The 144,179-nt window shown below is 43.3% G+C and overlaps 4 protein-coding genes across 8 annotated transcripts in view; 1 reads left to right on the forward strand and 3 right to left on the reverse strand.

Annotated features, from left to right (window-relative positions):
- LOC129698919 (flagellum-associated coiled-coil domain-containing protein 1-like) overlaps positions 1 to 1,294 on the reverse strand; it is a 55,160-nt gene extending 53,866 nt beyond the window's left edge. Inside the window, exon 1 of the mRNA XM_055638359.1 lies at positions 1,091 to 1,294. Coding sequence (XP_055494334.1) covers positions 1,091 to 1,116 — 26 coding nt within the window. The 5' untranslated portion in view covers positions 1,117 to 1,294. The remainder of the gene's footprint in view (positions 1 to 1,090) is intronic.
- A 4,818-nt stretch (positions 1,295 to 6,112) lies between these two features.
- trak2 (trafficking protein, kinesin binding 2) lies at positions 6,113 to 71,576 on the reverse strand. Its single transcript, XM_055638363.1, has 16 exons — positions 71,107 to 71,576; positions 63,713 to 64,021; positions 60,936 to 61,130; positions 45,384 to 45,460; positions 40,801 to 40,917; positions 39,345 to 39,554; positions 32,899 to 32,977; positions 26,535 to 26,665; positions 26,329 to 26,403; positions 24,030 to 24,164; positions 23,048 to 23,124; positions 22,314 to 22,493; positions 19,642 to 19,946; positions 13,962 to 14,261; positions 12,257 to 12,356; positions 6,113 to 11,146 (listed from the first exon to the last, which is right to left on the reverse strand). The coding sequence occupies exons 2-16, from the start codon at positions 63,765 to 63,767 to the stop codon at positions 10,450 to 10,452; spliced, it is 2,733 nt and encodes a 910-aa protein (XP_055494338.1). The 5' UTR covers positions 63,768 to 64,021; positions 71,107 to 71,576; the 3' UTR covers positions 6,113 to 10,449.
- Positions 71,577 to 85,491: 13,915 nt separating this feature from the next.
- Positions 85,492 to 119,529, forward strand: stradb (STE20 related adaptor beta). Of its 5 annotated transcripts, none has more exons than XM_055638367.1 (13): positions 85,492 to 85,636; positions 86,447 to 86,604; positions 88,013 to 88,068; positions 89,837 to 89,917; positions 91,169 to 91,262; positions 102,102 to 102,223; positions 105,209 to 105,317; positions 105,427 to 105,550; positions 109,001 to 109,172; positions 113,102 to 113,206; positions 113,732 to 113,970; positions 118,193 to 118,235; positions 118,661 to 119,529. In XM_055638367.1, the coding sequence occupies exons 3-13, from the start codon at positions 88,057 to 88,059 to the stop codon at positions 118,808 to 118,810; spliced, it is 1,251 nt and encodes a 416-aa protein (XP_055494342.1). In that variant the 5' UTR covers positions 85,492 to 85,636; positions 86,447 to 86,604; positions 88,013 to 88,056; the 3' UTR covers positions 118,811 to 119,529. The 5 variants fall into 5 exon arrangements, with proteins under 5 accessions (XP_055494342.1, XP_055494340.1, XP_055494343.1 ...); XM_055638365.1 differs by lacking the exon at positions 85,492 to 85,636 and adding an exon at positions 85,807 to 85,900; XM_055638364.1 differs by lacking the exon at positions 85,492 to 85,636 and adding an exon at positions 85,955 to 86,335.
- Positions 119,530 to 128,109: 8,580 nt separating this feature from the next.
- The window catches only part of LOC129699142 (uncharacterized), a 285,806-nt gene continuing 269,736 nt past the window's right edge, over positions 128,110 to 144,179 (reverse strand). Inside the window, exons 57-60 of the mRNA XM_055638811.1 lie at positions 137,415 to 137,489; positions 134,283 to 134,366; positions 131,546 to 131,707; positions 128,110 to 130,428 (exon numbers count right to left, since the gene is read on the reverse strand). Of these exons, the coding sequence (XP_055494786.1) occupies positions 130,030 to 130,428; positions 131,546 to 131,707; positions 134,283 to 134,366; positions 137,415 to 137,489 (720 nt within the window). The 3' untranslated portion in view covers positions 128,110 to 130,029. The remainder of the gene's footprint in view (positions 130,429 to 131,545; positions 131,708 to 134,282; positions 134,367 to 137,414; positions 137,490 to 144,179) is intronic.

Here is a 144,179-nt window from a genome sequence, read left to right on the forward strand (position 1 = left end):
CACTGAGGAAAGCAAAAGGTAACTTTCCAGGTTGAAGACTTTTCCTCTGAGGATCATCAATGAAGCATCTTCAACCTGAAATCTCTTCCTACTCATGCTGTCTGACCTGCTGAGTGTTTCCAGCATTTTGATTTCTATTTCAGTATTTCCTCCCCAAGCATGTTCTAAAATTATTAATTGCCTTAATAATAATTGCTATAGGAAGGACGTCATTAAGCTGGAAAGAGTGCAGAGAAGATTTATGAGGATGTTGCTGGGACTCGAATAGCCTAAGCTATTGGGAAAGTTTGGGCAGGCTAGGGCTTTATTCCTTGGAGTGCAGGAGGCTGGGGTGATCATATAGAGGGGAATAGATAGGGTGAATACAGAGTCTTTTACTCAGGGTAAGGGAATCAAGAACCAGAGCATATAGATTTCAGATGATAGGAACAAGATTTTAATATGAACCTGAGGGACAACTTTTATTTCAGAGGGTGGTGGGTATATATAATGAGCTGCCAAAGGAGGTGGTTGCGGCATTTACTATAACACAGTTCAAAAGACACTGGAGAGGTACATGGACAGGAAAGGTTGACAGGGATATGGGTTAAACGCAGGCAGATGGGGCATCTTTGATCATCAAGGACGAGCTGGGCTTCATGACTCTTTTAATCGCTTTCATTAGCCAAGGCCCAACACTCTGAAAGTCCCTCCCCAATCACTCTTTTGTCCTTTAGGTGCAAGCTACCCTCTTGTGCAAATGCCCTCCTACATGAAGGACACAAGACATCCCATATTTGCAAATCTGGAGTAACAAAATCTACTGAAGGGACTCGGCCGGTCAAGAGAAATGGAGGAATTGGATGATGTGGAGGAAGTGTCGCTATTTCGGATCGTAACCCTGCATCAGCACCATTGGGCCTCGTAAATTAAAAGTGTTACATAAACGCAAGCTAGCGGGCCAGAGGGTTCGGTTTTTCCCATAAGCAGCGAGGACTTACTAGGTCCCTTTAAGCGGGTGGGGGTCGGTTTCTTGCTGTGCCTTGATCAGATTAGGAGCCCTATCGGTGTATTTCTCACCTTCCCTTCCATTACCCTGATATTAAAATACCTGTTTTTGTGATACATTGGATACATTGGATCCAATGTTTCTTCCTCCACCTGGATCCAGATGTGGACTGGAGTCAGTGGCCGGGGAGGGGGGGGGGGGGCTTCAGGGGAAAGGTGCGGAGTTTGCGGAGGGGTCAGGCGGAGAGAGGGTGCAAGGGTGGTGGTCTCCTCCTCCAGCGCTGGACAGGGGGCGAAAGTTCACCAACACGGCGCGGCGATCCGGTTGCCGGGACAGCCGCTGTCCACGTAACAAAGAGTGGACCTTGCCCGGGCGTTGCATTGTTGCTTGGAACGCCTCTCCACGCCTCTTGCTTCCAGCCGGGCAGCCCTGCAGCAAGGAGGGCTCCCACCCCAACGCTATCTGTCCGTTTTCCTTCACAGATGCTGCCGAATTGGCAGAGTTTCTGAGTTCTCCAGTTCGTTTCTTTTGTTCAATATTCCGGTATTTGCAGTCTCTTAAGAACAGAACAGAGAAAGGTCTCGGCCAACAATGTGCCGAAATAAACTAATCACACCTTCAGTCTGAAGAAGGGTCCCGAAACTTTTCTCTCCAGAGACACTGCCTGACCCGCTGATTGTCTATTTGTGTCTATCTTCGGTATATACTAGCATCTGCAGTTCCTTCCTGCTAATAAACGAATCCCATCTGTCTGCACATGATCCATATGCCTCCAGTCCCTTCATATCCATGTGCCCATCTAAAAGCCTCTTAAATGCTACCATCACATCTGCCTCCAGCATCACCCCTGACAGTGCATTCTAGGCACTCACTCTGTGTAAAAAAACTTGCACCACACATCCCCTTTGACGTTTCACCCTATCATCTTAAAGCTGGGGATCATGGCAGAAGCCTCCTCATGGCGATCCCTGGAAGCGACAACGCATCGGGCAACAATTCTGTCGTGTTGGACTTGGTGTTGGACGAGACAGAAGCCAACAGCGAGCTACATCGTCTGACACACGAGCGAACGAACCTTAAAGCTTTGATGCCCTCTCACCTTTGACACTTCCACCCTGGGAGAAAAAAAGTTCTGAATGTCTACCTTATCTATGCCTCATACTTATATCAGGTCTCCCCTTAACCTTCAGAGTTCCAGAGTAATAATCCAAATATGTCCTTGTACCTAATACTCCCTAATCCAGGCATTATTCTGGTAAACAACTCCTGCACCGTTTCCAAACCCCCCACATCCTTCCTGTAATGGTACATCCAGAACTACATACTTCAAATGCAACCTAATCAAAGTCTTCTCGACCTGCAACATGACTTCCTGCAACTTATACTCTATGCCACAACCAATGAAGGCAAGCACACCATACACTTTCTTCACCAGTCTATCTACTTGTGTTGCTGCTTTCAGGGAGCTATAGACCTGGCTCTCAAGATTCCGTGTTTCTTCTTGCATCAAAAGATTTTCCACCTGTTTCACGGAACACATATACTGTTATTTACAGTCCATCCTTCCTGGCTCCTGGTGTCTTGGGTTGGAGTCTCCATCAGTTGGATTTTGCAGATCATTTACCCTCGAGCCATTCAGATCACCAGGCCTCTGCCGTAGAGCATTCTCCGTTCGACGCTGCCTGGTCCACAGTATGTGAGAGTATTCTCACTTGAATGTGACAATAATTTGTGTTAAAGTGGGGCTGAGAACAGGCTGCCCCATACTTATGAACGAGCTCCAATAATATTAAATGATGACGCTCCTACAATATTAAATAATGATTAGATAGAGCTCTTGGGGCTAGCGGAATCAAGGGATATGGGGAGAAGGCAGGCATGGGTTACTGATTGTGGATGATCAGCCATGATCACAATGAATGGCGGTGCAGGCTCGAAGGGCCACGTGGCCTCCTCCTGCACGTATTTTCTATGTTTCTATGTACACTGTACCTACATAGTTGTTACTCTGGAGTTTTCAGTTTCTCCCTCAACTTTTAGCAATTGTTCTTTATCAGCCGTGTTTTCTCCACCATTCATTACAATAATGTGGAGGTATGGCTGCAATATTAGGTAATTTATGCGTATTTTACAGCTTACGGACACAATTGAAAGATGGTTACCCAGGGATGTCTTGAAGGTAATGCTAGGGTAAAAAATCAAATCTTCCAATAAGTTTTACATTGAATAACGCACAACAATGCTTTTTGTTTTTCTGGAGTAGAGGGTTCCAACCAGGTGTCTCCCAAAAGCACCCACCAATAATTTCCCCCAGAATTATAACCCCCTGGTGCAGGAGGCCATCTGTGTATTAAGCTCGATGTACGATTAGATACAAACCTATCTTCCAGACTGCCCAGCATCCAGCATGTCTCTTTTAATGCCACTTCCAAACATTCATTTAAAGTTCAAGTGAGTTTATTGTCAAGTGTCTGTCAGATTTTAATAAAGGCCATTTTTATACAATTTGGTTTCACCATGTAGAAATTACAGCAGTATTTTAACATAGTTTCCCCCCCATTTTGGGGCACCATAATATTTGGGACACAGCAATATCATGTAAATGAAAGTAGTCATGTTTAGTATTTTGTTGCATATCCTTTGCATGCAATGCCTGCTTGAAGTCTGCGATTCATGGACATCACCAGTTGCTGGGTGTTATCTCTGGTGATGCTCTGCCAGGCCTGTATTGCAGCCATCTTTAGCTTATGCTTGTTTTGGGGGGAGATAGGGTGAGCTGCTTTAAAAACCTGGGAGTTCACATCTCAGAGGATCTGAGATGGGCATCACACGCTGTAGCATTGATGTGTAAAGGGCCTGTCCCACGGGCAAGCGACCTGCATATGGCAAGCTCGACCTAAAGGGCCGGTCCCAACAGCATGCGCCTGCATACGGCAAGCGCGACCTAACGTGGTCACGTGAGCCGTATGGCCTCGCGGGCCCGGTCCCACTTCAATCGCCGGAGCGGTATGGAGTTGTGCGTTGCTGGTCCCGACATCACGCGGGGCTCCGAAAAACTGACTGTGTTCAAAAATTATGCGCGGCAACGGCCTGCAGCCGCCTCGGCACCGTGTCACTCACTCAACCTCCGCGCGGCTCCCGCTTCTGGTTTGGTCGTGCTTGCCGCATGCCGTGTGGCTTTAGGCCACGCTTGCCGGCAGGCGCATGCTTTGGACCGGACCTCGTGCTTGCCGCATGCAGGTCGTGCCTGTGGGACTTTAGGCAAGGCAGCAACCAGGCGTTTCCAGGCTTCACGCTTGCCGCATGCTGGCGCATGCTGGTGTGACCGGACCTTTAGGTCGCACTTGCCGCATGCAGGTCGCATGCCCGTGGGACAGGCCCTTTAGGCAAGGCAGCGCCTTTACCACCTCAGGCAACTGGGGAAATTCCAGTGCTTCTACTCTGCGGCTGTGGAAAGCAACTTGTCTGGAAACATCACGATTTGGTTTTCCGTGAGCATTGCCACTTTTTATTTCACTGCACATCTCGTATGTGTATGTGATGAATAAACTTAATTTTGATTAGTCCCCTTCAGTTTTCTCTTCAGCACATAAAAGGCATGCTCAATTGGGATCAGACCGGGTGATTGACGGCCACTCAAAAATTGACCATTTTTTAGATTTGAAAAACTCCTTTGTTGCTTTAGCAGTATGTTTGGGATCATTGTCTTGCTGTAGAATGAGCTACCGGCCAATGAGTTTTGAGGCATTTGTTTGAACTTGAGCAGATACGATGTGTCTATACACTTCAGAATTCATTATGCTATTACCATCAGCAGTTGTATCATCAATGAAGAGAAGGGAGCCAATACCTTCAGCAGCCATACATGCCCAGGCCATAGCACCCCCACCACCGTGTTTCACAGATGAGGTGATATGCTTTGGATCATGGACAGTTCCTTCTCTCCTCCATACTTTGTTCTTGCCATCACTCTGATATGTTAATCTTCGTCACATCTGTCCACAAGACCGTTTTTCCAGAACTGTGGTTGCTCTTTTAAGTACTTCTTAGCAAACTGTAACCTGTCCATCCTATTTTTGTGGCTAACCAGGGTTTGCATCTTGCAGTGTAGCCTCTGTATTTCTGTTCATGAAGTCTTCTGCGGACAGTGGTCATTGACAAACCCACACTTGACTCCTGAAGAGTGTTTCTGATCTGTCGGACAGATGTTTGGGGATTTTTCTTTATTATAGAGAGAATTTTTCTGTCAACAGCTGTGGAGGTCTTCCTTGGCCTGCCAGTCCCTTTGCGATTAGTAAGCTCACCAGTGCTCTTTCTTCTTAATGATGTTTCAAACAGTCTCTAACAGTTTTATTCTTGTTTCTCAGTCTTATAGTGGCTTCTGTGACTTTCATTGGCACAACTTTGGTCCTCATGTTGATTAACAGCAATAAAAGTTTCCAAACGTGATGGAAAGACTGGAAGAAAGACTAGGTGTTGAGAGCTCTCTTATACCTGCATTAAGGAGGCATTTAAACACACCTGAACATTTACAAACACCTGTGAAGCTATGTGTCCCAAAATTTATGGTGCCCTGAAATGGCGGGACTATGTACAAACACAGCTGTAATTTCTACATGGTGAAACCAAAATGTATAAAAATACCCTTTAATAAAATCTGACAATGTGCACTTTAACTACATGTGATTTTTTTGTATTACAAATCTCAAATTGTGGAGTACAGAGGCAAATAAATAAATGATGGGTCTTTGTCCCAAACATTATGGAGGGCACTATAACTAATGCTGCCAGCGAAACATTTTTATTGTTATGCTGAATTATTGTCTGGGGATTGTTGCACAGGGTTATACAGATCTATAACCACAAATAAGCATGCCCTTTGAGGTAACTGATCAGTGTCATATTTGCGCTTTACTTGCAAGGTTTCAGTGCTATCTTGCTGCTCTGCGCATGATGTGTTGAGAAATGCTATATTCCCCTTGTGTAACCCAGCTTCACTCTAACAGGGAGACTCAAGGTCTCCTTACTGTGAGTAACCCCATGTATCACTCACATCCCAACCAGCACTCACCTCAGCGCAGACCAATGCCAAGCAGAATTGCAAGAAATTTCAAAAGGCAAAGGTTAAATTAAAAAAAAACTTTTATGAATTGAAGTGACTCAGAAATATCACATATTTTTGCAGTTACATGAATTATTACAATAAATATCAAATATTGCATAACAAATGAGGTTTAGCAAGAACAATTCCATTCATTCTTCGTAGGGTAGTTATGGGAGGGGAACCAAAAGGCATCAAGTACATCCAGCCAGGTGCCAAGTTATCTTCTGACATTGCCATGAGTAAACATGGGAGGACAACACCACATAGTATAATATAATAGCTAGTACAACTATTAATTCACTAGACTAAAGATATCTCCTCCTACAAAAAATAGTGCAAGAATTTCCCAGATACCCTCCATGAAAATGCAATCAAGCCATTGGCAGGAGATTGCAGACTCAACAAGGATGAACCAGCAATATTGCACTTCATGGGACCATCTACTCTTGGGCCTTGAAAGGCAGGGCTTGTGCTCGAATGGCCGATCAGCCACACAAATGGGAACATCTCACTCATCTTTTGGTCAACCTGAACCCTCACCCTCCTTTACAATATTTATTTAATATAAACAAAACATGCAAGCAATAGATACAAACTTAACTGAATGGGTTTCAATGAATTTCCCTGAAAATTCAGAGAGCCCGACCAGTGAGGATAGGACATTCTCGCCTGGTGGCATGCATCGCTTCAAGGTCAAGGTCACATCCGAACAAAATACAACCCATTTCTCACAGGATGGATTTAAATGGTAAATTTACATTCTTAAACAGTATTTCAATTAGACAACAGAAATTCTCAGATTCCCACAGAGCTGGGGAAATGTCTTTGTACAGAGCCCAGATATATACAAATATTGGGAACTGGAAGCAGTACAGACTTCAATAACTGGCCAATTAGAGTTTGTTATCCCTTTGAGTGAATTTATCTTTAATGTGCCCAAGTCTTCATCTGGTTAACCACCATCCAAGGAAAAACACCAAAGCCTTCCTCATTTCCTAAAAGACTCATGTAAACTCAATGATGGACAATGGGACACAGTAATTATTACAGCTTTGCTATCATGATTGCAACATCATTCCTTGAAAGTCTTATGGAAACAAGGTACAGTATACATATTGCGGTTGCAAGTCTTGTTTGGTTAATACTTCCACTCACCGACAATGCTAGCCAGCTGTTGCAGTCACAGCTGGTCCATTACACTTGTCGGAGAGTGTCGGAAACTGCTTTAGTCAGAGCACTTGGTGGAGGGCACTATTCAACAAAAAGCCCATCAGATAAGTGTATTCCTATCCTTCCAACAGCTCTCTCTCTCTCTCCCCTTTTCTAACCCAGCCTCAGATACCTGCATCAACTGGTCAACCAAGGAACTGCTCTGAATTCACAGGCTGGATGAAGTGTATATATTCATTAGATTGACCAAGCCTAACTGGGTTTCGCCTATGTTGGCTCTACTAGTTTATGGAAGAAAGCGAATGTGACTCCCTTTTCAAAAAGATATAAATCCACAAAAATGCACAAGGATAGCTGAAATGCAACTCACCTGAGAAAGTAGTAGTGGAACTGAACCCTGTTAACATGCAGGGTGAAAGGGTGTGTGCAGTGTCTCAGACGGTATTAAATTTGGGTTCTTGCATTCTCCCTATATCTATCCTGATGTTCTGCTGTTCCCTGCCCTTTACGTCTAATCAGCAGTCAACAATGTGGGATTCCAAAGGGAATTCCCACTGTCCGTTTCATTGCAATCGCCTGGAGTTCCAACAGCAAGTTCCACCTCTGCATTCTCTGCAGATGTTCAATGGCAGGTGGATGAGGATTTCTGGGCTTGTGCCAGACTACCCAACTGTAAGCACTGAACAGAATGCAACAGAACATACTCCTGATCAGAGACTAATGGATGAAACTCTCTCCTTTGCTAAGTAAATGTTTAAAATGCACCTGGAAACTAAATTTCAAATCATAACTGAAATAAAGATTTGGAAGCTTGTTCTGCAAATTGTTTTAAATTGCCAGTCTACATTACATGTAGATTGTTTTATAATTACAAATAAGTGCATTTTTTCTTGAAAGTGCAAAACTATGCCCAAGGTTAAGATTAATGTGATTTTGCCACTCGGAGTTGGCAGTGTGACATGTAACCTGCGTACCCTGAAGACACGACAGCTTGCAGAACTTTGATGTCAGCTTTGGAGTACAGCTGTCAGCCTAAGATTATCCCCATTCATGTTGATATTACCATCCCAAGGTTGTTTTGAAACAAAGTTTGGAACCTACTGTGTTCTACCCACAGCACTCTCAAAGCTGGGTTCTAACTGTTTGGAATTACACTGTTTGATCTTGGAATTTAAAAATATGGAGATGGGAAAATGTTTGACTGTTACTGTATTTAGTGGTTCTTGACTGCCAAAGTCTATTTGCTTTCTGATTGGGAAGGGGACATGCGAGGGTGGATGACCAAAGGTTGGAGAATGGGAGCAGGAAGATTGGAGCTGCATGATAACTTCCTGGAGGACTCTGTCCAATCAGAATTGGCAACTTCAAAACTGAGGGGAGAGTAAATTTGTCATCTCTTGTCTTCAATCTTTCCTATGACGTGCAGCATGGAAAGTGTCTGGATCCTGAGGTTCGAGATTGTAACATACCCACTAAAAATGACAATGATCCTTTCTTAAAGAAAAGCTGAATGTGTATAGAAATAAATACAATATCAATCTATACTATATAAATAATAACTTCAAAACACTATGGTCTTGAGCTTTGAGACCATTAACCAGGCACCATATTTAAATTGGAAATTTCACTTGCACTATCTAAATGTTCTTACTTCCACTTCATTCCATCTGGTCTGTGCAACAACAAATGAAAGACCATGTTGTTTGGCTGTGGTCAGATCTCCATCTGCATTTTCTACATTTCCATATCAATTCAATGCTACACCTCAAAAAGCCAACAGGGGAATTCCATGGCCCCACCATGCAACCCCTAGATTTTTCTCCCCAGTTGAACTTTCCACAGCCAAAAGAGAGAAGGAGAGAAGGTTTAAAAAAAGTTAAACAAAATAATGCTGTCTCAAATTCTACCCAGCGATTCCACCGGTGGTTTTTGCAGGCTACGAGAGATCAAAATTAAATTTGGCCAGACATATTCATAGCTTTAAAATAGATTACCACATAGAGCAAAACAAAATGCACGCATTATGAGCTTACATGAAGTAGCAATATAATGATATTGAAGCACCAGTTAAAAAAAAAAAAAAAAAAACAAAAAAACCAAAAAAAAATTGCCTACTCGCCAATCATCTGAAGCCTATTCAAAATCACTATTGAATTTACATGGATTTAAATTGAATGCATTTCAGTCTCTTGCATGGGGATAGGTTATGTATTATGCAATCTCTTGTGCTTGCGTATTAGTCACCGGAAGTCACCAATTTCACTGGTAACAATACTTTTGATCAGCACATCCCTTTGATGCTGACATTGTGGTGGCTTTATAATTGACTGCATTAAAGTGAAAAGTGATTATGACATACCTTGAGGTGCAAATAATTCTACTGCCATGCTAAAAAGTGAAATTTCGCAATTAAACAGCGGTCTAAAAAAATGAAATGTCTGATCAAACACTGCCTCAAAACCAGAATTTAATTGGGATAATGTGATGGTCAAAGTACTATAATATTATTTAGTAAATTGGTTTTAGAAAACAATTAATTTATATTTCTGTTCAAACTGATAAAGAAATAGGTTCTGATGTAACTGCTTTAAAATGTTCAAAAGTACAGGGATTTAAATCTGCATGCATCTTCAAAAGGTGGTGAGGCAGTGTGTGCAATGGATAACATATAATAGCATGGCTTGTTTTGGGGCTGCCAGGGATGAAGGGCAGCACTGCCTGGCCTTTGTAGTGTTTGTCCAGATAAAATGTTCAGTATGTGCTTTAATGCCTTATTTTGTGCTTTGTTGTCAAAATGCCAGAAGCAGAAACAGCAAATTAATTCCCACAGGCAAGAGGAACAGTGGTTAGCTTGGACTCTTGCTCATTAGTGTCAAACTGCTGATCCAGCCATTGTACAAACCATTTTCATTACAAACCCTTAAAACATTCAACATTCCATGTCACCTCCCTTCTGCCTTTGTTTCATTACTAATCAATCCTTTTACTTTTCTCACCTCAAATCATTTCATCTTTTTCATATTTCCTTTCTTCACTTACGCTTACCATCTTCAAACTTTCAGGAGCTTATTACAACATTAACACAAAGCCCGCCTTCCTGTTAAAACTACTCAAGGCTGGATCAAGCGTTGAGGAACAAGGATTGATTGGGAGGGGAGGATGGGGGAGAATAAAGAATTCAGATGGGTCATTCGTTTGCAGGTAAAACCAATTTGGTTTCTGTCTTCTCCTCGCTGAAGGTGCCCATTTTTGGTATTGGCTTGCTGAATCCACCAAGTACACTGGGAAGACTCTGGTTCCGTCTCAAGGCTCCTAGCAGGCTGCTGCCAGTCCCCATGAACATTGCCGATTCCTGGAGGTGCTGCTTGGCCTTTCGTTCTTGGCTGTCATCACCCTCCGGGGTATTCCATGGAGCCACAGCTTGGGTTATTCCCATTTTTTGCAATTTCTTGACCAGGTTCAGACTGGTGGGGGCATAGTCGGCACCGCTCCGCCCAGGCTTCAGGCAGTAGACTTCGTGGAGCAGCGTCTCCGCAGGTCGTGAGGCAAGGAAGTTATCAATAGCTCCCCGCATGTCAAAGGGCAATGGCGATAGGCATGGGGAGCGGGAGGGAGAGTTTGGTGGGGTACGGGGTATAGGTAGCATTTTGGGAGGAACCACTGGTGGGGTTTGCAGTAGGGGACAATGATAAACTCCAGCAGAGATTCCGCGATCTTGCAAGAGCTTTTGCAAGCTGCTGGTAGTGCTCAGAGTAGTAGTCGACTCCCTCCTCTTTGTGAAGGATTCACCAATGCTGGGCCGGCAAGTTGCGATAGGGGTACTGGGACTGGTGATCACGTTGACGGATGAACTCGCTGCGTTTGGCACTGGAGCATATCCGATACTAAAACAAAGAACAGAGAAATAAATCCGACTTGCGTTCATCATCAAAAGGCTTGTAAAAATAACTAGCAGAATTTCTGTGGATTGACCATGGCACTATCATCTGCATTGAATTAAAGGAATAAGAGTTATACTACCAGAGCATTCATGAAATGCATTCTTATATTTATTATTACATGGGCTTTGCTGTCAAAGGTAGCATATCTGAATGATAGGCCATCATCTGCAACTGCTGAAATCTCAGTGGAGTTTTGGCAAGGACGCAGCCCACGAGGCAAAAAAGGTGCTATATTTCAAGTAAAAATGGTATGCCACATTAAAGAGAATTTGCAGGCATAAGTGTAATATCTGTTGCCATTGTCCTTCCTGATGCCTTAGGTGGGAGATGCTGTAAAAAAAAAAAGCCTTGGCCGAGTTGCTATATTACATTTTATAGATTACACTATTTTATAGAGGACTATTGAACTATTAATATAAAACTTGCTGGCCCAAGATAATTTCTCACTAATTGTCTTAAAAAGATTATTTCCACAAATGTCAAAATACTTGCTGCATGTTTGCTGCATTACAATAAGATTGCACATAAAAGATAACAACATTTAAAAAATAATTTGATGGGAGTCAATGTAACAGTTCTGCTTAGAGAAGAAAATGTTAATGGAAAGTTTCAATATTTTTTACAATTAAGGAGAAACTGTTTCTACCAGCAGGGACGAGTAAACAATGATTCCACACTTAAGGCAACTGGCAAATAAAACGGAAATGGCAAGATTTTATTATGCCAAGCCATTATGATCTGGATTCTACCAACTGAAAGGATGGTAGAAACAAATTCGACAATAAGCTTAAAAAAAAAGGGACATGTACCTCAAGAGCAAATTATAAGGTATAGGATAATAGCAGTTTATGGGCATAATGGGAAATTTGTCCAAAGGGCCTGCTAGACAGCGGACAGAATATCTTCTGTCGATGACATATTTTATAAACATGGTTTAAGTAATGTTTCTCCTTTAGGGTAACACTGTGTCAAGAATATAATGTATTAAAGCAAAAGAGGGATAACTGGAGACAACTTTTTCAGAAGAAAACTCACTGTAGACCAACACCTCACCTTGCTGAGACTTGAACAATGTCAGTGGGATGAAGGATCCTACAGGTAGTGAAGGTGTAGGTTGAGTTGGTCTGTGACAGACATTTGCCTGGATTCCGCACTACAGAGAGAAAGATCATTTTGTAGGTTAACAACAGTGTCGAATTCAGACAAAAATAGCTTGAAGATTTCAATTACCCTTTTCCAAAATATATCCACACTTAATCTTCTTTCTGTACAGTCTGAAAATGCTGTAAGCAGCCACAAGGAAGGGTTAGTTAGGACAGCCCAGGATGTACAATCTTTTCTTTCTTCCTCCTGCAAGAAGTTAACAGGTCATGCTGGAAGCTTGAAACTGGCTGGGGTATGTCCGCAAAGTGAGGCATAATGTCTGTGACTCGGTCTGAATGATCCCCTCATCAGGAAAGGTTACTAGATAAATGCACAAGATAAAATACCGCCCACCAGATACTGCCCAACCTGCCGAGCAGCCTGCATTTATACCAGAGCTGTCCTGATCTGACACAAATTGAAAAGGCTGATTATCCAAAGCTGCTGAATTCAATGTTGCACTCAGAGACATAATCTGCCCACATTGTAGTCAGATAGCCAGTGTATTCCTTGAGTTTATAAAGTTGGGCTTCTTTGGAACAGTCTAAGAGGCTAAAGACAATTCAGAAACAAAAGTAGAAAATGGAAACATTTGTAGAAAGCATCTGTGGAAAGAGGGAAAACAGATTAATTTTACACTACAGTGATGAAGGAGGAAAGGATAGGGTAGAGGGAATTTCTCCAAAAGAGTGATTCCCAGGTTGCCGTGAGGATAAGCTATTGATGAGGCTATCTGGTAGAAAAAATAATTTGGGCATTAGGCAGAGAGAACACAAAACATGCACAAACTGATATACTCAGTAGGTGGAGCCATGCTGATGGAAAGAGAAAAATGGAGTCAATATTATAGATGGATAACCAGCAGAACTGACCAGATCTGATATGAACTCAGAGGATGGGTTACCTGTTATTGCTGAATTCAACAGTGAACCTGAAAGGCTGCAATATGCCCATGCGCAAGGTTAGGTGTTGTTCCTCAAGCTTATGTTGAGTGTCATTTCAACAGTGTAGGAAACCACAGACAAACAGGTACCAGTGGAAAGCAAAATTAAAATGACAGGCAATTAGAAGCTCAGAATCACCAGTTTACTGATCGTACATGCTCTGCAAAGCCATCATCCAGTCTCTACTTTCTGCAGTTGCTGAGGACACATTGTGATCTATGCACTAAGTAGGAAGAAGTGCACGAGAATTGCTACTTCACTTAGGACAAATTGGATGCTAGGATGGTGGGAAGGGAAGAGATGAAAAGACAGGTGATGTATCTCCTGCGATTGAATAGATAAGTACAGCAGGATAGTGAATGATTAGTGGACATTCAACAGCAGATGTAGAGGGTACAATTACATCTTTGTGCAAGACATTTGGACAGATATATGGATAGGAATCTGAGCCAAACGCAAACAAATTTGATTAGTTCAAATAAACGTCTTGGTCGTCATTGATGAGTTGGGCTGAAGGGCCCGTTTCCATGCTACCTAATTCTGTATTTATGTATGTACTCCCTCTTTAAATTATTGTGGATTGTTCCATAAATGATCGTCCCCATACAAGTCACAAGAATAATTTGCTCAGTGTTTCTCCTGCGTGTTCATTAATTCACATAAAAACTCACCAGCTGTTGAATCATTAGACAGGCTATTTATTGGCAGAAAAATGTCTGGTGGTGTTTCTATCCCTTTTGAAGGCACCTTCTCTTTCTCCAGCTTCTTCCCTTTCTTATCCTCAGGGGTGGAAGAATGCTGAGCTTTGAAGGTGATCCCTTCCTCGCTGTCCTCCTCCAGATCGGAGAGGTGGTAGATGCTATCTTCTGGAAGTAGTTCAAAGCCTTTAGTGAGGACCCCGGGCCGTTCGGCTAAAATAGTGCCCAGATTAGGCTGCGCTAGTTGTTGCCACTGGTGTAAAGTCATTGAGCCTACCAGGTGAGAGAAGAAAATATTAAAAGATTAAGAGTCTTTAATAGGATTCAATGACCAAATAAATGCACTAACATGAATGTTGTCTTATTTGGTTATATAGATATGTTTTCATAATGTTTGTAATAAATTCTGAAGTTAACGTAGCGAACATAGCTAAACTGTATTATTAGCCAGATTTAGATTAATTGGTGTTCGAGATCAAGTGGCACTCATAATAAAGATGAAACGTTTAGACAATGGAATAGTATTTCTTACCAGGATTTACCACAAGTTTTGTGTCTAACAAATTAATGACTTTATAAGATCATAAACATTCAAATTTAAACTCACTGTACAAGTACACTGTACACTGTAAAAGTACAAAGAACATCTTAGTTATAAACTCTTGTAAACTTTCATGGAGAAGTACAGTGAACAGACATGTTAGGCACTCCTGACCATTCCCAGGGACATTTTCATGGCTGTACATGTAATACCATGTGCCATGTAATTTATTATTCAAAAGAGTGTTTAATTGTCTTATGTACTGAAAACAGAACAATGAAACTCTTACTTGCAGCAGCATAACTGGTCTGTAAACACAGTATGCATAGATAACATAATAAACAAAAGATCAATAAATTAAAGAAAAACAATATCAGTGCAAAACAAAACCCAAAGTGCCTTCTGCAACAAAGACAGTTCAAATGTGTAGGAAAGAACTGCAGATGCTGGTTTAAATCGAAGGTAGATACAAACTGCTGGAGTAACTCAGCGGGACAGGCAGCATCTCTGCACAGAACGAATGGGTGACGTTGTGGGTCGAGACCATTCTTCAGACTGATGCCAGGGGAGAGGGAGATATATAGAAACATAGAAAATAGGTGCAGGAGTAGGCCATTCGGCCCTTCGAGCCAGCACCGCCATTCAATATGATCATGGCTGATCATCCAACTCAGTATCCTGTACCTGCCTTCTCTCCATACCCCCTGATCCTTTTAGCCACAAGGGCCACATCTAACTCCCTCTTAAATATAGCCAATGAACTGGCCTCAACTACCTTCTGTGGCAGAGAATTCCACAGATTCACTACTCTCTGTGTGAAAAATGTTTTTCTCATCTCGGTCCTAAAAGACTTCCCCCTTATCCTTAAACTGTGACCCCGTGTTCTGGACTTCCCCAACATCGGGAACAATCTTCCTGCATCTAGCCTGTCCAACCAATTAAGAATTTTGTAAGTTTCTAAAAGATCCCCCCTCAATCTTCTAAATTCTAGCGAGTACAAGCCAAGTCTATCCATTCTTTCTTCATATGAAAGTCCTGCCATCCCTGGAATCAGTCTGGTGAACCTTCTCTGTACTCCCTCTATGGCAAGAATGTCTTTTCTCAGATTAGAGACCAAAACTGTACACAATACTCCAGGTGTGGTCTTACCAAGGCCCTGTACAACTGCAGTAGAACCTCCCTGCTCCTATACTCAAATCCTTTTGCTATGAATGCTAACTTACCATTCGCTTTCTTCACTGCCTGCTGCACCTGCATGCCTATTTTCAATGATTGGTGTACTATGACACCCAGGTCTCGTTGCATCTCCCCTTTTCCTAATCGGCCACCATTCAGATAATAGTCTACTTTCCCGTTCTTGCCACCAAAGTGGATAACCTCCCATTTATCCACATTATACTGCAACTGCCATGCATTTGCTCACTCACCCAACCTATCCAAGTCGCCTTGCAGCCTCCTAGCATCCTCCTCACAGCTTTGTGTCATCCGCAAACTTGGAGATGTTGCATTCAATTCCCTCGTCCAAATCATTAATGTATATTGTAAATAGCTGGGGTCCCCGCACTGAGCCTTGCGGGACCCCACTAGTCACTGCCTGCCATTCTGAAAAGGACCCGTTTACTCCTACTCTTTGCTTCCTGTCTGCCAGAGAGTTCTCCATCCACATCAATACTGAACCCCCAATACTGTGTGCCTTAAGTTTGCATACTAATCTCTTATGTGGGACCTTGTCGAAAGCCTTCTGAAAGTCCAGATATAACACATCCACTGGTTCTTCCTTATCCACTTTACTAGTTACATCCTCGAAAAATTCTATAAGATTCGTCAGACATGATATACCTTTCATAAATCCATGCTGACTTTATCCAATGATTTCACCACTTTCCAAATGTGCTGCTATCCCATCTTTAATAACTGATTCTAGCATTTTCCCCACTACCGACATTAGACTAACTGGTCTGTAATTCCCCGTTTTCTCTTTCCCTCCCTTTTTAAAAAGTGGGATTACATTAGCTACCCTCCAATCCTCAGGAACTTCTCCAGAATCTAAAGAGTTTTGAAAAAATATCACTGATGCATCCACTATTTCTGGGGCTACTTCCTTAAGCATTCTGGGATGCAGCCTATCTGATCCTGGGGATTTATCGGCCTTTAATCCATTCAATTTATCTAACACCACTTCCTGACTAACCTGGATTTCACTCCGTTCCTCCATCTCATTTGACCCCTGGTCCCCTGCTATTTCCGGCAGATTATTTATGTCTTCCTTAGTGAAGACAGAACCAAAGTAGTTATTCAATCGGTCTGCCATGCCCTTTTTCCCCATGATCAATTCACCTGTTTCTGACTGCAAGGGACCTACATTTGTTTTAACTAATCTTTTTCTCTTCACATATCTATAAAAACATTTGCAGTCAGTTTTTATGTTCCCTGACAGTTTTCTTTCATAATCTATTTTCCCTTTCCAAATTAAGCCCTTTATCCTCCTCTGGACTCTGAATTTCTTCCAGTCCTCTGGTAGGCTGCTTTTTCTGGCTAATTTGAAAGCTTCATCTTTTGTTTTGATACTATCCCTTATTTCCCTTGTTATCCACGGATGCACTACCTTCCCTGATTTATTCTTTTGCCAAACTGGGATGAACAATTGTTGTCGTTCATCCATGCGGTCTTTAAAATGCCTTCCATTGCATATCCACCGTCAACCCTTTAAGAATCAATTGCCAGTCTATCTTGGCCAATTCACGTCTCATACCCTCAAAGTTACCTTTCTTTAAGTTCAGAACCCTTGTTTCTGAATTAACTATGTCACTCTCCATCCTAATTAAGAACTCAACCATATTATGGTCACTCTTGCCCAAGGGGCCACACACAACAAGACTGCTAGCTAACCTTTCCTCATTACTCAATACCCAGTCTAGAATAGCCTGCTCTCTCGTTGGTTCCTCCACGTGTTGGTTTAGAAAACTATCGCGCAGATTTCAACATGGAGCAACTCGGGTAGACACTGATGTCGGGAAGCTCCAAAGTCGCAAGAGGTTCAACTGGCACCGACCGGGGGTCTGATCGCCCCGACACGGAGGGCCTGACCGCCAGCTACAGGAGCCAAGATCGTCCCGTCAACAGAAGGCTCGAGGCCCCGCGACTGCAGGTGAACAAAGGGAAGAGAATTAACTTTTTTCTTCGCCTTCCATCACAGTGACGAATGTGGTGGATGTTTGTTACAATGTATTTTGTGTGTTTTGTTGCTTGTTATTGGTATGACTGTATGGCAAATCAAATTCTTCGTATGTTGCAAAACATACTTGGCTAATAAAGTATGATTATGATTATTGTCAGGAAGATATGTAGCAGTTTTTTAAAACTTTGGTTAGGTCACCTACGGCGAATAGTGTGGAGTTCAGGTCACCCCATTACAGGAAGGATGCAGAAGAAATTTGTCAGGATGTTGCCTGGATTAGAGGGTTTTAGTTATAAGGAGATAGGACAAACTTGGATTGTTTTCCCAGGAGAGCTGGATGCTGAAGGGAGATCTGATAGAAGTATATAACATTATGAAAGGCATAGATGGGGTAGTCAACATTATTTCCCAGGATGGAAATGTCAAATATAAGAGGTCATAGTTTTAAGGTGATAGGTGCAAAATTTGAAGATGATGCATGGAGCAATTTTTTTTTTTTAAACACTGCGTGGTGCGTGCCTGCAATGTGCTGCCAGGAATAGCAGTGGAAACAGATACAATGGTGGCATTTAAAAGGGTTTTAGAGAGACACATGAATATGCCTTGGAGATTTTCGATTATGTACAGACAGAAGGGATTAGTTTTATTTGATATCATGCTTGGAATAATCATTGTGGGCTAAAGGGCATGTTGTGTTTTACTGTTTCATAGTCAAAGTTGCAGCTCTACAAGATGCTGTTAAGGCCACATTTGCAGTGCTGTGCACTTTTCTTGTCACCTTGTTTTAGGAAGATTGTCATTAAATTTAAAAGATTGCAAAATGATTTACAAGGATGTTACTGGGTCTGGACGGTTTGAGTTATAAGAGAGGCTTGACCTTTTTCCTCTTGAATGTGTCAGGCAGTGAATCACTCACTATAACATACTCTATTGGTCGATAACCTACTCGCATAGACACAATATTAATGTGGTTTGTTCAGAAGTGCTTCTCAATATTAACACTCATATGAGGTTGATAATTTACAAAGAGAATACAGGAACAGATGAGCAGCTAATTTTTTGAGATGGCTGAGGAATGATCTAATGGTCTCATAAACTGTGGTGGGTTTTGTGCAGACGCAGGAAGATTGCTTCCACTTGTAAGGAACAGCAATGAAGGCTATTAACCTAAAATAAGTTAGCAAAAAATCAAAATAGAAAATTAAAAAAATATTTACCAAGAAAATAAAGCAAATATGAAACTTGCCAGTAATTAAGAATGGTGTCGATGCATTTGAGGAGAACCTGGACAAATAAATGGCTGAGGGAGGACATTTTGATAAGTAAAATACTCAGAGCGGAAATAGATGGTACATATGCAGCAGCATAAATGTTTTGAACTGAATGACCCGACTCAGCTAAATTCTATCTACAATTGTTAACAATTCTTGGGACTGTGCATACAGCTTTTTGATCAACACAGTTGGATGTGAGATGGCAATGGTGGACAGAGCAAAAAAAGGAAGCAACTCAAAATCATCCTGCAGCAGATTGTAAGATATTGCTTGCTGTGTCAAGACATTAATTACTACATTGGTTAAAAGAAATCAAACCATTTTATGACTTTAATCTTTCTTTCCCCTTTATGTTGGAGGCAGTATCCCGAGACCCGACTGAACCTCCAATCAGCTAAGGTAATTGATCGATCTAGGGATCAAAGTAGTCCTGGTTTACATCGAGCTTCTACAGAAAATATAACCTTTCAATGATCAGAGGCCGATAGCACTATTCTTGAAAAAGAAGTGTGCCTAAGGACGCACTGGTGGAATGAGGGTTAGCCAGCAGGGTGGTTTAGTGAACCAATCTGTTGCCAGCACCTCATTCCACCACTGCTGGGTGTTTAATTACAGTAATGATATTGCAAACATTATGGAATTCTACACCCCTGTCCTTACCCTCAATTGGTTTAACAATCTGTAGTTTCTCAGGTAGGAATGTTCGGTAAGAACTGGACACCCCAGAAAAGCAAGACATATCTGTTAGATCGCTGAGGTTGGTCCCAGTGGACATGATACTCTCTGTTGGTGTACTGCACCCGGCCTCCTCCTCTGTCGCCATGTCCATCAGCTTCCTGTCCCGCTCACTTTCAAAGAACATCTTCTCACTCAGGTAATTCTCCTGACGCAGAGAAAGACGGCGCAGAGCAGTGGACAGGTCTCTGCCACCCGGTGTGCCTGGCTCTCCAACTTTAGACTGTTCACTGTGAAGTAAAACAAGAGTAAGAACAACACTTAGGCTTATCCAGGTTAGGGTGGTCAGATTGGAATTAACCAGGTCTGAGAAACTAAGATTATCAAGCAATCACTAACTAGCACCAACACAGCTGCAAGTGAAGTTCTGGTCAATAGAAATGCGATTAATAGACAAACCAGGGTATCACTGTTTTCAATTAAATTTATGCCGACTTTGGAATCATGTTGCCTCTTCAGAATCAAAAACCTCATTTCTGAAATTGAATCTACAAAATGAAATTGGCTTGGAATTCCAGTCCAAAAGAAATATATCCAAAGCCCATAACAATAAAGACAGAAACATGCTACAGAGAAAATGTTAACCAACCATCTGAAACACTCTTTAAGTTAATGCACAACAAGTAGATCTTCCTATGCAATATCGAACTCCACTTATCAAAATCATAGCTACTATGTGGATGACATCACATTGACATATTGTTAACTGCAATGTCAAAAGTAACTCGAATGATCATCATTTAGAATCATACAGCATGGAAACAGGCCTTTCGGATCAACTTGTCCAGGTTGACTAAGGTGTCCCATGTACGTTAGTCCCATTTGATTTCAAAAGTTTATCACAGTTATTATAGGCTAGATATCAAAGAATTTCCACGTCATCAAGGGAGTGGTATTTAAAATTAGAGATTAGAAATGTAAAATAATTGTTTTATTTAGAATGTGGAAGAACAGGAGCTCATTTTGAGTGAAAGGATTGTGGCAAATTGCAATGATGGATTTAAGGAGAAGCTAAGTAAAGAGAGGGAAAGGAATAGGATTGCTAATCGGGCAAATTGAGGATTAAATAAATCACAAATACCAACAGAATCCAAGTGGCCAGGTTTGTGCACAGTATATTTTCTGTTAAAGTGTGCATAACATTGTAAATAGAATGGGGTAATACATTGGGACCTGTAAGTGTACTCTGCCATGCAGCAGGATCGTGGTTGATTCAGAGCCGTTTAATTTGTCACCTGATCCCCACATAATTTCAAGACCAGCAGAGAGCCCTAAAACTTTTGTATGAGCGTCAGCCATTTCAGCAATGCAACAGCGGTTTTCAGCAGTCTCTAGAGTAAGCTCAGCATCCCACAGTAACTCGTCACGTAATTTATCATTGCACCATAGACCAAACGGTCACGGACCAGGCTATCACGTATATCCCAATCAATCGCATTGATTGGCAATGTGCTTCAACGCACTGACATACATCTCCACAGGTTCACCCTGTCTCTGGCTTCGGGAAAAGAATATATGCCTCTCCATGACCAAGTTAGTATGTAACTCACATAACTGCCAGAATTTGAGTAGTAGGCAGTTAAGATCTCAGGTAGACTCAGCGGGAGCAATCTGAATACCAGCCGGGTCAAATCTAGCCTGTTCATAATGAAATCTCCTGGTACGTCGAGCAGCTTCTGTGCCTGCGAACACCGGGAGCAGCAGTAAGGTGAGCTGCTTCAATGCAAATTGAGGTCTTCTTCAAATACGAGCCACCGTTCTGCGAGGTTCTCGTCAACACCAGGATCTCTGGTTTTCTGACACCAGAAGCCGTAGTAATATATACCGGAGAAAACAACAAATTAAAATAAAAGCAATATAATTAAGCAAGGAGTGAGTCCGTTCACTCTGACACCATGTTGAGCTTCTGCTATTGGGAATAACTTAAGTCACGCACAGTGATTAAGATCCAAAGACTTCACTAATGTTACAGCATAGGTAACTTCATCTTAGCACATAACTCCAAAGTGAGAGAGAAAGGCAGATAAACTTTCTGTTGAACTAGTGGGCGTAGCTACAAAGTATGACTCATAACATGAGTGACACAGATCTACAGGCTGGTCGCATGGCTTTTGGAGCTTCCCAACGTCGGTTTCAACCCGAGACTGCGAGCTCCTTGATAGTCAAATCCACAGGTAAGTCCACGCTCCGCGGTAAGGCTCAAAGTCAGTCCCGAGCTAGGCTGCCAGCTCCACGATGTTAGACCACAGAGCGACCGGACATACGATCCAACACAACAATCGCATCTCCGGCAAGGTAAGAGATTGAAAATAAGTTTCCCCCGACCCCCTCGCCCAGCCCCCACATAAAACAAACCAGAGAACATTAACACATACTTTTTAAACACACTAAAAGTAACAAAAAAAAGAAGAAAAGAACAGATAGAATGTAGGTGAAGCTGCCATCAAAGCGCCATAATGGTTCAACTGGCCTTTTGCTGCAACGTTGAAACAGGATAGTAAAAATATTCCTCTTACATATCTCTCATTTATCTATCCTGTCTATTAACCTTGACCATTAGTATTGAGAAAGCAATTTATTAACATCTTATTACTCACCGATGGGAACCAGCTTCATCAGCTGAGCTATTTGTCGTTTTTGAATCAGTTGGTTTCATGGTCATGATAACAGATGAGCAACCAGATCCTGGAATAGATCCCAAAGGAGAAGCTGGCATGTGTGATTGTATGGTTTCATTGATACTTCTGACTGTCTGGAAAACTCGTCTGCGTTGGCTCCTAGAGTAATAAAAAAAGGAATACATCAATGTATTGGAAAGACAGCAATTACTGGGTGTGGAAATGAGGAAGAAACGGGCAACCAATTTTAATGTTAAAATTGGACAGGTCATGTCAGAAAGCATTTCTTCACTGGAAAGAAAATGGTAATTTAGAACGCTCATTCCCAAATTCAATTGGACTACAGATCAAAATTCCATAATATTTGTTATGCAAAGATAACAAGAGATATGGACCCAAGTAAGATACAATCAGCCAATCTTAGTGTAAAGCAGTCTGAAGAAGGGTTTTGGCCCGAAACATTGCCTATTTCCTTCGCTCCATAGATGCTGCTGCACCCGCTGAGTTTCTCCAGCTTTTTTGTGTACCTTAGTGAAAAGCAGAGCAGGGTCAAAGGCCAAACCTCATTTCTTATGGATGCTCTGGAGTTAAGATGCAAGGACAAATCTTTCCCTCTAATTTGAAGGATGAATTGCTTTGTCCAGAAAGGATTTCCCCCCCCAGAAATAGTAGCTTGAAAACGTGCTCAGAGCAGCAATAGAAATTCCATTTACCTTTGATCTTGAACGGGCGACTCTTCCAGGTTTAGCTCTCTGCGCATACTTCCCTCAATCTCAGCAGCCAATGAATTCTACAAGATATCATTTTATGATCACTTTTCAAACACACATAAATTGCAAATATTTGTAAGAAATTGTAAATATGCACACTGGTCAATTATCAATATTAATACAACTAGGCCAATAACAATATTAATATTCTACAAACTTGTCCAACACTTGGCTAGATTAATAATGGTAGGGATGATCCAAAAAGGTGGACCGTGGCAATTGCAAGTAATTTGGTAAAATGTTACTGGCTTGATGATTCATGGTTTTATTTGTGTTTGCCAAAATTATTGGGATTGCACTGTCTCTTTAAAATGAAGTGTGAAAATTTCTACCACTGGGTCCAACTAAGTTAAAGCTGCAATGGCAAATCTCCACTGTCCCCTCTCTGAGGCAAATCTTTCACAATAAGAAAGGTGACAGTGATGCATGCAGCTGGTAAAGCTGCTGACTCACAGCCCAGCGGCCTGGGTGCTGTCAGTGTGGAGTTTATTTTTTGTCTCCCTGTGGGTTTCCTCCAAGCACTTTAGTTTCCTCCCACAGTCTGAGACCTGCTTGTTCATAGGTTAATTGGCCATTCTAAATTACCCGTGGTGTGTAGGTGAGAGACAGAATAATTGGGGATAGTTGATGGATATGAGGGAGAATAGGCAACTGGGAAAGAATTTATGGCGTTGGATTGTTGGAATTGCCTGGCAGCTGGTACGACTCGATGGACTGAATAGTCTCCTTCTACATTAAAAGCAAATGGAAGGGATATTGAGAGAAGAGAAACATATATGCAGGGCTAATTGCTATAACAGTGCTGTGTGAAAGTTGTAAGCAGCTTATGCAGCTCTCTTGCTAAATGTTCTTCTGTGTTGGGGTGTGAAACAATGGGATTTAACACACACGGAAAACAGGAGGATTAGATATCAAGTCTCCATACCATAGGGAACATACTGCAGGATTGTGGTCTGTTAAGTGAGCATGATGTTGATTTGTTCCGCAATTCTTTTACTTCCTCCTGAGATTCATGTAACATTCCCAAACACTCAGCATTATGATCCTGTACTTCCAACAGCTGCAAAGAAAATAACTATGGTTAAAAACCAACAGAATAAAAAAAATTCCACTGATTAAGCTATGAAATTAGCACATTGGTTAACATACTGCACACCTCTTTTCCATTACATGCTCGTGCTTACATTTGAAAACTAACAGGGTTTGGTATCTTGTGCTTTACATCACTGATATATGATGTAGGTTATAGTCCAGCTTCTTTATTTGACAACTGAAGCAAGTTAGTGGGGTAGAGTAAAGCAGTAAGCAACCATGGTATATTAGCATAGAGTCATTCTACAACATAGTCATTGTTTATAAATTCTCCTTAAGATGCACAGCCAGAATTCAAGGCAGTTGAAATAGGACTTGAGAATCTAAAAGGTTATGATTCCTTAAAGGAAATGAGTCAGTCATACAGTATGAAAATAGGCCCTTCGGCCCAACTCGTAACACAAACAAGATGCCCCATCTAAGCGAGTCACATTTAATCATATTTGTCCCATATCTATCTAAATCTTTCCTATCCATTTGCGTATCTAAATATCTTTTAAATGTAGTTATTGCACATGCCTAAATTGCTTCCTCAGGCAGCTGGTTGCATATTCCAACACCCTGTGCGTGAAAAAGTTGCCCCTCAGATTCCTATTAAATCTTAAAACAGCGATGGGCCCCGCACTGATCCCCAAGACACATCACTAGTCACAAGTTTCCAGTCTGAAAACTTTCCACCACCACCATGCTCGCTGAATACAGCCAGGTCCTGGTTGTCAGTGCTGAGCAGCCACGCTGACCTCCCGGCTCACTCAACATTAGGCAGCCTCTCCACATAGGAGATTCAAAACTAGGGGATACCAGGGCCATTTATGGGAACTGCCAGCACCTATTTCATGTGTTGAGTCATCGAATTATACAACTCATGCCAACCAAGTCTGTCTGAGCTAGTCCAGTATCCCTCTAACATATTTCTACACATGTACACACAAGTGACTGGAATCTGTAATAAAAATAAAGGCCTGTCTCTTTTAAGGACACCATCTTTTTTTCTCAGTTTCCCTGTCTCCACTGCATCTGTTCTCAAGATGTGACTCTCTTACCTTGGGAAAGAACTGACCATCCCTCTTATCTTGATGGTTTTATAAGCTTCAAAGGTCACCCCTCAGCGTTCTATGCTGCAGGAAGAAAACATTCCAGCCTATTCTTATAATTCACACACCTCCCGGATCCTATAGTCTCCCTCTCCTGAATGGTGGATGTTATGGGAGCTGCTACCTCACCTTCTCAGTGGTTCTGTTACCATAAAACCGCTAGGATGGAGAGGGCAGTGCAAACACGGCCATGGGGCAATTCACTGCTGAATTCATGCCAAGTTCAGGGAGAGCAGAGGTTCATGCCAGGTACTGGCACAGCACCATCATCAGTAACATCTTTCTGAATATCATGCTCTTTTTTAGTGCTGATTCCGTTAGCCCATTCGCTCATGGGAATACATTGAGTGTGAAGTACCGGTATAGGCTACCATCGCTCGATACATGCAGAGCTGGTGGCTTGACTAGTTACCAGCTGGTGTCATGATAACCAATTGTTGGGATAAAAAACATCCTTTTATGAATTGCCCACAATGCTAAACCCTACCTCATCTTCCCTGTTAACATATTCTTCTATTCTTTTCTTCAACAAAGTAGCCTTCCTTTAAATGTATTTAAATATCAACTACTCCATATATAAACTCTGCAGTCACAAAAATCTCTAGATTAAGCCAATGATCCAGAATATTAATTTTCATGACCTTTAGTTCTAAATTCCCACAAATGTTTTGTCAACTCCTTCAAATTTAATTTTTCTACAGCAAGGCTGTTATCGGCACCATCACTAATATCTCTAACAAATGTTTTACCACCTTCTCTGCTTCTCCATTTGGCAATATGGAGTGATTTAAAACTGAACGGAATACAATTAGAAATGCATCTAAATTGAACTCAATTTTTTTTGCATCATGGCACGTCCATGGATACCTGCAATCCAGCCTGGATAGAAGACCTCAATGCACTTAGCTGTGCAATCCAGCTTATGCAGAATCATAAAAAATGTCCATAGACATTAAATAGACATCATTCAAAAATGGAGCAGCTGATATATGAAACCTATTACAACAACATTAATTCCTGCACAGGCAAAGTACTTACCTCTGCTGTAAGCTGTCTCTGGGCATCTTTAGATGCCTGTAAATGTTGCTTCAGTTCTTCTTTCTCAATGGCACACTAAGAAAAGAAATATAAATACCAATCATTTACTATTAAGATAAACATAACCTGAAGGTGGTCAAGCTTAAATGCCAGCCTTGCTCCAAGCTTGATAATAGGGATTCTATTCATGTGATTTTCACACTTGCCTCTTTGACTTTAAGTTGAAGTTCTACAATTTGACTGAGTAGATGGGTAATCTCCTCCTGGTGTCGAGCAATGTCATCATTCTTTCTGGAAAGATCATCTGCCAGGTTAGAAATGTGTACGTTTGCTTCCCCTTAAAAAACATAAATACAAGGGCAAGATGAATTAAAGAGTTAAAAGCTGCTAATACAGATGTGTCATTCGATTTTACGGGAATTGTGCTGTAACTGTGCATATTAAGTTAGGGTTTTCCAAAAAATCACCCCTACCATGCAGCACGACAAGGTCAAGGAACATTAAAGTATCCCGAATTCCCCAGTAACTCAAATATAAATACTTGGACATAATCCATTTTTCCTTAATGCTGTATCATATTACTGGACCACCTCACGGCACTATAGTACAGTACAGTACAGTACATGGATTACAGTAATTCAAGATGGCATGCAATCCATCACCACACTCCCAAGAGAAATATCAAATGGCTGAATATCTGAAGAACGGTCTCAACCCGATGCATCACCCATTCCTTCTCTCCAGCGATGCTGGCTGTCCTGCTGAGTTATTCCAGCATTTTGTGTCTTTCTTATGTTTAAACCAGCATCTGCAGTTCCTTCCTACACAATATCCAATGGCTGATATAAACTGGCCCTGTTAGCTACAGCCCTGACATAAAAATACAATTGTTTCATACAATTTCAAGGGAAACTAAATGGGTCAACCCTTACCTTCGGGTTCACCGGGAACTGCTCAGAATAAAACTGCTGATATTTCCTCCAAGAATTGATACAGAGCATAGACATTGTAGGAGCCATTTATGCTTAGGCTAGCTACTGTTGGCACATTATATTATTTTGTCTAGATATATCTTACAATATTACTTTGAACACTTGGGGACGTTCATTAGATGCACAGAGTGGCGTATATATATATATATATATATATGGGTAAAGGGGACAGGGAGTGGCAGACCAGGCACAGGGAGGGAGAACATACAGTTATCACAAGGCCGGGGAGAACAGCCAGCTACAACTTGTATACAGAATGAGGAAAACCTGGTACGTTCATCTCTTTGTTGTACGACTACTTCAACAAACAACCAACAACAACTGGAAATAACGACAGGAAGATTTGTTTTATTTGGTCTGCGTAAGATCACTCCTACTTACCTGTGTAGTAATAACAACGGAAAGGAGGACACTGGAAGGGTCGGAAATTTGCCATTACATTTAAGTGAGAACTAGCTCTATGAGTGAAACTGGAGCTTGTGAAAACTTGTGGGAACACGGATTGTTTTATTTCACAAGCCTGACGGCGCCATTCCAAATCAACCTGATACAATGGCTTCACTTGAAGGATATCAAGATTCCTGAAATAGACTCTGGCATTGACCTACTCATTGGGGCAAATGCTTCAAAGGTATTGGAACCTGGTCAACAGCCAAGGGGATGGACCATACGCCGTGAGGACCGTACTGGGGTGGGTCATCTATGGTCCCCTGAGAAGAGACAACGAAAGAATGGATGAAAATGGCTGCCCTGCTGCTGCTGTCGACCGAATATCCATTGTAAACCCAGAGGAGCTATTGGTCAACCAATACAATCACGACTTCAGTGAAAGAACCAGATAGGAAATAAGAAATGTCCAGAGAAGAGGTAAAATTCTTGGATATTATGAATCGCTCAGCAAAGATGACAGATGGACACTATTTAGATTTACCTTTCAAACAAAAAAGCGTCAGCATGCCAAATAACCGTTGCATTGCAGAGCAGCTCAACCAGAGCCTGAAACGCAGGTTTGGCAAGAATAAGAAATGTCATGATGAATATACATCCTTCATCACAGAAATGATTGACAATGGTTATGCTGAAATGGTACTAGTGGACCAGCTGAATCAAAGTGATGGAGAGTTCTGGTACATCCCACACCATGGGGTGTATCACTCAAGGAAAGGAACCTGAAGGGTGGTCTTTGACTGTGGAGCAGTCTTCAAAGGAACATCACATAACTGCCCACTGCTGCAAGGTCCAGACCTTACCAACTCACTTATTGGAGTTCTCATCAGATTCAGACAAGAACCGATTGCTTTGATGGCTGTCATCAAAGCAACGTTTCATCAGGTTAAGGGATCAGAAAAGCATATTGACTATCTGCTATTCCTGTGGTGACCCGAGGGTGATGTGCAACAAGATCTTATTGAAGACCGGATGAAGGTTCATCTTTTTGGAGCCATGGCATCACCAAGTTGTGCAAATTTTGCATTAATAAGACTGCTGAAGACAACAAAGCTCACTTTCCAGCATAGGTGACAAACACAGTAAAGAACAACTTCTATGTAGATGATTGTTTAAAATCCATGCCTTCAGAACAGGAAGCAGCTCAAATGGCATGAGACCTGACTTCCCTCTGCCAAATGGGAGGATTCATGCAGTCAACGTGGATCAGCAACAGCCGTGCTGTATTGGCATCCATTCCACCAGAAAACAGAACCAAGGACTTAGACAACGACAATCTGCCAATGGAAAGAGCACTGGGAATGCAATGGTGCGTTGAAACAGATGTGTTCAAGTTCAGAATTGCTGCACAGGAATGACCATACACAAGACAGGGCATCTTGTCCGTGATTGGCTCTATATATGATCCTTTAGGATTTATAGCACCATTTACTCTGCCAGCCAAGCAGATTATGCAGGAGCTCTGTAAGAAAAGACTCGGATGGGATGAGAACATACCACAAACCTTCTCTCAGCGATGGGCAGGATGGTTAGCAGATCTCAACAAGATGGTGGAATTTAAAGTGGACCAGTGCATGAAGCCCACAAACTTTGGTCAGATCAGATATGCACATCTGCACCACTTTTCAGACACCAGCGAAAGTGGCTACGGTGCAGTTTCATATCTTAGACTGGAAGATGATAACAAAGATGTGCATAGAAACATAGACATCCGGTAATGAGTTTATCGGCAGCTTTGTGGGAGGGATCTGCATGCTGAGACCATTAAACCCTTTTGAATGTCAGTGAAGTGCTGGCACAGATGCATTCTGCTGTGATATTACCTGCCTCGACTACCTCCTGCAGCAGCAGCTCATTCCATACACCTACCACCATTTGTGTGAGAAACATTACTCCTCAGATTCCTATTCCCCACTCTCCCCGAATCTCAGTCTGAAGACTGGTCTCTTAGATCCTTTATTTGTCATTCAGACCTTTCGGTCTGAACAAAATGTCGTTGCCTGCAGCCATACATGTAATGTAAACAACAAAACACACAATAAATACAAATTAACATCCACCACAGTGAATTCACCAGGCACCTCCTCACTGTGATGGACGCAAAAACCTTAGGGTTACTGTCTCTTCCCTCCTCTTCTCCCACTGCGCTGAGGCGATACCCCACCGGGCGATGGTAAGTCAGTCCCGCTGCTCACCGAGCTCCGCGAACGGGCCTGTTCAAGCTCCGCGGCCCGGGGTGGTCGAAGCTGCCGCCCTCCAGTCCAGCGGACGCAGCTGTTGCCGCGGGAGCTCCGGAGAACAGGCGCCAGCCTGTGACCTGTGAGCTCCCGACGATGTCGTGCACTGGCCCGCGGCCGAGCCCCGGATTCAGGTCGCCGCCGCCAGAATGCCGCCTCAGCTACCGGAGCACCGTCTCAGCCCCGCGCCACAGCCACCGGAGCACCACCTCAGCCTCCAAGGGCCGCCTCAGCCACCGGAGCGCCGTCCCAGCCCCAAGACAGGCCGCCCTCACGGGAGCGCCATCCCAGCCTCGAGTCGTGCCGCTGCCACCGGAGCGTCTCAGCCCCACGCCGGGCCGCCCTCAACGGAGTGCCGAGTCGTGCCGCTGCCACCAAAGTGTCTCAGCCAGCACCGTCCCAGCCCCGCACCGGGCCGCCCTCACCGGAGCGCCGAGTCGTGCCGCTGCCACTGGAGCGCCCGAACGCCGCCACAGCTCCGAATTTGGCCAGCCTCGCGTTGGTGAGTCCTGGCTGGTTCTACCTTCAGAGCCTCAAGTTCGGTCGCAGGTTGGAAGCCGCCAGCTCCGCCATTAGGCCTCAGCGCAGACGGAGGCAGAGAAGGGGGATACAACAAGAAAAAGTCGCATTCCTCCGAAGGGAGAGACAGAGAGCCCTGTTTCAGCCCCCTCCCACACATAACACAACCTAATAACCAAAAATTTAACTAAACAAGACAAAAAAAAAACACAAAAAAGTAAAAACAGACGGGCTGCAGGCGAGCGGCAGCCGTTCAACAGAGCCGCCACTTCCGGAACTCGACCCGAAATATTACCCACTCCTTCTCTCCAAAGTCTGAAGAAGGGTTTCGGCCCGAAACGTTGCCTATTTCCTTCGCTCCATAGATGCTGCTGCACCCGCTGAGTTTCTCCAGCTTTTTTGTGTAATCTCCAAAGATGCTGCCTGTCCCGCTGAGTTACTCCAGCTTCACTTACAATACAATACAATTATTTATTGTCATTTGAACTTCAAATGAAGCATGTTGCATTCATAATGGGAAAACCCAGAGTGACACCATTAAATCAAATGACGATTCCCAGAATGGAGCTTACAGCTACAGTCCTTGCTGTCAGAGTTGACAATGCTGTGAAAGGAATTATAGCTTCAGCTGGACAAATTCATCTATTGGACCAATAGACCACAGTGCTTAAGTACATCAACAACAAAACCAAATGCTTCCAAACATTTGTAGCAAACAGGATCTATTTTGTAAGGCATGCTACTGATGTATTATAATGGAGATATATTCGCACAATGGAAAATCCTGCAGATGAAGCCTCTAGAGGACTAACAGCAAACCACTTCTTAAGCTGTAAGAGATGTATCAATGGACCAGAGTTTCTCTGTAAGTCAGACAAAGAATGGCCAATGCTTAACTCGGAATCTGTCATCTCTGCTAATGATCCAGAAATCAAGCAAGATATCACAATGAACATCATTGTCAAGGATCCATTGAACCTCACAAATTCTCTGATCACCTATTTCTCATCATGGAGGAATCTGAAGACTGCTGTCGCTTGGTTTCTTAAAGTACGGACAACACTTTTACAGTTGACTTGAAATAGAAAGGAGAGATTCAGACTGCTATGAGTAGCTTAGAAAACGATCCTGCCATGCTAAAGGAAAAGGTGCAAGTCTTTAAAGCAACACTCCGCAGACAATGTTTGATGTCCTGAAGATCTTTTCGATGCAGAAAGCGCAGTCATCTCTCAAAGATTCAAAAAGGATAAGAAGGAAGAGAAGAAGATTGAAGACTTACTAACGAAGATTAAATGCCAATACCATTTAAATCCCGATATATATACCATTTGTTTTTAAATGTGTAAAGTTTTTATAGCTCCTTTTAATGCTTATTGGTAATTGTTTTGTTATACACATAGAACAATTAGGGGCCGGTGTGTAGGAGTCATTTATGTTTAGGCTAGCTACTGTTGGCATATTATATCATTTTGTCCAGATATACCTTGCAGTATTATTTGGGACACTTGGGGGAAGTCATGAGATGCACAGAGTGGCGTATATATATATAATATATATATATATATATATATATATATATATATATATATATATATATAAAAAATGGGCATAGTGGACAGGGAGTGGTAGACCAGGCACAGGGAGGGAGAACATACAGTTCTCACCAGAGCGGGGAGAACAGCCAGCCACAACTTGTAGGCAGAATTTGTTTGTACATCTACTTCAATAAACAACCAATTAAACTGGAAATAACGACTGGAAGATCTGTACTATTTGTACTGTAAGATTACTCCTACTTACCCGTGTAGTAATGGCAACAGAAAGGAGGACACTGGAAGTGTCGGAAATTTTCCATTACAGACATATTTGGGAAACCTTCGAATCGAAATTACTTAATTGTGTGACAATTTGCAACACTAATTTCTATGCCTGTGGTCAGATTGGATGAGCTCCAAAATAGTGTTTAATAATTTATAAAACCATTGGCCTACTTTTAAGGAACAGCTTCTTTAGAATTCAATGACCCTTTGTTTACCTACTCAAATATAATGCAGTAAAGAAAGAACAATCATTTTATTCACTGAAGAAATGCTTCTCATTTGGATGTAGTGCACACAGTTGACTGCAACTGAGCTATCTATATAGTCAATGGATTTCGGCACAAGGTCGAACAGAACGTGGTGTAAATAGAATACTGGGCACTCTGGAATGTCAAAGCCTTATCTGCACGCTTGGGTGGATGCACAAAATTAGTCGTGGTGGGGAAGTATCAATGATTACACTTCAAGGCACTTTCAAAGGGCTCTTAAATACTTTGGTACATACTAGGGTTATGGAAAATGCTGTATTGAAGACAACCTTTTAATTGTACTTACTCAACTCCTTCACGCAGTCATTGACCAGCTGCTGTTCCTTCTCTTCATAGTTGATAGTTTCAGTCTTCAGGTGACAAGCCTTTAGAATGAAGGAGGCAGAGGCTAAGCAAGAACATTTAGTATTTTCGCCCACATGCTGCACCTGATTTGGTGCAAGATGGTTTGTATTTAAGAGAACATACATGCAGGGAAACAATTCAGTGAGGGTTTACTAGCACCTAGAGATTGGCAAGCCACAGAAGAATGAACGAAGTACCCATAAAACAGCTAAAAATTATTTTGCAGACACAAGGAACTGCAGATGCCCGAATCTTGAACAAAAGCACACAAAGTGCCGGAGTCACTCAGCAAGTCAGGCAGCATCTCTGGAAAACATGGATAGGCCATGTTTCAGGCCGGGACCCATTTTCAGACAGATTGTGGGGGAGGAGAGACAGAGAGAGGGACAGAGAGGGAGAGGGATGGAGAGGGAGGGAGGTTCGGGGAGGTGGGGAGGGAGGGGGAGAGAGACAGAGAGAGACAGAGAGACAGAGAGACAGAGAGACAGAGAGACAGAGAGACAGAGAGACAGAGAGACAAACACACACAGGGAGAGGGAGAGGGAGAAAAAAAAGAAGCTGTTAGAGAAGTGGGGGCCGAACAAACCCAGGCAAGTGATAGGTGGATATAGGTGAGGGGGTTGATTAGCAGATGGGTGGACAAAGCAATGTTTGCAAATAAATCTCCTACTTCATTCTTGCAAAAAATAAAAATAAAAATAAATTAACACTGACACTGTAAAAGCAAACCTCTCCTCTCATGTTCTCTAGTGTGGTTCTTCCCAATTCCTCTCACCAATCATCCATGGGATCTGCATAAAACAGCAAACCTGTGGCAGATTAATTCTCGAGAACTGCATTTGCGACAGGAAGTATATTGTCCAGTATCTGCCTTCACAGGACCTCTCCTTACTGAGCCAAGGTTCTTTGCTGCAGGAATGCCAATGGAGGGCAGAGATCACCCCAGACTCTCAGCAGTGGAATAATTTAAGGCAAGGTGAGTATTTGTGTGCACGCAGACACGAATATATAATGCTATAACAGATCAGCACTCTACATGGTGTCACTAAGCAGAGCACCAATATGCAGAAAGTAATTGAGATAGCTAATGAATGATTAGATTCTTTAAATATAGCCTAGAGGATAGGCATATGTGTAGGTTAGATCAGAAGAGAGATTTCTTCATTGAGAAGGTTATGAATTGCTAGAAATAACTATTTGGATATGGAGGCTGTGATACTGAATATACAAGACAATAATTACAAAGCTCTCTCAGCTGGCACCAATCCGTATCATCAGTGGATTACCCCAATACAAACTTTTCCTTTGATCTTTCCACACCCCCATCCCCCCTCCTACCCCCACCCTTTCGCTACAAAATCAAGCTTGTTGACATTTTTTGCTAGTTCTGACTTTGCCTACCCGGCTGAGTATTCCTGGCATTTTGGGTTTCTATTTCTGATTTCTGGTAGCTGCATTTTGCTTAACAAAATTACGCTTCCAATTCATGGTACAGCATTCACTGCTCATGATGCTGTCTGTCAACTAGGAAGCCTGAATGCAGACTATGGATGGCTTCATGTAACTAGATTTGGTCTGTGAGCTGACCTCGTTCCTGGATGCTTGTCATTTTAATTCCTTGTCTCTCTCCACACACTGTGCAATCGATTTCCAATATATTCTATTAAAGTTTAGCATAAATTTAAAAAATATCTGAATCTTTTAAAAAGCTTTTAATAATTTCAGGTAATGATTCTGCTTTCCTATTTTCACCTACTCTTCGCCCATCCTTTGAGCTTCGATAAAAGGACATTAACCCGAAATGTTGAACTATTTCTTTATCCCTATAGATAGCATAGGGATCCATAGAAGACGCCATTACCGTAGCTCTCCACTCTGTGCTGAGCCATCCGAAGCAGGGGCAGAGCTACGTCCGGATGCTCTTTGTGGATTTTAGTTCAGCCTTTAATACAATCATTCCGGACATTCTCATTGGTAAACTGGTCACTCTCGGCCTCCCCACTCTCACATGTGCTTGGATAAAGGATTTCCTCACCAACCGGCCCCAGACTGTGAGACTCGGCCCCCACCTCTCCTCCACTCGCAGGTTGAGTACCGGTTCCCCACAGGGCTGTGTGCTAAGCCCCCTCTTATACTGTCTCTACACCTACGACTGTAGTCCGGCCCACAACAACAACCGCATCGTCAAATTTGCTGACGACACTACTGTGGTCGGACTTATTTCAAAGGGAGACGAGGCAGCCTACAGAGAGGAAGTCCTGAAGTTGACAACCTGGTGCTCAGAAAACAATCTAGCTCTGAACACCAGGAAAACAAAAGAGCTCATTGTCGACTTCAGGAGGCACAGCACCGACTTAGCCCCCCCCCCCCCTACACATCAACGGCGAATGTGTGGAGAGGGTCAACACCTTCCGGTTTCTCGGCGTCCATATCGCTGCTGATATCTCCTGGACGGACAACACGACAGCGGTCATCAAGAAGGCTCAGCAGCGGCTGCACTTCCTGAGGGTCCTCAGGAAGCACAACCTGGACTCTAACCTGCTGCTGACCTTCTACCGCTCGTCCATCGAGAACCTGCTGACATACTGCATTACAGCATGGTATGGCAGCTGCACCATGGCAGACAGGGAGAGGCTTCAGAGGGTAACTAGGACAGCGCAGAGGATCATTGGCTGCCCTCTCCCCTCCCTGATGGACATCTACACCTCCCGCTGCCTTAGCAGGGCAAAGAAGATCATCAAAGACAGCTCCCATCCTGCGTTTGGACTGTTCGACCTGCTGCCCTCTGGAAGGCGCTATAGGTGCATCAAATCCAGGACAAATAGACTCAGGAATAGTTGCTTTCCGAGAATTATAACTACTATTAATTCTAATTCACACATGCACTGACTTCACTGCCCAACACGGACTTCCATCTGTATATATGTATATATGTATGTAGCGCCGCAGAAATTGTGCACCTATTCCCGCCCCCATCCCCCCCCCCCCCTCCCTTCTGTTTTTTGTTTTTTCTGTTTCTTGTTTTTTGTACTAAATTGTATGTATGCACTGAGTACGAGCAGCTTTCATTTTCACTGTACATGTATAGTGACAATAAATGGCATATCTATATCTATATCTATATCTAGCATCATCTGATACGTTTTTATTTCACAATACTTTTGAAATAAACTGACATGTTGATCAATCACAGAAATCAGGTATTGTTTTATAACTTGATATAAAGCCCAGTTCCAAGAACATTAAAAAAGAAGAGGTGGTATATTGAACAATCACCAACCTTGAACCAGTTATCAAGATTAGTAGTATATACACAAAGTGTAAACAAGTGTACAGACACTGTCTGGTGTTTAAGTCAGCTTTAACCATCAATCATTATGGCACAGTACAATACATGTTAGTTCCACTCTACCACTAGTGCGACTACGTAATATAGGAAGTGAGTGTTAATATGAAGTGTTCAATAGGGTGGAGTTAGTGGTAGTACGTTACTCTGATTGGTTCACATGCAATAACCAATCTACACAAAGGAATCGCACACTAGTACCAAGCATGCACAAGAGTCTGCACCAGTTCAACAAAGAAAGCTTCACGAATCCTGTTATTTAGTTCTCCTCTTCACATTTTCTTTAAAATGGTTCTGTAAATACACTGCAGAGCAAGTTAAATCTATTGCAATTCATTTTAAAATAATTTAAATACTCGTAATTCACAGTGCACAAAACTGAACAAGTACGCCCACTGCTGCTATGGGCTGCCACAACCTACCAACAGCGCAGTTCCAAATTGTTGTGTAATTTTGTTACTGCTTTAAGACTTCGACCACTTATATTTCTGGTACCGGAACTGTTAATTTAGCGGGTTTTAACAAGCACCCACATCATTATTACAGGATATTGCTACCTTATATTCACCCTGTTAATCTATGTCAACTCTATCAAATGGCCACCCTTTCGTCCTGTGCATTGCCACCAACTTACATAAACCTATAACAGTACAGGACAGCAACAGCCTTCAGCCCACAATGTCTGTGCCGACTATGGTCTATTTAGGACTATTGATTAAAACTAATCCCATCTGCCTGCACATTGTCTACATCCCTTCATTCCCTGCCCGACATAAATAACTCTTAAACATTGCTATCATTTCGGATTCCACAACTTTCCCTGGCAGCACATTTCAGGCATCTAACAATCTGTGTTTAAAAACACTTGCCCCATAAATCTCTTAAAATGTTCCTCCTCTCATCCTAAAACTATGCTCTTTATTATTTGACATTAATACCCTGGGAAAAGATACCATCTGCCCTTCTATGCCTCTCAATATTTTTTTGTACATCCATCATGTCGGCCCCCCGCCTCCAATGCTCCAGAGAAAACAACCCAAGTTTGTCTAAACTCTCTTTATAGCTAATATTCTTCAATCCAGGTAACATCCTAATGAATCTCTCCTGCAGACTCTCCAAAGCCTCCACATTCTTCTGGCAATGCAGCAACCAGAAATGCACACAATACTTCAAATGTGGCATACCAAGGTTTTTTTTTTGGTTTTCTTTTTAAATTGCAAGTTTTTGCTAGTATAACAGCTAATGCAGACTAATAATCTGGACACTGTTATTTGACAATCATAATTTTAATCTGGGTTTAATACTTACATGATCTGCTAACCACATTCTAATCTGGCATCCACATGAAAATCAATGCCATTATAATCGGTCTTCTATAACATTGCAGAAACAGTGATTCTAGCACTATCTGGCACCCAAATTGTTGATCTAAAGCACTGTTTACCATGTTGCTTACCTAAGACACATCAACATATCAGACAGATCTGATATCAACTATGCTGATCTAAATGTGCTATTTGGAATAGGCCACAATTTGATTTTATCATGTAAATATAACCACATCACACATTTGATCAAATCCAAAACTTTGACACTAGAAAATTGAAATATTCCAGCTGCTGAAATCTGAAAATGCTGCAAACATTCACCAGGTCAGGTAACATATATATGAAGGCAAAAATTAACATTTCAACTCGATGACTGTTTATCCAAATTCCACAAGACAAAAGTTAGGAAATGTTAAGCAATCGTAGTCAAGTAAAAATGCTATTGTATTTTCAAGGCTGTATACCAGTTCTTGCAAATCAAATGATTGCATTACTTCAGTTTCCCTTACCATTCAACGTTAAACAATCCTCTGCTAGTCATAGCTTTATTACAGTCCACTACATTTGTTTACTCTTCAACTATAGATAGTGAAATAGAAGAATAGTTTTCTATTTGTGTTTTTTATTTTGCACAATGTCATTTTTACAGACTTTTTCTTTTCACCATCTTGTAGAATTATATATAATTTATGTTTTTTGTGTGTTGTCCTATTCTGTGTGTTTGTGATGTTGCTGCAAGATGGTCATTGTACCCGACAGGTGACAGTTCGGATCGAGACCCTTCTTCAGACTCAAGAATGGTCCTGCCCCGAAACGTCACATGTCCATTCCTTCAGCACTTTGTGGTGGTTTTGGTCAAGGTTCCTGCATCTGCAGTCTGTCACCATCTTACTGCTCCACTGTGAAACCTCCACAAAGTATGCCTACTTTGAAGTTCTTGTCCTCACTATGTAAACCTATTGGACTGAGAATGGTCAAGAAGAGACGTGCTTCAGAACAGAGTAATTTATCCAGCATTGGTTTAATGTAACATTACATAGGGAGTAACCAAACAAATGACCAACACAGAAGACATGCACGGAATTATGTCTCAGTTTTGATGAGTTGATTTTCCTCATGTCAGAGTTAAATTGGGAAACCATAATTGTGTTCCAATTATTGCAATGCTTTACAGCAGAATCACCATTGTTCCCATTTAGATTTCAGGACAAGATGTGGTTTAAATGACATCATTATTCAATTAAAAAATGGCATCTCGGAATTTAAAATGCTTAAGTAACACAAAGGAGAAGCCATTTAATCAACCGGTCTGTGCCAAAGTTTATGCTACACACAGATCTCTTCCCACCACTCAATCCCCATCAGTACATTCATCAAAGAGTGAATAACGTGAACTATAGCAGTGACCCTTTTTTTGACTTGTGGTTATGCATACTTACAGTGCCCTCCATAACGTTTGGGACAAAGACCCATCATTTATTTATTTATCTCTGTACTCCACAATTTGAGATTTGTAATTGATAAAAAATAAACACTGCTGTAATTTCTACATGGTGAAACCAAAATGTAGAAAAATGGCCTTTATTAAAATTTGACAATGTGCACTTTAACCACATGTGATTTTTAAAATAAATAAATAAATTACGGGTCTTTGTCCAAAACATTATGGAGGGCACTGTACATCAATTAATTTGAATGCTCACCATTACATACCTCAGAACGGAGGGAGAGATTTTCATCCTCTAGTTCTCGCAGTTTACTCTGCAATGCATCCAACTGCATCAAACTGTGCGACAAATAAAAGGACTCATTATGGCGGAGGGGCGTGGAGCAGCTGGAGTCAGATTCACTCTCCTCAGAAGCACTGGCCACAATTCGCAGGAGCTCATCCTTTTTTGACAGCTCATGCTGCAGTTGGTTAACCTGATGGAAAGAGTATGGACTGAGTGAAGGGCAACGGTAAAAACACAGAATAAGGATGAACCAACCAACGGAGAAACAATGCATCCATTCTTTCCGAATAGTTATTCCTCAACCCAGTTGCCGGAGAACTGCTACCTCTCGATTCAAGAACAGTTTCTTCCCATTAACCACCAGGCTATCACACGGCATAACCTTAACCATAATCCTGCATCAGCACTGAACTACTTGTATAAGGTTGCACAAGATACTTGAGTTTGCACAATAATCATCTGGTTACCTCGTATCATTGACAATTTATCAGTGCCAGAGGGCCATTGACAACGCCCAGAGGATTGTCGGCTGCCCTCTCCTTACCTTGGAGGACTTACACAGTTCCCGCTGCATCAAAAAATCCCAGAGTATCATAAAGGACATTTCCCACCCCGGACACTCCCTGTTTGAACTGTTGCCGTCAGGCAGACGGTACAGATCTACAAGGACAAGGACGAACAGACTAAAAAACAGTTTTTACCCCACTGCTATAAAAGCACTAAATGTAGCCGCCAAGGAACGCAGGGGCGATACATACTAAGGGACTGTGGTACACTGTGAAATCGACAGAAGGATGGAGGGTTGGGTGTTTATGCGTGCTATTTTCATGATATTTATTTTAGTTGTTTATCTTTTAATATTTTATCTTGTATGTATCGTTAGCTTTTAGAAATGTTTGAATGGTGCACTGACTGGCTAACATTTTTAAATTTCGTTGTACATGGTTCATGTTACAATGACAATAAAGAAACTATTCTATTCTATTCTATTCTTATTGTATTATTGTTTAATGAATAATTGTTGTGTTATTGCAATGTAAAACTCAAGTAAGGAATTTCATTGTTCTGGTGGAGGCATAACATGACAATAAAACACTCTCGACTCGACATTACGAATTGAATTTGCTTTACTACGCTGCAAACTCCCCCAATATTAGGATCGGAAAAAGATAACTAGGCAATCATGAGAAAAAGAGACTAGGCATTCTGCAGTTTAGGATAACCTGGTGGCAATTCCACACAGGATAGGAACTTAATACCATGATAGCAAATGGAACGAATTGGGTTGGATTTAAGATCAACTTTCCACTCTTTTCAGCCATCCAAACAGAGCACAGGCTTTGCAAAAATAGAATCACTGGAGTCACAGTGGTTGGATGAAAAAGGAAGGCAGCTTTCCTCGGCGAAAAGTAAACCAGTTGAAAATGTCGACTCACTTGATCATAAGCCTGTGCCAACTGTTCCTCCAAGAGATCATTTCTTTCAGACAGTACTCTGTTCCGTTGCAGTAAAGATTGTCCGATACGAGCAGCCAATTCCAAGTCACGATCTCTCTGCCAAAAAGAATCACCAGTATAATAACAACCAACCCAAATGGTTTTGGTAAAGCCTTTTGGCCATCTCTTGAACACAACAAATTTCTAGTGTGAAGCTGTAGGTCATTATAACATTTAATTTCCTCGATTTGACAAATCTACCAAGGGCGCAACTAGAAGCATCAATTCTGTGGCAAACAGCATGCAGACCATTTTACTTTTTGTTTAATCCAGCTTTGTGGGGAAAAAAAATTGAGTTGCTTTGTTTACAGTCGCAGTAATACTGTGAAATCTATAAGGCAAGATTAGAAAATGTGGATCTTTGGAATCTAAAGTGAAAAATTCTATGTTGATTGTGAATCTTTTGAATAGTCATACCCATATTTTAATTTATCACACTCACCTAAGAGCAACAAACTACCAAATGGGAGTCATTTAAAAGATTCGAGGGCACAGTAGTGCAGCGGTAGAGTTGCTGCCTTACAGCACCAGAGACCTGGGTTTGATCTTGACCATGGCTGATGTCTGCACGCAGATTGTACCTTCTCCCAGTGACCTCGTGAATTTTTTATTGATGCTCTGGTTTCTTCCCACATTACAAACATGTGCAGGTTTGTAAGTTAATTGGCTTCTGTAAATTGCTCCCAGTGTGTAGGATGCAGAACTAAGATAACATATATCTAATGTACAGGCCATCGCATGTCCAATCCCTCCCTACCCATGTCCAAGACACCTCACGCGCCCGTCGTCTTCAATGACTTCCGATTTCCAGGCCCCCACTATCTCATCTTTACTATAGATGTTCAGTCACTCTACACCTCCAACCCCTTCCTCGACCACAGAACCAGCCAATTTCCATCAACAAACACTCTCCTTCACCTAGCAGAGCTGGCCCTTACCCTTAACAACTTCTCCTTCAACCATTCCCACTTCCTCCAAATACCCAGGCACGGAAATCGATATCAAAACATGGGGGGGGCACACAATTTCTTGGCGGCCGTGCGCTGGCATGCGCGTGCCCACACGCGGGGCTTCGGCCGTGGGCCCTGTGGACTGTAACATCGGAAGCTGACCTGGTTGGTGACTGACTCCAAACTCCAGCAACAGCAGCTTTGTCCGCCCCGAATCGTGGGGCTTCAATCGACCCGTTCGCGGAGCCTTTCATCACTCGGTGGGAGCCTCGATCGCCTCGACGCAGCAATTTGACCGCGGGGTGGTGGAAGATCACGCAGCCGATTTTAAGCTGCGCCAGGCCGTGCGATGAAAAGCCCCGCGAACGGGCCGATTCATGCTCCGCTCTATGATCTTTGCTCCACCAGGATGTCTCCCTCCTCCAATCACCACCCCCTATCCTCAGTCCCAGCCCCTACTTCTGCCTCTGACCAACACCTCCCTTCTCCAATCATCGCGTTGAATCATCATGGTCCCCCCCCCCCCCCCCCCCCCCCCCCCCACACTGCCTGTTGACCGATGTCTCTCTCATCCAATCGGCGCCCTCGATCATCAGTCCCACCCCCACTGTCTAACGGAAAGCGGAGATTTTTTAATAGCTTGTTTATCAAGTGTTGGGGAAAAGGGGTGAGATTTAATAAGTTATTCTTCTACTCACTCCTTTTCGAGCTTGTACAGACACAGAGTTGGACATTGGAAATTTGCTTTTTGTTCTTTTCATTGCTTGTAAATATTGATTGTAATGTCCAATTGTTTGATCATTTCGATTTTGTTACTATTAATGTCTTTACTTGTCCGGAATAAATAAAATAAATAAATAAATACATACATAAATAAATCATCGAGTTTTAAAATCCGGATTACAAAACAGGGTTACAAAACACGGGTGTCCCCTATCCACCCCCGGGATTTCCGCCCATGCTCCTACCAGTCTTACTGTCTCCGACTACATTTCATCTCTACATTTCAGCGCACGGCAGTGCCAGAGGCTTTGCGTAGGATACGGTACAGCCGGAACTCGGGCACGCAATCGGTGCGGGGGCTCGGTCAGGCTCGTGGCGGGCACTCGGCGGGCCTTATGATTTCGGCAGAAAAAATCCGCCTGCGGCCCGGATGATTTCGGGTTACGGGCCGCATTCAGCCCGGGGGCCGTAGGTTGACGGCCTCCGTCCTAGTGGGTTGCCAGGAGGTTGAAGGTTCTCGGAGGTTCTTGTAGGTTGTAGCAGGTGCTGAGCAGTGAATTTTATTGGTTGACGAGGGAAATGGGGTGGGTTGGGGGGGGGTGTGGAGGAGAGAGATGGGAAGGATTGGAGGAGGGAGATGGGGAGGGGTGTAGGGGGGAGATGCCCCCTCCCTATCTACTCCCTTCCCTCTCTATCCCCCTTCCCTCTCTACCCCCCCTCCTCCTCCTTCTCCCCCCCCCCCCCTGCCTCTACCCTCCCTCGCTAATCCCCTCCCTCTCCACCCCCCACCCCCCTCTCTCCCTCCCCACCCCCCCCTCTCTCTACTCCCTCTCCCTCTCTAGGAATTGAAGAGGGAGGGTGAAGAGCAGGAGGAGGGAGTGCTGGGGGGTGAGGAGAAATGAACCGTGCCTGCGCAGTTGGAGGCTATGCGTGAGTGGTGCAATATTGTGTTGGGGTAACGGCTTACGTTGGGGGAACGGGTGAGTGGTGGAATTTTGCGTTGGGGGAGCAGTGTTAGGCGCTTCCCCCTCCTGGTGAATGCTATGTACTTACCTTTCTCTGTTTCTCTCCCAAGTACAGGCCTCGTGGCTGTGAGTCTGGAATCAAGGGGTTAAAGGCTCCTGTACCCGATTGGCCAAGCTGCGTCAGGTGACGGGTGACTCATCTGAAGCTTAAATACCAGAGCTTCCCAGGATTCTCTCTATTCTTCATCGACCCTGACTGATGAGCAGACTGCTGGTGTGAGCCGAGGGACGCCTGGCCACATGGCATAGAACTTTGTGTACTTTCACCATTCCTTGGTAACAAATATTGAATTGGGATGGATAAGGGCTGACCTTAGTGTTTTCGTGTATTTTGTTTCAGGGTTATATCTCTTTAGGCAGGTTTTAGAGTCTCTGGTTCGACGGTCCATTACGTGGCTGGCTGGAGCATTGTTTAATTGTTTGTTAGTCAATCCCTATCCCTGACTGGGTTGTTTAAATCAGGTTTGGGTTTTGTGTTCCATTTAATAATTAAAACTATTTTTGAACTTGAACCTGGTTTTTGACTTATGTTACGTGGCTCTGAAGTACCTGCATTCGGGAGTCGTAACAAGCAGACCCAACACGCCTGCATTTGGTCTAGTTACCATTGAATCTAAACCAAATTACCTCAAGCAAACAGTGCCAAGAGATGATTATAATGTAAAGATGGGGAAGTTTGAAGCCTTCAACTTTAATAATCCAGTCATGATAGTGCAAAGTAAGCCTAATGGACCAACATTATCATTATTTGCCACATGTACTTAGATACACTGAAAAGTTTAGTTTGCATGCTAGCCAGACAAATCATACTATGAGTACAACCAAGCACAACAGGTGCAAAGAGAAAAATTCTGCAGTCCAAATGATCATATTACAACAATATAGTTCCAGAGGAAAAGTCCAATGAGGTAGTCTGATAACAGCAGGAAGGAGGCTATTCCTGAATCTCATGCTATATGCTTTCAGGCCTTAGTATCTCGAGCCCAATGAGAGAGGAAAGAAGAGGAAACAATGTGGTGAAACAAGGTCCTTGATTATTTTAACTGTTTTCAAGGCAGTACAATGTGTAGATGGAGTCAATGGTGGGAAGATTTGTCTATGTGAAGGACTGGGCTATATTCACAACGCTGCAATTTCTTGAGCATAGTTGCTTCCAAAACAAGTTGAAGCTCTGGGCCGGTCTCCAGGAAAGGTCGCACCTATCCATGTTGTAGGCCACGGGGGGTCGGAGATGCGACACGGAGAAAAATTGCATCTCCGTCGAGTTAAGTGACTGGAAAAAGCTTCCCCTGATCCTCCCCCCCCCGACATAAAACATACCAAGCGACATTAAAACAAATATTCAAGACATACTTAAAATAATAAAAACAGAGAAGGGACAAGACAGACTGCTGGCAAGGTGGCCAATAGGTACAGGAGCATTAGCTGCAAAACCAGCAGGATGCTCCTCAGCTTCTTCCCGCAGGCTATAAGACTGCTAAACGGACTTTGCCCCCTGCCAAAGTATCGCGCACCAACCACCAACCTGGACACACTGCAGCAGAGCCACTGTTGTGCCGCTGCCGATCGGAACGCCTGTTGAATGTTTAGTAGAGTGTTAAATTTGTTCATGATATATGTATTTTTATTTCTATTTATTTTTAATGCACACTGAATGGACACTGGTTGAGCAACGTTTTTTTGTTTCCTCTGGGTATATGAATACTCAGGAAATGACAATAAAGATATACAATACAATACAATACAATACAGGCGCCACCCGGTGGTGAATGTTAATGCTTATTACTGAGTTCTAACCAATGAAAAGACAGGTTAAATTTCTTACCTCAGCCAGAAGGTGTGTGACCATGTCAATATCATTGTACGTCCTAGTCATCTGATCCACCCTTTCAGAACTGAGAACTAGGGTAATGATTGAAAATATTAAAAATCAGTCAAAACCCCATCAAATCTGTAATGTACAAGTTTATTTAACTTATGACTGCCTCTAAAGCTATGAAGGCCTTTCCTAATATTACACTTACACCAAAAACAAAAACCAGGCACCTGACATAAATGTCAGATTAAGCACTTAAAATTTGAGTCTCCTGGTTAATACCATCGTATCCTGGTTAATACCAGTGTAGCTGTGAAAACAGTTTCTCACTTACCGTTTATTTATCAATCTGGTTAAAGGAAGAAAATTTCCACCAACTCAGGGATACCATACTGGGACTGTTTTCCTTAGAATGTAGGGGGCAGAGGGGTAACCTAGTGGAGATATACAACATCTTGAGAAGCATAGACAAGGTGAATAGTTAGGTATTTTTCCCAGTATAGAGCCCAGACCTAGAGTGCATGGGTTTAAGATTAGAGGGGAAAGAATTGAGATCTGAGGGATACGTTCTTCACATAGGTGGTACACTTGTGAAACAAACTGTCAAAGGAAGCTGTAGATACGGATACAACAGCAATGTTTAAAATGATTTTAGACAGGTACATGGATACAATGTTTAGAGGGATTGAAGAGCCCATTTCTGTGCTGTGTAAAGGTTAAGGAAACCCAGTATGTCTCCAATGATTCCTACCTGTTGCTACAGATGTACCGTAGAAAGCACCCTATCTAAATGCATCACTGCCTGCAACATTCTCTAACATTTAAATACTGTATCTGGACCAGCTGCAAGAGGACAATAATTAAAACACATGTACATAGCAGACAGAAGAGAGTCAAAAGATGTAGAACATAGAAAATAGATGCAGGAGTAGGCCATTCGGCTCTTCGAGCTTGCACTGCCATTCAATATGATCATAGCTGATCATCCAACTCAGTATCCTGTACCTGCCTTCTCTCCATACCACCTGATCCTTTTAGCCACAAGGGCCACATCTAACTCCCTCTTAAATATAGCCAATGAACTGGCCTCAACTACTTTTTGTGCCAGAGAATTCCACAGATTCACCACTCTCTGTGTGAAAAATCATTTTCTCATCTCGGTCCTAAAAGACTTCCCCCTTATCCTTTAACTGTGACCCCTTGTTCTGGACTTCCACAACATCAGGAACAATCTTCTTGCATCTAGCCTGTACAACCCCTTAAGAATTTTATAAGTTTCTATAAGATCCCCCCTCAATCTTCTAAATTCTAGCGAGTACAAGCCGAGTCTATCCAGTCTTACTTCATATGAAAGTCCTGCCATCCCAGGAATCAGTCTGGTGAACCTTCTCTGTACTCCCTCTATGGCAATAATGTCTTTCCTCAGATTAGGAGACCAAAACTGTATGCAATAGTCCAGGTGTGGTCTCACCAAGGCCCTGTACAACTGCAGTAGAACCTCCCAGCTCTTATACTAAAATCCTTTTGCTATGAATGCTAACATACCATTCTCTTTCTTCATTGCCTGCTGCACCTGCATGCCTACTTTCAATGACTGGTGTATCATGACACCCAGGTCTTGTTGCATCTCCCCTTTTCCTAATCGGCTACCATTCAGATAATAGTCTACTTTCATGTTTTTGCCACTCACATTTATCCACATTATACTGCATTTGCCGTGCATTTGCCCACTCACCCAACCTATCCAAGTCACCTTGCAGCCTCCTAGCATCCTCCTCACAACTAACACTGCCCCCCAGCTTAATGTCATCCGCAAACTTGGAGATGTTGCATTCAATTCCCTCGTCCAAATCATCAATATATATTGTAAATAGCTGGGGTCCCAGCACTGAGCCTTGTGGTACCCCACTAGTCACTGCCTGCCTTTCTGAAAAGAACCCGTTTACTCCTATTCTTTGCTTCCTGTCTGCCAGCCAGTTCTCTATCCACATCAATACTGAACCCCCAATACCGTGTGCCTTAAGTTTGTATTCTAATCTCTTATGTGGGACCTTGTCGAAAGCCTTGTCGAAAGCCTTCTGAAAGTCCAGATATAACAAATCCACTGGTTCTCCCTTATCCTCGAAAAATTCTATAAGATTCGTCAGACATGATTTACCTTTCATAAATCCATGCTGTCTTTGTCCAATGATTTCACCACTTTCTAAACGTGCTGCTATCCCATCTTTAATAACAGACTCGAGCATTTTCCCCACTACCGATGTTAGACTAACTGGTCTGTAATTCTCCGTTTTCTCTCTCCCTCCATTTTTAAAAAGTGAGGTTACATTAGCCACCCTCTAATCCTCAGGAACTACTCCAGAATCTAAAGAGTTTTGAAAAATGATCACTAATGCATCCACTATTTCTGAGGCTACTTTCCTTAAGCACTGGGATGCAACCTATCTGGTCCTGGGGATTTATTGGCCTTTAATCCATTCAATTTAATTTAACACCACTTTCCGACTAACCTGGATTTCACTCAGTTCCTCCATCTCATTTGACCCCCAGTCCCCTGCTATTTCCGGCAAATTATTTATGTCTTCCTTAGTGAAGACAGAACCAAAGTAGTTATTCAATTGGTCTGCCATGTCCTTGTTCCCCATGATCAACTCACCTGTTTCTGACTGCAAGGGACCTACATTTGTTTTAACTAATCTTTTTCTCTTCACATACCTATAAAAGCTTTTACAGTCAGTTTTTATGTTCCCTGCCTATTTTCCATTTCCTCATTAAGCCCTTTGTCCTCCTCTGCTGGACTCTGAATTTCTCCCAGTTCTCCGGTAGGCAGCTTTTTCTGGCTTATTTGTATGCTTCATCTTTTGTTTTGATACTATCCCTGATTTCCCTTGTTATCCACGGATACCTACCTTCCCTGAATTATTCTTTTGCCAAACTGGGATGAACAATTGTTGTAGTTCATCCATGCGGTCTTTAAATGCCTTCCATTGCATATCCACCGTCAACCCTTTAAGAATCAATTGCCAGTCTATAATGGCCAATTCACGTCTCATACCCTCATTACCTTTCTTTAAGTTCAGAACCCTTGTTTCTGAATTAACTATGTCACTCTCCATCCTAATGAAGAACTCAACCATATTGTGGTCACTCTTGCCCAAGGGGCCACGCACAACAAGACTGCTAACTAACCCTTCCTCATTACTCAATACCCAGTCTAGAATAGCCTGCTCTCTCGTTGGTTCCTCCACATGTTGGTTTAGAAAACTATCCCGCATACATTCCAAGAAATCCTCTTCCTCAGCACCCCTGCCAATTTGATTCACCCAATCTATATGTAGATTGAAGTCACCCATTATAACTGTTTTACCTTTGTTGCACGTATTTCTAATTTCCTGTTTGATGCCATCCCCCCCCCAACTCCACTACTACTGTTAGGTGGCCTGTACACAACTCCCACTAGCGTTTTCTGCCCCTTAATGTTTCGCAGCTCTACCCATATCCCATCATCATCCCACCATCATCCCACAGAGACTTGTGGAGAAACTAACCCTGCTGGGCCTCAACACCACCCTGTGTCACTGGATCTTGGACTTTCTGACAGAGAGACCGCAGTCAATCCATGTTGGCAAGAACACTTCAGGCTCGATCACGCTGAGAACTGGCTCCCCTCAAGGCTGTGTGCTCAGCCCGCTGTTGTTCACATTGCTCACACATGACTGTGCTGCCAGATTCAGGGACAATAAGATCATAAAATTTGCGGATGACACAACAGTGGTGGGACTCATCAGCGGAGATGACGAATCAATGTACAGTGAGGAAGTAAAACAACTAGTGGACTAGTGCGGCAAAAATAATCTAGACTTAAATGTCGACAAAACGAAGGAGATGGTTGTCGACTTCAGGAGGGCGCAGCCAAAGCATACACCCCTCAACATCAGTGGCACTGCAGTGGAGAGAGTGGAGAGCATAAAGTTCCTCGGTGTGCAAATTACAGACAGCCTCACCTGGTCCAGGAACACCACTGGGACCGTCAAACGGGCCTCACTCAAACTAAAACAGGCCTCACTCCCCACCAACCTCCTCAGGACTTTCTACAGGGGTACGTTGGAGTCTGTACTCACGTACTGCATAAGTACGTGGTACTCCACCTGCAACTGCTCGGACAGGAAGGCTCTGCAGAGGGTAGTGAGGGGAGCAGAGAGGATCATTGGCATCTCCCTACCCTCGGTACAAGAACTGTTCCAGAGCCGCTGTATGAAAAAAGCTCAGAGAATTGCTAAGGCCAAACTGCACCCCCTCCACATACACCTGGATCTCCTGCCATCAGGCAAGAGATATCGAAGCATCAAAGCCCGGACTACACGACTGCTAAACAGCTTCCTACCACAGGCTGTGAGACTGCTGAACAGTCACTCTGTACTCACAGTCACTTGATTCTGCGGCTGGCACGGACACTTTAATAACTGGCACTGGCCATTTTAATAACTGGCACTGGCCACTCAAATCAGCTGCCCCGGACATTTTTATGATTGGTTTATTGTATTTTAACATTGTGTTTTACCTGTTTTTAACTATTTATTTATACTGTTCCATCAGGGACTGGACTGTTTTTAGTGTTATTATGTGTGAAGCGTTTTAAATTTCATGTGCGATGCTCCGCTATTCCCTGGGAAACGTCTTTTCATTTTGCACTGTACAACTGTTGTTTGCAGGATGACAATAAAGGTTGATTGATTGATATCGATTCCACATCCTCCAAGCTAATGTCCTTCCTTTTCTATTGCGTTAATCTCCTCTCTGACCAGCAACGCTACCCCACCTCCTTTTCCTTTCTGTCTATCCCTCCTGAATATTGTATATCCCTGGATGTTCAGCTCCCAGCCTTGGTCACCCTGGAGCCATTACTCCGTGATCCCAACTATATCAAATTCATTAATAACTATCTGCACATTCAACTCATCCACCTTATTACGAATGCTCCTTGCATTGAGACACAAAGCCTTCAGGCTTGTTTTTACAACACTCTTACCCCTTATACAATTATGTTGAAAAGTGGCCCTTTTTGATTTTTGCTCTGGATTTGTCTGCCTGCCACTTTTACTTTTCACCTTGCTACCTATTGCTTCTACCCTCATTTTACACCCCACTGTCTCTGCTCAAGCTCCCACCCCCCTGCCACATTAGTTTAAATCCTCCCTGACAGCACTAGCAAACATACCCCAAGGTTACATTTATACTTACACTATTTTTTTTTTATAGTTACACTAGCAAACACTCCCCATGAACATTACATTTATATTTTCAAAAATAATACTCATCAAGTATAATCATCCTACAAATGGATACTAGTTCTGGGATATATGAAAGAGCTCAGAATGTTTAAAAGCAGATAGATCAGAAAATTGGGAGATCTACAGCTTTTTGGAATAAAGTAAGGGGATGAGTTCAGAGGATTGACATTACATGTGTTCAGAGGAACATAGAAGTACAAGCCAAATAATGACCAAGGCAGCAGTACGGGCAGATACGGTTTTCTTCCGCTCGTGCGTCATCACAGGGACCTCATTGTTAGATTTGGTCTAATCCAATTTGCTGAATTGTGTGGACCTCAATGAAAAATGGTGTGCCTTGGAATCTGCCCTATCAACAGCACAAAGGGCTCCACCATAAACATTGAAGCTTAAATGAGTGACCCGAAATGTGCAAAATGACTGGAAGCATGATAGGGAGGGAGAGCATGCGAGGGAGGGAGAGCATGAAAGGGAGGTAGCAGAGCTGCCAAGTTTTGTCAGAACATTTCAGTATTCTAGTACCTGAAAATCAGTATTTTGCTGAGGAAATCAGTATTTTTACGCGGTTGCATTTTGCTAAAAAAAAAATGTTTAATGTGCGGCCATACCCATGTAAGAGTACAAGAATGCATAACTTTGTTACCAATTGACATGACTTCTACGCAACTTACTTGACAGTGAATTCATTGCCATCTCTTTGTATACTGCTGTTTGAACGGCTGCTTCCTGCTTTTAGTACCAGATGATGATGTAGAAGCCATTTTGGAAGTCTACCTCTCCCTCCCTTGCTCTTTCTCCCTCCTTTTTCCCTCTCTCCCACCCTCCCCCCTCTCACTTCCTCCCTCTCCCTCCCTCTTTCCCTCCCCCTTCCTCCCCTTCCTTTTTTTTCTCCCTCCTTCTTATTCCCTCCCACTCCCTCTTTCCCTCCCCTAACAGTCTGTGACCCATAGCGCTGTGGCCATAGCGCTATGTGTAAAGCGCTCCAGCTGGGAGTGCTATTTTTAGAACCCATAGCACTGTTCGTTTAAATTCCCACACGTTAAACTGACAGTGCTGTTTAAACCTGGAGCGTGACAGGCAGATCGAAGCTCACAAAAATAATCATCCAGATCTTGAAATTTAAAATACTAATAGATTTAATCTGCTATAATTTTTAGAGTTACAGTATGACTTTTTATATCCTTGCATTTTTTAAGCAGCAAGATGATACAGGAAGTCGGGCCGAATTTAAAAAAATCCGTATTTTACAAAGCAAATCCGTACATCAGTATTCCGATCGCATTTCCGTATTTTGTACGGAAAATCCGTACTTCTTGGTAGCTCTGAGGGAGGGCATGATTCTCATTTGCTGAAATAAAGAAAAAAGTTTGTACAAACAAGTTTATCCTTGCACTTTTTTCATTTGGAAGTGTATTTGGAAGGTGGTCAGTTTTTCCTGCTTCTCCTCTCCTGACACAAGTACTTTTAAACCAGGTAAACATCTCATCATCTTTTCATATCATATCATGTGTGTGTTCAAAGGTTCAAAGGTTCTTTATTAGTCACATACACCAATTGGTGTAATTAAATGTGTATTGCCATTGCAGCATATAAAAAAGAAAACAACATGGCAATAATAAAGAAATTTAACATAAAAAAAACATCCCCCCACAATGGTTCCCATTATGAGGGAAGGCACAACACCCCTGCAACGGACTGTTCCAGCTGCTACGGTCAGGCAAACGCCTCCGTTGCCATGCGGTGAGAACGGAGAGGTTGAGAAGGAGTTTCTTCCCAGAGGCAATTCGGACTGTAAACGCCTATCTCACCAGGGACTAACTCTACTGAACGTTTTTCCTTCCATTATTTATTATGTAAAAGAATATGTGTGTTTATGATTGTGTTTATATTTTGTTTGGTTGTTTGTTTGTTTGTCTTTTTGCACAAAAGTCCGCGAGCATTGCCACTTTTCATTTCACTGCACATCTCGTATGTGTATGTGACAAATAAACTTGACTTGACAAAGTCCAGTCACCATCCCCATGTCCACCCATAGTCGGGCCTATTGAGGCCTCCGCAGTCGCCTTTATGGAGGCCTGATGTTCCAGGCCGTTCTCGCCGGATGATGGTGCTCCGGCGTCGGGAGAATCATCACAGCGGCTTGGGAAATCTGGAACAGCCACTTCTCTACCGGAGACCGTGGCTTCCGAAGCCAACAGGCCACGCTGGATGGAGCTCCCCCACTGGCGATCTCGGCGAGAGATCCTATGCTCCCGATGTTAAAGTCAGCGCCGCCACCCGCAGCTCCACGATGTTCACCGGCGGTCTTCAGCTCCCCGGAGTTCCTGCGCGGCGACCCGGGCAAGGCATCGCCCGCTCCGTGATAGCGCTCCAGTGCTGTGCTGCCGCCGAAGCCGAGGTTCTGGGCCGTCCCCTCAGGAAACGCCGCTCCAGGCCGGCTGGTAGGCCGCGAGGACGGGTCGAAGGTGCTGCCCGGAAAAGCCGCCTCTCCGACCAGGTAGGGACCCTGAAAGGCAGTTTCCCCCCACCACCACATAAAAAAGACGAACTCTGAAAACCAAAAACTCAACTAACTAAAAATCTTTTTAAAAGGGATGAAAAGACGGACAGCTGCAGGCTGGGCAGCAATACCCGTACAGGACGGCGCCCCCCTGTGTTTGTGTTTAATCACAACTTCTCGAAAAAACGACACGGCAACGGTAACATTTTTACATATTCCGATAGAGATTTTTTCTGTGCAGTCCAAAGTCGCCTTATCTGTAAAATTCATGCTATTTTTCTCATTAATAAAAATGTTCAAAAATACTTTGAATTTAAAATGGTTTTTACTTTAAAATCATTCCTCAGAGCTTCCAACACACTTTGATACAAAGTTGCAAGACAGAAACATTGGCAGCAACACTCTGAACATTTCAGCTCAATTGCATCTCACATCAAATGCACCCGACATTGCAGCAATGTTGCCATCATAGCTCCTGGCAGGACAGGAGTGGGAGGGTGAATTGGTATTGCAATTGGGAATTGATTTTTTTTTCAACTCCAGTGCTGAGGGAGGCTCTCGCTCTCTGCCCCTCACTCCCTCTCTCTCTCTCTCTCTCTCTGACCCTCTCTCTCCACCGCCCTCCCTCTCTCACTGCGCCTGCGAGTTAGGGGCTACGCGTGAGTTAGGGGCTACGCGTGAGTGGATAGGGCGGAGGATGGGGTACAAGGAGCGAATGAATAATATTAATATAATATCACGGGGGGTGGTTAGTGTGTGTGTGTGTGTGTGTGTGTGTGTGTGTGTGTGTGTGTGTGTGTGTGTGTGTGTGTGTGTGTGTGTGTGTGTGTGTGTGTGTGTGTGTGCGTGCGTGCGTGCGTGCGTGTGTGTGTGGGTGTGTGTGTGTGTGGTTAGTGTGTGTGTGATGCCGCAGGCCACCCCCTCCACCCATCGCCCATAACCGCGCGTGGAGGGGACGGGACCCAACGGGTCCCACTTGGTCTAGTACCTATTAAAAGTCTGATCATGTGCGTGTGTATATGTGTGTGTCTTTACATCTTTGCGGAAAAAATACGCGGTTACGATAACATTCTTACATATTCCAGTTGACATTTTTCCCGTCGAGGCCGGGATCACATTATCTGAAGATTTTATCCTTTATTTATCGACATTACAGATTAAAGTTGAAAATTGTCAAAAAGGTCTAGTATCAAATAAAATGTTAAATTGTCCTCAGAATCTGCACAGATCAGCTGGCAGGGGTATTCATGAACATCCTTATTTTAATCGGAGGCTTCCACCTGCTTGAAAATCAACATCATCCTAGTGCTAAAGGATAACAAAGTAGTGTGCTTTAATGACTACCCCCCCCCAGTCTAACATCCACCAGCATGAAGTGCTTTGACAGACTGATCACGACGAATTTCAACTCCAGCGTCCAAAATAGCCTTGATCCACCGCAATTCACCTCCTACTGCAACAGATCCATGGCAGGTGCCACGATCGGCCCTTTACACATTGCTAGAACATCTGGTTAACAAGGACACCTCTCTCTGTCTCCTTTTTATTGATGACAGCTCCATCTCAACATATGAATTCCAACCAAACTCATCTCCTGGACAGCACCCACACCCCATCGGCAACTGGATCTTTGACTTCCTGGCCCATAGACCATAACCAGTAGGTTGGCAAAACATCCTTCACAATAATTCTCCATGATAATAAATTTGCAGATTACATCACTGCAGTGGACCAATCAAGACAAAACAGAGTACAGGAAGGGGATAGAGTGTTTAATAACATGGTGTTAAGATAACTATCTTTCCCTCAATGTCAGCAAGACATAGGAGCTAGTTATTGATTTCAGGAAGTGATGTGGAGTACACATCCAATCTGCAATCTTGGTGCTGAAGTGGAAGATGGCCGGGAGCTTCAAGCTCCCAGGTGTAAATATCACGGTAGACCACAATGATGTTACCACCAAGGAAACACGTCCTCAGAAGGTTAAGGATAACCAATATGTCTCCAATTATTCTTACCAGCTTCTACAGATGTACCCTAGAAATCATCCTACCTAAATGCATCACAGCTTGGTAGACCAACTGCTCTGCCAAAGTCAGGAAGAACGCAGTTCGCACAGAATGTTATAAATGCACCCCAGGACATCACGCAAAAACAGCACTCCCCTGCCCTCAGCCTAATGTATACGGGAGCCAGCCTCAGGAAACCAGACAACAAAATCAAAGACCACTCACGTACCGGTCACACTTTTTTCTCCTCTCTCCCATTAGGCAGTAGGTAAAAATGCTTGAAATCTTGAAATAACTCAATCAGGTTCAGGAACTGGTTCTTCCCCAACTTTTATGAGACTGGTAAATGGATACAGAGATTGGTTGGCAGGCAGGAATCAAAGAGTAGAAATAAACAGGACCCGTCAGAATGGCAAGCAGCGGCAAATGGAGAGCCACAAGGCTCGTTGCTGGGGCCACAACTATTTATAATATATATTAATGATTTAGATGATGGAATTAAAAGTAACACTAGCAATTTGCAGATGAGTGGCAGTGGGTTGCAGTGTCTATGGAAAGAAGGAATAGGCAAAGTTTTGGGTCGAGACCCTTCTTCAGACTCTCTCAGACACCTCCTCCAACTTATCCTTGGCCATGACCCCACAGACGAACACCAGGCCTTAATCTCAAGCACCATCACTGACCATCACTTCCGGCTCCCTGCCCACCGAAGCCTCCAACCTCATCGTTCCCCAGCCTCGCACGGCCCGATTTTATCTTCTCCCCAAATTAAAATTGAATTAAAAACCTGTGCTTCAGTCTCATAAGTATGCTTACAACTCCTAGCTCAATTCTCAGTTCCCTGCTGTTTTATATCTGCCAAGTACTTGTCCCACGTCCAGTACTACTTGCACAAGCACTGCCTCCTCCAAACAAATGCTGGGAATGCCACGATTTATCAACTGCGAGTCCCAGCACTACTACTGTCCCTCAGCCTTGATTATGTCTCACTCCCTAGTCATTGTGAAGTAGACAATGCAGAATGTTATACTACTACTCCATCACACAGACCATCCACTCACCCAGATACTCTACTTTGAATCAATCAGTCAAAATGTTTATGCATTCCTTCATTGACGACATTTCAGGTCTGAACCCGAAACCTCGCCAATTTCTTCTCTCCATAGATGCTGCCTCACCCTCCGAGTTTCTCCAGCATTTTTGGTCTACCTTCGATTTTTCCAGCATCTGCAGTTCTTTCTTAAATATCTAAAAAGTACCCTCTTCCTGCTTTTTCCCCACATCCTTTGATTCCTTTAGCCCTAAGAGCTAAATCTAACTCTCTTGAAAACATCCAGTGAATTGGCCTCCACTGCCTTCTGTGGCAGAGAATTCCACAGAATCACAACTCTCTGGGTTAAAAAGTTTTTCCTCATCTCAGTCCTAAATGGCCTACCCCTTATTCTTAATCCTATCACTTTATATCTTCCGTAAAGTTATTTACCAGTCCATGTTCTAAGTTGCACTATTTCGTCATGTCAGTGCTCGCTCGTATGCGCTGGGCACTCGTGTTCCAGCAATTTCAAAATTTCAACATTCAAACCTTTCAGCAACCGAATTCTTCTCACTCTCGAAGCTCTTCCAGTTCTATTTCTCTCAGAAATACAGCAGTGGGACTTTGCCTTAAGCTTCCTGGAATCCAACCACACCTTGTTCCTTTGCTCCTGCCTCCTTGTTATCTGCCTCAGTTACAAATTTTATTTGCTAGTTCTCCCTTAAAACCATTGTGATATCGTACATTAAAAAAGTGCGATTCAAATTTTTGGTCTCGTTATTTTTTCGGTCAGCAGAGCAAATAGGTGTACTGCTGAACAAAAACTGCTCAGATTACATTCCCACATTGGATCTAACGCAGTTTACATGGCAGTAAATTATTTTGTTTTATCTGTAAAGCAATCCATAATGCAGCCGAGTTTCTAAATCACTACCAATATCATAAATAGACCAAACTGGAGGAGATTCTTGCAAGGTCATGTTGGAAGAACAGTACAACACAGCAACCATACTGTTGCAGTTCTTCAGCTGATAATTCTATTTTTAGTTGAATACAAGAAACTCTTATTGTACTGCCTGGTAAATTGCAAAAAAACATCTGCCCTGCCTTTCTTCTGCTAGTTATTTTACTGTAATTCACGCAGTGGAGAAAGCTGGAGACTGTAGCAAGTGGGAATAGCTGGCACGAGTAGAGGCTGCACAGGATTCACCTGCACAGAACTGCACAGCCTCATTGCCTTTGAACGTGTGCCCTCTCCGTGTCGATGATGTGCTGCAGTGCCAGGCCAGGTGTTCTGTGCGACCAGTGTTGGCTGAAACTTGCTTGTTGTCCAACACACATTTGCTACTTCCCACCAGCATCAGGAACCTAGCCGCAATGCATTTGTACCCATTCCCTTTAAGCATCACTCAGTGGAGCCCATGAGGGAAAAAGCTTCAGTTAACCAAAACAATTTAATATTTATGGTCCACAGCTGGCTCATTTCCTCAAGACCCTACTCATCAACCAGAGTGCGATGGAGGCTCAGTCGCTGGCTGTAAGTTCTCTGAATATTAAGGAATATAGAGGGAATAGGAAAATATTTTTTTGTGACTCAGGATCAGCCTTGGCAAAGCAGGCTCAAGGGTCTGTGGCTTGTCACTATTTCTTATCTTTGCGAGATCTTGCAATGGTGACTGTAATTCGACAAAGTTGAGTGCTATAAAGAGTTTTGAGTTGGCCTGTGGTGTTAAAAGTTATATAAATCAGTCTAGTTATCATCTCTGTGCAAAACAAATGTCCGAAGAGAATATCTATACAATGCATTGTTGCTGCTCACTATAGTTTATTCAGCAATGACAACCAGAGAGTCAAGGATAGTGTCTAAACTCTGAGACTTCCCATGGAATATCTCATCCATCACAGTTCAAGGCTACCATCACCGTGTTCTCAGGGGGAACTAGGAATGGATAGTAAATGCCAGTGACACCTTTATACAAGAAGTGTGAGGTATTGCATTTTGGGACGTCTAACAAGGGCAGGACCTACACAGTAAATGGTAGGCCTCCGGAAAGTGTTGTACAGCAGAGGGATTTAGGAGTGCAGGTGCATGGCTCCTTGAAGGTTGAGTCTCAGGTAGATAAGGTGGTCAAAAAGGCTTTTGGGACATTGGTCTCTTCATCAGTCAGTATTGAGTATAGAAGTTGGGAGGTCATGTAAATGAGCGGGGCAGGCAGGGCGAGACCGAAACATCATCTATTCCTTCTCTCCAGAGAGGATGCCTGCCCCAGTGAGTTATTCCAGCATTTTGTGTCTACCTTCAGCAGTTTATGCTAATAGTTTTAAGAGTATTCACTTGCCACTAGGGGACACTAGACTCCATATATTTGGCTTTTGCAACGAAATGTTAAGAGCCTGTCCCACTTGGCCGTCATTTACGCGACAGGCTGGTAGTGACTGTCGCGCGCATCATCATGTCGTCTGGAGCGCATGACGTCATTTGAAGATAGACACAAAATGCAGGAGTAACTCAGCGGGACTGGCAGCATCTCTGGAGAGAAGGAATGGATGATGTTTCGGGTCGAGACTTTTCTTCAGTCTGAAGAAGGGTCTCGACCCTAAACGTCACCCATTGCTTCTCTCCAGAGATGCTGCCGGTCCCGCTGAGTTACTCCTGTGTTTTGTGTCTATCTCCAATCGTCTTGGCCCCGCCCTGGGAGTAGGAGTGGGGGCGGATCCGGCTCCACAACAGCCGTGAGCCCCAGGCTGAGCTCGGCGATCGCTTGCCTGCTTCAGTTGCTGTTGGGAGGTGAGAAGTAGTGCCGCGCCAGGGTCTTGGGCCTGTCCCACTTTGGCCGTCATTTACACGACAGGCCTGTGGCGCGTGAAGATTTTGTGCAGCACGAAATCCTGGCGCGCTGCCGCGCGCAACTCCACACTCCTCCACGCCACTCCATGCGCCCGTCCCTTGCTACCCACACGCTACCAGGTTCCGTTAATGGCGCGCAAATGACGGCCAAGTGGGACCGGCCCTTTACCGAATCTTGCACTTGACCAAAGATCTTAGAGCTCTAAGATCTTTGCTCTTGACATTTGTTGTCTAAAAAAACTTTGCTTCTCTGCAAATTAACTATGCTGCAAAGATCAAGGGAAAACAAAGTCGCTGTTCAAATGATTCAAGTAACAAATGGATTTTGGAAGGAAAATGAAAATAAAAGACGCTGGAAAACTGACAGTCTGACGCAGAGTTTGTATTTGGAAGGACACTAGTTACTTCAAAGGAAAATTTTGCATTGATAGAGGGACTTTCAACTTTGTTTTCAGGTTTTAGTTTACATTATAGCCAATTAAGAACTTTTGATGTGGAAACACTGTAGTAACATTGGAAATGGTCAGTGAAAATGCAGGGAGCAAACCTTCTACAGACTGCAATGCGATAATGACCAGATATGATATGGTTTGGGAAATAAATATTGCACAGAACACCACCCTACTCATGTTCAAAATAGGTTTGTGGGAAATCACTTCCAGAGTGCTCAACATCCTTAGTGCTGCCAGTCTGAATGTTCAGGAGTCTTTGGAATTGCATTCAGCCTTTTGACTCAAACCCAAGTGTGTTATCAACTGCGTCAATTCTGACATGTCTGATCTCTGGTTATCCACCCACTTAATAAGCACAACAGTTTATTCCTATTTGCTCTCTCAAATCCTTTGTCACAAGGATTTCAAAATTGAAGTGGATATTTGCCAGAAATTTTGAAAATCCCAAATACATGAACATGCAATAATTGAGTTATTTGCCATCAGTTGAATTTTATTCTGAATGAATTTGATAATCTCTTGTGCAAGCTTTCTAAAACTAAAGCAATACCAAAAATTCCACACTCACCACAGAGAGTGGTGAGTCTGTGGAATTCTCTGCCTCAGAGGGTGGTGGAGGCAGGTTCTCTGGATGCTTTCAAGAGAGAGCTAGATAGGGCTCTTAAAAATAGCGGAGTCGGGGGATATGGGGAGAAGGCAGGAACGGGGTACTGATTGTGGATGATCAGCCATGATCACATTGAATGGCGGTGCTGGCTCGAAGGGCCAAATGGCCTACTCCTGCACCTATTGTCTAAATACATCATTACCATGGCCATACTAAATCCAGCTAGTATTCGGGATTGAGCAAATTTAAATACGATACAGACAAGAAAAGATACTTAAGTTTAATTCAGATCGATTAGTCATGACTCCATTTGGCATGAGCTCCCTGGTTTTGCAATGAGATATGGCATAGGTTGAATACACCATGAAGTGCTTAACTATACTGCAGCTTGAAATGGTGCCTGGACATTAGAAATTAATGCAAATCAACTTATTATGTGATGGCTTTATTCCTTCAGACTTGTTAATATTTATCCTCCAAAAAAAACAGGTTGCAACATCAATGCGATAGTGATGCATTAACTGGTGCCACCTTTCCATTGAAATCTGAAGGCAAATCTCAGAATGCAAAAGATCCCCTGAAAATATTTTTCCCCATCAAACTATCAAATTGTTTGCTGTGGCATTGTAATTGCTAACAGGGTTTGCTTTTTACATATAATGCAAATTAAAGTCAATAACCTAGACAGAAAAATAATGCTATGGGTTTGATCACCAACCCCCACCCCCTTTCCATCACCCTACCTCCAAGGCAAGCCATTTGCCTTTTGAACCAACACAATAAATCATTCAATGAAAAGTTACCATGACCACGTCACTTACTCATGTAGCGGAAAGCCTCCTCAGCCTGAGTAGGAGAAAGCCCACTGGATGCATGGCCAGGATGCTCTGAGGTCTGCTCCCAGTCCTTATTCTGATAGAGATAGAGCGACTCTGCTCGTAGATGATACTGAGGTAGCTGGTCTTCAATCAAGCTCACAAGTTCCACCTCAGGCAACTCCTCACTGCTGCACACATCTGGTGACAGGAATATACAAAACGATCAGGGGCATCTGATTATACTTTGAGAGTCACATTTTCACATTTCTGGCAAAGGCATATCACAACTTGTCAATAGAAGACAACACATTTTTGAAGAAACATATCTAAGCAACAATGATTGAATTCAGAAACATATCAAGTAACACAAAATATCCAGACAACAGGCTTAAAGTAATATTTTGTGGCATCAGCTGAAAGACAGACCACATGGTCAAACCCTTGTCAGTGGTTACGAGGGCTGTCACGAGATGTCATGGGGTTAAGGGGAGTGTCCTGCTACATAAGTATATCTCACCTTGAGATCACCCCCAGTCAACAGGTAGCTGAGCTCGAGAAAATACCCTCGCTCACTGCAGCAACAATGACAATTATGTTAATGGATCAAACTTGCATGTAACACCTGAATAAAGCAACTGTTTATTCACCACGTTTGGTGCCACTACATTGGTGACCCCGACGTTCCAAATTGTAATTTTGGATTTCTCCCGACACACGCACCCTCAGGAGACCTAATGTCTGCAGCCTGTAGCCCAGCCCAGCGATGCTGCCGCAAACCGGCCCTACCGTAAGGTATGCCGCAGTCCACCCTGGTCAATGGTCAATTGCTTGACGGCCGCCAATCTCTGCCGCATGACCCGCCCAGAGCAGACCACCAGGGCTGAGAGGCCGCGGCTGTCGCCGTTCCCCCACCAGCTGCTGCCCACCGGAGCTGTGATGCCGCGGCTGCTGTCGCTCCCCCACCAGCCGTCGCTCCCCGCATGCATCCGCAAATTACCTGGGTTGGGCGCCTCAGCCGGCCGCCAAGATGGCCGCCGTGGCCTACTGCCACATGGCCACCGCAGCGATTGCAAAAATGGCCGCCGTAGCCGGCTGGAAGAGACGCTCGACCTTCCCCGACTGCCGTCAACATCGCCACCTTCAGGTCGGCTGCCGTCACTACAGCCTGCCCGCTGTCCACAGCGCCACCTTCCTGCAGCCTGACCGCCGGCAACCGCGCCACCTTCAGGTCAGGGGCTGTTACTGCAACCCCTAGTTTTCCAGCACAGCTTCCCATCCTGCACCTTGGACACTGGACAATTTGAACTTTCCTACCACTCTGCACTTGATTGCTCACTGTAGTTTGTTTTGTTTCTTTTCACTTTTTTTACACTGTATTACCACGCCAGGTTTTGCGTTCAGTCTATTTATTTATTTAAATCTGCCTCCCCCCTCTTTGTTTGCATTGTCGCCGACGTCTCCCAGGGTGCCGTATTTCTCGGAACAAAATCCCCTGCTGGTCGAGGAGTTGCGACTGTCTCGTCCATCCGGCGGCTTTTGTATTGGTCTCCTCACACCCCTCGGCATACGGCCAGGATGGCCCACAGCCGGAGCATCGACTGTGCCGGCGGGCCCCACCATCCCGACCCACGGCCGGGGTGCCTCGGACCCACAGCAGGAGCCGCCCTCGACCAGGCTTGCACATCTTCTTGAAAAAGGTTAGCGCGTTCTATTCCCTCCTCCGGTTCTGGGGGGTCCTGTGGCGTCAGCTGATAGACAGACCACTTATGGTCAAACCCTCGGCAGTGGTTACGAGGGCTGTCACGTGACGTCATGGGGATAAGGGGAGTGCCCTGCTACATAAGTGTATCTCACCTTGAGATCACCCCCAGTCAACAGGTAGCTGAGCTCGAGACAACACCCTCGCTCAGCTGCAGCAGCAATGGCAATTATGTTAGTGGACCAAACTTGTATGTAACACCTGAATAAAGCAACTGTTTATTCACAATGTTTAAGAGGGAACTGCAGATGCTGGAGAATCGAAGGTTACACAAAAAAGCTGGAGAAACTCAGCGGGTGCAGCAGCATCTATGGAGCGAAGGAAACAGGCAACGTTTCGGGCCGAAACCCTTCTTCTGTTTATTCACAATGTTTGGTGTCGCTACAATTCCATCATTTAATAATGGACTGTATGATAGTAAATATAAGCAAACCCGCTCGTATTTACCTGATGCCGTTCAGATTTCTAATACAAAAGCAAAAACAAAATCAATGCTGGAAATCAAAATCAAATGGAAATGCTAACCAGCTCTAATGAAGAACAAAAAAGTAAATATTTCAGATCCATGGCTTCTTAATTCTGATGCTTCAGGCTGAACAAAGATAGATACAAAAAGCTGAAGTAACTCAGCGGGACAGGCAGCATCTCTGGAGAGAGAAATGGATGACGTTTCGTGTCAAGACCCTTCTTCAGACCATTCCTTCTCTCCAGAGATGCTGCCTGTCCCGCTGAATTATTGCCCTCCATAATATTTACATTACATATTGCCCTCCATAATATTTGCTCTACATATTTTGTCTTCTTTATTATTCCAGCTGATTGGTGACCCTTTGATCCCTAGTGCAATGGCAACTCATTTATTTCTCCACTCTCAACTAGTATTCAATGCAAACATGTGAAATCTTATATTGAAAAGATTATGTACAACGAATGCTGGATAATAAACCAACGCATTTGAAGGAGCGAAGAAAAAAACAAAAATTTTTCTCATTCCAAATTAAGACCATAATTTTATTCTTACCAGTGATGGTCCCCGTCTCTTTTTGATCCACATTCATGGGTTTATTTTCTGGCATAACTTATACAAAGGCATTGTGGAAAATTCCCTCTAGTAAACTCCCTCCGCCATCCAAACAGCTTGAATAAACAATAGATGACTCAATGCTTGAGGAAGATTATGCGTGTCATCCCATATAATCTTTAGAATTGCTGAGTGGATTTGCATTTAATGTTCATTGCAGGTCACATCCCATTCAGTTGAAAAGGAGGAAGTTGGGTTGGCGATTCTCAAAAATACAGTTGAAGAAAGCTCATAATGCTCAGTCGTCACCTGCAGCAAATACAAAACACAACTTGCATTTAACACCAATCTTTCAAAGTTCTACTTATATAATTCCAGATGGATAATATCAAAAAGACATAATAATTTATTAGAGTACAATCTCTATTCACTGTGAGTGACATCAACATTACAATGGCACAAAAGGAATTTACTAGTCATAGCTCGCTTTGCAAGTATAATTTCACCACAATTATAATCAGGAATAAATCATTCCTCAAAAGCTGCACAGTGGCTTTTAGAAGGAAAACTAATAGGAGGTTTTTGCCTTTACATTGAGGCAAGTATTATGGTGCATGCAGAGTCAACTCCTTTTTACTTTGTAGACAGAAGTATACACCTCTAGACTTCCTAAACTGCAAAACCTACAAGAAATGCAGAGAGGATGGTCAACTTGGATACAATAATGATCGCATAATGGGACTGTTTGTCACAAGATATGGCCGCATGATAACCAAAGGGAAACCAAAAAATAATAAAAAATTCAGGGGGGTAAATTCGAAAGGAATGTAAAAATGAGCAGGGTAATATCAGTGTAAAGAGAAAACAACTACAGGAAGATGGCACCACTTTTCTCTTTCCTATGAAGATCTTGAAGACTGTGGTGCCAGCTTGATGCCAGGTTTAAGGACTTCCTTTGACTGGAGAGAAACCTACAAGAGAAATAGGAAACATCCCCCTGGGGTGGTCAACTTGGATACAATGGGAATGATCACATAATGGGAATGATTTGAAAGTTATTCCAAAGATATGGCTGCATGATAACCAAAGCTGGAAACCAAAAAATAAATAAAAATTCAGATACTGTAAATTCGAAACAAAAACAGAAAATGTTGAAAACACTCAGCAGGTCAGTCAATATCAATGGAAAGAGAAACAACTAACATTTCAGTTTGAAGATTCTTCCTCTGACAACCTTTTCTCTTTCCACAGCTGACTGAACTGCTAAATGTTTCCAATATTTTCTGCTTTTGTCTGGGAACTAAATAATTATGATACTGGACACTGTGAAAGAATAGGCAGAAAGAAAAATGAGCTGAGTTAATTCTGTCAATAAAGGATGAGATCACTACAATATGATCTTGAATTTGAACGTCAAGATGGAGAATCAATTTGAGAGAAGGAGCAGCAAGAGAAAAACTTCACTAGTGGTTGTCCCTAGCCAATAAAGGTAATTACAAAAGTACAAAGGCAGAACTAGTCAACAAGAATTGGGGAAAAAAGGATTCAGAGACAGTTGATCAACATATCTCAAAGGTATTTTGCATTAAATCTGATATTACATATTTGCTGATGATATTGGCTCTTAGCAAAGCATATAAAAATAAAATGTACTTGGAGGATGCTTCCTTGCTAAATTGGTTTTACTAACTTTAGCTTTGACAGTGTTTTTCTCATTATACAACAACTATTAATAAACCTGACGCCAAGTGTAACATGTACTCATCTGCTGAGATTGGCGTAAATTTACTGCTAAAATATCAGATAAAACAATGTTCACCCTATCTTTCCCAGAATATGTCGCTGGCAGTGGATACAGGAGATAAGATAGTGTCGACTTTGCAATAGTCACATTTAGAATGAAGTATCTATATAAATAGCTTCTATGAGCCAGTGAAACCACAAATAAGGATCAAATAAGGAAGCGCCAACCTCAGCTCATATCCGCCTCTCCCACCAGGCCAACCGACAGCCTGGACCGACAACATCAGCGGCCTCAGACCCACAGACCGTGCCAATTCCAGCCCAACCCCGATCCAACTCCAGAGGAACCCGCTCCCCGATGGGCTGCTATGGGGACAGGTGCCAGTTCGCCCATGGCCTCAGCCGCTACCCTAAGTACAAGCCGTGACAATAAAACACTCTTGACTCCTGACTACCGTGCACACCAGGGAGGAGACGGGGACGGCCCAACAGCAACTTAACGACACATACAGCGACAGAGAACCGACCCCGACTACGGACGAAATGCAAGCCTGCACACAATGCAGCACCACCATTGCCAAGACTGTTTTATAGCTAGTGACCTATGACCTGGGCATGCGCAGTCGGAAAACCGAAGTGCCTATAACATAATAAAGCACCACAAACCACAAGGACATTATCAAACAAAATTTGGCACAAACAGCTGTTAGGGTTTGACCAAAGTTTGATCAAAGATGCTAACTACTCACTGGTTTAAGAAAATTTCCCTCCGTTTAGGTTATTTTCACTCTCTCCCCTCTGGATTGTGACCACCCTGCCAAAGACAATAGTTTCTCACTGTATGCTGACTGGATTTTTCACAATTTTAAACATCTCTATTAGATCCCCTTGCAATGTGCTATTTCAAAGAGATAACTCCAGATTCTCCAATGTAACTAAAGTCCCTTAAGCCAGGTGTAATTTGACCAAATTATTCCTGCACCTTCTCCAAGGTCTTCACATCTTTCCTAAAATTTAGTGCCCAGAAGCATACACGATACTCCAGTTATGGGCGAGTCAGTAATTTAGGAAGATTCATCATAACTCTCTTGTTCTCTATGCTTCTGTTTATGCAGTCCAAGATTCCATATGCTTGGTGTTAAAAATCAATTGATAAATGGTCTTCGAGCCGACTCATTAATTGTCTCCTCTTTCACATGTGCTGCCTGACTTGCTGTCATGCAAGTGTTTATTTTATCTTAGATTGCGGCATCTTCAGTTTTCTTAATTTTCTATTCCCCTAGATTCCTCTGCCTGGTCTGTGTTTCTATAATGCTGTGATACGGCACACAAAGAGATTATTCAATCTGATGTGCATGCCAATCTAAAATTAAATAGAGCTAGATAGGGTTCTTAAAGATAGCGGAGTCAGGGGATATGGGGAGAAGGCAGAAGCGGGGTACTGATTGGGGATGATCAGCCATGATCACATTAAATGGCTGTGCTTGCTCGAAGGACCGAATGGCCTACTCCTGCACTTACTGTCTAAATATTTGTTTATCTGGCTTTAGACTAGTTTGATACAGCTTTCCCCAGTAACATTTCATACAACCAAGATAAACAAACAACCCACTTTCTTGATGATACACAATGACATAAATAATAATAATAATAAATTTTATTTGTGGGCGCCTTTCAAAAGTCTCAAGGACACCTTACAGAATTTAACAAGAGTAAAAAACATATATATCGGAGTAAAATAAATAATAAAGACATCACCAACACACAAATTAAAGACAGAATTCGACCCAAAGACAAAAAAGTCAAAAACAATGTGAAGAGAGAGCAGCGACAGCTAAAGCGCGCCAGCGTACACTCTCCCTTCCGACAGCCATCTTGGACACAAACTAAAATAATCATTTACACTCAAAAATCATCCCCCCACAATAAATAAATAAATAAAATCATCCCCCCCTCAATAAATAACCAACATAAAACAAAGGAAATCCTACTTCAACCTGCAAGATCCACCCAGTATTTATAACTTATCTACACAGCTACATATGTCCATTTACAGCAGAGCGTTCGTCTCTGGGCATTCATTTCATTTCAGCCGGGTGACTACCCTTACAGCAAGAACAAGAGTATTATTAGATCAGTTACTGCATTAAATAGAGAATATGCAGCTAATGTTCAATGCTGCACAGCAAGAGCATAACCAAATTAAGAGATTAGGTACAACAATTCTGTAACTTCACATGCATCCAGAAGTAGTGAATAGACACCAATGATGTGCAAACTAATTATAACATTACTCTTCATTTTTAGTACGTGAGATCAGGAAAGGATATTTTCACAAAAGTATTCTTCACATTGAAAGCAATGGCCAAGCACTTGATATTAAATAGAACCATTATTCATTAGATGAAGCTTGCAGGTAATGGATCCAGGATAAGCCTAAAAATAAAATCAATACAGGCATCAAGGTCCTGCCCTAACAAGAATTATCTGACACAATTCACCACATTAAATGACAAGGCCGGCAGGAAAAAAAAAATTATTTTGGAGACAAGATGAATGTGCAATATGCACATTCTAAATGATTGCAGGGAATGAATCCCATCATCTAAAGCACTTTACATGTCACACCTCGAGTCATTAATTTATCTTTAATTTAACAGAAGAGGTTCTCATAGTCTCAACTTAAATTATTGCCTGTGCAATTATATTGAATCAAGACAAACAAATAGAGATTCTCTCTGATTGTAGAATATTTTAATAAATTAGTGAGAAGAATCTATTAAAATGGCACTGTGCGACACGATAGTCAGCTGTATTTAATGATATCTTCCTCTTCAACAGCAACGACCTGCATTTCTATAGCATCTTTAATGCATAACATCCTTTGCAGGAGCATAATCATATGATAAAAGCACGTTGCACTGAAGGGTAAAAGGTCATCAAAAGCTTGGTCAAAGAGGTAGATCTGAGTGCAACACGGGATTAGATTAAGCGCAAGTCAGGGGCGGGGTGGATGCAGCCGACACTGCAAGCAGCCGGGGAGGCAGCCCAAGCCGGGGATAGCGTGGCCAGCCATTGATAGGTCAGCCTGTTATAACCAAATCCGTTATAAGAGGTCCGTTAAAACAAGAGTTTACTGTATATTAAAGCATGCTGTAAATAATATTCCTAGGATGGGAATTCACTAACATCCCAAGTTAAACATTATCTCAATAAGATTGCAACCTGTTTGAATATATTCCTGGAGGTTTCACCACATAACACCTCAACACTTCCACTGGTCCGCTGGACACATCCATCCTCATCTTTCTCACCAACTAGAAAGCAAGTTCAATTGGTTAATTCTTGAATATCATACAGCTCTTTTTCCCATACTCTAATATTACACTCAACAAAAATGTGATGAATCTAGCCTTTTTTAACAGCCTTCCACACTTCCTTCCCTGCCCCATCACGACCACCTTGGTAGCTCAAAGCCAATTCCTAGGATTAACATCAAAAGCAGAAGAATTCTAAAAAAAATCCCGGAGCAGCTGTGACCATCATTATTGGTGACATGGCATGCATAATGCCTACAGTTTATTCTGCCACATTCAGATTCAGAATAATGTTCTAATTTACAGGATTACGCAAAAAAATAATTTGCACATATACATCATTGCACCTACAGCAAAAGGACATTCACATCCTTAAGCATAAATAGGATGAGCAAACTAAAGATACATCATAAGAAAATAAAACACCCTTGATAACAAGTTTGTAGGAAGGAACTGCAGATGCTGGTTTACACCGAAGATAGACACAAAATGCTGGAGTAAGTCAGCGGGACAGGCAGCATCTCTGGAGAGAAGGAATGGGTGACTCTTTGGGAGAACAGTGAAACTAGTCGGAAAACCAGGATGGGAGAGAGAAAGCAAGGGCTATGCAATCTCCCGGTTGTTAAACACTGTAACCCCACCCCACCCTCCCATACTGACCTTTCTGTCCTTGGCCTCCTCCACTGTCAGAGTGAGGCCCAACAAAAACTGGAGGAACAGCACCTCATATTTAGGTTGGGTAGCTTACAACACAGTATGAATATTGATTTTTCGAACTTCAAGTAACCCTTGCTTTCCCACTATATCCTTCCCACCCCCATCCTAGTTCTCTGACTAGTTTCACTTTTATTGATTGTATGCCTCGTTCTCATCTTCCCCATTGCTACCAATGAATCATTCTACGTTTTCCTTGATCATCATTCTCTTTGATCTGTCAATTTCACACCTTACCCTTCCATATCTCTACGTCTTCCTCTCCCCTGACTATCAGTCTGCAGAAGGGTTTTGACCCGAAACATCACCCATTCCTCTCTCCAGAGTTGCTGTTTGTCTCACGGAGTTACTCCATCATTTTGTCTCTACCCTTGATTACAAACCAGTGATTTTTTTTTGTTGGCACTGCAGCATTAACAATGTTTGGCTATCTTCTGCTCATACTGCGGGTACCCATCATTACCCAAGGAAGGGGAACTGTATATGCTAAATTCATACTTTCCATAACCTCCATGTCAAAAGTACTTCTGTGAGGTGCAGACAACAAAACACAGCAGTAACTTTGGATGCTACAAATTTATATATAATTGCTGGTGATGAAATGATGAATAAATATAATCCAGGGCATGGGGGATCTCTTAAACATGACACAATACCAGTTTGACATCTTCCCATGCCACCAAGGTGATGAGGAAATAGGATGGAAACAATATGGAGGCAGAAAATAGCAGAGGAGAGGGGGGTGGGGGGAGGGATGGCAGAATGGGGGCGATAACAAATACTTGGTAGTAAAAAGGGTTGGGAAAGGAGCGTTTACCAGTAGAGGCGATGGGGATGAGAGCGTTGACTTGTGGAGTAAAAAGCAGGCGGTCGGTTGACGAACAGTGAGGCGAAAGGATAACGAGTCAAATGGTGAAGCACGAGAGAAATGGGGAAGGGGGAAATGAGAGAGGGTCAACTGTTGGAGCATGAGGGAAGGGGAATAGATAACGGATGGAGCAAGAGGAGAAAAAAACCGGGATGGAGGGGGGGAGGGGGGAGAGGGGAAGGGAGGATTAAGGGTAAAAAATTGTGGGATGACCAGTGGTGGCGGAGGGGGTTGACCAGTTGAGCTGGGGGCATTGAGATGGCTCGGCAGTGTTGAGGTGCAGGAAATGACCTGTGGAGCAGAGGAGGGAGGAGGGAGGAGGAGGAGGAGGAGGGAGGGGGAGGAGTGTCGACCTGCGGAGCGAGGGAGAAATGGGGGGGAGAGAGGGGAGGGGAGGGGAAGAGGGGAAGAGGGATGACCGGTGGAGTGGAGAGTAAGAACGGGTAGGGTGATCAGTGATAGCGGGGGTAGAGGAAGTTGAGCTGTGGAGTTGGGGGGCATTGAGAGAGTAGGGCGGTGCGTGATTGTATGACTGTGGATATTGTATCATGATAGCATTAAACCTTGTCAACAGGGAGAAACGTTCCCTGGAATCGAGGAGGCGGTGGTAAAGAAACGGTTTGCATGGAGCTCTCACGAGGGATGACATTGAAAGGTAACCGGGAGAAGCTCCACGGTACGACTGACACGACCAGTGCCGACAATCGCCGCCGCCGCCCAGACGCCTCCCCGCAGTCTTCCCCCGGACTCACAGTCGGTATCAAGCTCGCCATCAAACACCGGCCTCCAACCAGTCCGGGTCCCTTTGGTCCACGTCGGCTGCTCAAATCCCGGCGCGGAAACCGAAGGACAGCCTTAGCAACCAGCGCTCCTCCACTCCCGTCACAGCCGTCATCAACTCCCGACCGCCGGCTTCACTCGTACTCACACAGTGCGAACAACGTCATCACATGGTGACCACCGCGACGCGGGGACCACATTCATTATTGGAGGACAGGGCCCACTGAGCGCCGAAGGATGCAGATGACACAAGGGAATTGGTTACGCCAGTTCATTTGCATATGGGTGAATGTATTTTCTTTTAAGGAGACAAAGAATAATCAGCTAAAGACTTATCAAGCGTCTCTGCTCTTTTGTAGGTCGTGTTCAACTAATGAACCACTGTCATGCTTCATCTATATGGCGATTTGACGAATCGCCTCTATCCAAGTCGATTATATCTCACCTCCAGTGTGGTAACCTGAAATGCACACCGGTTTCCAGTTGTGACCAAACCAATATTTTATGAAGATAGTCTGAAGAAGCGTCCAGACCCAAAACCACCTATCCATTTTCTCAACATGCTCCTTGACCCGCTGAGTTACTCCAGCATTTTGTGTCTATCTTTTGTATAAACCAGCATGTGCAGTTACTTTTTACTAAATAATCTATATACTTTTAAAACTCTGTGTGTGTGGGTGTACGGCATTTTGCCTTTGAAACATATTGCCTCAAAAACCTGACGCAAAAACGCGGAGATTTTTACAATTTCGGTAGGGATTTATCTTAGGAGTTCAGAAATTCACTCCTTGGTCAATTATTTTGCCAGATCTTGAGCTGCTGACGTCACAATGCCCACATTCCCACCAATCGAGGCCCACCCCCCCCCCCCGCCGCGGTGGACTAATGCCCCGCGGCCAGCCCAAGTACGCTCGCGCCACGCCTCCCGCAGCTGGACTCCCACACCTGCCCACCTGCCCGCTCACTCCTACCCCCCCCCGTTCTCAAAATGCTCTGCAGATCGGGAGGTCACCGGAGGCCACCGGCTTGCTTCTGAAACCACTCCGTCTCCCCCACCCGATGGTAGAACACGACGGCGGCAGTTATTGTCTCACGGGGCATTACTCACCGAGTTCAGGCCCACCCTCTCCCTCTCTCTCTCCCCATCCCTCCTTCCCTCTCCCCGTCCCTCCCTCCTGCCTGCAAACCCAACGTGCTGCCAGTCCCGCCTCTCGCAAGTCCTTTGATAAAAACCTTGCGACCCCCCTCTCTCTCTCTCTCCGACCCTCCCTTCTCTCTCTCCCCCTCCCCTCTCTCTCTCTCTCCCCTTCCCCTCTCTCTCTCTCTCTCTCTCTCCCCCTCCCCTCTCTCTCTCTCCCTCCCCCCCCTACCTCTCTCTCTCTCTCCCTCTCTCTCCTCCCCCCCCTCCCTCTCTCTCCCCTCCCCCTCTCCCCCCCCCCCCCTCCCCCCCCCCCCCCCCCCCCCTCCCCCCCCCCCCCCCCCCCCCCCCTCGGTCTAGTATTTTATAAAGATATACCATAATAGTTTAGTCAAAAATGCTGGAGAAATAGGTGACGTTTCGGGTCGAGACCCTACTTTAGTCTGAAGAAGGGTCTCGACCCGAAACGTCGCCTATTCCTTCGCTCCATTCGATTCCTTCGATTTTTCCAACATCTGCAGTTCTTTCTTAACCATAACAGTTTAGATCAATAAGATAAATCACTGGATTTTAAAGTTTTACGTAATGAGTCATTTCTGGACGAATACTTGTGAGCACCTTTTAAGCACATGCAAGAAACTGTCCTAATACAAGATACATTTATTTGTCACATGTATAGAAACATCCCCAGAATGTATAAGCACCACTTTCCTCAAAATAAAGTTAGCCTGTCAGGTTGGTCAAATGGTTTCCTACTTCCCAACAGCCCAGTTGGTTAAATAGCCTTTCCCTCATAATTAATGCAAGAAAATGAAAACAATGCAGTTATTTTAATGCTCTTTGATTTTAATTCCAAATTATTAAACATAAGAAAAATATTTTTTTCATGGGATTTTCAGTACAATCATAAAATATTGGTTTCCCAATCATTTTATGACTAATTAATTTATTCCCTCAAGACTATTCAGCTAATCAATATGACGATGGCGAATCTGTGATGATTATCCATCTTTACCCCATTACCAAAACAGTTTTTAAAAAACTACGAATCTCATGATTTAAACTGGCAGATAACGTAGCATCAGTTGCTATTGCAGACACAATTTCAAACGATTATCCCTTGAAAGTTCAAGTTAACATTTATTCCGAGGATGGAGTTAAAGGGAAAGAGAGTAAAGGGATGGTTAATGACCCCAGAATTAAGGGGAAAGGAAGCTCACAAAGGGATAGGAAAGTATGGCCAAGTGTAATAGGGATCGATGTGAAAGGTGAGATGCGTAAGGAATTAAAAGTATTGTATATGAATGCGCGAAGTATAAGAAGTAAAGTAAATGAGCTTGAAGCTCAGTTAGAGGTTGGTAGATATGACATTGTGGGGATTACTGAGACGTGGCTGCAGGAGGATCGGGCCTGGGAACTTAATATTCAGGGTTATACATCCTATAGAAAGGACAGGCAGGTGGGCAGAGGAGGGGGGGTAGCTCTGCTGGTGAGGGATGGAATTTAGTCCCTTGCGAGGGAAGACATAGGGACTGACGAGGTAGAGTCAATATGGATTGAGTTGAGGAATTGTAAAGGCAAGAATACACTAATTGGTGTTATTTACAGACCCCCAAGTAGTAGCCCGGATGTACGGTGTAAGTTGCAGCAGGAGTTAAAACTGGCATGTAACAAAGGTAATGCCACTGTGGTGATGGGGGATTTCAATATGCAGGTAGACTGGGAAAATCAGGTTGGTTCAGGACCCCAAGAAAGAGAATTTGTAGAATGCCTCCGAGATGGATTCTTAGAGCAGCTTGTAATGGAGCCGATCAGAGAAAAGGCAATTCTAGACTTAGTGTTGTTCAATGAACCAGATATGATAAGAGTTATTAGTGTTTAAAAATTGTTGAGATTCTCTCTCCTGAAGGCCACGCCCGTTCCGGAGGGACTATAAAACCCAGAAGTGTTGAGTGCCCCAGTCAGTCTCTGCAAGATGGGGGAGTGAGAGGGTCATGTCTCTCAGTCTGAGCTATGAATAACACTGAAAACATATCTACTAAACTGTGAGTGGTTTACTGACCTGTCAGTGCCCTTAATGTGGTTTGAAAATATAGTTTGGAAATGCTAAAGCTGTGTTGCCTATGGTTTGGAAATGCTAAATCTGTGTTGCCTTTGGTTTGGAAATCTTGACCACTTCCTGTTTGCGCTTTATATTGATTTTAGGAAACATGTTACCACGTACGGCTACGATTTTTGGCCATCTTACTCAGAGTCCCCCTACGTTCATCATGTGCCGAGGATTTTTCCCATCGATGAAAAATAAAAGAGTTATTAGTGTTTAAAAAATGTTGTTATTCTCTCTCCTGTCAATCACACCATGATGGCCATGCCCCTTCTGGTGGGAGGGACTATAAATCCCAGAAGTGTGGGCATGGCTCAGTCGCTGCAAGATGGAGGAGGGAGAGGTCACGACTCGCTGTCTTTAGTGGCCTTGCACCCTGCTTGAAATGGTATGAAACAGCACTTGAATTTGGTGGCCTTGCACCCTGCTTGAAATGGAATTTCAAGGAATAGCCGTGAGTCAACTGCCAGCCCACCAGCTGTGAGTGAGTGAGCTGCCAGCACATCAGGGTTGAATGATTGAGCCGCCAGCCCAAGAATCCATTCGGCCCACAATGTCCATACTAGCCCTCTGGAAACCAGTCCCTTCAGCCCACAACACCCATACTAGCGTTCCAGAAAGCCCACCCCCCCACTGGCCATCAATATTGGAATTTGTGGAGAGGTGGAATATTGCGTTGGGGGACCAGCCCTCCCGTGTGATGCTGGGACCCAACGGATCCCACCGTCTAGTAGACTATTAAAAGTCTCATCTTGTATGTCTCATCTTGTATACATCACAATGCCCCTGCAAGGGGAGAGGGTCACCGCCCTCTCCATCTCAACGGTTATAACTTCATAAACCACTGATTCTTTGCAGGGGGGGGGCGCCACACTGGAATGTTCTGTAACCTCCCCCCCCCCCCCCCCCCTTGCCTGCTCTCCTGGCCCAGTTGCACTGAATCCCACAGCCCGCAGCCTCGCTCGGTTCCACACCCGCACGCAGCCACGCTCGGGTCCTCGGGTCCATGCCCACCTGTGGCCTCACTCAGGCCCATGCCCACCCTTGGCCTCGCTCGGATCCACACCCGTCCACAGCCTCCCTCCCTCCCAGATCGGCGGAAGAAATATGATTTGAAAGTATTACGGCCAACTCTCAACACCGTGGTAAAGGAATTCAATCCCACTTACAGACCAGCTTCTAAAGTTAATCAAGGTAATTCCCCAACTTCACATTCCTGACAACAGCTCAGAAACCATAGAGACTTCAATGTGCATGGTTGTAAAATTTGCTCTGAGCAAGAGAAGGACTAAAATTGCAAAGCCATAAAGCTTCCACCCCACACCGCCCCCGGCCAAAACACCCCCCTCCCCAATCGCCCCCCCCTGCCCCCCCACGTTGCATTGGGGGAACGAGTAAGTGCTGGAATATTGTGTTGGGGGAGCATACAGTGGCATTATCAGTCAATCTCAGAGTCCACAAAACCAGATTGGAATAAATCATCCTCAATCCCAAGAAGAAGAAGAAAAGGAGATAATTGTGCTACTCATTATAGCTTGTATGCACTGTGAATGGAGACTGCTGGTTCCGTCCCTAACTAGATCTGTGCCAGGGAGTTGTACTCGACAAAGACACTGAAAGGCAGACAAAATTTTGAACAAAGCTTTTGTTATTCGATTGCTACTACTTGCTTCCTAGTGGTTGACTTAGGGGACAACGGGATATCTATCAACAGCAAAAATAAAGTAAGTACCTGCGAGTGGAAACATTGTATTTAATAGTAAACAGTAAGTTTCAAAATATGTCAGTTTGACCGTCTAGATAAGAGAATTTTTATAAATGTCAATTTTTATCTAGCTTTCAAAGAATATATTTTTTTAGCATATCAGTAAAACCAATGTGGAAAGGCTGATTATTGACATGACAATGTACATAGCAATAAGGGTAAGCATAATTAGCCATATAAAGTATTGCTACTCTGAAAACTCTAAACTCAGTATCTTGATCAAATCATGATGAGAACACTTTTAGCATTTTAAATAGCTTATTTCACCAGCTGCATAGGAAAAGCTGCCAAGATTCTGGTAATACAATTTAATGGATTACGACCTAAATGAATACTAACGATCAATAATGGAACAGGATCTAATAAAGAAATGGCCCCATTTAAAATGTGTGTGTATGTGACTGCAAGTGTGCATGTACAACGATCTGTTCTAAGACCCGGGGTGGGGAGGGGAAGGGATTACCTTTCAGCACCTCTGAACTCCTCAAAGTATTTACAGTCAATTAATTACTAGTGAAGTATAATCACTATTGGAATATGGGAACAAAAAGAATGACTTAAGAATAATGGTAAGTATTGATGCTTAGGCAAATTGTAAATACAACCTTTCAAGGGCAATACAATGGGCATAAAGAAGGAGTGGGGGGAAAAAACCTTGTTATCTGCCAATTCAGGAAAACGTGAGGAATATCCAAACAGCCAAATTGACCAAGCATAAGCCACCAATCAATTTGCTTCCTATGATCTGTATAAAAACCATTCTGATGGTTTAGGAAGAGATGATCCCCTAATTTAATGCATAATTAAGTTTACACAAATGTTTTACTAATTAACTAATGTTGAACTACTCTCTCAGGAGTTTATTATACCAGATTGTAAACATTATATACTGCCACTTTATAAGCATCAATCCAGCAGCAATGAAATTGTTAATTGCAGCACATATATTTAATGCATAAGTTGTTGATGCCCTCTAATTGATACCCTTTATTTTTCAGTAAAAAAGGTCTAATTTTTAGCTTGTAAATATTTGAAGTGATAGGAACTTGCATTCTATTCTAACTGAGGGGTCTTAACTCGAAACGTCAACAGTCCATTTCCCTCCACAGATGCTACGTGACCCACGAGTTCCCCCAGCTGTTCCCGATTATTTTTCTACAGATTACAACATCTGCAGTCTCATGTGCCCCCTTGCATCTAATTATCACTATCAGGAAACTCAAAAACATTCTACTTTATTTAGTTACTTCTTAAAGTACAGACACTGTTAAACTTGGGCTGGTGACATCCAACCTACAACCTCTGGAACTTTAAAACCTTGCATTCTGGGTGGATGCTGAAAAGTGGGTGGAGTTGAGGTGGGGGTGAAATAGAAACATTAAAATTGTTATAGGTGGATGATCTAAAAATGTCAATGCCTTTTCTCATGTCACACTGCATGCCACATCATCTCCCTACATATCTCGTTATTGTGCACTCTGAGAATGATAATGATATTGCACACAATAAAACGTGATTCTAAGCTCTGACAAGCAAATAAATTGCCAGGTTTCCAGAGGAAAAGAAACACTTAACAATGGAACACCGCAGACCACCTTTTGCACTGTTATGTCTTTGCTTCTCAATTGTAATTTTGTACTAATGCCCTGTGGCGGCCCCTGGTGGCGCAGTGTGAACCCTCGGCTCTGGAGGGGGGAGTCATGTGTCTTGGTGATGGGAGGTGCGGGTCACGGGGCTTCCCTGGGGGTTCTTTAAGGTCGGGAACGCCCGTCCCTGGGGGAGTAGTAGGGGGCTGTATCGCAAGCTAACATTAAAGATTTACTGGCTGGACTAATTTCATGTCCCGCCTCCTTCTTGGCGGGACAGCTTCGGGTCAAGCCTCATTGGTGACCCCAATTTTCCAAAATAGACATTTTGGAGCACAGCATGCACACCACCAGCGCTCAACCCGCCGGCCAGGCCTAACTGAACACGGTCGCCCTGAAGCTACCGACCGTCTGGACCTCTCAGCCGCAGGTATGGTTCCAACACGCCGAGGAGCAATTTCATATCCGCGAGATCACAGTCGACGAAACCCATTTCTACTACGTCGTCAGCACACTCAACCGGTTGTGTCGTGCCTTACCTGCGCAATCCGCTGGCAGCCAATAAATACCAATGCCTCAAGGCACTGCTTCTCCGCACCTTTGGGCTCAGCCTCCTGGAGCGAGTGGCGCAGATCCTCAACATGGGTGGGCTCGGCGACTGGAAGCCATCGGCCCTCATGAGCGAGAAGTTCACCCTCATGGATGGCAATCGGCCCTACTTGCTGTTGAGTACGCATTCCTGCAGCAGTTGCCGGATGACATCCGCCTGCTCCTCTCAGGGGCGAGTTTTGACGACCCCCCTGGCACTAGTGGAGTGCGCCGACAAGCTGTGACTGCCCAGGTGGCAGGAAGTGGGCGCAGTGGATCAGGTGTCCACAGTGCCCTGGAAGGCGCAACGGCCTAGGGCCGCGCCCACCCGGTAGGCGCCGCTGAGCCTTTTTCTACGGGAAAATCCGGCAAAAGAATGTGGTGCTTCTACCACCAGAGCTGGGGTTCGGCAGCCCACCAATGCCGCCCTGCCCTGTTTGTTTTCGGGAAACGCTGGGGCTGACTGCCGGGAATCACCGTGGTGGTCGGCCAGATTCACCGCCTGTATGCTTGGGACCGGCGCTCAGGTCAAAGATTCCTGGTGGACACGAAGGCGGAAGTCCGTCCGGGATGGACACACATTCTGGTAAGCGGGGGCCCTCTTGACTGCCGCGAACAGCAATTCCATATTGGTATGGCATCCGCACCATTCCCCTTATCTTTGGCATGTGCCACTTCACCTGGCCGTTTACCGTTGCGGATGTGGCCCAGCAGATTTCCTGCAGGTGCAATCGCTCTTAGTTGACTTGAGGGGGCCACGTTGGAAGTGATCTCCTTGCGCCCTACTGCGTCCACTGCGCCAATCTGCAACCCGGTGGTGGTAGTGGACGTTTATGCCCAAATTTTGGCCGACTTCCCGGAAATCTTGACCCCACAGTTCAACTTGGCCAGCCCGAAACATGGGTGCTACACCACATCCTCACTTCGAGACTATCACTTCATGCCCGCGCCTGCAGGCTGGCCCACAACAAACTCCAGATCGCGAAGGTGGAGTTTCATAACATGGAGACCATGGGGATTGTCCGACGCTCTCACAGCCCATGGACTTCCCCGTTGCACATGATGCCAAAGGTCTCCGGGGGCTGGAGGCTTTGTGGTGACTACCACCACCTGAACGATGCCACCATTACGGATCGTTATCCCATCTCCCACATCTAGGACTTCTCCACCGTCTGGCCGGGGCTGTTCTTTTCGAAAGTTGACTTAGTCCGGGGTTATCACCAGATCATCGTGCGACCGGAGGATGTGCCGAAGACAGCGATAATCACGCCCTTCGGGTTGTTTGAATTCCTGCGCATGCCTTTTGGCCTTAAGAACGCCGCGCAGGCCTTCTGATGCCGGATGGAAAACCGTGGGTCGGGGCTCGACTTCCTGTTCATCTACATGGATGACATTCTCGTGGCTAGTCACTCGCGACAAGCATTGCGCCCACCTTCATTTGTTGTGCCAGCGCCTCAGCGAGTACGGTCTGGTAATCAACCCTGACAAATGCCAGTTCAGCCTCCATGCCATCGATTTTCTGGGCCACCGGGTGATGTAGCATGGTGCTGTTCCTTGATCGGACAGGGTAGAGGCCATTCCCCAGTTCCCGCGGCCTTCCACAGTGCAGTGCCTTCAGGAATTCATGGGTATGGTCACATTTTACCACGATTTGTGCCGGCGGCGACAAGAATAATGCAGTCGCTCTTCCACTTGTTAACTGGTAAGCGGCGGGATGTGCAGTGGGATGATGGCTTTTGGTGGTGGCTTTTGAAGCGTTACCTCTGGCGACGATGCTGGTGCATTCACGGGTCGACACCCCCACAGCCCTAACCGTGGATGCCTCGGACTCTGCGGTCGGCGGCGTGTTGGAGCAGTCGTTTGACAGTCTCTGACGGCCTCTCGCCTTTTTCAGCCGCCAGCCTAACCTGGCGGAGCGAAAGTATAGCACGTTCGACCGGGAGATTCTCGCCTTGTACCTGGCGGTACGGCACTTTCGGTATTTCCTGGAGGACCGGGACATTATCGCTTTCACCAACCATAAGCCCCTCACCTTTGTTTTTGCTAAGGTTTTGGATTCCTGGTCCATTCGGCAGCAGCGCCAGCTTACTTCTATTTCAGAATTTACCATCGATATCCGCCACATCGCCGGAAAATATAAGCTGGTCATGGGCGCCTTGTCCCGCCCGGCTATTGCAGTCGTTCTCAACCTGGCCCCAGGCATAGACTATTCCACCTTGGTTGCTGGCGGACGAGGAGATGCCAGCATACCGAACTGCGATCTCGGGTTTGGTGCTCGACAACGTGCCATTGGGTCCCTCCAGCATTACCGTCTTGTGCGACGTATCCACGGGGCAGCCGCGGCCTTTTGTTCCGGTGGCCTGTCGCCGTAGGATTTTCAATGTTACTCATGTTTGGGCCCACCCGTCTATCCAGGGCGACGGCGGCAATGGGTGCTGCGCGGTTCATGTGGCATGGGTGAGAATGTTTCAAGATTTTTAAGAAAATGTATTGAGCTATAGATTTAGAAGCAATAAAATGGATGCTTAACCTTTCTCCTATTAACACTAACAAGAGTACAGCACAATAACATGAACGTTTTCTCCTTTCTTCTATAACACTAGTGAGATAACAGCACAATAACATGAAAGTCTTTCTCTATGATATAAACAATCAGAAAAATGTTCAGACAATTCGCTCCTACCCTTTACTCCACAAGATTGTAATGTACGTCAACAAGATAAAAAAACAAGTGCTTGACTCTGCAAAAAATAGATTCTTCAAGCAGAACCATATATGGGCTAACCTTTCCTCTATCAGAAGAACTTATCAATCCTAACAGGCACAGAACAGCTGAATTGCTGATTATTGGGGTATAAATATATCTGATTGCACATTACCTCTTTGTGTGGGGATAGAGTGACTCTATAGTCTGTATTTTGCATACTGTGAGAGTTGTCTGCTACACCCACCTGGGCAAAATAAAGATTTTACTGCTTTATTACTAACTTTATTGTGCTTTTGTCTGTTTGAAGTAAAACGAACCTTAACATGGGTTGCGGAAGCAAGTCGGTCGTTGGGCCCGGGCGTGCATTCCGTGCCAAACATCGAAGTTGCAGCAGCACGTCCGGGTGCCAATTCAGGAGTTCGCAGTGCCTCTCCAGCGCTTCGACCATGTGCACATGGATATCGTGGGGCCACTGCCTCCATCCCGGTGTATCTCGCACCTGCTGATGGTGGTGGACCGTTTTACGCGTTTGTCGGAGGCCATCCCGCTCATGGGCACTTCTGCCCTGTCGTACGCTCGCCCATTGGATTGCCCGTTTCGGGGTGCCGCTGGACATCTCATCCGACCGGGGTGCCCAGTTTGGGACACAGCTCCACCATTCGATGGCATATCATCCTTAGTCTAAAGGGTTGGTGGAGCGGTTCCATCGCCATCTCAAGGACACCTTGAAGGTTCGCCTCACGGGTCCCGAATGGATGGACATTGTCGTGGGTCTTGCTGGGGATTCGGACTGCCCCGAAGGAAGATTTGGCATCGTCATCAGCTGATTTGGTCTATTGTGTTCTGCTCACCGTTCTCAGGGAATTTATTTCAGCCACTGGTGGGTCCCAGGAGCCGCCGTCATCTGTGTTGGTCCATTTGCGGGAGGGGGTCGGCGCCGTCTCCTGTCGCGACGTCTCATCATAGTGTGGCTTCGTTCCATGTGCCGCCAGCTCTCGCAGACAGTCCTTGTCTTTCTACGCTGCGATGCCCACAGGTCGCCCTTGCAGCGCCCATATGAGGGTCCCTTTCGGGTGCTGCGGCACTGGCCCACGACTTCTGTGTTGGACATGGGGGGCCAGCAAGAGACAGTGTCTGTGGCTCAGTTGAAGCTGGCCCATTTGGACCGTAGCGAGCCAGTACAGGTGGCACAGCCTTGCCGTCGGAGGCATCTGCTGTCCCCGCTTCCCCCAAATTCGTCCTTATGGGGTGGGTCCCCTGTGCATAGGGGACATATGTACAAGGTCTGGCCGCCTCGTTCGGCTTCCTGTCCCTTTCGGTGACTCTGGTTCGGGGAGTAGGTCATGTGGCTGGTGGTGAGCCACGCGCAATGCGAACCCTCGGCTCTGGAGGTGGGAGTCACGTGTCTTGGTGACGGGTGTGGGTCACGGGCTCCCTGGGGGTTATTTAAGGTCGGGAACGTCCATGCCTGGGAGAATAGTAGGGAGCTGCATTGTTAGCTTACATTAAAGATTTGCTGGCTGAACAAACTTTGTGTCCCGCCTCATTCTTGGTTGGACAGCTTTGAGTCCTACCTCAGTCCTATTTTTTTCTTTTCATTGTTCTATATCATTTATATTTGGTATGTTGTCCGAGTCCATGTGCCGATGATGCTGCTCCAGGCAAGATTTTACATTTCTCACCATAATTGTGCAAGACACTAAATGCAACTTGTGCAAGACACTAAATGCAACTTTAACCATCAGCTATCAGCTACAACCCCCTTTTCATCTCCTCTTTTCTAGCTTTATTTCCACCCCAATCTTTAGCTCCTGTCTAATGACATTGTAATCTGCCTTGCCCCAATTAAATATCTTCCCCCAACATTCAGATCCGCCCCTTGCAAAAAGTTGTAAACATTGCCCAGACCATCATCAGCTCTGACCTCCCCACCATTGAAGGGATCTATTGCAGTGGCTGCCTCAAAAAGGCTGCCAACTTCATCAAGGACCCACACCATCCTGGCCACACACTCATTTCACCAATGCCATCGGGAAGAAGGTACAGGAGCCTGAAAACTGTAATGTCCAGGTTCAGGAACAGCTTCTTCCCTACAGCCATCAGGCTATTAAACATGACAACAAATAAGCTCTGAACTGCAACAGACTATTGTTATTGCACTGCACAATATTTGTTATTTATTGAGTATGTGTGCATGTGTATACACACACTGAACTTTTTTTCTTCTCCCATTATGTACTATTTTACATATTCTGTTGTGATGCAGCAAGCAAGAATTTCATTGTCCTATCTGGGACATATGACAATAAAACACTCTTGACTCTTTTGTATCTATTGGGGAAGTTAGTCACCCACCACAACCCTGTGGTTCTTGCATCCTTCCGAAATCTGTCTGCATATCTGATCATCTATCTCCCGCTCGCAATTGGGTACCCTATAATATAATCCATTAGAGTAATTGCTCCTTTCTTATTTTTGAGTTCAACCCATAATACGTCAGTAGACGTACCCTCCAATATGTCCTCTCCGAGTTCTACTGTGACATTGTCTTTGATTAACAAAGCAACTCCTCCACCTCTTTCAACCCCATGTCTGAAACATTGAAACCCAGTTGAGGTGCCAGTTGTGTCGTCTCACAACCAGGTTTCCATGATGGCCACAACATCATAATTTCAAGCACTGATCCAGGTTCTTAGTTCATCGGCTTTACCTACAAAACTCCTCGCATTGAAGTAAATACATTTCATCCCTTCATTATTCCCTTGTTTATGAACTTCTTATTGCCTGTCCATCCTATGAGATCATAATCTCAATTTTCTCATCAGGCCTTCCATTTGCAGACCTGTTGCTTTGGTTCACACCCCCGCTGTTCTAGTTTAAACCCTCCTTAGTAGCAGTAGAAAACCTCCCTGCAAGGATGCTGATGCTCCTCCAGTTGAAGTCCTTCTTGTACAGGTCACCCCTGCCTTAGAGCAATCCCAATGGTCCAAAAGTCTGAATCCCTGTCCCCTGCGCCAACTCCTCAGCCATGCATTCATCTGTCTTATCCACTAGCACATGCAACGGTAGTAATCCAGAAATTATCACCCTCGAGGTCCTGCATTTTAACCTTTTGCCTATCTCCCTATATTCATTTTGCAGGACCTCTTCCCTTTTCCTACCTATGTCATTTGTGCTGATGTGCCCCGACTTCTGGTTGCTCATCCTCCCCCTTGAGAATGTTCTGCAGGTGTAGGCCATATAGCTGCTTGAGCTTCTTCCATCGATGACGGATCTATTCTTTGACTTCAATTCCCATGTTTCTCTCCATCCATTTTACAGTAGAGAAGATATTGATGTCAATCCTGAATATTTGTGATCAGCCCTGATCACACATTCATCTCTCTACTGCCATCAGGTAGAAGGTACAAGAGCATGAAATCATTGTCCTATCTGGAACACATGACAATAAACTCTCTTGACTTGACCTACCCACTTTCACTGCCAGGTCGAGCTGCCTACGCCATCCCAAGCCCACACCATCTAACTGGCCGCTTCCAGGCCAAACCTACTATCACCCTTCAGGTCGCCACCACCAACCCTTACTTGCACTGGCCATGGCCAATTACTCCAGCGATCCTCACCTCTCCCCATGCCAACTCACCTAGATTCCAGGTCCAGTTCCAGACTGAGAGTCTGAAGAGGGTCTCGATCCAAAACGTCCTGTTCTCTAGAGATGCTGCTTGACCAGCTGAGTTACTCCAGCACTTTGTAACCAGCATCCATGGTAGATCTCTTTGTTTCTACTACTTATACGAATACTTGGCAATCCCCACCTCATTATAGCAGACAACGGGCAATATCAGATACCATTCCCCTACTACGATTTGTTCTCACAAAGATAGACAAAAAGCTGGAGTAACTCAGCAGGACAGGTAGCATCACTGGAGAGAAGGAATGGCTGACATTTCGGGTCGAAACCCTTCTTGGTATAACAAGGGTTTACTGTACTTCCAAAAACAATTAAAATTTCTTGAAAGGTTGAACAGCAGTCAATTGTGCCTAGGAGATTCATATATTGTTCTGGTGGCTTATTTGCAAAGGACCATTGAGAACATTTGAAGGATATATGGGACAGAGCAGAGCTCATGCCTTGTTATAAATTATTCTTTGAGAAGTAGAAAAAAAATCAAATGAATTTCAAGGGATTCTTCATGTTCCGTATCTTAAAAGAGGTGGTGGAAAAGTGAATGCATGGTTAGGTCATCAATTGGCTACGGTCCATTGAATGTTCGACGGACTCGGGAGGCTAATTGGTGCGATGTTGTCAACACCGTGAAACCTCCAATTACATAACGACAAATCCGATTGCGGATGCTTGAATTCTAGAATTACAGCACAGAATGGCAGGCACGCATTCAGCATCGATGGTGTGAGAAAGTGAGTTAACCGTTCAGATCAAGTGGTCAACCAGCTTTCATCAATCAAACCCTTAGCAGTCATGGTCAATGGAGGCCACTTTGCCCCTCTCACTCGTCCGTGACACAGAGGGAAGCGCGCCGCTCAGTGTCTTTCCACCGTCGGTCGGCGGTGCGGGTTGACCAGCGGGCGAAAAGTCGGCGGTGACATTGAAATGTAATGTGGATTTTTGTTGTTGTATTTTGTTTGCTGCTGCGCCTTGTCCCCCGCGGCACCCGGAAACCCGCCGCTTTAATCTTTGTTTCAAACCGCAACGGCCACCGCGCGCGCCTCGCCGTCTCGCGAGATTTACAGCGCGAGGTGAAGGTGCCAGCCCGCCCTCTGTCGACGGGGAGGCGGGCTCTGTGACGTCACAGTGGTGATCGGCGGGGTGGTCTCTCCTCCCTCCCATCCACCTCCCCCCCTCCCTCTCTGATCAAGGTGAGAGAGGCGCCAGGGCGGGGGAAGCAGGGGCAGGGGCAGGCATCGGCATCGCGACAGAAGCTGCAGCCCGGCGGGGCAGAAGAAGGGGAGGGTCAAGGACCGGGAGGAAAGCAGATGCGCCTGGGATGAAACGCAGGGGTGTCTTTGCCTTGTTTTTCGCTCCGCTCCTCCTCTCCGCCTTTGACACACTCCTCCTCCCCCAAATTGCTGGAGCCGCCTGGTCGGAGGCCTTGGATTGGCAGGGGGAGGTTGGGTCCTCAGTGACTGACCTATGGACAAGAGTCAGACAGTAGAGCGAGAATTGGTGCCCAAGGGCGGTGGTGGGTGCGAGGGCTTCATGTGTTAAACGTCTCAGTTCGTGAGAGCTTGTGATGGATCAATAATTTTTGCAAGCATGCAAAATAAAGTTTCTTGTAACCAACTTTTAAACATGTAAGATGTTAACCGTTTGCATTGATGCAAAGCTGATGGCTTCAATGGAGGGGTGGTTGAATTGATTTATTTACTTTGAGTTGGTGACATTGTTTTGTTTTTATTTTGCAGTGCCTACGATTGGTTGAGTTTTTATTTGTAAAACTTTGAGTAAAAGATTTTATTCCACTTTCAAGAGACCAGCGTATTCTTGAGAAGTAGGAGGTTGTGGAAAACGGATCGTTTCTTAAATATTGTTAACATCCTTTGCAAATGATGCAGTTTATTTAGTAAGTATATACTGGGATCAATAACATACCAATATGTTAATTTCAAACAGCATGGATCACCTCTGTCAGCTTTAAAGTGACCATGTGAAACTATAATGTTGAACTTTTAAGTGAAAATGTAATTAATGTGCGCAAACCGATTCTGTGTCTAAGATAATGGATTGATTCTAAGATACTGGAATCAACATTTCAGGATGTGGCAACTAGAGGCATGGCTGCCTTGATGAAAGGGAATGATTGGTGCTTCTGAGGCCAAAGGTGGGCTAAAATAGACTCAAATAAGGCTAGAAAAGATTAGAAATAGACAAGGCCACCAACGTTTGTCAATGCAGGAAAGGGTATTTAAAAATCTAATGCCTTAATAGATCAAAATCAATAAAGTTAGGAATAATGGTCAATAGTACTTGGAATATGAAGATCTGAGGATGACACAAAGATGGGTGGTATTTTTAGATAGTGAAGATGGTTATTAAAAATTACAGCAGGATCTTGATCAGTTGGCCAGATGGGCTGAGAAATGGTTGATGGAATTTAATACAAAGAAATGTGAGGTATTGCATTTTGGGAAATCGAACATGGACAGGACATGGACATTGAATGAAAGGGCTCTGACAAGTGTTGTACAGCAGAAGAATCTAAAATTGCAGTTCCTGGAAAACATCGTTCCTTGAAAGAGGCGTCACAGGTAGGGTGGTCAAAAAGGTTTACCGTACATTGCCGTTCATCAATCAGAGTATTAAGTGTAGAAGTTGGGTGGTCATGTTGCAGTTATACAAGACGTGGTGAGGCCACATTTAGAGTATAATGTTCTGTTTTGGGCAGCATGTTATAGGAAAGATGTTGTCAAGCTGGAAAGGGTGCAGAGAAGATTTATGAGGATGTTGCCAAAATTCGAGGGCCTGAGCTTTCGGAAGAGGTTGAGGAGGCTAGGACCATATTCCTTGGAGGATGAGGGGTAATCTTATAGATATGTACAAAATCACGAGATGAATAGATAGGGTAAACACATGTTCTCTCTTGCCAGAATAGAAGAATCGAGAACCAGAGGACATATGCTTAAGGCTAGGGGAGGGGGGCAGATTTAATAGGAACCCGAGGAGTAATGTTTTTACACAGATGATGGTGGGTGTATGGAATCAGTTGCCGGACGGAAGAGGTAGTTGAGGCAGGTACTATCGTAACATTTCAGAAACATTTGAACAGATGCACAGATAGAACAGGTTTAGAGGGATATGGGCCAAATGCAGGCAGGTGGGACTAGTGTAGATGGAATATGTTGGTGTGGGCAAGTTGGGCCCAAGGGCCCGTTTCCAAGGAAATACAGAAATATCTTCCTACCAGGCTCTTGGTTTTCTTTGATCAGCCAAATGAAGCAGTAGACCATCCTTCAAGTATTTCTTCTTCTTAGGGTTGCTGTGCTCATGTGAACCGACAAGCAAATCAGGAGCTTCCATGTCTTTTCTGGTAAGTCAACTCAAAGTGGTTACATAATTGCAGCCTCCTCCTGTTTGTCTAAACTGTTGCCACAATAATTACATTCCTGTAATTTGGGATTAACAGGCCTGGACTAAAAAAAAACATTGTAGTTTAACTCCTATCAGAGCATTTTGGAAATTCAGTTAAATTAATAACCTGTATTCCTGTTGAATGTTTTGGCACACCAGTCAATTACTTCATACAGCCATGCAAAACAATAAGAATAATGTGGGGAAACTGCTGGAAATAATGCAAAAGGCCAGGCAATTTCTGTGGAGAAAAAAAAGACAATATTTGTCAATAGTCTGATGATCTATCATCAAAGGTGGAAGGAGAAAAAGTAAATGTTAAGGCTGCATTTCATTGTCTCTACTGTACACTGATAATGACAATTAAAGTTGAATCTGAAGGGAAAAGTTGGGATGTGGAAAGGACAAAATTGAAGGTCTATATAGTGTGGGAGGAAGGAGAGATTACAGGGTTGATGGTGCTATAAATTTGGCTGAAAAAAAGTAGTATAGGTCTAGAGGTTGTGTAAATATGATTAGGAGTCTCCTTATCTGAAATGATCAAAGTCAACAAGTGTAGAAGACAATGCATTGTCAAAAGCTGAGTTTACTTTGATCTTAATAGATCTAGTTGGATGCTGGATTAAGGGTCAGAATGGAACTACGAATTAAATTACCAGCCAAACAGGACCTGAAAGTCACTGTTGTGCATTAGAAGGACATGATACACACAGCGGTTAACAAATCTGCATTTGACCTAGGAGACAACAACATGAACAGTTATGTAAAAGATTAAACTGCATTTATATTAAAGCAAGAAGCCTGACAGGTAAGGCAGACGAACTTGCAGTATGGATAGGGTCATGGGATTAGGATATTATGGGTATTCGAGAAACATGGGCAAAATTGTCAGTTCCATGTTCCAGGTACCGATGATATGGGTTTGATAGAGGTAAGGGGGGGGGGGGTGTTGCATTTTTGATCTGGGATCACATATTTAAAAAGGATATTCCTAGGGGATTGTCCTGTGAGGCAGTATGAGGAGAACTTAGAAACACGAAGGGATGATCAATTGTTGCAAGGATATAGTGGAGCAAATATGTCAGAAGATCGCAGAAAGCTGTAGTAATAGTAAAACTGGAGAAGTTGGTGGTTTTGATTCTCTAATATTGTGGATGGAAGTGTCAGTGGGGGGATCATTTTGTGACTAGTGAGATTATCTTTTTTGTCATATAAATAATTTGAATGAGAATGCGTGTGGCATAATTATTAAGTTTGTGGATAATACCGAAATTGGTGGTGTTGCGGACAATGCAGAAGGCTGCAACATGATCTATATCAAATAAGAAAGTGGGCCAAGGAATGTCAGATGGAATTTAAATTGTACTGGTGTGAAGTGTTATTCAGATATTCAGCAAAATAGTCCCGAGTCTACGCTGGGCTCACCGATATAAAGGAGGCCTTATCTGGTGCACAGTAGAGGAGATTTAGATATTACCTTTTTCACTCGGAGTCTAAATCATTAATGTAAATTATGACTAGCATGGTCACAATAATAATTGTTGTAGATCATTATCACCCGCATCTTTCTACTAGATCACTATCACCCGCACCTTTATCCTATTTACAACTTTCTGTGCTGAAATCAGCTAACAATCCACCCCGGACATCTCCCTCCCTCTCATCTCGGTTTTGATTCCACTGACTTTCACATTCTCCATTTTGTTTTGATCTTTTTCTCTTTTAAGGACTGTTCCTGCATTTCACAGACAGAAATAGAACCGATTAATGCTGGGGGACAGGTAGACGGAAAAAACCATCCCCAACTGGTGAGTTAAGGCTTTAATTTGAAGTTGATGTTGTAGATAAAGAAACATATATATATAAGTGGTGAGGATGGTTAGGATTATTCTTTATTTGATAATTCTGGCATGCTGTTTTTGTAAAGTAATCATATGTCTTGAGTGGCTGTTAAATATGTTAATCTATCTTGAAATTTAGCTGAGGAAAGTGCTAGACTGAACAAAATAATTTCAATGTGCACAGCAGTTCAAAAGTGTGGATGTTTAAACAGTATTATGATAGAAACAAATTTGGGCAGAAGCTTTTTCTCAGAGATTTAGTATGCTTTAAGAACAACCGTGTCATTATTGATATTGCAAAATGATTGCAGGACAGATTATTCAGGTATAAATTTCAGTGTAAATTATCACAGCCCTGATGGTAACATTGGTTGCAAGAATATCTATTCAGTTTCTAAGGTAATAAATGAAGTCAGCTGTTTTATGAACTTGCATTCTTAGCTGAATTTATTCTATGCATTAGAGCTTTGTTTAAAAAAAAAAGGATACTTATTTTATACCTTTGATCCACGGGGTAGAGCGGTCATTTTTCAGAAGTTGCATTACAGTGTATTTGTTAGGCCTATAAATCGGGTCATTTGGAATATTGCATGCCATTCTGGTCACCCCGTGTAGGAAGGATGTGAAGCTATTGGAAAGGGTGCACGAGATTTATCAGAATGCTTCCCGGATTAGCTACAAGGAAAAGTTGGGCAGATTTGGATTGTTTTCTGTGGAATACTGGAGGTTGAGGAGAGCCTTGATAGAAGTATATACAATTATGGGAAGCATAGATAGGGTAGACAGTCAGAATCTTTTTACCAGAATGGAAACATCAAAGACTAGTGGGGAAAGGGAAACTGCTTAAAGGAAATGGGCAGGACATGTTTTTTTACACAGAAGGTAGTTGGTGCCTGGAATGTGCTGCCAGGGGTGCTGGTGGAGGCAGATACGATAGGGACGTTTAAGAGGCTTCTAGATGCGTGGCTATGCAAGGAATGGAGGGATATGGACCATGTGCAGGCAGTGGTGATTAGTGTATCTTGACATTATGTTTGGCACAGACATTGTGGGCTGAACGGTCTGTTCCCGCATTGTACTATTTAATGGTGTATAAATAGCTTCCTCTCCTCTGCAATTTGCTTGGCTGTGATACTAGATACAGTCAGTTTTCCTCTTGTCCCGAAAAGGTATTATCCATTATACATCATTCACTATTATGCTTTTTCTTCTATGTAGAAAAATGGATACTCCACTTCCCAAAGCTCCCTGCGAGATGAAATGACGATCTATGCAACCAATGCCAGTCACTATCAGCTTCTATGTGAACTAGGTAAAAATTATTGTTGAATTGGGTTTGTTTGATAATGGCCTCACAGACATGTTGTTTGATTTAGAAATCGAGATGACTGAAAGATGGAACTGTTGGCCCAGCTGGTGGTTTACTTCAGTACCATAGTGTAATCCTATTCTAGAACAAAAGTTTTGGAGGAACTCAGCGAGTCAGGCTGGAGAGGGAAATGGATGAAGAATGTTTTAGGTGTGACCCTTCTTCACACTGATTGGAGCAGGGGGAGAAAGCACTTTACTTCCCCCCCCCCCCCCCCCCCCTCTTCACCCGATTTAATCCCCTCTTGAGGCTTTTTTCATTTCACTCTTTCCCCCCCCCCCCCCCCCCCCCTTTCCTTACCTGACACCCTTTTGTCTCTTTTCCACCTCTAGATTTTGTCACTTCACCCATCTGCCAATCATCACACCTTCTTCATTTGCATCCACATTACTTATAGGCTTTGTCCCACCCTCCTCCTTTCAAGCTTTTCTTCTCCTCTACTCCAATCAGTCTGAAGAAGGGACCCAATCTGAAACGCTTTCTGTCCCTTTCCCTTCACAGATGCTGCCTGACCAGCTGAGTTCCTCCAGCACTTTTGATTTGTTCAAGATTCCAACATCTGTAATTCCTTGTGCATCTAATTCTGTCAAAATCATTTCTATATTTATCTTGTGCTTAAGTAATTGGCTTTGGAATAATTGTGATAGTGTTGTGAAAAAAAAACAGCACAAAACTACTAGCACAAAATAAATTGTCCAACTTGTTTACAAATAGTAGAAATATTTTATGTTTAAGAAGGAACTGCAGATGCTGGAAAATCGAAGGTAGACAAAAATGATGAAGAAACTCAGCGGGTGAGGCAGCATCTATGGAGCGAAGGAAATAGGCAATGTTTTGCGTGGAAACCCTTCAACAGACTGATGTGAGGGTGGGGGGGGGGGGGGGGGGCGGGAAGGAGGAATATTTTAGTTTGGTTTGAGATATCAACTGTCCTCTTGAGGTGCGGAAATTGAATTATTTTTTCAGTGACCATTTGTACTGTTTCTAGTAGGTACTTTTCAGCCTAGTGTTAAAGCAGTAAATGTAAACAGATGATTTGACCGTGGACAACATGGATAGACATGGTAGAGTGTATTTTTTCCAGGGTGAAAAGTCAACTAATAGTGGGCATAGCTTTAAGATGAGGGAGGAAAGTTTAAAGGAGACAAGACAAAGTGGGACCCCTTGGGTCCCAGTCACACAGGAGGCCTGGTTTTCCCCCCCAGTGGGGGAGGGGGTGGTGTGGGGGGGGGGGTCGGTTTGGGGGGAGTGTGTGGGGTTGTAGGGGGAGGCGGGGGGGTATGTGGGAGGGTGGTGTGGGCTCAGCAGCCCCGGCTCCGACCGCACTCACCAGCTGCAGGTCCCGGCTCCGGACTCAATCATCTGTTCCAAGACCGGTGCCTGTCGCACTCAGTGGCTCCCAGCCCCAGCTGCATTCATCGGCACCTGGCTCCTCGTGTTGGTCGCCACCCCCGCACGCGAACACAGCAGCCCCCTCGGCGGAAAACAGCAGCCCGTGAACACAAGGGGGGGTGTCGGAAGAGTGGGAGGGGTGGTCGCGGCAGACGCAGCTCACCCAGCATCTTCAGCTTTCGGCCTCACTCACAACTGCTGGTCCCACTCCGACTTCACGCAGAGGCTTCCAGTTTGAACTTGCTCTCTGCCAAGCTGCATCCATTCGGTGGGGGACCAAGTTCAACATGTCGGAAAAGTAAAGCTGCAATGCCACCTAGCATCCCAGGTCTACAACCTGGATTTATTTCATTGTCCGAGGGGAAGTGCCCCTCCTTCTGGGCAGTGATGCGTGCCATGATATGGGCCTGGTCACCTTTGGTAAAGGTGTGCACCAGCTGTCCACCATCCAGAGTCCTACTCAACAGCTACTCTCACAGTCCAAGGACCTTTTTGACAATAAATGGTCGCAGCCACCAAAGAAGAATAAAGACAAAATAAGGATTTGTATAAACACTGCGATCAAACGTCCACATCACCCAATGCGGATGGTGGAAGAAGTTGTGGCACACCTGGGAAAAGCCAAGGTATTCTCAGTGTCAGATGCAAAAAGCTCATTCTGGCAGTTTCTGCTAGACCACGCATCCTCCATGCTAACCACATATGAAACGCCTTTCGGACATTATCGTTTTTTTACGCATGCCGTTTGGCTTCAATTCAGCTGGTGAGGTCTTACAACGCACCATGGAGCAGCTCTTTGTCGGGTACCTATGCGCTATAATTGTGGAAGACATCATGGTCGCCTGGCGCGATGTCCAGGAACACGATTCCAATCTAAAACTAATCCTAGATCGTGCCAATGAGGTAAACCTCGAACTCAACCCACTCAAGTGCAGGTTTGGAGTTGACAAAATGGGTCACGTATTCATCAGCAACGGCCTCAAGCCAGACCCGTTCAAGACCATTGCCATCAGCGAGATGCCGGCACCCACATACTTAACTGCTCTGCAACGATTTCTAGGCATTGTAAACTACCTGGGAAAGTTCATCCCAAATTTCAGCTAACTCACAAGGACGCGCACTGGTCCTGGACCGAGCACCAACAGAAGGCGTTCAACGCCCTCAGACAACAAATGTCTGGCGCTCCCACCCTCACATACTTCGATGTCAAGCAGCCTGTCACCCTAACTTGTGATGCCTCCCAGTACGTTCCGGGTGCTGCCTGCCTACAAGACGACGGTAAGGGTCCCTGACCTGTCGCCTATGCCTCCCATACCATGTCTGACACAGAACAGCGCTACACTCAAATTGAAAAGGAACTGCTTGCCGTAACTGCTTGCAAGAAATTAATGGGCTTTATCTTTGGCAACCCGGTCACAATTAAGACCAACCACTAGGCCCTGGTCAGCATTCGGAGCACACGTGGCCCCTGCGTACTTACAATGCTTGATGATGGAACTACAAAGGTATGACATAAAACTGATTCACAAATGCGGGAAGGACATGTATTTACCCGACACCCTGTCACGGGCACCGTGCAGCACCTGTCAGACGACGATGGGTATGGGGTTATGATAGTCTCTTACCTTCCATCTGCGTGTTTAAACGACCATGCAACACAAACGGTTGCGGACTAAACGCTAGTCGCTCTCCACTGTCATCCATCACAGTTGGCCAGACAAACAATACCAGCTGTCTCCCCCAATTTGCCCATTCTACCCGGTTTGCAATGAGCTAGTTCTCCAGGACAACATTGTGGTGAAGGGACATAAGGCAGTCGTTCCGGAATCTCTGCGCGCCAAATATTTAGAGACCATCCCAGGGCAGAATCAACTATCCACCAGGCAAAGAGTATATTTTTCAGGCCTGGAACGGCCGATTTTGTGCTTGAGAAAGTCAAATCCTGCGCGGTTTGCAACAGCCTAGCTCTGCACCAGCCCAAACTACCGCTTCTCTCACACCCCACACTGGACTTACCCTGATCCACACTTGCAACTGAACTTTTCGAGTAGCACAGCAAACAGTACCTGGTCCTAGTCGATTCATAGTCGGGGTGGTTTGAGAGCGATTTGCTCAATATTCCAACCTCCGCCATGGTCATCCAGAAACGTACTCGCCACTTTGCTGTTCACGGGGCGCTGATCCAGCTGCTCTCTGACAATGGCAGTCAATTCTCCAGTCAACTCTTCAGGCATTTTGCTAAACGCTGAGATTTCTGCCACATTACCAGCAGCCCCGAATACCCGCAGTCCAACGGTCTGGCTGGACGCGCGTTATGAAGCACCAAACAATTAATGGAACGATCACATAGGGCCGGCTCCGATGTCTATTTCGACTTGCTTAACCTCCGGAACATCTCCTGCGACCCGATTCTGGGGTCCCCTCCCAGCGCACTACTCCACCTATGGTTAAGCAGATGCTACAATAACAAGTTTGCATGCCGGCAACAGTTCAATTCCAGCTCCAGCAGTGCCCAGAAGAAACATTACGACAAGACCAGCACTCAATTCCTTCCACTTACCAAAGGGCAAGTCGTCCGTTTGCAGTTGCACAGAGGCTATGACCACCTGGATGTCATTCTGGGGTCCACCGCGGAGCCATGCTCATACCTAGTAATTTGTTGACAAGGCATCTACAAACGCACCCGCCAGCACCTCAGCCCAGTTAATGAGCCTGCCCTTCCACATCAATAACCTGACCAACCGGCCGTGACCCATTCACGGTCCAGCAGAATTGCTCCCGTGGTTCCATGGCCACCGGCCAACCCGAGTTCGATTGCTTCTCCGGCCGCCTCACCACTCCAGCCGCTGCCATTACGGTCCCGGCTTTCACCAACAACGCCGGCAAGACCACTATCTTCTCCTGTTCAATCTCCAGTGAAGGAAGATGAGCGGTACAGGTGCACAACCTTTTATCCGAAAGCCTTGGGACCAGACACTTTTCGTAATTCAGAATTTGTCGGTCTTGGGAATGGAAATTTTTTAGCATAGACTTTAATGGCTGGCTCAGTGGTAGAGTGCTCGGCTCATATCCGCAAGGTCGCGAGTTTGCGCCTTGATCCCGGCAGTTACTCGGTCGCGAGTTTGAGTCTTCAATGTCGTTTTTTTTCTTGCAGAATAAATGTTTGTATGAAATGCAGTGTAGGAGAGGTGTACTGACTGTGTGGGCAGAACTTTGGAAGTGATTGCCCACCAGTCTAAAAAGCCGCTGTGTCTCCCTGTCCCTGGGATAGCAGGGGGCGATCAAACAGCACAATACCCCCCTCCCCCTCCAACTCCAGAGGAATCCGCTCCCCGATGGGCCGCTACAGCGACAAGTGGCAGTTTGCCCACAGCCCGAGCTGCGCCACCCCAAGAACACCTTGCACACCATCAGCTTCTGCCCCTACGTGTTCCTCTGGAGTTGGAGCGGGGCTGGGCTGGAGTTGCTGCTGGCTGTGGGTCTCTGGGTTCTCCGTGCTTGCAGTGGGCCTGGGGGTCGCTGTCCCGTTGGTCCTGACGTCTCCGGCCACCCCCCTGGACTGGAGCTGAGACTGGGAACTGTACCGCCCTTGCCCCCTCCCTCTGCAACTGCAAACAACCCCACTCTCCTGCAAGGGCGGTACAGTTCCCGGAGGATAGCAGGTGGCCGGAGACGTCAGGACCAACAGGAACCCGCTCCCCGATGGGCCCCTACGACGCCCCGAGCTGCGCCCCGTCATCCGCAACCCATGTTCCTCTGTAGTTGGAGCGGGGCTGGGCTGGGCTGCTGTTGGCTGTGGGTCTCTGGGTTCTCCGTGCTTGCGGTGGGCCTGGGGGTCGACGTCCAATTGGTCCTGACGTCTCCGGTGACTGCACTGACCTGCTGGCAGCCATCGCCGACTTGAAGACAGTGCAAAGCCCCCGCGCCGGTGCAATGAGCGGGGAGCTGGAGAGGGGAGGGAAGGGGTCACACACATGGCCGGGGAGCAGAGGGGTGTAGGTGGTGTGAAACTGAAGGGAGCGACAATCTGCTGCTGCCTACACTGTGTATCGTGTCTACCGTGGGAACTTTTTAACTTAGCGGGCAGGCAGCAGCATATTGTCAATTATTAACCCTCCCGCGCAATATACTCTCACCTTCTCTTTTATGGATGGGGATTTAGTTCCCCTTTCTTCCAGGACCGACCGGAGGTTCCGCTGTCACCTCTGCGGGCCGCCCTCGGTGAACGTCCTGTCTCCCTGTCCCTGGAATAGTAGGGGGCGATCAAACAGCACAATACCCCCCTCCCCCTCCAACTCCAGAGGAATCCGCTCCCCGATGGGCCGCTATGGCGACAAGTGGCAATTCGCTCACAGCCCGAGCTGCGCCACCCCAAGAACAAGACATTATTCTTGCACACCATCAGCTTCTGCCCATACGGGGAGCATGTTCCTCTGGAGTTGGAACGGGGCTGGGCTGGAGTTGCTGATCTGGGATCTCCGTGCTTGCAGTGGGCCTGGGGGTCGGTGTTCCGTTGGTCCTGATGTCTCCGGTGACTGGCACTGTGCTGCTAGCATCGCGACGTGAAGACAGTACAAAGCCCCCGCGCCGGTGCAATGAGCGGGGAGCTGGAGAGGGGAGGGAAGGGGTCACACACATGGCCGGGAAGCAGAGGGGTGTAGGTGGGGTGAAACTGAAGGGAGCGACAATCTACTGCTGCCTGCACGCTGTTAAAAAGTTCCCACGCAAGACTCACGATACACTGTGTATCGTGAGTCTACCGTGGGAACTTTCTAACTCAGCTGGCAGGTAGCAGCATATTGTCAATTATTAACCCTCCCGCGCAATATACCCTCATCTTCTCTTTTATGAATGGGGATTTAGTTCCCCTTTCTTCGAGGACCGACCGGAGGTTCCGCTGTCACCTCTGCGGGCCGCCCTCGGTGAACGTTTTCAAGGACCTTTCTTCAAGGACCGAAAAAATGTCGCTATTCGGAGGTTTTCGTTATTTGGATCGTCGGATAAAAGGTTGTGCACCTGTACTACCGTACATGTTTGCAAGCCGATCCTGAGAATCGGAAAATTCACCGGCTATGTCTGAACTGTGGACGACCTGCTTTATTTTACGCGTTTGCATGATGTACAAGTAAAGTGCACTCGCCCTATACTGGTGTTTTACAATATATTCCGCCAAGTGTTATTTTTTATTGCGCATTGCTTCTTTAAGAGGAAGGATGTAGATTAACTATATTAATCCAGGCCTATATTTCCACTACACACGCATGCCATACATTCCACCTAGTATTCCAGTCCGGGTTTTGGGCATCATGAACCCTTGGCAGCCTGTCGGTTTTGGTTACTGCGGTCAGACGTAGCTGATTTGAAATGCACAGCTGTGTATGATTCTCTCTCCTTTAAATCTCAATAAAAGACTGATGGTTCACTCTTGACTTTGTAATGGATCTCATACAAACATTGTGTATAGATCTAATGGGCTGTCTTAAAATACTTGAATCCAAATCAGATACAGTTGCCTCACATTTACACTATGATCGAAAATGCTTGCAAAATTGAAATGGTATTTACAAATAACTAGTTTTGTAAGAAAATCTGCATTTATATGGCATTCTGACACGTCCTTTAGTTTTTACAACGTGGTTCATAAATTGTGAATTAGTTTTGAAATGTTCAGATGTGGTGAACAAATTTTGTGTTCCGGGCAGTCACGGTGGCACAGCGGTAGAGTTGCTGCCTTACAGCGAATGCAGTTCCGAAATCTCGGGTTCGATCCCGACTATGGGTGCTGTCTGTACGGAGTTTGTAGGTTCTCCCCATGACCTGTGTGGGTTTTCTCAGAGATATTCGGTTTCCTCCCACACACCAAAGACGTACAGGTTTGTAGGTTAATTGGCTTGGTAAATGTAAAAATTGTCCCTGGTGGGTGTAGGATAGTGTTAGTGTGTGGGGATCGGTGGTCGGCTCGGACCTGGTGGGCCAAAGGGCCTGTTTCCGTGCTGTATTTCTAAACTAAATAATGTTGGAGTAAGTGATCAATTAATCTAAGTTAAATATGTTAGTTCAAATGTAAATTGCTTCACTCATTCCAAGAATTCTGTTTATGTGGAGATAGGTTTATGCCCACGTAAACATCCCAAGATTATATACTCTTAAATGTGCTCCTAAACCAAGAGTAAAATGTTGAATATACTGCATTGCATGCAGAATGGCATTACATGCCAGAGGCCTATTTGGCAGTACAGGTGCACAACCTTTTATCCGACGATCCAAATAACGAAAACCTCCGAATAGTGAAAAAAATTTCGGTCCTTGAAGAAAGGTCCTTGAAAACGTTCACCGAGGGCGGCCCACAGAGGTGACAGCGGAACCTCCGGTCGGTCCTCGAAGAAAGGGGAACTAAATCCCCATTCATAAAAGAGAAGATGAGGGTATATTGCGCGGGAGGGTTAATAATTGACAATATGCTGCTGCCCGTCCGAGATCCCAGAGACCCACAGCCAGCAGCAGCCCAGCCCCGTACCAACTACAGAGGAAAACTGCAAACTGGCCGGAGACGTCAGGACCACCAGAAGCCGCTCCCCGAGCTGCGCCCCCTCATCGGGACACCGACCCCCAGGCCCACTGCAAGCACGGAGATCCCAGATCAGCAACTCCAGCCCAGCCCCGCTCCAACTCCAGAGGAACACGCTCCCCGTATGGACAGAAGCTGATGGTGTGCAAGGGCCGTCGTGTTTTTGGGGTCGCGCAGCTCGGGCTGTGGGCGAACTGCCACTTGTCGCCGTAGCGGCCCATCGGGGAGCGGATTCCTCTGGAGTTGGAGGGGGAGTGGGGTATTGTGCTGTTTGATGGCCCCCTGCTATCCCAGGGACAGGGAGACAGGACGTTCACCGAGGGCGGCCCGCAGAGGTGACAGCGGAACCTCCGGTCGGTCCTCGAAGAAAGGGGAACTAAATCCCCATTCATAAAAGAGAAGCTGAGGGTACATTGCGTGGGAGAGTAGGAATCCAAAGACAAAGTTGAATTAGCGTTCACCGAGGGCGGCCCGCAGAGGTGACAGCGGAACCTCCGGTCGGTCCTCGAAAAAAGGGGAACTAAATCCCCTTCATAAAAGAGAAGTGGAGGGTATATTGCCCGGGAGGGTATATCGCCTACCTGGAAGAAACCGGACATTTTTTCCAGGATGTCGTCTGCACACCAAAGCTCACCAGTTTATGTTTAAAGTTTTACTTAACGTTTATCTCGTCTTTATTATTTATTCGGGGGATTCAAGAATCCCCGAGCTAGGCCGCCTATGTATCGTGAGTCTACCGTGGGAACTCTTTAACTCAGGGAGGCAGCAGCAGATTGTCGCTCCCTTCAGTTTCCCAGCGACAGTCACCTGCCACGGGAGAGAGATCATGCACTGTTGTAGGTCTCCTTTGCACGTCGGTGTTTCTGTCTTTCTCCACTCATTGTTGGCCCCATCTGTCACCACCCCCATCTACACCCCTCTGCTTCCCGGCCATGTGTGTGACCCCTTCCCTCCCCTCTCCAGCTCCCCGCTCATTGCACCGGCGCGGGGGCTTTGTACTGTCTTCACGTCGGCGATGGCAGCAGATCGGTGCGAGTCACCGGAGACGTCAGGACCAATTGGACGTCGAGCTCCAGGCCCACCGCAAGCACGGAGATCCCAGAGACCCACAGCCAACAGCAGCCCAGCCCCGCTCCAACTACTTAGGAACCTGGGTTGCGGATGACGGGGCGCAGCTCGGGGCGTCGTAGGGGCCCATCGGGGAGCGGGTTCCTGTTGGTCCTGACGTCTCTGGCCACCTGCCATCCTCCGGGAACTGTACCGCCCTTGCAGGAGAGTGGGGTTGTTTGCAGTTGCAGAGGGAGGGGGCAAGGGCGGTACAGTTCCCAGTCTCAGCTCCTGTCCATGGGGGTGGCCGGAGACGTCAGGACCAACGGGACAGCGACCCCCCAGGCCCACTGCAAGGACGGAGATCCCAGAGACCCACAGCCAGCAGCAACTCCAGCCCAGCCCCGCTCCAACTCCAGAGGAACACGTAGGGGCAGAACCTGATGGTGTGCAAGGTAAGTCTTGGGGTGGCGGATGAGGAGGCGCAGCTCGGGCTGTGGGTAAACTGCCACTTGTCGCCGTAGCGGCCCATCGGGGAGCGGATTCCTCTGAAGTTGGAGGGGGAGGGGGTATTGTGCTGTTTGATCGCCCCCTGCTATCCCAGGGACAGGGAGACACAGCGGCTTTTTAGACTGGTGGGCAATCACTTCCAAAGTTCTGCCCACACAGTCAGTACACCTCTCTTACACTGCATTTCATACAAACATTTATTCTGCAAGAAAAAACTACATTGAAGACTCAAACTCGCGACCGAGTAACTGCCGGGATCAAGGCGCAAACTCGCGACCTTAGATCGCCTAAGGGCATGTAGCCCCGCTAGGGTGACATGAGTGCGGGAGGTGATTCAATGCTGCGGGCACATTTACAAATTGAGGAATTCATTCAACACACTGCATTTCATACAAACATTTATTCTGCAAAAAAAAACCTACATTGAAGACTCAAACTTGCGACCGAGTAACTGCCGGGATCAAGGCGCAAACTCGCGACCTTGCGGATATGAGCCGAGCACTCTACCACTGAGCCAGCCATTAAAATCTACGCTAAAAAATTTCCATTCCGAAGACCGACAAATTCTGAATTATGAAAAGTGTCTGGTCCCAAGGCTGTCGGATAAAAGGTTGTGCACCTGTAGTGACATTTTTTGGGTAGGATCAACAGACAGGTATTTAGTTGCCCGGTAAAAGAGAGAGATCTTGTTTATTCAGTGTTTCCCGACACCCAAAGTATAGTGTGAGTGAAATAATTGTAGTAAAACAGGAATCACTTCAGATATTTTGTGAACAATAGAGATAATAAAACATCAATGATTTGATTTAATTAAAGTTGGTTGAAGGATAATTTGGCAAAGGTATCAGGGCAAACTCCCCAACTTTGAATAACACATGGATGAGATCTTACATCCAAGGAAATAGCTAAAGTGTCAACTTAATGTCATCCAAAAACAACTTCATTGCTTGTACAGCACACTCCTGCTAGTGCCCTAGGATGTCATAATGTCTGAGAGATATTAATCGGGTTAGGACATGAATGCAATTAAAAAAAATGAATTATAGTCCTTAATAGTGGCTACTCTGTGGGTATTCCAATATCTTGCATATAAATATTTGACCATAGGTAATTTGAGGCACTCTTGTATTTCCTGCATTCTTCTTTGCATTTCTCATTTAGCTGTGTTATTTTATGGAGAAATGTACAATTTTTCCTTTTGGTTTTAATCTGACAATGACAGCTGAGAATTTAACAATTGTCTTGACATTTATTTTGTTTGTCAGGGAAGAGTTTTAGTAATTTAACCACAGTGAATCTGGCCAAACACATCCCGTCTGGAAACATGGTGGTTGTCAAACGCACAAATATGGACACCTGTTCTGAAGAAAACCTGTCCTCCTTGCAGGTCAGTATGGAAGTCACGCAAAACAGAATCTATCTATACATTGCTAAAACTTTGATCTTATTATTTTCCGGTTTGCGCTGTCATTCTATTTGCGCACAAACGGTACTCGATAGCGCTACGATTTTTTGCCAGCTTGCTCACCGTTCTCCTCTGCTGCGAATGCACCAAGTTTTGTTCTGATCGGGCGTCTAATGTAAAAGTTAGTGAGATTTAAAAATTGCGCGAGCGCAGATCGATCTCCTCTCCTGCCAGTTGGCGCTGCGTAGATTGGTCTTTTCTCCCGTCCCCCCTTTCCTGTGCCATCGCATCTTTACTGGAGCTGAGGGACGCTCTGGATGGCCAGCAGATGTTTCCATTGTGTCTTTACTGGAGCTGAGGGATGCTCTGGATGGCCGGCGGAGGTCTCCAACCAGACACAATTTTCGGAGGGAACGGATGCGGCCCCGCTCAACCCAGCCCGGCGTGGAGGTGTCGCCGATGTCGCAAAACGGAAAACGGAGACTCTACTGGAGTTGAAGGATGCTCTGGATGACCTTGTCTCCAACCAGACACAATTTGTGGAGGTACCGAAAGTGGCCCGGCCCAACCCAGCCCCGAGAAGTCGCCGATGTCGCCAGACGGAAAACGGATCTGGTCCCCCTCGCTGGCTCTTGCCTCCTCCCCGTGATACCCCCATCTTTTCTGTCCTTTCTCCGAGCTCTCGTCCCACCCCCCCCTGCCCACGCCCCACACCCATCTTCCCCCCCCCCCCCCCCCCCCCCCCCTCCGGGCTCCACAAGATCCGGATATGGTGCGGACGCCATACGTCCGTATGGGGCTGCCATTTGCGGCAGTCAACGAGGGCCCCAACTTACCAGCACACATGTCCATCTCGGACGGGGGCACAACGCTGACTTCGGCCACCTTATCCACGGTGAAACTAGCCGACCGCCGCCGTAATTACTGGTGGCCGGCCCCGAAAACGCACAGGGCGGGTGGCATTGGCGGGCCGCCGAGCCCCAGCACTGATGGTAGAAACACCATTCTCCTTTACTGGCTTCTTCGGCAGGCTCGGGTTGCTCAGCGGAGCCCCTGGTGGGCATGGCTCTAGGCCACTGCGCCTTCCAGGGCACTATGGACACCTGATCCAGCGCGCCCACTTCCTGCCACCTGGCCAGCCACAGCTCGGCGGCACGCTCCGTTAGAGCCAGATCGTCTTGGAAACTTACCCCTACAAGGAGCGGGCGAATATCATCTCGCTCATTAGGACCGATGGATCGCCAAGCCAGCCCATGTTGAAGATACGGGCCACTCGCTCCTGGTGACTGAGGCTGAAAGTACGGCCTTGAGGCTGTCATATTTATTGGCCGCCGGTGGATTTCGCAGGTAAGGAATTACTCAACCGGCCGTTTCTTGGTTGAGCACGTCGACCGCGTAATAATAGCGGGTCTCGCCAGTCGTGACCCCGCAAATGTAAAACTGCGCCACAGCCTGCTGCAACCATTTCTGCGGCTGGGCGGTCCAGAAGGTCGGCAACTTCAGAGCGACTGCGTTGAGTTGGGCCTGGTCGGCGGCAGCGGTGGATTGGGCGCTGGCGGCGTGCATTTTGTTCTCCAATATATCTATTTTGGACGTCGGCTGGTCACCAGATGTAGCAGACATGGAGCTGTCCATCAAAGAACAAGGCAGGACGCGAAGTTTGTCCAAACATGGAATTCTTTATTTCTACTCTAAGACTCCTAACTCGCCTCCCGTGCGCATGCGATTTCCACCTTGAATAACCCCCAGAGGTACCCGTGACCACGCCGTGACCCCTACCTCTCGTCACCGGGACACGTGACCACCTACAGAGCCGAAGGTTATGTACTGTGCGTGGCCCACCGCCAGGGGCGCCACAAAATATTACTCGCCAGCACAAAGGAGAAAGTTGGCATCTTCTACCATGGAGTACTCCCTCAGTATTGTGAGCCTAGATTCGTGCACTTGAGCCTCCAGAGTAGAACCTGAACTCTCAATCTCTTTGGTGGAAGAAATGTCCTACTAAATGAGGTATGGTTGATTGTAGAGGGAGCTATATGTTAATCCATCTGGATGGAAAGAAAAATAACTGCCTGACTCTGCCACTCTCTTCCTCACCTTTTCTAAAAGAAGACTTTGGAAAATGCAACAAGGTCTAAACTATGCTCTGCGCTGATCTTTGAGTACACTTTCCAGCAATTTGTCATTATGGTGAGTGACGAAGGCCTTGCGAGAGCACTTTGTAAGTCGTGAGTGGGGTTGGAAGCCAAGCCTCTAAATGGCCAGGGAGAACGGTGAGGGCCGCGGATGGGTCAGTAGGCCCATCCGCTATATCCGACATCTGTTATAAGGGGGTCGTTAAAACTATTGTTTACTGTATTGTTAGGAGAGAAGATTGAGAGCATAGTTGATTCTTTCACGATGGAGGGATACGACCGGAAAGAGTGCTCGTCACATGCAATGCCATCTGTGGTCACTCGGGGAATTTCAACTGAGCTCTCTAAATTTTGTCCCGATTATAGGAGTGGGCGGACTATCAGTTGCCGAATAATTAGTATTCAACCTGTTTTGCCTTATATTCACCCGATCCTCAATCTTGTACAGTTGAAGCCCAAACTAAATCCAGGAAAACACCAGTTATGCTCTCTACCCCGCATTGAATCGATGAGTTAAAAATAACCATATAATAACCATATAACAATTACAGCACGGAAGCAGGCCATCTCGACCCTTCTAGTCCGTGCCGAACACATAATCTCCCCTAGTCCCATATACCTGCGCTCAGACCATAACCCTCCATTCCCTTCCCATCCATATAACTATCCAAAAATGTATCCATTTTAAGAAAACATTTGAAAGAGTAACCGAAGATAAACAATTAATTACATTTTTGAGAAGTATGGAACCGGCTTTCCATTTGTAAGATGATATACATTATTTGTTTCCCTAAATAAAGCTTTACCTGGAGAATTTATACTTTCCTTTCAGAACGAGCTGCTTATCTGGCAGTTTCTCCGGCATCCAAATATCCTGCCACATCCAGCCGTCTTTGCTGAAGGTAGCGAACTATGGGTCATCCTGGCATTCACAGCATATGGTAAGATAAAACCCATATAGGAATCTTCCTTTGCCACTGTCACCAGTTTGTACTTATTATCTTTAATAAATGTGACTCCCTAAGTTTGCTTTTTTTTGACCTTATCCAGGTTCTGCCAGCAGCCTGCTAAAGTTGTATTTTACTGAAGGCATGAGTGAAAGTTTAATGGCACATATTTTTTATGGCGTCCTGAAGGCATTGGATTATATTCACCAAATGGGATGCATTCACAGGTAAATTTGGAAATGAAACTGGTGGTGTGACCCATTCTTTTTTTTCTCGTATCTCTCTGACATCTGTTGTTGGTCACATTTATTGCTTCCAAAGAATCACAAGAATGAACCTTTTAATGATCTTTAACTGCGTGGTTATTTCTGAATCTGCCATCTTGCCATTAATGTGGCTGAGTAACTTGCGTTCCTGCACTTGATCATAAATAGTTCAGAATGTAAAAGCCAATCCAATCGCACTTCTTAAATATGTGACAAAAATTACAAAGAGAACTCCATGGCTAGTTAAGCAATGGTATACAGTGCCCCCCATAATGTTTGGGACAAAGACCCGTCATTTATTTATTTGCTTCTGTACGCCACAATTTGAGATTTGTATTAGAAAAAAATCACATGTGGTTAGGACATTTTTACACATTTTTGTTTCACCATGTAGAAATTACAGCTGTGTTTATACATAGTCCCGCCATTTCAGGGCACCATAATGTTTCAGACACATGGCTTCACAGGTGTTTGTAATTGCTCAGGTGTGTTTAATTGCCTCCTTAATGCAGGTATAAGAGAGCTCTCTGCACCTAGTCTTTCTATCACCTTTGGAAACTTTTATTGCTGTTTATTAACATGCGGACCAAAGTTGTGCCAATGAAAGTCAAAGAAGCCATTATGAGACTGAGAAACAAGAATAAAACTGTTAGAGACATCAGCCAAACTTGGGTTTACCAAAATCAACTGTTTGGAACATCATTAAGAAGAAAGAGAGCACTGGTGGGCTTCCTAATCACAAAGGGACTGACTGGCAGGCCAAGGTAGACATCCACAGCTGATGACAGAAGAATTCCCTCTATAATAAAGAAAAAAACCCAAACACCTGTCCGACAGATTAGAAACACTTTCAGGTGTATATTTGTCAATGACCACTGTCCGCAGAAGACTTCATGTCCAGTAGTACAGAGGCCATGCTGCAAGCAAACCACTGATGAGTCACAAAAATAGGATGGCCAGGTTACAGTTTGCCATGAAGTACTTAAAAGAGCAACCACAGTTCTGGAACAAGGTCTTGTGGATAGATGAGATGAAGATTAACTTGTATCAGAGCGATGGCAAGAGCAAAGTATAGAGGAGAGAAGGAACTGCCCAAAATCCAAAGCGTACCACCTCATCTGTGAAACGTGGTGGGGGTGTTATGGCCCGAGCATGTATGGCTGCTGAAGGTACTGGCTCACTTATCATCATTGATGATGCAATTGCTGATGGTAGTAGCATAATGAATTCTGAAGTGTATAGACACGTCCTAAATGCCTCAAAACTAATTGGCCGGCAGTTCATTCTATAGCAAGGCAATGATCCCAAACATGCTGCTAAAGCAACAAAGGAGTTTTTCAAAACTAAAAAAATGGCCAATTCTTCAGTGGCCAAGTCAATCACCCGATCTGAACCCAACTGAGCATGCTTTTTATATGCTGAAGAGAAAACTGAAGGGGACTAGCCCCCAAAACAAGCATAAGCTAAAGATGGCCACAATACAGGCCTGGCAGAGCATCACCAGAGAAGACACCCAGCAACTGGTAATGTCCATGAATCGCAGACTTCAAGCAGTCATTGCATGCAAAGGATATGCAGCAAAATACTAAACATGACTACTGTCATTTACATGACATTGCTGTGTCCAAAACATTATGGTGCCCTGAAATGGGGGGACTATGTATAAACACTGCCGTAATTTCTACATGATGAAACCAAAACGGCCTTTATTAAAATCTGACAATGTGCACATTAACCACATGTGATTTTTTTTTTTTTTTAATTCTATTACAAATCTCAAATTGTGGAGTACAGAGACAAATAAATAAATGATGGGTCTTTGTCCCAAACATTATGGAGGGCACTGTATATTTGAACTGTGCCCGGTCTAGTGCAAGTTTCATTGATTAGATTTTGTCCAACAACGACTTGTATTTATATACATCTGGAGGCATATAGAAGTTTTGGAAGAATGTAAGGTTGAGATGGATTAGAAGTAGAGAGGTGTAATGCAATGCGGGGCATTTGGCTCATTAGTGTAATGAGTTAATTTATTCTATTAATGTCAACCCCTCACTACAATGGTGTAAACATTGCTGATTTTCCATGATCCAGATTAAATGGGTACCATGAGTGAGTTAATATGCATGTGCATAATTCCTGGCTTGCCTTCCTGTTTTTGTATCGTTTTCAGATATATGTATAAAATACTGCAGCGCTCCGCTTTTCTCGTACTATTGCGGTTATCTTTTGCATTAAAAAAGGTTGAATGGTCATCTTCACTATTATGATGCTCTAATACAGCACTAAACCTTAAAATATATTTTCATTTTTAGGCTTTGATTGTACCAATTGCTTTTATTGGCTTAAATAGTAACATGCTTGAGTACATGTGCTTTGTTTTTCGAGGGATTTGTTAGCTCTTAATGAACATAAGATACAACTTTACCTATAAATAAGGTGTGAGAAATTAAATTATGTGAATCAAATGCTGCTTTTAGAAAAGAAAATCTGTCTTTTCTACTTGTTAACTCAGCATGAAATGAATTGGTGAAGTTTTATTTGGCTTCTTTCATTAAAATATTGAATTTCCACTGGTGTAGACTTGGAGGATTGGTTTAAGTGTCAACTTGACCACTCAAATTTACGTTTCAAAAGAACTTACTTAATTATGGGCTAATAATTGGAAAAAAGCTTATAATTTAATTTTGGAAAAATGCTCCAATACCAACAACAAAAATGTGGATTTCAAACATGTTCGAAACATTACATTTGGAAGAGATGAGACTCCTCCTAGCAGGTAAAGCAGACCACTTCCAAAAGACGTGGTCTGCATTTATGGAACTATTACAAGCTAAGGTACAATAATAAGTTAAAATATAAAGGCTACCAGGACCGGGTAATGGGGGGTATAAAATACATTTTTAATAAAAACATGGTTGGTAGATCGTCTTTTGCGGAGTTTTGTGTTACAATAGAGCGACTGATTTTCCTTTTTTCCTTTTTTCTCCTTTCTTTCTAGGGTCTTATTTATTTTCTTTGCTTCCTTCTCTAATTCCTTCCCTAAGGGGTTCTCTTCTCCCAACACTTTCCTGCACCTTCACGATTCTTGCTTACTTTTCTTACTTCTTTTATTTCTTTCTCTTTTAAAGCTCAAAAAATGAAGTGGTACAACATAATGTAATAAGATATATGCGATGTATTAATGTGATTTACTGTACTGCTAATAAAAAAAAAAAAAAAATAATAAAAAATAAAAAAATTTACATGAGACTGCCTAGATTCAACCTGAACAAATACACGAGCAAAGAGTCATTCATCCCGGGACTTGAGGCTAGATTTAGTCTTGGGGATGTTTATTCAGAACGCTTTCCCAATGGTATTAAGCTGAGCTTGAACAGTTCTAAATATTTTTTTCTTTTCGTTCAACAGGAGTGTTAAACCAAGCAATATACTGATTACTGAGGAAGGACATATTTATCTCTCTGGTCTGCATGGTCTTTGCAGCATGATCAGTGATGGGCAAAGACTAAGAGTTGTATATGATTTTCCAGTGTGCAGTGCTTCTATTCTGCCTTGGCTGAGCCCTGAAGTTCTACAACAGGTAAACTTAAGCAGCACTATGAACTTGCTTCTTTGTGTACCAACCTGAAAGTGTGATGACTGCAGAATAAGTAATATTTCTCTTTCCACACTTTAAAACAAATTATTTTTACGTACCAACTTGCTTCCAGTCGGTTGTGTACTGGATTATATAGTTAGTAATTTAATAATGACACAAAAGCTAAGTTGTTCCACTAAAACATATTTTAGATGTATAAACAGTATATTATTCAATGACCATGCTTGATTATTGTGTAATTACCTATTAAACATCTTTCTCGATTAAAGTGGAGTTCCGCAGATATGTGTGCTGGGACCTCTGCCGTTTGTGATATATATAAATGATGTGAACATAGGTGGATTGGTTAGTAAGTTTGCAACAACACTAAGATTGTTGGGGTTGGTGACTGCGAGGAAGGCTATCGATGCATACAGCGGGATATAGTTCAGCTACAGAAATGGGCGTAGAAATGGCAGAAGGAGTTTAATCTGAGCAAGTGGTGTTTTGCACATTGTGAGGTTGAATGTAAGGGGAAAATGTGCAATTAATGGCATGTCCCTTTGTACAGAGGGATCTTGGGGTCCGAGTACACAACTTCCTGAAAGTGGCCATACAAGTAGAGTAGTAAAGAAGACAAGTTACAAGATCAAGATCTTGTATCTTGTAACTTGTAACTTGGGGTCCGAGTTCACAACTTCCTGAAAGTGGCCATACAAGTAGAGTAGTAAAGAAGACATATGATAAGACTGCATTTGGAATATTGCAGGTTGCCCCATTATAGGAAGGATGTGGCGGCTTTAGAAAGGGAGTAGAGGAGGTTTACCAGAATGTTTCCTGAACTAGGGGGTATTAGCTAGAGGGAGAGGTTAGGCAGACCTGGATGGTTTCCTCTGGAATGCTGGAGGTTGTGTGGAGACTTAATAGTATATAAAATTATGAGAGCAATTGATAGGTTGACATTCAGTACAATTTTCTCCCAGGTTGGGAAAAATCAAATACTTGAGGCCATAGCATTAAGGTGAGGAGCAAAGTTTGAAAGGAGAGATGCGGGCAAGTTTTTATGTTTTATTTTATTTTATTTCTTTTTTAACACAGAGGTGAATGCCTGGAACGTGTTGCTCGGGGTGATGGTTGAGGCACATATATGATGGTTGCATTTAAGACTTTTGGATAGGCAAATGGATAATTAGGGAATGAAGAGATATGGCTTATTTGCAGGCAGATAAGAGATGTTTTGCATCATGTTCAGCACAGACATTGTGGGGCAAAGGACTTGTCATGGTGCTGTACTTGTCTTTGTTCTATATGATGAGCTCACAGCCTAAACAGCTTTTAAAGCTAAAGTTGGTGATTTCCACCACCCTTTGGCAGACATCATATCCCCTTGTTCCGATGTCCTCATTATAGGAAATGTTTTCTTTCTTTCCATTTATCCTATCAAATCAGAGCAGTTAAATAGCACACAGGGCTGTACACGGGTGAGAACCAGACAGATTACAGAAAGGTAGACACAAAATGCTGGAGTAACTCAGCGGGACAGGCAGCATCTCTGGAGAGAAGGAATGGGTGACATTTTGGGGTTGAGACCCTTCTTCAGTCGGAAGAAGAATCTCGACCTGAAATGTCACCCATCCAGAGATGCTGCCTGTCCCGCTGAGTTACTCGAGCATTTTGTGTCCACCTTCGATTTACACCAGCATCTGCAGTTCTTTCCTACACAGATTACAGAAAGGGATGGATGAAAGACAATAAGAAACAGAGGGAGAAAAGACTTGCAATGAATTTAAAATAAATCCAAAAATATTCCACAGATATGTGAACAGGAAATGTACAGAAGTGGGGCCCAAGGAAATTTACTGATAGGATCGGAGAAGTGGCTAATTTACTGAGTGCCTTGCCCCAAAGAACATGTGGCTGATGTCTCAGCAAAGCAAGGTGTTGTTGTGATTCTGCATGGGCTGAAAAACTGATAAAGCGGAGCTATTTGAAGAGGCTCGTGGCACTGTAGATAATCAGCTGATCCAGATGGGATGCACTCCATGTTGCTGAGGGCAGAAAATAGTGATATGCGATAAACCTAACATCCACAGACTGTAAATAGCTCATTCTAATAGCTTCCCCCCCCCCAGTCTAGTTTGTCACAAATCTCTGAGTCGAGCACGTGCTCAACTAATCTTTATTTTGGAAAAACGCAATTACAGTTGCCACTACTATACTTAACCACTGCGGGCTCGATCCTCGTATCTGCTTGGCCAAGTCCTCTTAGCCTCGTTCATGCAGAGACACTCCAGAAGGTCACCCCACGCGTTCTCGCTGAAGAATGACATAGGACGTGGGAGAGGCCTTTTATAGGTCCCCGAACCTTGAAGGGCCGAACCACATGGGGGTGGTCTCTTTACAGTCCAATAACAGATATCGATTAACACAGTACATGATAGACAATTCCCCAACCCAATAATACAGTGACTAATGCAATGTTTTCAAACGGAGCTTCTGAAAGGAAGCAAACATCGCAACATGTGCCTTGATATTCAAGAAACCCAGACAAGGCTCAATACTTAATCCAATCAACATCTAGCAAAGTAAAGCTTTGCAACATTATTTACAATGTGTAAATGTCTGGTTTGCATTCATCCAATCCATTCCATGCAATTTGCACCTAATCGTCGGGATCTGCAGATGTTCCATTCTCTTCCTGCAGCACTTATTTAGGCTCTCGACAAACTGGCACAATTCTGCTGCTTGTCCCATTTCTGCAGGAGACACGTTTAAATTGACCAAATGCCCTAGCAGCCCAGAAGCCTTTACTCGATTTTAGTGTCCTAGCCTCTACAATTTGGCCAGAATTAACACAGACCAGTCAAATTAACCACAGTGGTGGGTATATTGCTATTTTATAGAGTTGGTACAAACTCAGTGGCTGAATCCCCAGCGGTATGAATATTGACTTCTCTAACTTCAAGTAGCCCTTGCTTTCCCTATCTCCATTCCCTCCCCCTTCCCAGTTCTCCCACCAGTCTTGCTGTCGCCGACTACATTTTATCTCTGTACCGCCCACTCCCGACATCAGTTTGATGAAGAGTCTCAACTCGAAATGTCACCCATTCTTTCTCTCCAGAGAGAATTCAGCCTGTCCCGCTGAGTAACTCCAGCATTTTGGGTCTACCTCAGTGGCTGAATGATCTTCTGTGGTATAACCATTCTGTGATTGTATGAAATCCTTTGCTTTAATGAAAAATTTGACAATGAGTAGTTATGGCAATGGAGGCAAACGCCTCCGTTGCCATGCTGTGAGAACGGAGAGGTTGAGAAGGAGTTTCTTCCCAGAGGCCATTCGGACTGTAAACTCCTATCTCACCAGGGACTAACTTTACTGAACATTTTTCCTTCCAATATTTAATATGTAAAAGAATATGTGTGTGTTTATGATTGTGTTTTTTGTTTGTTTGTCTTTTTGCACAAAGTCCGCGAGCATTGCCACTTTTAATTTCAGTGCACATCTCGTATGTGTATGTGATGAATAAACTTGACTTGACTTATCCAGATCACCTTTCTCTAAGGTAACCATAGGACTATACAGTACAGAACATTCAGATAAGGATCTTGTTTGAAGGCCATGATGAAGAGGACAAGGGCAAGAATTTACATCAAAGAACTTCGTCTCTGGGCTGCTAGAGTGACCATGTAACCATGCTTTAAATTATGGAATAAGAGCAGAGAACTGGTACAAAAAAAAATCAAATGTTGCCTTTTCCTCTGACTTGTAAGCAAAATGTGAATTAGCTATAGCCCAAAACATTGAAATAATCTGCTATTTCCTTCTTTTGATTGAGATGCAGCGCGTCTCCTTTCCACATATCTTGGCGTGCAGTTAGCTGGAGTACCATAACAATGGATTTCAAACATTGAACCTTTTCTTCCACCATTAGGACTTGCATGGATATGATGCGAAGTCTGACATCTATAGCCTTGGGATTACAGCATGCGAGTTAGCCAGAGGCCAGGTTCCTTTCCAGAATACGCAGCCTACGCAGGTGATTTTCCTTGTCTTTAAAATTGAGCATTTCATGTTAAGAAACTGGTTAATTTCACTGGTATATGACAAAGAAAGTTAGTTGTTGGTTGAGTAAAAAACAAAGTGCTGGAGGAACTCGGCAGGCAACGGTGGAGAGGAAAGAAAGAGCAGCGACAAAATGAAAATGGGGCATTTGGAGTAAGCATGGGAGGTAAGCACAAGGAGGAGGCAAAAGGTGCAGGGAGGTCAGGGTAATGGGGGGAAAAAAGTATGTGTAAGGGGGGGGGGAGGGGTGTTGAGGAAAGACAAAAGTGGGTGGATGAGAAGCGCAGGATCAGTGTGGTATCTGAAATTGGAGAATTCAAAGATCATACAGTTGGGTTGTAGGCTGGCCAAGTGGAATAAGAGATACTGTTCTTCCAGTTTGCATGTTATAGTTGAGGAGGCCCAGGGCAGAAAAGTGAGTATGGGTAGGAGTTAAAATAGATAGCAACCTAATGCAATAGATGGTTGTTCATCTAGTTTTCCTTTTTTTTTTCTATAGATGCTACTCCAGAAGTTGAAGGGGTCATTATGTCTGCTAGACTTCAGTTTCCCACAAAAAGAACAAGTGATAAAGAATTCTCGCTCCGGGATGGATTCTGGAATTGGGGAGAGTGTAGCCACTTACAGCATGATCAGGACGAACACAAGTGAACGATCCCCAAGTTCAACAAATAAAACGTTCTCTGCGGCTTTCCACAGCTTTGTGGAGCTCTGTCTGCAGAGGGAGCCTGGTAATCGGTAGGTCTGATAAATCAGAAAGTAATCAGAAATTGTAGTAGGAAAACATACAACTAGAAGATTATGAATGAAGTGCAGATGGAAGTTTAAAGGGTGCAATATAATGGCTATTGTCAAGGTGTATACGAGTCTGAATATACTGTACCATGGTAAAACTTTGTTAATCTGGCACATTTAGAATTTTGCTTTGGAATTGACAACGTTTCCACACTCTTGGATATTATTTATATTGACTCCCAACACATTTCTTACTGACTTTTTTTTTTAAAGTTATAAAAATGATAGTATAACAAATTTTCCAGTGAACCATGTAAGTTTAAAGGGAGCGTGGTTCACACTAAGGAAAAAGCAAGCTTGGCAAACAGCATCTGGTGAGCTAAAAAACTTCAGAATTTGAGTTGTAGGATTTATCCGTGTTTTACAGTATATGGTGCCAGGAAGGGAATCTGATAAAACAGTGTTTAATGTTATTATTTCTATGATTAGAGGTGATAACAGTCAGCAGCAGAGAACACCTTATTGGAAAAATTAAGAATTGGACAGATTAGTGTGTATAGACTTAGACAACACCTGCGAAGTGTTAGACTGCACTAATGCTGAGATCAGATAAGCTTCTCGGAGAGGCAGCGTAAAATTAATGCTGATTTTGTTTCATATGAATGGGTATAATTAGATGACTCCAGGTGAGAAACTTAGTTATTGTCTTGTGTGTTCACTAGTCTGCTGCAATAATTCCAACATAAAGAACTCCAACATCGAATCAGTAAAAAGATTCAGTTAATTCCCAGCATTAATGTTGCATAATAACTATAATATGATTAAGTTCTAGATTGTGACTTAAAAAGGCTTCATACAAAATAAGATTCTAAATCTAAGTACTGAAGAGTTTATCAAGGTGAGATTTTCCAATGTAAACTGCACATATTTGTGATAAGTGAAAGGGAGTTGTATTTTTTTCTTTGGCATACAGTGCATTCAGAAAGTATTCAGACCCCTACACTTTTTCCACATTTTGTTACGTTACAGCCTTATTTTAAAATGAATTAAATTCTTTTTTTTGAAATCATCAATCTACACACAATACACCAGAATGAAGAAGCGAAAACAGGTGTTGAGATATTTTTGCAAAGTAATTAAAAATAAATAACCGAAATATCACATTTACGTAAGCATTCAGACCCTTTGCTATGACATCCTTTTCCATTGATTATCCTTGAGATGTTTCTACAACTTGATTGGAGTCCACCAGTGGTAACTTAAATTGATTGGACATGATTTGGAAAGGCACACACTTGTCTATATGAGGTCCCACAGTTGACAGTGCATGTCAGAGCAAAAACGAAGCCAAGAAAACAAAGGAATTGTCCGTAGACCTCCGAGACAGGATTGTGTCGAGACACACATCTGGGGAAGGGTATAAAATAATTTCTGCAGCATTGCAGGTCCTGAAGAGCACAGTGGCTTCCATCATTCTTAAATGGAAAAACTTTGGAACCACCAGGACTCTTCATAGAGCTGGCCACCCGGCCAAACTGAGCACTCATGGGAGAAGGGCCTTGGTCAGGGAGGTGACCAAGAATCCGATGGTCACTCTAACAGAACTCCAGAGTTCCTCTGTGGAGATGGGAGAACCTTCCAGAAGGACAACCATATATGCAGCACTCCACCAATCAGGGCTTTATGGTAGAGTGGCCAAACGGAAGCCACTTGACAGCCCACTTGGAGTTTGACAAAAGACATCAGAAGGACTCTCAGACCATGATAAACAAGATTCTCTGGTCTAATGAAATCAAGATTGAACTCTTTGGTCTGAATGCCAAGCGGCACTTCCGGAGGAAACCAGGCACCGCTCATCACGGTGAAGCATGGTGATTCATGAAGGACCCCTACCACCCCAGCAACGGACTTCCAGCTGCTACGGTCAGGCAAGCACCTCCGCTGTCACGCTACGAAAACAGAGGATGAGACGGAGTTTCTTCCCATAGGCCATCAGGACTGAAGTCTGATCTCACCAGGGAGTATTTACTTTTGTTACTTAAAAAAAAATGTAAATACTGGTTCTATTCTGTTTTGCACAATCCCGCAGGCATTGCCACTTTCATTTCACTGTACATCTTGTATGTGTATGTGAGAAATAAAGTTGACTTGACTTGATGGCAGCATCATGCTGTGGGGATGTTTTTCAGCGGCAGGAGCTGGGAGACTAGTCAGGATCGAGGTAAAGATGAAAGGAGCAAAGTACAGAGAGATCCTTGATGAAAACCTGCTCCAGAGCGTTCTGGACCTCAGAATGGGGCAGAGGTTCACTTTCCAACAGGACAACGACCCTAAGTACATAAGCCAAGACAACGCAGGAGTGGCCTCGTGACAAGTCTGTGAATGTCCTTGACTGGCCCAGCCAGAGCCCGGACTTGAACCCGATCGAACATCTCTGGAGGGAGCTGAAATTAGCTGTGTATCGATGCTCCCCCTCCAACCTGACAGAGAAGAATGGGAGAAATTACCCAAATACAGGTATGCCAAGCTTGTAGCGTCATACCCAAGAAGACTTGAGGCTGTAATTGCTGCCTCAACAAGGTACTGAGTAAAGGGTCTGAATACTTATGTAAATGTGATATTTCAGTTATTTATTTTTAATTACTTTGCAAAAATTTCTAAACACCTGTTTTTTGCTTTTTTATTATGGGGTATTGTGTGTAGATTGATGATTAAAAAAAATGAATTTAATCCATTTTAAAATAAGGCTGTAACGTAACAAAATGTGGAAAAAGTGAAGGGGTTGAATACTTTCTGAATGCATTCTATGTTGTTTCATGCTCAATGAAGGGCAAGAACTCGCTATCTAAAAGTCAGTTAAAGGAAACTTGCAAATGTTAACAATAGACAATAGGTGCAGGAGTTGGCCATTAGGCCCTTCGAGCCAGAACCGCCATTCAATGTGATCATGGCTGATCATCCCCAATCAGTACCCCGTTCCTGCCTTCTCCCCATATCCCCTGACTCCGCTACTTTTAAGAGCCCTATCTAGCTCTCTTTTGAAAGCATCCAGGGAACCCGCCTCCACCGCCCTCTGAGGCAGAGAATTTCACAGACTATCCACTCTGTGAGGAAAAAGTGTTTCCTCGTCTCAGTTTTAAATGGCTTACTCCATATTCTTAAACTGTGGCCCCTGGTTCTGGACTCCCCCCAACATCGGGAACATGTTTCCTTCCTCTAGGGTGATACCAGGGCTTTAATGATTTATTTTAGGGATGAAAATGATGTGAGAGCAAAAGATGCCAAATCTCCTGCTGACACAAAAACAGGTGACATTTTTCGTAGTGTAGATAGAAGTATTAGTGGATATTAGCAACTGAATTTTAGTGTAGACAAGTCATTCTCTTTCTAACTCGAGGACAAATTAGGTTACTTGGTAAATTATGAAAACTAGAAGCAAATGAAATCCAAATAAAGTATATCACCATGGGTGGTTATAGAAAATTGCAAACGCTGAAGGAATTTTGGCCTCTAGAAAGAGAATACAAGCAGCTCTTGCGTTGTAATTTACCCTGAACTACAGTAAGGAATTCTGGCCACCAAACTTCAGGAAAGATTTATTGATCTCACAGGATGCAAGGTAAATGTACTACAATGATACTGAGATTTTAGTAATGAAGTTCAGGAATTAAGTTATAAGAAAAATACAAATAAGTGTACTCGTTAGAATTTAGATGACTAAGGGATGGGGTAGATGGTTTGTTGCATGGAAAAGATATGAATTTCGTATTTATTTTAGATCAACATGAATTGTATTATTCAATTAAAAAAAAAAAATACTGTAGATGCAGAAACCTGAAATAAAAACAGCAAATAATTCAGCAGGTCAGGCAGCAGCTGCAGATCAAATGAAAGGGAGAGGAGAAAACCTCACCAGAGACTAGAGGAAAATGTCTGCAGGGTTGCCATACCTGGAAGAGAATGGGCTGTGAACTACAATAGGGAATGAAAATTTAAAAAAAAAAAACTGCAAATGTTGGAAATCTGAAATATAAACAGAAAATGTTGGTAAATACTGCTAACCAGAAGCATCTAGGGATATTATTCATTTGTATTCAATACTTTTACGGAAAATTGTTCAGAATAAAATGTTATTTAACATTGAGTTAGACCTTCAGAAAAAGTTTATCTTGCAATGATTAGTTTTTGTGATTACTATGACAAGCTGTATCTTTTTCCATTTTAGACCATCAGCGAGGATGTTGCTGTCCCATCCCTTCTTTAAACAGGTGCTTATTTTATTTTATATTTTTGTAATAAAAAAATTAAGAATAAACAGTTTGCTTCTCAGAACTGGAGCATTGGAAGATGTTTTCAGCATTTATTTTTAGAATGTCAAAGTAATTGTTGATTTAAAAATTCTAAATTTTACTTGTTGCTTATGAATAAATCATGTAGTAAATAAAACCCATCAAGATGGATATGAATGTGTTTTTTTTGCATTCTGCAGCCATGGTAAATAGTGACAGAAAAACATTTAAAATACAATGACTTGTTTGCATCCATTAACATTAGGTTATTATAGTATTAAGATTTAAGTTAAATATATTTATCATAATAATCTTGCATTATAAATGCTTCAATCATTTTGGATGCCCTAATTTATGCAAATTGTTTAGGAGTCGTGGTTCTAATTTATTTCTCACTTTTGCAGGTAAAAAAGCAGACCAAGTCGTCCCTGATAAATCTGCTTCAACCAGCCGTGCCGCTTTCTGGCTCCCAGGCCACACTGGGGACTTCAGTGCTAAAAAGAGACAGCCCAATCACTACTTTACAAGACCTAGACGGTGACTGGGAATTTTAACTTTCGTCTTTTCCAAAATTTCTCTTTTAATGACAAACATAATGAGTTTGAAACCATTTCTGATGTTGCCTGTTGAGATGACTGAAGACAAGGAAATAACCTGCTACAATTAGGCATTCATTATCGCTGCCTTTGTGCTGACTTGCGGGGATCGTGACCGGTGCCTTAAATCTGGATTAGAGATTTGTCCCGTTTAATCCACATTGATCCTGCATCCGGGCATAAAATGTACTTGCGTTTACAAATGGTGCATTTTCTATTCCAGTATTACATTATTATTTTTAAGTAATTTGGAACATTAGAATCTGTAGTTGCCCAAGATACTGAAAAAAGCTGAATGTACAAGCACAAATATATTTTTGAACATATCTTTGTATTTTCTTTATATATAGCCAACCTTTATTACATCTAGTGGTTTGGTGGCGCAGTGAAGTCTGTGCGTCTTAGAAGGTTAAAATGGGTTTGAAATTCAAGATCACCCTGTGGTTTGCTGGTAATTCTGCTGTGGGATGATATTGTGCTGAAACAGAAGTAGCAAAGCTGAGATAGAAGATTGAGCATCCGATTATTTGTGGGAAATGCAACAAAAAAGGCCTTTGATTGGATTGAGTGGACAAAACTGATTTGATCATCCTTTTAGAATCTGAGGGAACACCACCAAAGAACATTTTCTTAATGACTTCAATTTGGATACGTTTAGTGAGAAAGAAATTTGGGAATCCAAATTAAAAAAAAAAAATATTAAAAATCAATTGTAACATTGGCCTTTATTCTCAGAGTGCTGACGTACAAAAGTGTAGTTCGTATGTACCAAATTCTGAGGCTATATTTTACAGTACTGTTTGCTTTTGAGCACTATAACTCATCTTGGAAAAGGTTCAATGTAGTTTCACTACAATGTTACCAGAGCTAGAAAGTGTTAAACTATGAGAACAAATCTCATAGACTCAGGTTGTATTACCTAAACCAATAAAGCTATATTTAAAAAAAATATGATGGATATAGCACATGTGCCTTTATAGGTCCTGCTACTATATATATTTTTTTTGTAGCTGTCAAAGGAGCAGGACTTCAATTTTCTCGGTAACAAAAAACAATGAAATGATTTGTTCTATAACAAAACATTTAGATTGTAAATATATGAACTATGCCACCCAATGTCTCAATTCACTTTATATTTATGCAGCTGGGTTCACCTTTAAAAATAATACATATTGCAAAATTTTCAAGTCTGCTTTATATGAAAATATCTGTTTAATTTGTTCACTTAAAACAAAATGTTTCCAAATAAACTCCATTTACTCCTGACTTATTCAGGAGCCATTGTAATAAAAGTTTTTTGGTTCTTTTCCATTTGAATTCATGAAGCTATCACTCACCAGACCCTCAGCACATCAGAGCTTTGTTGCCATTTATTTCCATTTTGTTCAATGGGATCAAACTCAAAACCCACAGAGTGCATTCAGAAATTATTCAAACCCCTTCACTTTTCCACATTTTGTTACGTTACAGCCTTATTTTAAAATGGATGAAATTCATTTTTTACCATCCATCTACACACAATACCCCAGAATGAAGAAGCATAAACAGGTGTTTAGAAATTTTTGCAAAGTAATTAAAAATAAATAATTGAAATATCACATTTAGACCCTTTCAGACCCTTTACTCAGTACTTTGTTGAGGCACCTTTGGCAGCGATTACAGCCTCAAGTCTTCTTGGGTATGAAGCTACAAGCTTGGCACACCTGTATTTGGGTAATTTCTCCCATTCCTCTCTGCAGATCCTCTCGAGCTCTGTCAGGTTGGAGGGGGAGTGTCGATGCACAGCTATTTTCAGGTTCCTACAGAGATGTTTGATCGGGTTCAAGTCTGGGCTCCGGCTGGGCCACTCAAGGACATACACAGACTTGTCACGAAGCCGCTCCTGCGTCGTCTTGGCTGTGAGCTTAGGGTCATTGTCCTGTTGGAATGTGAACCTCCACCCCAGTCTGAGGTCCAGAATGCTCTGGAGCAGGTTTTCATCAAGGATCTCTCTGTACTTTGCTCCGTTCTTCTTTCCCTCAATCCTGACTAGTCTCCCAGCCGTTGACAAAACATCCCCACAGCATGATGTTGCCACCACCATGCTTCACCGTAGGTATGGTATTGGCCAGGTGATGAGCGGTGCCTGGTTTCCTCCAGACGTGATGCTTGGCATTCAGACCAAAGACCAGGTTTCATCGGACCAGCGAATCTTGTTTCTCTTGCCTTTTGGCAAACTCCAAGCAGGCTGTCATTTGCCTTTTACTGAGGTGCGGCTTCTGTTTGACCACTCTACCATAAAGGCCTGGTTGGTGGAGTGTTGCAGGTATAGTTGTCAGAGTGACCAAGGCCCTTCTCCCCAGATTGCTCAGTTTGGCCGGGGTGCCAGCTCTATGAAGAGCCCTGGTGGTTCCAAAGTTCTTCCATTTAAGAATGACGGAGGCCACTGGCCTCTTTGGGACCTGCAATGCTGCAGAAATTGTTTTATACCCTTCCCCAGATGTGCGTCTCGACACAATCCTGTCTCGGAGGTCTACGTACAATTCCTTCGTCTTCATGGCTTGGCTTTTGCTCTGACATGCACGTGGGACCTTACATAAACAGGTGTGTGCCTTTCCAAATCATGTCCAATCAATTAAATTTACCACTGGTGGACTCCAATCAAGTTGTAGAAACATCTGAAGGATAATTAATGGAAACAGGATGAACCTAAACTCAATTTTGAGTGTAATAGCAAAGGGTCTGAATACTTGTGTAAATGTGATATTGGAGTTATTTATTTTTAATTTTTGTCAAAAATTTCTTAACATCTGTTTTTTCGCATCTCATTCTGGGCTATTGTGTGTAGATTGATGATATTTTAAAATGAATTAAATTCATTTTTGTTAAGGCTGTAACGTAATAAAATGTGGAAAAAGTGAAGGGGTCGAAATATTTTCTGAATGTACTGTATACACTATTTTACTAATTCTCTGTTATTTGATGTGATATTTGATTATTGTGACATTGAAAGATATAATAGAGGACATATGAAGAGCATGGTTTGGACATAAAGCCGTACATTAATTCTTCATGCTGTTTCTAATATTTCCATATTGGGTGAATGTGTTTGGGGGGAAGGTCGGGGGAAGACGTTGGATGAAAACATTTAATGAAATATGTGCCTTATACCAAATAGATTTTTGTGTCATAATTCCCAAAATATTGTCTTAGAACTTTTGTAGGGCACAATGAATATTGTATCAGACATGATTTTGTCATGACCGATATGTGATCAAAATCTATACCTCGGCTAATATATTCACTCAGCATCAAGGCACTTTGACCAAAGGGGATGTGTTGGGAAAAGATTGCGATTGCATAGATGCAGAGGAATGGACTTTTTTCAGGTTTACTGCAATACCATTAATGAGACTTTTTGAAGATTTTTTTAAAAAATTTTTTTTAATATTTTATTTTATTAGAAGTAAGCACAGTCATATGGCACCAAAGTGCCTAATATATATTTTCATAATACATTTTATGTACAACTTCTTTTTTTTTTTGTTACATTGAAAAAAGATGAGAATAAGAAAAAGAAGTTAGATAGTAAAGGATAGAAAGATGTGAAATATATAGTGTGTGAAGAAAGAAAATGAGTAAATGAAGAAAGTTGAGAGAGAAAATAGTGAAAAGAAAAGGAGATCATTATTTATAATCTTGACCAACCCTCGTCCAGTCCTGAAACAGTTATTTTTTACAATTGTGTTGCACCATATGATTCCAAAAAAACGACGAATGGAGACCAACTCGTTATGAATTGGTCTGATTTATCCATTAGGAGGAATCGCATTTCCTCAAGATGAGCGGTGTCCAACATACTTGCAATCCACATTTTAAGCGTTGGTATTGATGTACCCTTCCAAAATTTAAGTATTAATTTTTTTGCTATTATTAAACCATAGTTAAGGAATAGATTTTGAGATGTGTTCAATTTATTCCCATCTTCCATTAAACCAAATATATTCATTTCAGTATTAGGCTCCATTCTTGTCTTGAATAATTGTGTAAGTATTTCAAAAATATAATTCCAAAATCTATAAAGTTTTATGCAGGAAACTAAGGAGTGTGTTATAGTTGCCTTTTGGGCTAGACATTTATCACAAGTGGCGGATATATTTGGATAAAATTTGTTCAATCTTGTTTTTGAATAATATAATCTATGTACAATTTTAAATTGAATTAGATTATGTCTTACATTAATTGAACATTTGTGAATATATATCAGGTATTTTTCCCATTTAACCTTCGTAATTTTTATCATTAATTCCCGTTCCCACTCTTCTCTAAGTACCTCTGTCGATGGTAGGTCTATATTTAGAATACTATTATATAAATAGGATATTAATTTTTGTGAGTCAGCTTCAATATTCATTGCTTCTTCCAATAAGTCAGGAGTTACTTTTTGATATCCTTGTATATATTTTTTCACAAAGTCGCAAATCTGAAGATATTTAAAATATTAGTAGTTTTTCAATTTAAATTTTAATTGTAGTTGTTGGAATGATAGTAGGTTTCCCATTTCGTACATATCCCTGATCCTTCTAATTCCGAGACTTTCCCATTGGTTATATGTCTTATCAATAAGAGATGGTTTAAATAAAGGGTTATTCGCTATTGGCATTAACAGTGATAGATTTCTTAATTTTAAAGATAATTTTATTTGTTTCCAAATTCTTATTGTACCATATATAATTGGGTTCTTCTTAGATATTGTGTTATTCAGTTTTTTGGGGGAAAAGAGGATTGTTCCTATATTACAAGGATGACAATCCTCCTTCTCCATTTTTATCCATTCTGTCTGTTGTGTAGAACTATCCAACCAATAAATCATATTCTTAATATGCACTGCCCAGTAATAATACATAAAATTCGGAAGTGAAAGTCCCCCGACCTCTTTTGGTTTACATAAGTGATTTTTGGTGATTCTATGTGATTTATAGTCCCAAATATAATTTGTAATGTTAGAGTCTAATTTAAAAAAAAAATATTTTGGTATATATACCGGTATAGACTGAAATAGGTATAGTAATTGTGGTAGGAAGATCATTTTTATTGCATTTATTCTACCTAATAATGATAAGGGAAGTGTTTTCCAAAATTTAATCCGTGTATTAAGTTTATTTAATAAAGGTATGAAATTAGCATTGAATAATGCTTTATATTTTCTAGTAATCTGAATACCCAAATATTTAAATTTTTCTGGTGCGATTTTAAAGGGGAACTTTAGTAAGTGTGTAGGTTCTTGAGGTTTTAATGTCATGATTTCGCTTTTGTTCCAGTTTATTCTATATCCAGAAAAAGACCCAAATTCCTCTATTAAGTTTAATAAATTTGGTATGCTCGTCTGTGACTTTGTAATATATAAAAGTATATCATCTGCATATAATGAGATTTTATTCTTTGAGCCCATGGTATTATAGCCCTGAATATTCGGATGAATTCTTATACTTTCAGCCAGGGGTTCTATCATAAGGGCAAATAGCAGGGGTGATAGTGCACATCCCTGCCTATTACCCCTTGATAGTTGAAATTTTTGAGATAACATGTTATTAGTTAGAATTCTTGCCATCGGTTTATCATATAATAATATTACCCATGTTATAAAATTCTCTCCCATATTAAATTTTTGTAGTACTTTATATAAGTATTGCCACTCTACCTGATCAAATGCTTTCTCTGCATCCAAAGAAATAATTGATATATCTTCTTCCTCTACTTTATGCGAGTACATTATATTAAACAGGCGTCTCAGATTATTAAATGAGTATCTTTTAGGTATAAACCCCGTTTGATCAGGGTTTATCAGTTTACTAATATATTTGCTTAATCTACTTGCTAAAATCTTTGCTAAAATTTTCTGATCTGTATTTAAAAGTGATATAGCTCTGTACGAGGCCGGATCTTCTAAATCTTTATCTTTTTTTGGAAAAAGCGTAATAGTTGATTCTGTTAGTGTTTCAGGTAGTTTGTTTTCTTTAAAAGCATGGGAGTATAAATTAAATAAATAAGGGGCCGTTATCTCCTGAAATTTTTTATAAAATTCATTATTAAAACCATCTGGTCCTGGTGTCTTACCATTTTTCAACGATTTTATTGTTTCACCTATTTCTTTGATTGTAATTTGAGCTCCTAGTTCCTCTTGTTCCAAAGGGTCCAGTTTTGAAGATTCTTAGATAAGCTAATTGTACAGTGCCCTCCATAATGTTTGGGACAAAGACCCATCATATATTTATTTGCCTCTACTCCACAATTTGAGATTTGTAATAGAAAAAATCACATGTGGTTAAAGTGCACATTGTCAGATTTTTATAAAGGCCAATTTTATACATTTTGGTTTCACCATGTAGAAATTACAGCAGTGTTTATACATAGTCCCCCCCCCCCATTGACAAATCTGACAATGCACTTCAACCACATGTCATTTTTTCTATTACAAATCTCAAAGTGTGGAGTACAGAGGCAAATAAATAAATTATAATGTTGTCCCAAATATTATGGAGGGCACTTTAAGTACCTACTAATTGCACAGATTATTTCATGAGTCAAAAATTCTAATACAGGCCAGCTTTGAGCAATTTCCCTTCCACACAAGCTCAGATTCACAATGGAAAATATATTTCATATCTTAAGTAAAACCTAAAAGCAAATAATTCATTCATCTTAAAACTGGCCATATTGCAAAATATCCAAAGAACCCATCTCTATATGTTTAAACAAAAAAAAACAACTGGAGTAACTTGGTGGATCAGGCAGCATCTGTGGATCAGGACCTGAAACATAAACCATATCTTTCTCATCATATATCTGCCTGTCCCACTGAGTTCCTCCAGCAATTAGTATTTTGCTCCATATTCCAGCATTCATAGTTTCTTAGATCTGGCTACACTTATTTTGATTGCCATTTCACATGCCCAGTCTATGATTAGGGGCTGCATTTAGAGCAGATACTTTGTTTGGAACGTCACTCTGGCGTGCATTAGGAACGCGAATTATCAGTATGATTACTATTTCTGATGAAAGATAGGAGTCATCATGCTTTCAAAGAATGTGAGACCCATGCAAAAGGTCTGATTTTGCATTACCTCTAATCAGCATACTGTAAAATGACACACCTAAAGGAAGCTTGAGCTGCTGTTTATGACAAATAGAAATCCTTATGAAATCTTGAATGAAGAAAATGATTGGGCTTAATACAGTTAAAGTAGCACCATGTCATTGATATATAGTTCCTAAAACAAATTATATCTGACAAATTAACCACATCTACAACAGAGTAATTTAGTCCTTGAATTGCATTTGAAGCAAAAACCATACGTATAACAAATTCCCCCTTCTAAAAGCTAGCAGCAGCCAACTTGTTAGTTAGAATATGCTTGTCAAAAGTTATAATTGAAACACTAAAGTTCAAGGTAAGTTAATATTTGAACATCATTGAATTAATGATTTCTGGTTTGAGGTTAAAGATTATTTAATACTTGTCTTTCATTGTGCAAACCAAATGATTTATGAAATAGGCATTTGTTACACAAATGTCAGACTGAATAATAAATTGAATAGTATATTCTTTCTTGGAGAAAATGTTTTCTGTTGAATATAGCTGACGGCAGGTATTTAATTCTCATTTATCACTATATTACCAAGAAAATAGTACTTGCATTTGGAATAAAGTCTGAACCTTTCCAAGCAGTTAAAATACTTAAATAGGCCTTACCGCACCCTATTCAATCTTCCTGCCCTATAAACTTCAGAGAGATGTGCTCCTCTAAAGTAGCTTCTTTGTCACCCCCACATTTAATGTCACCTTCACTGGCAGCCATGCCTTTATTTGCTTGTAGTGGAATTCTTTCCATAAATCCCTCTACATTTTGCTAGCTTTCAGGTGCTCCTCCTTGATCAAACTATTTATCTTCCGTATTGATTTCTCAAGTGACTCTGTACCAGGTTTAATTTAAGAGCAGGCCAACAAAGCACGTTTTGCTACATTGTAGGTGCTATTCAAGTGGCAGCTCTTGCAATTGTAATGTTTTATGGTGAAACAATTCTCTCTCCTCAGACTAGCATACACACCAATCAGAGAATCTTGTACATGAACATTAATACTGAAACTTATCTATAAACCTCAAAGGTTCAGATAAAGGAAAACCCCTGCACATGTGTTGTAGGAATTTATATATAATCTTGATACTGAGTACTGAATGATTGAAATTATCAACATTTTAGAGGCAACATACCTCCCTTTTGTTGAATTTTAGTAGAATTTTAATGTTTATTTTGAAACAGCCAAGCAACTCTGGACAAGAAACTTGAATATTTTGCTGTGGTAACAAGGGGCATCCTCTTTGAGGAATGATCAAGCTGTCAGATTACGTTTACAGACCTGTTAAGCTGCAGCAAGTAGGAATTTTGTTGTTCCGTTGTCGTTCATATGACAATTAGACACTCTTAACTCTTGCACAATGCTATAAATCACTTTTTTGTACAATCATTACTGTAAGCATTATGTATAATTTCTTGTATATAAAAATAAAATAACTTCTAAACCCATGTGTCACTGAGTAATTGAGTTCTGGAGCAGGGACAAGCAAAATGATGCTGTCTGTTGCAAAATGCTAACATTTCTTCAGGGAACATCTTCCTTTCTATATAGACTATCTGCTATTTGCAGCTTAATCTGACACATAACTAACTACCTGTCATCATGCATGCTCAGAAGTTTGAGATGATCATATATACAAGTACAGCGAGGTACAGGTAGAGTGAAAAGCTTACAGCAGCATCACAGGCAGGTCTGACGTGCGTGACATTACATTGACGTGCTTGACTGTCTTTTATAACAATGGAATGGCTATTGATGGTCCCACTGGAGAAATGGCATGGAGAGTTTGCCCTGAGCTTTTTCCCAGGAGGGTTCATGTACAAATGGCCCATTCACGTAAATAGGGCGGCTGACCTTGAAGACAAATCTAAACACTTGGCTTATTTTATAATTTAATATATAATTTTAATTCAATATTTTAAATTAATTAAATATTTAAAAAATATATCTGAAGCTTAAAAAAATGTTGATATCTACCAAGCTGCTGAGGCTTGTTTGGGCCTTGGTACATGACACCTGAGGCTGATACACTGTTTACTCTGTTTCCAGGATGCCTGGCAGGTTGGCTTGTCTGGTGAGCAGTCGTTCAGGTTCAAAATAACATGGGTTTTTTTGTTTTTGTTTGGAAGAGAAAGGAACTTTTTAATTTTTCTCATTCCCTTCATCTAAACACTAAAAAGATTGGGACAGATAATGGTGTGAAATAAGTATACTTATGTAGAAATGTTAAGATAACAGTATCATTTTTTACTAATTCAATGTTATGGTTTGGGATTGCACCCACAAATATAGGTGTTTGCTCTTTGTATGACTTCTAACCAGGAGATCAACTGGAATGACATGATGAAAGTCTGTTTGGTTTGGATTAGTGTCGTATCATTATCTTGGGATGTCCTAAAACACATCACGATCATAGCAGATCACAACCTTGAGATGCTTCCCTGTATTTGGAACACAGTAAGCAATTTGTGTATAACCAACTGCTTCTACCAGCAAAGTGAAAACAGTCTTAAAAATAGAATGTTTTGGTAAGGATGTAACTACCAGCCAAAAACTCTGATTATCTTTGAAGAGTGCCTCATAGTCTTTGGAGCACACTAGTGGGAAGACAAGATCTAAATTTGTACTTGATGATATCATCATGTGCTTCTTGGACTGTCAGTGGAGAATGTCTGGAGTGGGACTCGAACCCTCGATTGCTCATTGAGTCACAAATTACACATTTTGGCATCTAAAAATTTGTTTGAGATAACCTGAAACTGTCCTCATATACAATGGTAATTTGGCCACTACGAATTTGCCATGTGCAGTATGGCTTTTCATAGCCGAGGAAAATCATTGAGCTCCCTTTCAGCATGCATCATGCATCTCAGACAGAAAACAATGACAGGAATCTATCAGCGTAGGGACATTAAAAGAGGTATGGTTCAGACTAAACATTATCAATTGTTCACTGAAGAAGGGTCTCGATCCGAAACGTCACCCATTCCTTCTCTTCACAGATGCTGCCTGTCCCGCTGAGTTACTCCAGCACTGTGTCCACCTTATCAATTGAAAGTTTGGGTGGGAAGGAGTCGGCACTCCTAAATCTAAACCTACGTGCATGCAAAGAGCACAGATACATTTTAAAGGGCCTGTCCCACTATATGAGTTTACCCAAGAGCTTTCTCGAGTTTTAAAAAAAATCAAACTCGATAAGTACGTAGAATGTATGTAGCGGGTACATCGGGGCTCGGGACGTCTCTTAGTGGCTCGTAATGCTAATGGCAGGTACTCGGGAAACGCGGTAAGCTCGTGAAGTTTTTTCAACATGTTGAAAAATGTCCACGAGAGCCCCGAGTACCTACGAACGCTATTACCGTAATTCTCCGAGTTCGAATCAGGAAACTCGGAGAACTCTTGAATTACCTCGTACAGTGGGCCAAACCCTTAAAGAAATAAAGAGAATTTTATACGTAATGAGAATTCAACAGAAATCGTAAGAATATTAAAAGTGCATGGATGAAATTAAAAAATAAATTAGGTAGGCAAAGGGTGGTGCATGAAAATATAATGGCAGATAAATCAAAGAATACTCAGGATATTTGATAAAAGTGTAAAAAGAAAGTGTAAGAGAGACCAAAAGGATGATAAAAGTGTGGATACAGATGGCATAGGTGTGTGTTTTCATAAGTGGTAGACAATGCAATATCCAATATTGTGGAGCAGTGAAATATTAGATGTGGTAGGAGAGAGGAGAACCATTAGAATCTAAACTCTGAGGCATGAATAAATTTGTTTCCGGCAACCACCCCAATAGGCAATTAAAGTAAGTGGGTATGATTATGAGCAAATGTAATCAACACCTATTTGTAGTTTAAATAATCTGCCAGGCAAACAATGTAGGGTTTAGTGGCAAAAACTTTAAAATCTGTTCATTGCCCTAAATTTGGTGGATTTATTTAGGACAAACAAGTCATGTTACATCATCAAAAATCATGACAATAAATTAAAATGCTCAACTTTAATCAGAAGATGTTCCTTTTGGATTGCGGGTGACTTTGAGTTAAAAATTGTGTTGTTAGTTCTCCGGCGGTCTCTTGTGAGGCGGTTTCTTGGGCAGCATTTCTCCTCGTTCGTCATCCTGCTGAGCATCTTGCTTGTTCGGTGCTGAACTGGTCATTGGTTGTGGATCAGCATTCTGTGCGTTAGCTGCACCTATTGCGCCTAGAATGGACTCGCTGGAGTTCGTACTCTCCAGTGAACTCTCAGCCTTTCGAACATATTTGCATGTAGAGCGTGGCTGGGGCTCAGTCTTTGCAGAACCTGACTTTGTTTTGGGCTGTCTTGCAATTCTATCTTGTTCTAGAACATATTTGTGCATTTTAAAGCCTAGGATGCCTTTCTGTCGGTCTGCCACCACTACTTCTGGAAATATAATAGTCTTTTTACATCTTTCATGGATTGTTGGATGACGTTTCTGGATTTGAACAAAAAAAACAATGCAACTATTTGTTTTTGTTTTCCTTACTTTGGATGCTTTATCTCTTCACAATGAGCAATGCAATATATGAGTACAGTACTATTGCCCTGGCCTTTTCTATTTTTTGATAATTTTTAAGGTCGCTGAAAAGTTAATACATCGGAAAAGGGTCAGCAAAATAAAACATGGAGAAATATGGAGAAAACAATTAATTTCTATGTTTTTTTTGGCTCCCGCTCTCCATCCCATAAGAAGAGGTTCTGAGTCAGACTCATCAAGGAAGGAACAATATTTTTATATTTCAGAGCTGCTTCAAAACAGGGCAGTCACACGTACAAACAAGAGAGGAGACATTCCATCTAGTGTCTTACGGTACCGAGCATAGGTACCCTGCTCTGAAACAGACCAGGCAACTCAGCCCTGCTTGCAGGTATTTTCTGCCTTTGCCCGGTGAAGTTCAGCAAATCAAACAAGCCGGTAGCGGAATTCTACATCCTAACACAAAGATCTGTCAGTATATTTAGTTGAAATGGGCTGAGGCTTAAACTTGACAGTCTTACCAAAATGTTGTTATGTACATGTGATTCTCGAGCACAAAAAGGTTTCCACATCTCTCACTTGCATGCCACGAGAATCATGAGGAAATGGGGATAAATTCCTGCAGATTGGTTATTGCATGTGAACCAATCATAGTAGAATAGCATCACTAACCCCACCTTACTGTATGATTCATTTTAACACCCCCACTTCCTACACTGGTCAGTCTTGGAAGCGGTAACGATGAACTAACAACTAACGACCTGCTGTACCGTTATAATATGGGTGCTGATTAAAGATGATCTTGAACTCCAGATTGCACAGTTTGATTATTTACAGAAGTAACAGCAAGCTTCTGCCCTTTTCCTTGGTACATTGCAGTCAAATCCATCATGAAACTGTCAGGCCAAGACTTGGCATCTTGGTAGAGCATATTTTTCTCAGCAGTTTAATATAAAATGAATAAGACAATATAAACGTTCGTCAATTGGATTGCTTCAGTTCTCTGCAGCTTTGTACAAGCACATCTTTGACTTGTAACCTGTACAGTAATTAAATGATCTTATATCCCCCTCACCTGTTCTTCTGCATAAACTTGTTCCATTTCCACTTCTTTCAATGCTGAGGCAATCATAGTTGCAAAAATGTCTTCCTTGCTTTGACTATTGGAATGTGGTGAATCTTTGGACCCTTGAGAATCTGACTGATGTGGACTTGTACCTGGTGTCTTCTTTCTCATCTGAAAATCAATCATTCAATATTGAACACGGCAGTTAAAATAATGGTTGATTGTCAGGTATTCAAACATTAGCAATCACCAGGATAGCCAGATGCAGTCTTCAATTGCATAAAATACATAAAATGTACAATAAAGAAAATAGTGACAAAATAACTACTTGGTCCTATTCCTTCGTTCCATAGATGCTGCCTCAGCCGCTGAGTTTCTCTAGCATTTTTGTCTAACTTCGATTTTTCCAGCATCTACAGTTCTTTCTTAAACACCTAGTCCAAAGGTCAGTTACACAACTCCTAACTGCTGTTCCGGACTTAAGAAATTATATTTATTACAGAAATGTGGCTGAGAGAGGGTCAGAATTGCCAGCTCAATGTTCCAGCGTACAAATGATACAAGAGGTGGGAGTAGTTGAGCTTTTAATTAGGGAGAACATCATGTTGGTAATTAAAGAGGATATTCCTGAGGAATCAAGTGGATGGAATTGAGAAATAAGAAGTGGGTATTCACTTTGGTGGGATTATATAAAGGCCCCGCAATTGTCAGAGGGAATTAGAGAAAAGATATATGTAGGAGATCACAGTAGCTGCATGAATAAAACAGATGTAATAATGCAGAACTCTAACTTTCCTATATCAACTGGACAGCCACAGTGCTAGGGCTTGAATGGGATGGAAATTGTTAAGCATATTCAGGAAAATGTTCTCGATCAACTTTTAGAAGGCCCTATTCGAGAAGGGGCTAAACTCAATATCTTCTTAGGAAATAAGGCAGGGTGGGTGACTGAAGTGTTTGTGGGGTGTACTTTAGAACCAGTCATCAAGCTCTTTTTAAAGTACGACCATTTGAGAACATTTTCCTGAACCCACTTAGAAATTCACTTAACAACCAGCTCGACTTTAACAGGAAACCACAGCACCCCAAGACAACTCTCTCAATCAATGGGAGAACATGCATACTCCATACGGACGATCTATAAGATCAGATGTAGCCTGCAGTGGCACAGAACGGTCGTGGAAGACATCGACAACATTGCCTGGCCAGGCCTACCCCTGCAACTCCAACCCACTGCCGCAGCCAGGAACACAGGTGGCTAAGTTAAGACTCTGGAATGTTAACATCTTTGAACTTAAAGGATACAATATGGTGCCCAAAATGTGGTGACTCTTGTGCACTAGAACACAGAACAGTACAGCTTAGGAATGGGGCCTCCAGCCCACAATGTTCGTGCTGAACACAATGCCTAATTAAACCAATATCATCTGCCTGTACATGAACCATATCCCTCTATATCCCACACTTCCATGTACCTATCCAAAAGTATCTTAAATGCCACCATTGTACCTGGCTGTTTACATTTTGGGTACAAATAAATTGAGATTTATATTTGTCCAAAGTCAGTACATAGCAGCCCATAAAGTAAAGTCATAGTGTCATGTAGAGTGAAAACAGGACCCTTGGCCCAACATGCCCATCTACACAGGTCCCACCTGCCTGTGTTTGGCCCATATCACTCCAAACCTAACCTATCCATGTACCTGTCTAAATGGTTCTTAAACATTGCAATGGAACCTACCCCAACTACTTCCTCCGGCAGCTCGTCCATATACCCACCACGCTTGGTGTAAATAAGCTACTCCTCAGTTCCATTAAATCTTTCCTCCTCACCTTAAACCTCTGTCCACTGGTTCTCAATTCCCTTACTCTGGGCAAAAGACTGTGTGTGTTTATCTGATCTCTCATGATTTTGTACACCTCTATAAGATCACCCCTCATCCTCCTGTTATCCAAGGAATAGAGGCCTGCTGCTCAACCTCTTTCTACAGCTCAGGCCCTCGAGTCCTTGTAAATCTTCTCTGTACCCCTTCCAACTTGATAACATACTTCCTATAACACAGTGACCACAACTGAACAGAATACTCTAAATGTGGCCTCACTATTGGCTTATATAACTGCAGCATGACCTACCAACTTCTATACTCAATACTGACTGATGAAGGCCAATATGTCAAATGCCCTTTTGACTACCCTATTTACCTGTGACGCCACTTTCAAGGAACTATGTACCTACATTCCTAGATCCCTCTTTTCTACAACACTCCCCAGAGCCCGGCCATTCACTGTGTAGGCATTCTCCATGTTAGACTTTCCAAAATGCAACACCTCACACTCTCTGTATTAAATTCCATCAACCATTCCTCAGCCCACCTGGCTAACCGATCAACATCCTGCTGCAATTTTTCACAACCATCTTCACTATCTACAATACCACCCACTTTAGTATCAACTGCAAACTTGCCAATCATGCCATGTACGTTCTCATCCAAATCATTGATATAGAGGACAAACAGTAATGGGCCCAGCACCGAACACTGAAGCACAGCACTAGTCACAGGCCTCCAGTCAGAAAAACATCAATCGACCATCACTCTCTGCTTCCTTCCATGAAGCCAATTCTTAATGCAAATGAATAGCCGACTACTGCCTGCTGGTTCCTAACTCAAGAACAACTTCCCAGTCACGGAAAATTCTGATCGCCCAAGACACGAGGAAAAATTTGAGCAATTAAATCAAGTTGTACCTTCACACTTGAGCTTGAAGGCTGTTCACTGGAAGTATTATCTTCCACCATATGTGGGCTGGCATCAGTTTCCGGTTGGACATCCTGCATTGATAAGCAGAAAGTTTTCACACAATGATCAGGCAGTGACAGCTGATGAGAGGTCTTCATGTTATATAAACAAAATGACAATACGGCATATATATAACACACTGCCAGAAACAGGTATAATTACACCATTTAAAACACATTTAGACAGGTACATGTATGTGAATGGTTTAAAGGGATTCAAGTAAAATGGAAACATATAGGACCAGCTCAGACAGGCAACTTGTTCTACATGGATGAGTTGGGCCAAATGACCCGTTTCCATGCTATAAGCTCTCATCAATATTGTTATTAAGTAGAACTTACTCAACAGAAACCTGCTCATTGATGCCCAGTTTGGGTTTTGCCACAAGCTCTCCACTCCAAAACATGCTCCAAATAGATTAATTCCATGGTTGTGGCGAGATAATTGACTACCCCCAAGATTGCTGCTCCACTTGACCAAGATTAGTTTAGCTTAGTTCAGAGATACAGTATGGAAACAGGTCCTTCGGCCCACTGAGTCTACATTGACTATTGATCTCCCATACACTTGTTCAATGTTACCCCATTTTTGCAATTGTTGCATCAAAAGGAGTTAAACAAACCTACACTGCCTGCATGGATTCACATCCCTGCATTTCCATGTGCCTCTCTCAAAGCCTCTTAAATGCCACTATTATATCTGTCTCTGCCACTCTGTTTCAGGCACCCACCACATTCTCTGTGAAAAAAATACCTATGCCAGGCATCTCCCTTACACTTTCCTCCTTTGACCTTAAAGGTATGCCCTCCAGTCTTAGACACTTTCGTGCTGGGAAAATCTTTCTGCCTGTCTAATGCATCTACGCCTCTCAATTTTAGGTACTTCTATTGAATCACCCTTCAAATTTCAAACTCAGCTCCAAAGAAAAAACAATCCAAGTTTGTCCACCATTTCCTTATAGCTTATATTTTCAAATCCAGGAAGATCCTGGTAAACCTCTTCTGCACCCTCTCCAAATTCTTCCTGTAACGGGGCAACCAGAATAGCACTCAATACTCCTAAAACATTCTAACCAAAGTTTTATAAATCTGCAATATGACTCCATGACTCTTATATTATTATTATTATTATGCAACAATTAAAACTGAGAGTCAGATTCAGATTCAGATTCAGATTCAATTTTAATTGTCATTGTCAGTGTACAGTACAAAGACAACGAAATGCATTTAGCATCTCCCTTGAAGAGCGACATAGCAAACCCCTTTGTCAATATAGTCAATGTCCCTTTGATTAAGTCAACCATCTCTGCCTCAGGACAACACTGTTGGAGCTCTTCAGGACAGTGTCGGCCCAACTTTCTCAGCTCCTTTGCAAATTCCCTTAATCACAAGTTCAGAAGCGGGGACAATCATCTGCAGATGATTGCATGATGTTATGTTTCATTCACAACTCCACAGCCAATGAACCAACCCATCCCATTATGCAGTAGCACCAAGAGAACATTGGAGCATGGACTGATTAAATTTGCAGCATAGAACTTTTGCTGGATCTATATCCTGCAACTGTCTCCGTGACGGCAGTGTGGGAGGAGTTTCATTGGCAGGTCAAGGCTAAGATGGTTCAGGAAAACCACTCGGCATTGCATTATTTCTGGGACATAGGGACAGCCGACAAATCCCAGGTCTCTGCCAAAACGAATTATGTGGGGAAAAAAATGGAACTGGGCATGAGGAATTAACAAAAAAGGATCAGTGAACAAGGATTGTTGTAAAGATCAGGCAGCTCAAAAATCAAATATGACCTGATTTTATTGATCTGGGTACTTCATACCCCAATAGCTATGTTTCCTTTTCTCAGGATCACAGGCTGTCCAAGCCTTTCAACTTCTCTTTTTCTTCAAAAAAAAACATTAGTTGGCCCAAAGGTACTTTATCTTGGTTGCGTGCGTGGAACAAAATTAATCAAAAGAGGAAATAATGAAACCACTTGCCACAGATTAACTCTAATTTCTTGTGTGTTCAAGATCATTCAGTGGGGGGTGCTGCAAGCCGGCAGCCCTGTCAGCAGCGTGTCTGTTTTTTTTCTACTTTTCTTGTTTTTTAGTGTGTTTTAATGTATGTTTTTAATTTCTCTGTGTGTCTTGTGTGGGGGGTGGTGTGGGGGGTAAGGGGGAAACTGCTTTGGTCGCCTCCTCCACGGAGAGGCGACTTTTTCCATGTCGTCTCTCCCGTAGCCTACCATCGAGGATCGGGCGGCCTTTCCGAGTGACGCTCCCAGGGCTTCAGCGGCGGGCGCAGTGCGGACTCTCAGCCTGGAGCGGGTGAGCCCTCGCCGGGGCTCGCCGGAGGGGAGCGCTCCGTTGGCTGGCCCGCGGCAGCCTGAAGCCGGGGTCTGCAGAGCTCCGTCCGGCGCAGCATCCGCAGCCTGTTATCCCTTGTGGGGGACCTGGGGGGAGAAGAATTAGCCACCACTGCCGGCCCGCGGGCGCGGCGGCGACTTACCATCAGGAGCGGGGTCATTCGCCAAGGATCCCTGGAGGAAAGCTTCGACTGCCGGCCCTGCAGTCTGCGGTGCTTATGGCTGTGGCGAGAACCTTAAATCTCCGACCGCCGGCCTGCGACCTACACCAACTTGAAGCCGCAGTCTCTGGGGGAGAGGCACCGATTCAGGACTTACCTGGCCTTTTTACCTTGTCTGCACATCTGGACGCCCGCAGGTGGAGGTCCCGACCACGGGGGAAAATGGAGGAGGACTGGTCAATTTTAGTGTCTTCCACCAGAGTGATGAATGCTGTGGTGGATGCTTGTGTTACATTTTTTTGTGTTTTTGTGTGTTCTTTATCATTGTACCGCTGCTAACAAATTCATTTCACTTGCACTTTATATGCAAGTGACGAATAAACCTGATTGTTGATTGTTGATTGAACCCTCACCTCATTTGTTTCAAAGGAATCCTGGCAACTTCTTGTCAATCACTGGCTTTATTATAAACTTCATCATTTTGGGGCATGCTGCAACTAGCTCAGCACCCATCAATGCAGTAGCAAGTTCTGTAATTAAATCAAGCCATATCTCACTCACTGAATTTGAAAGCTGTCCTCTTGAGTAATTTTCTCCTTTCTCATCCGGTCTGGAATCAGAGCTTGTTAGAGTCCCCTGTGTTTATAAGCAGAATGATTTAATCAATGGGATCAAAGGCGAAAGTAACAGATGTGAGATCCTAATGCTACAGGGACCTGGGCAGTTCCAGTTTTATGTTACATAGAATCATACAACATGCAGTCCAACTTGTTCAAGTTGATCAAGATTCTCATCTAAGCTAGTTCCATTTACCCCCATTTGATTCATATCCCTCTAAACCGTTCCTTTATCATGTACTTATGTCCAAATGTCTTTTAAATTTTGTCATAGTGTCTGCCTCAACCACTTCCTCTGGCAGCTCATTCCAAACCATCTTCTGTATGAAAAAGTTGCCTCTCAGGTTCCTATTAAATCTTTCCCCTCTCATCTTCAACCTAGTTCTTGAATCCCTTAACCTGGGAAAAAGTCAGTGCAAATTCATGCTATCTATTCCCCTCATCATTTTACACCTCTATAAATTCACCCCCTTTATTTTCCTGCACTCCAAGGAATGAAGTCCCAGCCTAGCCAAATTCTCCCTATAATGCAGTCCCTCAAATTCTGGCAATATCCTAAGTCTTTTCTGCACCTTTTCCAACTTATGGCATCACTTTTATAGCTGGATGACAAAAACTGAACATAATACTTCATCATCTTGCACTCGGTACATTTACTGGTGACGACTAGCGTGCCCAAAGCCGCCTTCACCAGTGTATCTACCTGTGATGCGACTGTCAGAGAGGTATGTACAGTACTTATACTCCTTTGTCTCACTGTTCTGCAACACTTGCCAGGTGACTACTATTTATAGCAAAAGTCCCACCCTATTTTGCATTCTCAAAATGCAACACCCAGCATTTAAGAGTCATAGAATATTATCTGAAGTAAACTCCATTTGTCATTCCTCAACCCACTTACCCACCTGGGCAAGATCCCATTGCAATTCTTGATAACCTTCATCACTGCCAATGATGCCACCTATTTGTTTTTGTCATATGCAAATTTACAAACCATTACATTTGCATCCAATTCGTTGATATAAATATTAAACAGAAATGGGCCCAGCACACACTAGACATAGGCTTCCAGTCTGCAAAACATCTGTCCATCATCAGCCTCTGCTTCCTAACTTTAAACTAGTTATTTATCTAATTAGTTAGCTCTCCCTGGATCCCATGTGATCGATCCTTCCAGAGTAACTATCATGTGGTACTTTATCAAAAGCTTGCTGAAGTCCATATAGAAACATAGAAAATAGAAAATAGGTGCAGGAGTAGGCCGTTCAGCCCTTCGAGCCTGCACCGCCATTCAATATGATCATGGCTGATCATCCAACTCAGTATCCTGTTCCTGCCTTCTCTCCATACCCCCTGATCCCTTTAGCCACAGGGCCACATCTAACTCCCTCTTAAATATAGCCAATGAACTGGCCTCAACTACCTTCTGCGGCAGAGAATTCCAGAGATTCACCACTCTCTGTATGAAAAAGGTTTTCCTCATCTCGGTCCTAAAAGATTTCCCCCTTATCCTTAAACTATGACCCCTTGTTCTGGACTTCCCCAACATCGGGAACAATCTTCCTGCATCTAGCCTGCCCAACCCCTTAAGAATTTTGTAAGTTTCTATAAAATCCCCCCTCAATCTTCTAAATTCTAGCGAGTACAAGCCAAGTCTATCCAGTCTTTCTTCATATGAAAGTCCTGACATCCCATGACCTACGTCTACTGCCCAGCGCTCATCAACCTTCTTTGATACTTCCTAAAAACACTCAGTCAAATTCAAAAAACACAATCTCCCATGAGATCTTACATCATTAATTATCCTCCAATTTTCATAAGGTCATGAGGCCATAAGTGATACGAATAGAATTAGGCCAATAGGCCCATCAAGTCTACTCCGCCATTCAATCATGGTTGATCTATCTCTCCTTTCTACCCCCTTTCTCCTGCCTTCTCCCCATAACCTCTGGCACTTGTACTAATCAAGAATCTATCTATCTCTGCCTTAAAAATATCCACTGACTTTTCCAAACTTTACTGATGGTTAAAGATCATGTGTATAACGTAGCCAGGGCTTCTGCATTTACTTCTCCAGGTTCCCCAGTGTTATTGGATATACCTGATCAGGCCCCAAATATTTATCTACCATCATGGATTTTAGGCAGTCCAACACTTCCTCTACTGTAATGTGGAATATCCCCAAGCCATCCCCATTAACTTTACCGACTTCCATAGTGCTGGGTCTGATTCTACAGTAAAAAGAGAAGATGTTGAATAACGTGACATTAAGGAAGAGGCCAAAGCTATTGTTCAAAGAGACCAGCAAGACCTTTGGTAGGCTTCCACATGGTAGACTGCACGGGGAGGTTACCGCATGGGACTTAGCGAGAGCTAGCTAACTCGATATAGAATTGTCTACATGGAAGGAAGCAGAGGATGGTGTTGGAAAGGTGTTTTTCCAAGTGGGGGCCTGTGACAAGTGATGTGCCTCAGGGATCAGTGCCATTGTTCTTTGTGGTTTATATCAATGAATTAGATAAGAAAGTACAAGGCATGATTAGTAAGTTTGTAGATGACACTGAATTGGTTTTCAAAAATAACAGCAGGCCTTTGATCAGTTGAGCAAGTGGGCAGTGGAATGGTTAATTAATGGAGGTTAATGCAGATAAGTGCAAGGTGCACAATTTTTCTTCTTTGAAAGGTCTAAAAGAGAGTATAGTGTGCCCTCTTTGTATTCTCTCCATTACATTGGTTTAGAAACAAAATCACATTCAACAAACCTATTAAGAGTTTTGAGGTTTAACTATGTGGTTACGAGTTTTGAAGTTTGAAGTGGCAGATGGAATATAGTGTAGCTAAGTGTGGAGTCATGCACTTTGGCAGTAGGAATAAAGGCGTAGACTATTTTATAAATGGGGTGAGAATCCAGAAATTGGAGGTGCAAAGGGACTTGGGAGTGCCTGTGCAGGATTCCCAAAATTTCCAAACACAATTTATTTTAAATCAGTAGCAAAGAAAGCAAACACAATTTATTTTAAGAAGGCTTGTATACAAAAACAGGGATGTAATGTTGAAACTCTATAAGGTGCTGGTAAGGCCACATTTAGAATATTGTGGAGAGGGTCCAGAGGAGGTTTACAAGAATGATTCCAGGAATTAGTACGTTAACCTATGACGAGCATTTGTCGGCATTGGGCCTGTACTCCCTGAAGTTTAGAAGAATGAGGGGGACCTCATTGAAACGTACAGAATAGTGACAAACTTGGATAGAGTGGATATTTCCACTACTGGGAGCGTCTAGGACTAGAGGTCATAAGCTCAGAATTAAAGGATGTTCTTTTTGGAAGGAGATGAGGATACATTTATTTAGGTGAATCTGCAGAATTCTTTGCCACAGAAGGCTGTGGAGGCCAAGTCAGTGGATATTTTTAAGGCAGAGATAGATTCTTGATTAGTACAGGTGTCAGAAGTTATGGGGAGAAGGCAGGAGAATGGGGTTAAGAAGGAGAGATAGATCAGCCATGATTGAATGCTGGAGTAGACATGATGGGCTGAATGGCCTAATTCTACTCCTATCTCTTATGACATGACTGTATATACATGACTGTATAGACTGTATATAGGGGAACCTGAACATTTGGGTTTTTCAGAAAGCCTTCAATTAAATGCCACACAAGATATTAACAAATACAATTAGAGCTTGATGGATTGACAATGATAATGTCATGTAGATTGTGAGCAGACAGAAAATAGAGAGCAGGAACAAAAGGATCATGTTTGGATCAGAATTGTGGGCAGCAAGGAGCAATAGGTGTGGGCCCAGGGGCCACAGTTGTTCACCATCTGTACCAATGGCTTGGAAAAGCAGATCAAGTGCAACATATCCACATTTACTGATGGAACAAACTCGGTGGCAGAGTAGACCATGAAGTCAAAGAAAGGCTTCAGCATCTTCAGCAAACAGGATGTGTGACCAGCCAAGCATGTAGGGACTGAAATACAGTTTGAAAAGATGTGTGGTATAGAAAAGCAACATATTTTAAAATATTGGAAATTGAACAAGGGACCTGGGATCCTTGGACACGAAACACAAAATTTACATAAAGCAATTAGAAAGAGATTTTTTTTTTTGCAAGAGATTTGAACACAAGAGGAGAGGCTCCTTATTGTGATTATATCTTACGCTGAAGATCTAGAAAGACCGACTTTGCTTCCTTTTTTGTGGGTTCTGAGCAGACTGATGAGACCAATGTGAGAATGCCAAATCCACAGTTAGGTCAGGCAGCAGTAGATGGTGCCTGGATGGGGACTTTGAGAGGTGACGGGAACTTTTCACTGCTTACACAAGGCTGCCATGCACTCCTGATGAATATCCTCGCTGTTTTCCATATCACCGGAATGCTTCCCCTCTACTTGAACAGTCAGGGGCCAGGCTTCCCAGGAGTCAGTGGGGACATTGCATTTCAACAGGGGGATTTTGAGAACAACCTTAAATCTTTGATTTTGCCTTCCTCATAATGTTGACGTATGACAGGATACAGGACAGAGAGTCTGTTTTGAGAGTCTGATGTCGGGCATGTGAATAATGTGGCCTGCTTATCATAGCCACCTCAGTGCAACTATGGCCTCAGTACAAAGACACTGTTGTGGCGGCTCCCAAGGATCGGGCCATTCCACTATCAAACCCCTCGGCATGGGAATGGATAGTCCAGGGGACTTTGACCAGCCTCGGCTGTGAGGTTGCCCCCCTTCGCGGCTCCCTGCACCTGTCCCTCCACTGGTGCCTCTGTCGGCCCCACTGTCGGCCGACTTCCGTACGCGGTCTGGTTGGGTTGTACGCCCGCCGGTGCGTTTTGTGCCTCCTGTTCTGGGGGGTGGTCCTTGGCAACTCCCAAGCATCGAGCCATCCCACTATTGAACCCTTCGGCATGGGAATGGACTAGTCCGGGGGCGGCCCTTAGCTACAGGGATAAAAGGCAGGGGTTTAGGCCCGATCGCTCTCTTGCAGACACGACTGGACAAGAGAACAACTAATAAAATTCCTCCCAAAATACCTGGCTCCTCGCCTTCATTTCGGGCTTATCGTCGCGCCACAGTGTCGTTGGTTTGCATGTCCTTGCAATGAACAAGGGATTTTGCAGGGACTGTCTTTTTTTCCCAGAGCTTCGGGATGCCTGTGGCAGGTAGTCCAGGTCAGAGACCTATAATTACATAGATCCTTGGTGCAATGCATCAACTTAAGATCCTTAATGGCATTCAGAACATTGTGCACAGGTTAGACCCCGCGACTGAAGGAAGAAACTACTTATGACAGAGGAAGTACAAGACATGTTCTCCATATTGATGATTAACCCAAAAAGAATGGGCCAGCAGTCAACAGAGTTTAGAAAAATTAGAGAAGATCTAATTGAAAGGTTAAATATTCTGACAAGCCTTGACAGTTTATACTTTGCCTGCCTTGGGTGTCAGGAAACAATTGTCAAAACTTCAAAGTAAGGACTTGGCCAGTCAAGTCAGCGATAAGAAGTTTCCTGAGAGTGATGATTCTTTGAATAATCCACTCATGGTGGCTGTGAAGGTTCAGTCAGTGAAACTGCTCAGGAAAGAGTGATACATTTTGCATATTGAGGGAGTCAGAGCATATGAGGTTAAAATTCAGTCATGATTTTACTGAATAGCAGTGTGAACATTATTTACATCGCACGTTATAGTAGAATTAGGCCATTTGGCCTATTGAGTCCACTCCGCCATTCAATCATGGCTGATCTCTGCCTCCTAATCCCATTTTCCTGCCTTCTCCCCATAACCCTTGACACCCGTTCTAATCAAGATAACTTCTAGTTATTATGTCCCATGATTGACACTGTGAATCTGAAACCTGTGGTAAAAGCCCTCGACCAGTTATCATAGACTAGACGAGGAATAACAAGGAAAACAAAATGATGTCCCATGGATGTTTTGTAAAGTATTGTAATTCACCAGCCTTGGGTACCATTCACTGTAAAGAATGAATGTAATTATTCTTCTCTGATATAGTAACATATCAATGAATATTACACATTTGGAAGATTTAGGAGTAAAAATATTATTCTGAAATAAATGGTTGTTGAACAAGCAGATCTGCAGTAAGTAATGACATAGTTAATTGTTAACTCCTTCGACAATATATATGAACTAATGACAGGTCACATTTGAACACAAGAGAATTATATTTTGGAGTTCTGAGTGGGTTGAACAAGACAAAACCTGGCAAATGAAGAATCATAATAACTATCAGGAGCACAGATACAAGAGAATGCTTGAGTTAATTAGACAATAGGTGCAGGAGTTGGCCATTCGGCCCTTCGATCAATTAAGATCCAACACAATGGGTGTCACAATTTCCCTGGGCACTGTCAGATATTTAGGCTTTCCAATCAGCTGCCTTTGTCAAATTGACTCCATTGTGCAAAAGGTATCTGATGACTCACAGACAGCGTAGAAGTTTCTGCAGCTACATCACTTGAAGATAGGTCCACTGGGAATTTTGCCTGCTTTGAAATTCTGTTTGGAGTCCATTTCTGCCAGAACTACTGGTATTGTTTTAAACAGAAAGATTTAATCAACAATCAGGCAATAGCAATAGCTGTGAGGTCATTATGCTAAATAGGAATGTGACAGTTCAAGTTTTATGTTGGGTTACACCGAACACAAGTCTGGGAATGAGCCTTCAGTCTCACTCTTTGTT

Source organism: Leucoraja erinacea, chromosome 7 (genome assembly GCF_028641065.1).
Source record: "Leucoraja erinacea ecotype New England chromosome 7, Leri_hhj_1, whole genome shotgun sequence".
NCBI lineage: Eukaryota > Metazoa > Chordata > Chondrichthyes > Rajiformes > Rajidae > Leucoraja > Leucoraja erinaceus.

What these genes read in the sequence shown, in the direction of transcription:
- trak2 (XM_055638363.1), bottom strand. Translation starts at nt 63,767, where the DNA reads ATGCCAGAAAATAAACCCATGAATGTGGATCAAAAAGAGACGGGGACC. An exon ending in TGACTGCGTGAAGGAGTTGA is followed by an intron (nt 26,666 to 32,898) that starts GTAAGTACAATT and finishes ATGTTTTTTAAG; the next exon opens with GGGAAGCAAACGTACACATT. An exon ending in GATGAAGCTGGTTCCCATCG is followed by an intron (nt 19,947 to 22,313) that starts GTGAGTAATAAG and finishes TTTACTTCACAG; the next exon opens with TGAACAGTCTAAAGTTGGAG.
- stradb (XM_055638367.1), top strand. An exon ending in AGAATACGCAGCCTACGCAG is followed by an intron (nt 113,207 to 113,731) that starts GTGATTTTCCTT and finishes TTTTTTCTATAG; the next exon opens with ATGCTACTCCAGAAGTTGAA. An exon ending in CCCATCCCTTCTTTAAACAG is followed by an intron (nt 118,236 to 118,660) that starts GTGCTTATTTTA and finishes TCACTTTTGCAG; the next exon opens with GTAAAAAAGCAGACCAAGTC.